Source organism: Malaya genurostris, chromosome 2 (assembly GCF_030247185.1).
Source record: "Malaya genurostris strain Urasoe2022 chromosome 2, Malgen_1.1, whole genome shotgun sequence".
Classification (NCBI taxonomy): Eukaryota; Metazoa; Arthropoda; class Insecta; order Diptera; family Culicidae; genus Malaya; species Malaya genurostris.
Genome location: NC_080571.1, coordinates 194,581,172 through 194,725,350, shown reverse-complemented (window position 1 = coordinate 194,725,350; position 144,179 = coordinate 194,581,172). Strand labels below are relative to the sequence as shown.

The window sequence follows — 144,179 nt, the reverse complement described above, 5'->3', positions numbered from 1 at the left end:
TACTTTTCTCGGACATAGCTAAACTGTTTTCCACAAACTTTGATTTAAATGATATGACCCCTCACGAAATTCCTGAATTAAATCTGGATTTGACTTCCGGATCCGGATTTACAGGCTTGTGAATGATTGAAATTTCAAGCCGTCTTTTGAGGTGAAATGTAGCGGAATGCGCGCGTCGCGTTTGTGATCAATTATTCAAAAACTAGACCGATTTTCAAAAAACTAAAAACACTCAAGTTTCCGCAATTAAATTTATCACAACTAAGTATATTTAGAATTTGGAAATTTTGCGCTACCGAGTCGTAATTGATTTTTGAAATGTATAAACTGTTACTGTTCCGTTCCACGTGGATGGTTTTAGAACTGAAAAGTAGTGTTTGTAGCAGAATTTTACAAAGAATTTGAAAGTGCAACTCAGAATTTGAAACTTCTGCCAAAACAACCGAAACTTGAAAAAGTTTACATAAACTTTTCCGCATATTTTTATGGCTTACGCGCTGTTGTTTTCTATTGAGATGGTGCGAGAAATGCACGGTGTATCGTGAGCAAAAATTACATATCAAATAATGACACGAATTTATACAGCATTGGGTTTTGTGTTGAAATAAAAACGAATTGAATACAATAAAATGGGTATTGTAAGAAATCTCCATATAATCGTATTAGATAATTTAAAAAAATCGAATAAAAATCGTCAAACAAAACATAGTCTTGGTATTACGTTTATTGTGGAGTTTGGCCTTTCTGTTTCAACAGACTTCGCAGCCGATTCATAGCACAGCTTCGGTTACATAGCAAGTGCTACGATCCTATTGACACAACGAAAAATAATACTATAATCACTTTCTGTTTGTTTGAAGATGACAATGAAAGTCAGTTAGAATGGAATATATTGGCAGTAATTCCAGTCCAGTAATTTATCTTAACAGTGTTTTATTCGATAAGGAAATTCAACCTCGCTCTATCATGCGTGTCAAGTGAATATTTTTACATAAATTTTGTTTTATCGGCATGAAGGGTCTGGTGAACTATTGTCGAAGATACCGGAAATATTTAAATGTTTTCTTGTCTTCAATCGTTCTTTTGAAGTAAAATCCATGCTTGCTTCGAAACTCGGGCATTATACAGCAAGTCATAATTACTCATGACTCATAGTTCTAGTGTAATAGTAATCACTAACAATAACGATTGAATTAGGATATATTCAAAGTGTGAAGGATTCAAAAATCCATTACGAATCAATGTGTCTTTTTTACATGTCAACAAGACGAGTGGTAAGGCCACTGCACCCAATCACTGAAAATATTCCTGGTTTCTATGTGTCGGTTTTTCTTGTTATTCTTTGTGCGACGATTTGGTCAACTCAAGCGCTTGAAATTTTGCTCGCCTCTTTTGAGACATTTCAGCTTAAGGCGACGATGCGAAATACGTAAAAGTTCTTCTAGAAGAAAGCATTTGTTTCTGAACAAAATACAGGGTGATTTTTTAAGAGCTTGAGAACTTTTTTAAACAATAAAACGCATAAAATTTGCAAAATCTCATCGGTTCTTTATTTTAAACGTTAGATTGGTACATGACATTTACTTTTTGAAGATAATTTCATTTAAATGTTGACCGCGGCTGCGTCTTAGGTGGTCCATTCGGAAAGTCCAATTTTGGGCAACTTTTTCGAGCATTTCGGCCGGAATAGCCCGAATTTCTTCGGAAATGTTGTCTTCCAAAGCTGGAATAGTTACTGGCTTATTTCTGTAGACTTTAGACTTGACGTAGCCCCACAAAAAATAGTCTAAAGGCGTCAAATCGCATGATCTTGGTGGCCAACTTACCGGTCCATTTCTTGAGATGAATTGTTCTCCGAAGTTTTCCCTCAAAATGGCCATAGAATCGCGAGCTGTGTGGCATGTAGCGCCATCTTGTTGAAACCACATGTCAACCAAGTTCAGTTCTTCCATTTTTGGCAACAAAAAGTTTGTTAGCATCGAACGATAGCGATCGCCATTCACTGTAACGTTGCGTCCAACAGCATCTTTGAAAAAATACGGTCCAATGATTCCACCAGCGTACAAACCACACCAAACAGTGCATTTTTCGGGATGCATGGGCAGTTCTTGAACGGCTTCTGGTTGCTCTTCACTCCAAATGCGGCAATTTTGCTTATTTACGTAGCCATTCAACCAGAAATGAGCCTCATCGCTGAACAAAATTTGTCGATAAAAAAGCGGATTTTCCGAATGGACCACCTAAGACGCAGCCGCGGTCAACATTTAAATGAAATTATCTTCAAAAAGTAAATGTCATGTACCAATCTAACGTTTAAAATAAAGAACCGATGAGATTTTGCAAATTTTATGCGTTTTATTGTTTAAAAAAGTTCTCAAGTTCTTAAAAAATCACCCTGTATATGAAATGTTACAGCTATTTTTTGAAAATGATAGAGCGCAAATGGCCTTGAGTACAAAATGTTTCTTTTTGTCTTGTTTTCCATCGTTTTGGCCAAGGTATCGGGACGGCGGTTTCACATCGTATGTTGTCTTTGAGTTGAGCTATGGTTTTTGGCTTATTAGTGTGTACTGTTTCATGGTAAAATTTTCTTGGAATTACGATTCCAATGCGATATGTCATTAGTCGATCTGACAATTCTGTCAAAAGCTATTGGGTTGCCCGATGCTTCCACTTTAAATGGGCCACATTGTATAATGTACTAGATTCCAATTTGAAGGTCATGATAGTTAATGACCAAACCCGAGCGTCTGTTCCCCATGTTGCAGCGGCTTGAAACAGCGTCTGTTCTCCATGTTAGGAGCAGCTGATTACCATCCATGTGTCAGTGTGGGACTCTAATTGGTGCTGACACGATGGCCCTCCGGCGAGACAGGAGGTTGGTGCAGGCCTAACAAGCCATCCGGAAAACACTTGTTACGAATAATCAGGATACAAATACGACTCGGAATAATCGGCAAAGACCTACGCGACGAAATAAGGACTACGATTGGAAGCTTGGCACATGGAACTGCAAATCGCTTAGCTTACCAGGATACGACCAAATGCTGCATGATGAGCTTCAAATCCGCGGCTTCGATGTCGTAGCACTGCAGGAACTTTGTTGAACGGGACAGAAGGTGTGAAAAAGTGGGCATCGAGGGCATGGGCCAATATTGATTCTGACCACTATCTTGTCGCGGTTCGTATGCGCTTAAAACTACCGACGGTGCACAATAGTCGTCGCACAGGAACGCCGGGACTCAATCTCGAGCAGCTACGTGGCATTCGTACTGCAGAGGTATACGCACAACAACTGCAGTAAGTGCTACCAACGGAAGAGCAGCTTGGCGCGGCGACTCTTGAAGAAGGCTGGAGGAACATAAGGTCCGTCGTGAGTAGCACTGCTGCAACCGTTCTAGGTACGAGGTTATTGAATCGAGGAAATGACTGGCGAATGTCAGCAGTTGGTCGAAGAAAAGAATGCAGCAAGGGCGAGGATGCTGCAACACCGCACTAGAGAGAACAATACAGGCACTAGAGAGAACAGACAGGCGCGGAACAAACAGAACACGGTTTTTCGGAAGAAAAAGCGCCACCAGGAAGACCGAGATCGCGAAGCGATGGAACAGCTGTACCGCGTAAATGACACACGGAAGTTCTATGAGAAGGTGTACCACTCACGTAAAGGCTACACACTACAGGCCGAAATGTGCAGAGATACCAGTGGTAACCTTCTCACGAACGAACCTGAGGTGATCGACAGGTGGAAGCAGTACTACGACGAGCATCTGAATGGCGAAGCACAAGATACAGAGAACGGTACAGGAATCAATCTGGGTGCACGCTCAGCCGACGACAGATTCCCAGCCCCTGATCTGTCGGAGATAAGTAAGGAGATCGGCAAGCTGAGGAATAACAAAGTTGTTGCCAGTTGCCAGGCGAGCTGCTCAAACATGGAGGAGAGGCACTGGCTTGAGCGCTGCACTGGATAATTTCTAGGATTATGGAGGAGGAGATTCTACCGCAGGAATGGATGGATGGAGTGTTATGTCCCGTTTACAAAAAGGGCGATAAGCTAGACTCTTGCAATTACCGCGCAATCACATTGCTGAACGCCGCCTACAAGGTACTCTCCCAAATCCTTTGCCGTCGTCTATAACCAATAGCTAAGGAATTCGTAGGGCCGTACCAAGTGGGATTTACTGGAGTCCGCGCCACTATGGATCACATATTCGCGATAAGACAAGTACTCCAGAAGTGTCGTGAATACAACGTACCCACGCATCACCTATTGATTGACTTCAAAGCGGCATACGACACAATCGATCGAGAGCAGCTATGGCAGATCATGCACGAATACGGTTTCCCGGATAAACTGACGCGATTGGTCAAAACAACGATGGATAGAGTGATGTGCTACGTCCGAGTGTCTGGGACGCTCTCGAGTCTCTTCGAATCTCGGAGAGGGCTACGTCAGGGTGATGGACTATCTTGTATCTTGTTCAATATTGTCCTGGAAGGTGTGATTCGAAGAGCGGGTATCGACACGAGTGGCACGATCTTCCGAAAGTCCGTACAACTTTTTGGCTTCGCTGACGATATTGATATTGTGATACGTAACCTTGAGAAGATGACGGAAACCTACATCAGACTAAAAGCTGAAGCTAGGCGTATCGGACTGGCCATAAATGCGTCGAAAACAAAATACATGAGAGGAAGAGGTTCTAGAGAAGAAACACTACGCCTCCCACCACGAATATTGATAGACGGTGACGATATCGAGGTGGTTTACGAATTCGTGTATTTGGGCTCACTGGTGACCGCCGATAATGACACCAGCAGAGAAACTCATAGACGTATTTTGGCAGGGAATCGTGCGTACTTGGATTCAGAAAAACCCTCCGATCGAGAAAAGTACGCAACCGCACGAAATTGACCATCTACAAAATGCTTATTAGACCGGTTGTTCTCTATGGCCACGAGACCTGGACTATGTTGGCAGAGGACCAACGCGCACTCAGTGTTTTCGAAAGAAAAGTACTGAGGATCATCTATGACGGAGTGCAGATGGAAGACGGAACGTGGAGACGGCGTATGAATCACGAATTGCAACAGCTGCTAGGAAAACCACCCATCGTACGGACAGCTAAAATCGGACGTCTACTATGGGCTGGGCATGTCATAAGGATGTCGGACGACAGCCCAGTGAAATTGGTTCTTGAATCTAATCCGACTGGTACAAGAAGAAGAGGAGCGCAGCGAGCGAGGTGGGTCGATCAAGTGGTGGGTGATCTCAGAAGTATCCGTGCCTTGAGTGGCTGGCGACAAGCAGCCTTGGACCGAGTTATGTGGAGACGTATGCTTGATACAGCAAAGGACACCCCAGGCCTATAGCTGTTAGGTAAGGTAAGGTAAGTGAAACTAAACTTTATACAGATCAGAATTTCGGTTCTGGAATTACTGGGTGCTGAGCGTTCAAATTTTTGTTTCTTGTTTCGATTGAAAAAAAAACAAGCAAAATATTCTTTTATAATCCCACTGTCTTGTTTTGGATTGGAATGCATTATTTATAACATCTGTAACATGTTTTATATTCTTGTTTGCTATTCATAATTAGTTACGGCTTAAGCCAAATTAATTTTTCCTTCTATTACACCATATCGAACGGGGCCGTAGGAGAAAGAATATGAAAACTGTTAAGCCATAGTAGACTAGGAAAACAAGGCTGTGAAGATAAAGTGCGGAAAGCTGATATATCAGTCTCTGATTGTGTTTCAGAAAGTAATGTCGCTTACAAATTATAATTCGGCAAAAGTAAAGTTACGAACAGAAAAAAGTAAAGTTACGAGCAGCTGTTGCAGAGTGGTCTGGTTTTGAGAACTTACAGCTAAATCAATCTCGTTTCGATTAGTAATATTATCTGATGTGAAATGTTTCAACGTATCGACTAAGTATTTTAAATTGTGTACGTTAGAAATTTGAACTATTAGCACGCAGTGTCTTATTTCGCCTACGATCAGTTGGCTAACTGGTTTTTGCCTTTCTCTATAGAAAGGTATTAGAATTGCTGGAAAAACCGACTTTTAAACGGAGCCTCGGAGACCCATAGTGTTATATACCATTCGACTTAGTTCGACGAGATCGGAAAATGTCTGTGTGTGCATGTGCACTTTTCGAAGATATTTATACGCGTTCAATTTTTTTTAGAGATCGCTGAACCGATTTTAACTTTTGTTCGTTTGAAAGCTACTCTCGGGCCATTGATCAAGTTCAAAGATCATATGGCTGTGACTTTTTTTTTTTGTTTCAATTATAGAGGCTTTAACATTAATGTCATTCGCCTCTTCGGGCTAGAAAAACTTTCTGACCCTATGTGCGGGGTTGGGAATCGAACCCAGGCGGGCGGCGTGAAAGGCATCGACTTACCCATCACGCTATACCTGTCCCCCGCTGTGACTTTTGGTTCCAGAGATATGATTGTAAAAGTGATGTAACCGACAAAACGCATTGTATTTTTACGCGCTCAGTTTTCTCAGAGATGGCTGAGCCGACTTTAACAAACTTATCCTCGTTTGAAAGCTACTATCGGACCATTGATCAAATTCGAAGATCAAATGGCTGTGACTTTTAATTCCGGAGTTATAATGGTATAAGTGACGTAACCGACAAAACACATTGTTTTTTACCGCTCTAATGTATATAAGGGTGCCAATATTTTGGGATCACCTCTAATTTCGTAAAGCGCTATTGTTCAAAAGTTTAAGCACATCGAAAAAAGTTCTCATGTAAAATTTGAGTAAAATCGGACATGGGTAAGGGGTGCTGCCCCGCGGTTAAAGTTTGAAAATTTTCGATCTTGAAAAAGCACCATAGCACCATGCAAAAAATCTTAAAATTGCATGAAACGTCGAGATTTAGTGTTATTTAAAAAAAATTCGGAAACCTCGACTTTCTGAAAAATTTTGGTATTTTCTCTAAGCCTCAAAAAGGCGATTTGAAAAAAAAATTTTTTTCGGGATGACACTAAATTTCGACGTTTCATGCAATTCTATGGCTTTTGGCATCAATTTTTTTTTCGATTTCGAAAATTTTATGTATACCGTAGACGTTAGACAAGCAACGGTGTCGGAAAAGTTTGGGCATATACATTGCAACGTTTGGAAGAATATTTGCGTCCTAGCACGGAACTGCACCGACACCGAAACAGACAGTACTAGTCCAATCCGACCGATCCGAGCTTTAACATTAACACTTAATTGCATTATTTTTCAAAAACAGCCGGAATTTTTTTTTCGATTGTTTAAGTGGTCCAGAATATGGGAAAAATACTGAAAGAAAACTAACCCTTCAGAGGTGAAAAAACAATCTGTACCATATATGGGACATTGTGCATTAAATTATCTGAAAATCACCACCAAAATTCATGTCAGAAATTAGCATATGATTTAATGAGACTGTTCAAATGACAAGAGAAAGACGTTATTACCCCATTAGGTGGATTGAGATTAGTTTTTTTATATGAGAAATGCTATAACTATACGGACAGGAGAATTACAGCTGATGTCTTTCCACTATCTATCAAATAATTGATAGGGGGTTTATTGTAAACTATATATTACCTTATTTTGTATATTCATTTCACTTTTCCTAAACATATAAAGCCTGACAGTAGCCCTGACAACTTTAAAATGTTTCTTTGACTAGATTTCAAGATATCAAACAATTGAAATCCGATGCATAAATGACACTTTTTCGTTTGAAATTTGTTTCTACCTAAAATTTCTCTTATTTCAGTATCACATTTATATGTTGGGTTCATTCAAATTTATTCAGAATGATCGCATAGCAATTATTGTGTTGATACGGTAAAAAACATAAAACGCATAAACATTCAAATTAAATTGAACCTATTTGCGAAAGCAGCTGTATCTTCAGCTTTCCATTGCACAAGACAAAAACATCTCAATGCTAGAAAATCGACTCGACTGGGAGTAGTTGCACGATTATGTAAATGTATGCTTTATCTGCAACACTTACTCTTCCTGACTTGCTATCAATCAACTTACTTCACTTGACACACCGAACGACACGCAACCGCACAGACGCTCCTTGTCGGCATCAGAGGATGGGGGTTTGTCCCACCGAGAGAGTTAAAATTATTGCACTACACTTTACAATTTATATCTGTTAGTCTCCGGAGCACAATATCGAAAGCTGTGTGCCAGTGAACTTTGCCACTTAGTCTCCAGGAAATGCTGAATACTCACCTAAAGAAGCAGAATAAAATAACCGAGAACAGCTTATTGCAATAAATGCTAACTGTCGTCACGAGTTAGGCTGGAAGAAAATATGAATGTAACACCAGGATTGCGGTTTACACAAGTATCAGCTCATCGTAGCTTAGGTTTCACGACAGCAAAGTGTAGCAACTTGAGCACTGCTTCGAAGGATTGAGTGAATTAAGCTTTAGCAGTATGAACGATATATGGAAAAAGGTATATCTGTAACATCGTTGCCGTCGACGTCCGTGTCGCAAAAATAAACCCAGTACATCTATGTTGATATCATTGTGACTGACAGAGGAACAAGATAGTCTATCGTACTTTCAGACAGACATCCGTATTGTGAAACAACCAGAAATGACTTCATGCTTATGCAAATTGATACGATCATCATGTACTTTCAAATGATACCGAGACTGACACCAGAGCTCAGAACCGCACGGTGCCCTGGATATCCTCTAACTCTTCCGCCGGTTAGCACCTGCCTGGAGAACCACAGAATAACGTTCTCAAATCGTCTCAGATGTGACCTGATATTAGCTTAAGTGGGAAAAAATAAATATAACGCCAACCATCCAACGCATCGAAAGAGCAAATGTTGGTTGCAAGGACGAACTGTGCGAACGGAGAAAAAGCGCTTTTACCTCTCAATTGGTACGGAACAAATGGAAACGGGTTGTACCATTGTGTTGTACACCTTCCCGACATCCGGTTGACAAATCTACCCGATCCGGCTCCATTAAGAATGGGTCGCTTCACTTTACGCTGGCAATCGGAACCGATTCTGTTCAGTGGAAAACCGTGTTTTAGCATGTTTGAGCGAACTGCTGCATCCTAGTAGATACAGCAAACTGCCATCCTATGCTTTAAAAACTGCGTTTTTAAAGATTTCCTGGTATATTTATACCCGGCTTTAATCATGTTACGGTCTTTCACCGAGTGCTGAATTGTTTTTTTTTTGAAGGTTTCGAATACTTTAAGCGGATGGGGACGCTAAGTATCTGAGAGTTTAGAAAGCTTCAGCAGCTTATACATTAATGACGTAAATAAAGGAATTGCCAGACTATGTACATAAGATTTGTGGAGTTATATTTGAATAAAAAAATAAATCCCATTTCAACCAGAATATTAGTTGATTTTCTGAATTCGATTGGTTTAAATTTGGTACAAATATTCGATTGTTGTTTTAACTAAAATGTCATTTTTGTTTTTCGATTAGCAGAAACGATGGTTGCAATAACTAATTTAACTGTTTGAAAAAAATGCTGTCAATTAGTGAGGACACATACCTTTCAATTTCAACACATATTTTAGTTTAAATAACTGGTGTTGTTATTGAAACAAAATTCTGTTAGTTGAAAAATAAATCGGTTTTATTTGTTTTAGACATTCCAAATAGTTGAATCAACTCGAACAATGTTATTGATTTGCGAAAATAATCAAAATATACTTACTGATACACGTCATGATCTATTTGAAATAAGTTCGGTATGTTGAGATTCATAAAATAAATATCGTTGTTAAAATATAAACAGTATTTTATATTGACATGTATTATCATTAGGGCTGGGAAAACCACCGATCACAGCTGATTTCAAGTGATCTTAACCAAGGAATAAATTATCATTACGAAATCAGAACTGATCTGATCTCTAAGTGGTTTTGACTTCTATATGATCATGATCATGTCAAGTCGAGATCAGTAAAGATCTAAATTCTAAAAAAATACTTCTGATTCGATCGGAAATGATTGATGTACGTTTTAAATCAGCAAAAGTGCCCGGAGGGGCGAGTAAATTTTGCGAAATTATTAAATTTACCTAAAATTAGTATTGAAAGATGATGCCTTCAAACGGTTGAACTAAAGTTATGCACTGATAATTTGAGTCAATTTTTATGAGCTTGGGTGTATCAACCGCTGGGAATTGGAATTTTACTACGGCAATTCAAACGCGCCATTCAAACGCAGTGCGTTCTGTGTGTTTGAAACCCTTCGCTCCTGTTACTTTTATAAATTACCTCTCAATTGGTACGGAACAAATGGCCACACGAAACGTTATGATGATTATTTTACCCCATTTCCTCCAATACCATAATTTTATTGTAAATCGGTCTTTAATCATGGTAAAGGAAATGGGGTAAAATAGCCACCAAAACGTTTCGTGCGGCCATTATAAACTTTGAATCCATTGGTTTGTTGCCTTCTTCCATAGTTTCCGATTTCTTTACGAGTTTCCTGGGTTTTTTTTTCCACTGTGCGTTGCTTCTGGAGCTTTCATAACCTAACCTGAAACCAGTTCTAAAGTATTTACTCTCCTTTGCATCGGTATTTATAAAAATACTCATACTCCCCTTACTTATTTTTCAATCCCGTTTCCCGATCAACACACCGTATCTAAATTATTTTTTTTTATACTTGTTAGAAAATTTTGAAATTTCAACTACTAACGAGATCAGACTTATATAAGCACTTGCTACAAAAACATCTTTTTGTTATAGACTTGTTACGGCTTGTTGATCGGGTTACTACGACAATTACTGTTTTCTATTTCTTTTCTTTTCTTCAATCAATGAACAGCATGCGAACCACTGGCCTGGTCTTCATAACTCAGGGGTGTAAAATCCAACCCACCAAAAACCAGCTGATGCCTTTCTTTCTTTGAATTGTGTAAAATCCCTTACTAATACTTATGAAAACATGAGTTATAATCTTTTCATAAATATTACTACGGGATTTTTCAGAATTTAGATTTTTTTAATTCTCAATCAAGAAAAAAAAATTTTTAGGTCATAAACTATCATAACCTTTTCATTTATGCACTTTGAACCGAGGTCTAAATGAATTGTGAACTTAGCCGTTTTTGAGAAAATAAAGAGTTTTGTTTTTAGTTTTTGACCACTATTTACGGTACATTCGGAACTAGAAGCTAAGAACCGGTATATCTGAAATCGATGCGTTTAACCAGCAAGTAACCTGTCCCATAAACTGAATCAAATTTAAAAGAATTTTTACGTTTTTTACTTCATCGCTCTGAATAACAGGTTGCAATTTCATACACATTTCACACGGAACCGGAAGCTGGATCCGGATAAAATTCTTCGCCAGCTCATAGAAAATTAAACCTTTTCAGTTGAATCTAAGCTTAGGAAAATCGGTTCATCCATTTCGGAGAAATTAGGTAATTTCCCATAGTGAGTACTTTCGGAATCACAGTCGAAGATTTCTGTTTAACCTATTCCAAGCCCCACTGTCTGGCAGTCAATTGGCTCAATCGAATTCCGATGACCCATTTCCTGTACAGAGCAAATCGTGTTCCGAGTTCACCGTTCCATCGAACAGCACTGCCTAAATAAAATTTTTTCATCAAATAGATTCAAACATTACAGAAAGACTTACGATCCCTCGCAATTGGCAAGCAATCGAGGCATATTTAGTTAATGTTCTCCTGTTTTGCATGAATAAATAACATTTTCTAATCTTACTCGAGTTTGCATTATATGTTCTATTTCTTATCGAAACGTAACTTTCCAAACCTTCAGTCTTCTGAACCAGCCAATTACACCCTTGGAATATAGTATGATATTGCACACTTCTGAATATAGACGCTCCTGCATAAAACACCAATAATAAGAATAGAATTATTACTTATACACAAAAAGTTTTGAGTCAAATTATATAAGTATGGTATGCAAAATGCTAATTTAAGAATTGCGAAGAATACTACTGACGGATTTCATGAAAACAAGTTGAAAATTTAAAGTATATGATACTCGGTCCTCCTAGCTTTGACTCAAAGGTTGTAAAGTAATAAACAATGGTATTATATCGTATTTACCGGCAAAAAATTCACCAGTAGGTTTTACCTTACTGGTACATTTTAATATACGAAGGCTATGTAAGCACAGTAAAAACCAACGCCCAAACGGCCGAGTGGTATATATCATTTGATTCAGCACGACGAATTGAGCAAATGTTTTTGTGTAGCTGTGTGTGTTTGCGTGTATGTATGTAAAAACATAGCCTGCTATTGAATTCAATTTTTGATTCGACTTCCGGCTCAGGAATTACAGGGTAATATGTGCAAATCTATGGAAAAATGTGCACTAAATTTTCTTGGAAATTTCTTAAACTAAGATACAAATAAAAGGTCTTATAATTTTTTAAAAATTCCCGAGTTTAATTCGGATACGGAATAACAGCGTGATAAGTTCAAAGTTATCAATTTCATGAGCGGTTTATTACAAGTGATGGTGAAAAAAGGGGTACATTTTTATAAAATTTTTTTTGACATACTTCCAGTTTGCAGATCTAGTTAGCTGGTGGATATTTAAACCTACCTTGGCACTATTAGACCCTGGTTTTCTGTTCTGAAAGCACCGATATGGAACTTATTTCGATTTCTATGTAATGGTTCAATCAATTTTCACAAATCTTGATTAAAATTGAAGCTCTCATTGTCGATTCGTACTGATACTGAGAAAGTAAACACAGAACCGCCTTTTGATATTTCCTTTTTCAAGAAAGTTAATAAATATTACACCACGCGCATCCCAAAAACCCGAGGCCATAACATTTCCAGCCGATTGTTGTGCTTTCGGGCGCTTTGGACGAGGTTGCTCAGATGACGATCGTTTTGATTCCGGAGTGAAGTGATGAATCCATGTTTCATCCATTGTCACGTTTAAACCTGGCCAAACACTGCTCAGAATCATCAACACGTTCTCGTATTTGATCAACAGTGTGCAAATACGGAACCCACTTTGAACAGAGCTCATGCAATATAAAGCCAACACATTATTTTGATATCTTTACGATGTCAGCTAACTCACGAAACTTCACTTTTCGATCATTTAAATCGATTTTTTTATGTTTTTACAATAACTCACAAACTAATGAATAGAATATCATAAAATTTTAGCAGATATCTTTTAAAGGTTATCATTAACTGAATAAAAGGTGACTGCAATAAAATTAGCCCCATCTATGTGTTATGCCCGGGACTCTCAACTAATGTGTTAGTGTATGAGAGGTAAATCAACTACAAACTTAAACAGAGTATTTGTCTCTGTAATCAATATTGAAATAGAATAGATTATTCGCTGAACTTATTATGCTACGGAAAATGGAACAAATTTCTCAAAAATTGTTAGTACATTCATCTAACATGTAGATCTCATTAGTTTATAATTAAACAAACTAACTTCAACCGATCGAATTTCGATTCAAATAAATATTTTATATCCCAATGAATTTGGCTGAATTTCATCTGAATCCGACTTCCAGTTCCAGAGTGATGAAAGTTCCAAATGTCTAACCGTCTTATTATTTACGAAACAGATAAGTACGAAATTTTCCAAACAGTTTTTGAAATGATTTGAACTTGTAGACCTGACTATTTGATGGTCGTTAAAGCATGTTATGACTATGACGGTTTCCAGCTTCCGGCCCTGGAAATAGATTGTCAAAAACTCCAATATGAAACTTGCAACGATTTTTATTAAAGAAATATTAATAAGCAAGGCATGATCACGCCACTGCGTGGATTGAAATGGGTTCTTCTATAAAGTGTGGTTTGTATAACAAAACATATGTATACGTATTCGTATATTGCCTGCTTAAGCTGCTTTAGCAGTTCGACACAAACTGCTGAAGCAACATTGAGTTGAAGTCGATCCAGTCTTTTTTGAGACAATCGTATACGTATTCGTTCAATATTATTCCCGAGTAACTTCACTTTCCTCTAACAATTCCTACCGATAAAAGAATATCGGAAACATTTCATATATTACATAACTGTGGCTCTCTTTTATTTCCTGTTCCCTCATATAAGGATGGTGTATTGAACCTATTTGAACATTTCAATAATAAACACCTCTCTTATAATGAACGCATCGTTGCGTGCTCATATGATATCGCAAAATAATAGTATAATTTCCTGTAGAGATTTTCCAGATAGCGCCTTCCGTACGTGTACGGAGCGCGAGCAATTTTTGAGGACGTTTTGTCCAAATCATAAAAAAATAAAAATGTCTAAACATATGGGACGCCACGTTGTCTGTTCAATACACAAGATGCCGTTTATGTTTTGTTCCAAAGCAACCAACATCAAAACTGTACAAAGGCGCGATGGGTTTGGGGACATGAGGGCACACACCACACGCTTCTCGTATGCAAAATTCATACGCGAAGCCAAACATCTTCCATGGCGAATGTGTGCTGTGTATGGCGTTTGGAATTAAGCTTGCCGTCGGATCTGTCTCGGGTGCCCGCAGGGAAAAATTGAAGCAAACAGACCCATAGAACGGAAGCTTTCGAAAAAAATATAGAAAGATAAAACAGAACACGGAGACAGTCGCAGCGAAAAACCGAACATCAGAATCCTAAGATCCGAAGGGTGCCGTGTTGAGTATTTGGCAGCTGAAGAAACGGAAAATTGAATAAAATTCAAATTCACTGTAAAAATATTTCCCTTATACTTATGTCAGTTTTTTACCGTCTAGTGTGTGTACAATCGTTTTTCCGTCTGCATCTTGCTTTGAATTTTGTCAATCTTTTATATTTTTAGTATCCCAATTTGATATTCGGCGAACGCCAAAAATATTGTTACCATGGTCTTTCAATGCCTCCAAAAGAAAATGTTAATGCCAGAATATAACTATGCCCAGATCATTTTTGTTTGAAATTATGTTATGCTGGCGTACTCTCATTGACCGTAAGCATACTCAATGCTTTTAGGCAATCACATTACCATTCTATTTGAAACATATGTAGATGTTAGAATTTCCCCCGTTTTTTTTTTTTCTTACCAAACTCGTAATATATTATTTATTGAGTACCGCATCTGAAGTAGAACGATAAATCTTTTCCGCCTGCATGAAGTCAAATGACGTTTATGTAGTTTACTGTTCTGTTTCATACCGTTGGTTTGAGAGTAAAACGATACTTTTATAGGCTTACCGCAGTGCACTCAAGGGGGTCGGATATGTTCAAACACGCTCGACGCGTCCTAGTTTGAAAAATTGAAAATCTTACGTCAACGTCGAAAGCATGCGGCTCCGAATTTTTTGTTTAATAACCCGTTGCGAAGTGAGGCGGGACATTCTGATAGCATGCATGGGCATAATTTATTATCATTAGCCAAAGTTTGCCAAATTGCACCGATCCGCAATGTCTGGGATAAAGAAAGTGTCCCCATTTTCCCAATTTTGTAATAATAAAGAGCACACTTTACTGACACTAATTGTTGGAAAATTTTCGCGGAAACGACTTTTTTTTCACTCTTGTGCAAAGCTTGACCTGTTCTTGCCGGAAGAACCATGACAGCGTGACAAAATGTGCCCAAAGACAAGTAAAGCTTCGAAGTATGCAACGCCATATATGTGCACCATAGATAGCATTCGCCGAGAGCAAAAGCTTAGACCCACAGGTGACACCATATGTAAGGATGATAAATTAGTGGAAAAAATGTGAACTTCCAAGCATCCGGCAGATGGTCTCGTGTCTTCACTTGTGATACATGATAAAGTCCGGTTTAATGAAGAAAAAATAGCAACATGATTAGAAAACATCAGATATTCGAATAGGATAATTCTATCAGAAATTTGATACGTTTTATTTTTTATCTAAGCTACTCCAAAGTACAAAGAGTATACCAACCGAATGGGTGCATTTTTTGGACGCTACGCAATAAATTATTCACGATAAAGGGTTATAGTATCAATAGTCATCTCATTCGTACTCATTACGTTTAATTGCGAAGTACTCGATTTCCAATCAACGTATTGTGATCAAATCGGATGCGAAATCCTCGCTTTAGTATGGCATCATCAGGTATAATTGCGATATCTAAGGTTTCTAATGAAATACTACATGATTTTATCAGCAGATCGCTTTTCTGTCATAGATCAAAACGTAGTGTTTGTTCTAGCATAGACAATGTATGTCAAGTTTGGCATTTTCGGAATAATGGGCATATCCATTTTATTGTCCCCTTCCTGTGTGTTGTTACCTCTTTTTGTCAGACATCACCCATACCACCATTAGTGTGCATCATTTTCAATTGAGTGAGGACGCAGACAAGCTCTGGGACCGGGGCAGCATCAAATTTACAATCAACCATTAAGATCTATTAAAGGTAAATGCATGATGCATAACTACTGGAACTAATCACCATGCGTTTTCTTCTTATAGAACTTCAATGGAAACGCATGGTAGATTGTTAAATTTTGTTTCCAAAAATCAAATACTGTGGTCGTCCACATTTAAAAAATCTATTCTTAATCCACCTTGTTGTGTGATAATGCCTTTCTCTTCCATCGACACAGTCTCATTTACATATTTTTAGCCTTTTCATTGAGATAATTTCTGACACTAATTTGGGCAGACCAAGCGTAATTATTTTTATTAGTTTTGTTTTATTTCACCTCGACTTTAACCATTAATGGTCATTCACCGGGGAGAAGCAAGCGTAATGCATTTGAACGTGATCGTATGTCTCCATTTGAAAGAATTATAGGGAGAGAAAAATATAAGTTGTTGATTACGTCACTTGTACGATTATATTTCCGAAACTTGAAGTGTTAACCATATGATCTTCGAAATCGACCCACAGCTCAATTTTAGTCTTGAACGAGTCTAATATTATTGATTTCGATTAATCCATATCTAATAAAATTGAGCGGTAATGTGACCTGGTAATCTTTATATCTCCACAATCAGAAGTCAGAGCCATTTGATCTTTAAACTCGATTAATGATTCAATAGTGGCGCAAAAAAAAAGAAAAACTGAGCGCGAATCTTCTGGTTCTGGAGATATAAGCGAATATAAGAGCGTTTTGTCGTTTACGTCACTTATACTAGCTTATATCTCCAGAACCAACAGTCACAGCCATTTGATTTTAGAACTGGATCAATTGCTTAAAAGTAGCTAACGTTAAAGTTTGTTGAAAGCGATTTAGTCATAATCGATAAAAATAAAGGCGAAAAAAATTTATTGAAAGTTACACGCATACACATATACACACATATACAGAGTTAAATGGTATAGAACACAATAGATCTCCGAGGCACCGTTCGAAAGCCGGTTATTTCAATTAATAAACTGCTTACAGCAATAAATGCAGAAATAACATGACACCTACAGTGTTGGGAAAATTATGATCAGAAAAAGTTCATTACACTATCACTCGTGAAAAAATCAGTTCAAGAGATTTTCTAAAAAAAACCTCAGCGACTGAAAAGTTCACTTCTGATATTTTCATTCAAAACTCTGAACCTCGAAGTTCACAAGTTTGATTTTTTGTGTCACTGAAACTTGATGACGAGCTGGTTTATTACACAGCACTATTTAGATTAAACCCAATAAAAAGCTATTTAGCATGAATTTGATTTATAGAAGTAAAAGGAGCGCAGCGTTGTCAGCAAGTCTGGCATAACGGTAGTCTGCGCTCCTGTTACTTCTGCGTCTGTTTTCAGGTTAAATTGGCTAATATTTTTTTAACAGCTGCATAACAAGATTTGTGATTGTTTTTATTATCATTCTAACTATTATCAATCACAGCACATGATACTTTTAATATTTTTTTTTATTCAATATTATAATATATTTTCAGGCACACTGCTTAAGCTCTAAGATGCCATAGTATTTTCTAATCTTAATTAACGACTAACTTAAAACTAGAATAGTATCATTAGATTATGTCGTCTCGGATTTTCAAAAATCCAGCTCTCTGCTAGCGATCGGCAGTGAGTCTTCCAGATGGCGTTGGTAACTATCTACAGGGTCCGCCATCTAACTTTTTTTTTTGAACTAGCGGTTATTTCGACATTGGTAACCTTAAAGTCACTTCTGATTTGACATAAACTTAGTTTTATCCTTCCGCTGAACGAAAATGGTTGTGTATACGCTTGAGGAACGCGTGAAATTAGTGCAGTTTTACTTTGAAAATCATGGTAATGTTGCGGAATGTGTGCCAAAAAATCATCTTTTCAGATGAGGCACATTTTCATCTCGGCGGGTATGTTAATAAGCAAAATTGTCGCATCTTTGGGACGAAAAACCCGCACGTTATCATGGAGAAGCCGATGCATCCTCTGAGAGTGACGGTTTGGTGCGGATTTTGGTCTGGCGGCATCATTAGGCAATTTTTCTTCGAAAATGAGGCCGCCACGGTCAATGGCGAGCGCTAGCGCCAACCTTCGAGAGTTTTCTGACGAGAGATACTGAAAAATTCATTGAAGCAGATTGGTCTTTCATGAATGTCAACCTTAGCCAATGAGTCTACCTTTTCATTTCCCGAAATGGAACAATGCGAAGGGACCCAGACTAACGATATTGTATAACACCGTTCAGATAAAGTTCTCAAATGTTCCCGTATTTTCCCCAGAAAATAAGGGGGATACTTTCCTGGCTTCATTGCCCGAAGAGCTTCTATTGAGCTTAGACTGTCCGCGACAATGAAGTAATGGTATTTGGGCAATGTTTCAATGATCTCAAGGATGTATTGAATAGCAGCTAATTCTGTTACGTAAACTGAAGCCGAATCACTGAGTTTTTAAGAAGCGGTGATGCTCTGATTGAAGATGCCGAAGCCTGTGGACTTGTTGATGTTTGATCCGTCAGTATAAATCATCTTTTCACAGTTGACTGTTCTAAATTTATTATAAAAGCTATTAGGGGCTACTTGAGGGCGTATGTGATCCGGAATTCCACGAATCTCTTCTCTCATGGATGTGTCGAAAAATACAGTGGAATCAGAAGTATCCAAGAAATGAACACGGTTGGGAACAAATGAAGAAGGGTTAATATTCTGAGCCATGTAATCAAAATACAAGGACATAAAACGGGTCTGAGAATTGAGCTCGACAAGCCTTTCGAAGTTTTCAATCACCATCGGATTCAAGATATCACATCGTATAAAAAATCGATATGAGAGATCCCAGAATCGATTTTTCAACGGTAAGACACCCGCAAGCACTTCGAGTATCATCGTATGAGTCGACTGCATGCAACCTAAGGCAATACGCAAACAACGATACTGAATTCTTTCCAGTTTAATGAAATGGGTGTTCGCGGCGGATCGGAAGCAGAAGCATCCATATTTCATTACGGACAATATCGTTGTTTGGTAAAGCCTGATCAAGTCTCCTGGGTGGGCACCCCACCAATTTTCGGTTATTGTGCGAAGAAAATTGATTCTCTGCTGGCATTTTTGTTTCAGATACCTAATGTGACATCCGCAGGTGCCTTTGGAGTCAAACCAGATCCCGAGATATTTGAATGTGAAGACCTGAGCTATGGTTCCACCCCCTAGTTGAAGCTGTAATTGTGCTGGTTCTCGCTTCCTAGAAAATGCAACCAGCTCAATTTTATCCGTAGAGAACTCGTTACCCATTTAAAGAGCCCATGTCTATAAGTTGTCGAGGGTATCTTGTAATGGTCCTTGGCAAGGTTGCTGATCCTATCAATGAAACAATACTCGTGAACTATTCTTTTCACCGGCGATGCTCTACCCGTGCGGCGAGCAGTTTGTATATATTCCGTGTCTGCTTTATTCATTCTTTCCTTCCACTCAGAGAATTGTACCGCTTGACAAAGCAAGCAAGCGCATATACGACTCTGTTGGCTCGCAGTGAGTTCGTTTCGCAGTGTTTAGGTAGAAAGCTATTCGGTGGTGCTGATGACTCGCGTTGAGTCGAATTTTTTTACTCACGGTGATTTGTTCTCTGTGATGTATGGCGGTACAACTGAATGACCGCCCAGGATAAAATTTTATTCCTGAATAAAGCTTATAAGAAAGATGTCGAATCTTTTTGAATGGTCTTCACTGCATATTTCTTCGGTGTTTGCTATACTTCAATCGTGATTTGTAGCGTTAGGGACAACTTTGAAACTATTTATATGCCGATTACAAAGCCATTCGACGATCGTTACCTTAATAATTATAAAAATATGTGATGACACTATTAATTGCTTTTGAATTCATGTTAATCATTCATAATAAACTAATAGTATTTGTATTGACTTCGAGACAAGTTGTGTCGCACCAAGTCAACTACCAAAAAGATACCAACTTTGATGATACACACTATTGGTTCTTACAAATACAAGAAGAACCATAAACACCAAACAATTCCGTCACATTCAATATACAGGGCGTTAGAGCTACAATATAATAGAAACTAAAACCAAAATAGAACTTCTATAATTTTGTATAAGGCACTAATTTGGAGCCAACATAAGATTTTACTGAAGAATGATGTTTCTATTATTATCAAAAACAAACAAACACTCTACAGTTACTTGTTGGAAATTGTGCCAAGGATAATCGTGCAATGAAGACCTTCCGCAGTTTCCAATAACTAAATGAATGATAGCTAATACAATCAAACCTAAGAAAATTATCTGTTACTATCTCGTGACGTTAGTGACGTTAAATTTTTTTTTTCTTGATCGTATATTCTTCTGCTATCTCCTGATTATGTGATAACAGAATTATATTTCATTTGGACTCTTTGTATGTGATCCTTGAAAGTGAGATTCTTATCATATAGCTTGAATATATTTTAGTAAAGTAAGAAGTATTCACGTAAAAATTTTATTGCTCAACATAATTTTAAGGTTAATAATACAAAGAGTAGTTTCAAAACTGGATGTGTGATATGAGTAACAAAAATTCTAAATCGCACTATCTAAAAAATCGATAAACCACGCGGATTGTGTTATTTTTCAAATTTAAATAGTTTCCTAGTAATAGTAATATGAATATTGTAAAATGTTATGAAATTGAATTTACAATTTCTTCTAGCGGAGGTTCTTTTTTAAAAAAAAAGTTAAACCGATCACTTCGGGAGTCAATTGTAGAATATTTTATTTTCAATACATTTTTGACAGCAATATCAGATTGTAATCTTAATTTGATTTCAGCTCATCAATTTCTCAACTGATATCACATTACGTTATTATTGTGTTGTTTGCTTTTGGAAAAAAAACTTACGAGTCAAAATTTTTTGAAACTCTAAAAATGATAATATTAAATGCAAAAATTTAATGAATGCATTAAAATAGGACTAAGTTAATAAGGCGTTACAAAAATGCAACAGTATATTTCAATGGAACATCTATTCCTCCAATTCTATGTTGCGTTTTACAAAATGCTTCGACATCCTGTGGCAGTTGGCCGGAACCACAACCGTGATCCTTAATTTAAAAGTCTTAATTTCCTGATCGTAGTACAGTTATTCTAATCGATAATTTGCGTATGGTAAAAGATGCTGAATGAGTATTTAGTTAGTAATGACTATTTCTTTGTTAGCAATTCTTCTTAATTGCTTTGATTTTTGCAGAAGCAAGCAGTAACATGGCTCGGTGGGTTCAAACGTTGTGGAAAACCCTGCACTCCTATTACTTCTATAAATCAAATCTATGCGAAGAAACGTTAAATTGTGTTTAATATAATAAAACCATGAGAGAATAAATCATCCCTGGAATTAAAAGAGTAGACTTGCCTCTATAATAAATATTCAGAATGTATGTATTTTTATTTGCATTGCTTATTGATATTGCGTATTGGACTTCTGACATCTGAATATTGCTGCATAGATGATAATCGTGGGAATGGTCATTCATAATCATATGTGATTTTAAAGAATATCACTGTAGATATTTCAGTTCATTTTCAAAATCATAAATAAAATAGATATCAAACAAATCCGAAAGAATATCAAAAGTGTTGCTACAGTTATATGTGGAAAATAATTCCTTTTGTTTTATTTCTTATATAAGCCATATAAACTGCAAAATTTTCAATTTACAAAAGTGATTGTCCTCTGGTCACCATATGTGATTCAACTCCAGCTTTTTTAAAATCTATCTGCCATTACTTGTCGCAAAATTTCAACAACACGGAGTACGAACGTGAGAATAGTATTCGGTGAAATCTGCATAAACTGTTTTCATTAGTTTTATTGCAGTAGGAAGTACATTATATGTACATTAGCATACGATTTTAAAAGACGTTTTGACGTGGACTATCAGTTTTATTTATCAGTTTAATTTTTATCTAACCCAATCGTTTCGCCATCTTCCAATGATAAGTAATGACATTACGTTTAAAGTTTTCCAAACTAATTTGTGATGTTCAACGCACACTTTTTATCAGGGCAACATCTACGAGACAATTAAACTTTTTAACTTCAGCAAAATAAAAAATTGCTTCCATCGCCTTGCTAATTTTTGTCGTCAAGTTTTTTCGAACACTTGCACTCATGATTGCTGGCATTTTGACTCGCAGTGAGTCAAAAATTGGCTCAATGTAAGCGCTATTCGTGCCTGATGATATCTGCTCTTGAAATGGTAGAGAATGGCACACGGCGGAATAGCAACCAGCAAGAAAAAGCAAGATCTCTTCTCTCTTGCGAGTCGCTCAGGCAGTCACATATTGAGCATAGCTTTTGCCTCGTCCAGCATTACATGCTTTGCTGTCTCCGTTCTTGAATTGTTCGCAGGCGATGAACGTTAATGATTTGCGTGAGGCGAATTTCAGCAACCCTGGTCCTTGGAGATCTGCAGCTCTGGGTCCTATAATAGACACAATGCGGTCATTGGTACATTCATCAATGTTGTTTACGTAAAAGTTGTATGTAAGGGGGCTTAAGCATGAGCCCTGATGAAGACCCATGTAGCTAAATCTGATTGTCGACAAATCACCATGCGCGAAATACATGTATTTCTCGGACAATAGATTATACAAAAAGTTATTCAGAATTGGTGAAAGACCATGTTGATGCAACTACTCAGATAGGATGTTTATGGAAACTGAGTCAAAAGCCCCTTGATGTCTAAGAAAACTGATGCCATTTGTTTTTTACCAGCAAATTCCATTTGAATTTCTGTTGAGAGCAACGCGAGACAATCGTTCGTTCCTTTGCCCCTGCGGAAGCCGAATTGTATATCTGAAAGTAAGCCCTTAGCCTCGACCCAATTGTCTAGACGAAACAGAATCATTTTTTTTCCGGATACAGGAAAGCATAGCAATCGGCCGATACGAATTGTGATCGGAGGCTGGTTTCCCTGGTTTTTGAATGGCAAGAACTCTTACTTGTCTCCAGTCATGTGGGACAATATTATACTCAAGAAAGATAAATTCAATGAACGTCTTTTGGCAGAGTCAGGCAAATTTTTCAACAAGTTGAATTTGATTTCGTCTAACCCCGGAGCTTTATTGTTACACGAGTGAGAACTCTACCATCGAAAACGGTGTTTCGTTTGTATTTGACGTCGAGGCGCGGCAGATCCTCTGGTCCGTAGCAGAGTGCATACATTTTTTAGAGAAATCGAATATCCAGCGGTTAGAATATTCCTCGCTTTCGTTCATTGTGGTTTTGTTGTGCATTCTTCGGGCTGTGTTCCAAAGAGTGCTCATCGATGTTTCTTTGGTTAATCCGTCTACGAATCGACGCCAATAACCGCTTTTCTTCGTTTTAATTAAATTCTTCATTTGCGTGTCTAACGTCGTGTAATTACGATAACTATCAGGTTTTCCATTGGCTCTAAACAGTTTTACCGCTGAGGTTCTTTCCGCGTTCAGTGATGAGCACTCTTTGTCCCACCACGGATTGGGAAGTTACTTTTAGTAATGATGTTACTCCATCACCACGGTAGTAACGAATAAATTTCTAATACATCATCACTATTGATCCACTTATCAACTATCCTACGCACACTGAACATTTTCAGAAAGGTTTAGTTTTTGTTCATCGGCGAATTTATTCATCATGAATTCTGCATAGGGTTGATATAAAACGGCTTTGAAAATTCATTCCCCAAAAATCTTCTGTTCGAGAATCATATCAGATATAATCAATGTGCTAACTTTTTTTCTTAAATATGTTCAAGCAGAATGTTCGCTAGTGAACTTTTTACAACTGATTTTTGCCATGCGAACTCAGTTTCAGTGAGAATCACGTCCAAAAAGCAGTGCGTTTTTCGATCGATTATTTTTTTGTCTGAAAATCAGTCATTCAGTCGCGATTTTTGAAATTTTGTTTTTTTCTTATACTGTGACAACCATATATCATTCGAATCAGTTCTTCGAGAACAGAAAATGAGAGTGACGAAAAATTTCACTCAATTTTCTCGGAGATGGCTTCATTGATTTCCTTCATCTAAGATTCAAATGAAGGGTCGGAATATCCTGTAAAAACTTCTTGTGTTTTATTCAGATCCGACTTCCGTTTCAGAAGATACTAGGTGATTAGTGTAAAAATTAAATTTCAGTTTTATCGATATTCGGTTCTCGGACACTCAAAAGTCTCATTTGAAACGTCCTACGATTTCTCGAAAATGAATACACTGATTTAAAAAAAAATTCGAATCAAATGAAATGGTTCATAATCGCTTTGGTGAATTTAACTGATTTCGGCTACCCTACTACCTATGGTGTACTGTAACCGTGTTTTCCAATAAAATTATAAAAATGATTTTATTTGTAGTTATTCTGTTATATACAATATGAATTAACGGGCTGCGCCATTAACCTCATTATACCCCACGGTAATATTATCCGATTCCAACTTCCGACTCTGAAACTACAGGATGGTGAATTTTTAAAATTCAAGCCGTCAAAGAAGATGATGATTTCAAAAAATCATCAAATATGCTAGTCTGAATTGTTCTGACGAATTAATTTCTTGAGTCTTTGACACATAACGGGTGAGTTAATTTTTTTTCTATTATATCGAATGAACTTGTTTTTGGTGATACAGAATATAGAATAGAAAATGTCGAAATCTTAACTCATGTTATTCTCTATATAAATTTCTATGAAGTTAGTAAAAATAATTCTAGTAAAAATCTATTTTAGAGTAGCAATTCGCATAACTCAACGTGTTTGCGTTGTACAACAAAACTCGGGAGTCTTAAGCTATCTTACAGCATACTCGTAGTGTAAATGGTGTCATTCAGGACGTGAATTCCGCACCCGTCCGTTAACAGAAGGTATCAGGAATGCAATCATTGTAATTAACAAGCTTTTAATAAGAGGAATATGGAAATTGTGAGGCTTCAACACAAAGCTTGTTATCTTGTTAACATTCCACTTTTACTCCCTTGCAGCGCCAATCTCTACACCGTCGGAATATCATCTTTCCAAGCATCGTACACTTTGAATCAGTAGTGGCGCAAAGCAGAAACGCCGAACTGACGGTCCTAAACGCTATCCTTGCACCTCGCGGGCTAGCTCTGAGTGGGAGCGAATGGAGATCAAGCGTAAATAATTACCATAATAAAAGTGAAATTATTGCTCTGCTAGGTTCATGCGACAAAGATTTCAGTTAACGAGTAGAATAGCGAAAGTGCGCTATATTCTATTTGAAGAATGGTGATGTTTTGCCCTACAATGAAAGTGTTGGTTCAAAGAGTAGTAGTCTATAGTTGGGAAGACCTTTGTTCGATTGGATTTGTTCGGACCGTTTTTGTTTGCAAGCTAATGTCGGATCTAAACCAAATCTTCTATAAACATTTACTAGTTAGTATTGGCCTGCATGCACAGTTTCAAACAAACAAGGCAAAAAATCTTTGAAAGCATTCGGCGAAACCCTTTCCATATATATATAGGGTAGTTTTTGACTTGAATAACAAAAGAAAACTTGCTTAAGCATAATTAAATTGATGACAAGCTGTAGGCTTTTAATTGATGAGTTTTTCTTTCAACAAATCCTGGTTCTTGCGAGAAAGACTGGATGATAGCGCACAAATATTTGTTGGAAGTTTCTCAATGATAATTCAATGAGTGGTTTTAAAATGGGATATGTAACGAATGTAGCCGCCCACTGTCAAGGTGGAAATAACAAAAGATACGTAATTACTATGACAGACAATTTTCTCGTTGAAGGAGAGCTAAGATAGAACATAAACTTAGCATCATTGATTTTAATTTGAGTGCTTTAAATATAATCTCCACACACCGAAGCTCATATATATAGAGCAATTACGTAATTAAATGCTGGCATAAGCTAAAAAGTTTATGAAATCCCCGCCCGCAAAGTAGATTGAGTAGTTTTCAGAAGATATTTTAATTATTTTATGATGCCCAAAAGGGTGCTCATTTTACAGTCTCACCCATGAAAGCAAATCGAGATCAGAGGGGGAAGTGAAAGTATGTCGAAAAAACTTTTCGCTTTCAGTGTGCTGAGCAAAAACTCACCTTTCTCACTATGACCAAGAGAATACACGTGTGTGCGGAAAAAAACAAACCATTTTTATTTAGACTCTAGTTTAGAATTCATTCTAGTAAAGTTTTGATTTATGTCCAAAACTTTACTTCTTCGCACCATACTCGCAGAATAGAGTGTTTTTTCTTACGACTTGACCAAACAGAGTTAATAAATAAAATTATGGCTAAGAACTTGTAGCGAAAGTTAATTAATTAAAATTTTCACGTTGGTTAGGTGTTCTTTTTGCTTTTTCCTCTAAAAACGAGTTCTGATCGAAGCCTCTGAGACTCCCATTGTCATAAACCATTTGACTCAACTCGAAAAACTGTGTGTATGGGTGTTTGTGCATCTTTCGAAGATTTTTTTTTATCAATAAACTTAGGCTGGTTTAAAGCTACTATGGATTCATTGATCAAGTTCGAAGATAAAAAAACTGATACTTTTCGTTCCGAAGATGATGAAACAGATTTCAACATAGTTAGTCTCATTTGAAAGCTCCGCAGATATAACAGTATGAGTGACAAAATACGACAGCTAAAATATATTATTAAAAAGCAATTATTTCGATCCATGGATTGACTTTGTAAACACGCCGTCATGTGACAGACAGGCGTCAGTTCGCTGGAGATTGAGAGTCTCGATTCTTAGTGTCTAAGTACTAGTACTAGTCGTGCAATGATTATGTACGCTAAAAATCGGCTGCGAGGTCTGTTGAAACAGAATGGTCAAATTCCAAAAAAGACTTTGCTTTTCTGAAAGTTGAGAACACAACAGTAGAGATAACTTGGATAAAAACCTAGTTGTAATAGATTTTTTTTTAATTTCCAAATGAATTTTCGTGCGAAATGAGATCACGAGGGTGAAACTTAAACCAATGAATGACACCGACCATGAATAGTTTAAACATATAAGGAGTTCCAATTAGGGCTACCCTCAGAGTTACGTTTAATGACATCTAGATTATTTCAATATTCCAAGTTTGAGAAAGATTGCAGGTTGGAGTCCTGCCCCCTGGAATGTCGCGTCGTATTCATATTTATTTTTTTGTCAACTGTCGTAATGAAGTATGGCAAAGTGCGGTGTTTACAACTGTGGACTGAACAAAATCGTTCTTTATGGAAATGCAGTGAAACATGCGGAAGGAAATTTCACTCCGCCTGTGTTGGCGTTCAGCGCATTCATGCACATTCAATGCATAAAGAATGTCAGGAGGATTATTCCCGACAATTCAATCTAAAAGAGCTCATACGTCAGAAACAAAAATTACTGAAAAGTATTAAGGTCCAATCGGACTCAAATCAGGTCCTAGTTCCACATTTCAAAACCTCGGCCATATCGAACGTATCCTTCAGTCATATCAAGTTATTATACACTACAGTTATCGGAAGCCTGGAAATCGAAATTTAAACCGGAAGTAATAGTAAAATTTCTAGAATATAGCATATTTCTGATATAAATGTTTGTGAGAAAGGCATCATTACACCACTACGAAGATTTTAATAAACAGTTGCTCGAGCATGGGTGCAGTCAAGGCATCGTTCTCTGTTTTACACCAGCGTAGAAACGCTTATACGTATGCCGTTTAAGCTTGAGAAAACCGAAACTGACCCAGGGTAGTTTATTTTTTTTTTCAATTATATAATTTATTAAGGCACACTGCTTAAGCTCTAAGATGCCAAGGGCTTTTTCTAATTTTAATTAACAAATAACTTAAAACTAGGATAGTATATTAAGATAATGTAATGACTTTGGCAGATCCCGCCTTCAGCTGGCAATTGGCACCGGCCGGCGTACTGAATGTAACACGTTGGTAAGTATCTTGGTATTAGCCGCTTTTTTCTGTCCGTGTGGGTTCGCGGGGAACACCCCCAGTCTACGAATACCAGGCGGGTGGCCCATATTCATCTCATAGACTACAGCGGCCGTCCATGGGCAATGATGATAATGTTACGGAGGAAAATGAAAAAAAAAAATATACAGAGAAGTAAATATTACGGAGAACAGAGTAAAAAGGGGATATGGGAACAAAATGACTAAGAACGACAAAGATCTAATTAGTTGACATCGAGATGGTGAAAAAACGTGGGAGGGGGAAGCAGAAAATTTAGTGACAGCAGAAAGATCTTGTTAGTTCCAATGAAGATGGTGGACAGACGAGGGATGGGGAGATTCGGGCGGATGTTAGTGTCGAACTTGTGGGTGGAGTTTCTTCTTAGCATCAGTCGAGGAACAGAGGTAACTTACGCAGATTACACTTGTATATTAATGTGTTTAAGGAATTTATATATGAGTAACATATTTGATATATCCCGACTCGCCAACACATCTCGAACCGGAACATCAGGTGGTCTACCTCGGGCCCTGAGGGAGTCCTTTAAAACAGACCTGGCGTCACAATACCCCACACATGACCATACGACATGCTCGATGTCCTGATAACTGTTGCCACAGGTGCAGAGACCGCTCTCCATGACCCCAATACGCCGAAGATGTGCGTTGAATGTGTAGTGATTAGACATGAGCCGAGACACAACACGAATGAAATCGCGACTCACGTTCATCCTCCTGAACCAAGGTTTCGTCGATACCCTAGGGATAATGGAATGTAGCCATCGTCCCAGTTCGTCATTACTCCATGAAGTTTGCCAACTTTCAAGTGCTCTTCGACGAGAAATACTGAAAAATTCATTGAAGCAGATTGGTCTTTCATAAATATCACCTTCTAATGCACCCACTTTAGCCAATGAGTCTGCCTTTTCATTTCCCGGAATGGAACAATGTGAAGGGACCCAGACTAACGATATTGAATAAGACCGTTCAGATAAAGTTCGCAAGTGTTCCCGTATTTTCCCCAGGAAATATGGGGGATACTTTCCTGGCTTCATTGCCCGGAGAGCTTCTATTGAGCTTAGACTGTCCGTGACAATGAAGTAATGGTCTTTGGGCAAGGTTTCAATGATCTCAAGGGTGTACTGAATAGCAGCTAATTCTGCGACGTAAACTGAAGCCGGATCACTGAGTTTGTACGAAGCGGTGATGTTCTGATTGAAGATGCCGAAGCCTGTGGACTCGTTGATGTTTGATCCGTCAATGTAAAACATCTTTTCACAGTTGACTGTTCTAAATTTATTATAAAAATATTTGGGGCCACTTGAGGGCGCACGTGATCCGGAATTCCACGAATCTCTTCTCTCATCGATGTGTCGAAAAACACAGTAGAATCAGAAGTATCCAACAAATGAGCACGGTTGGAAACAAACGAAGAAGGATTAATATTCTGAGCCATGTAATCAAAATACAAGGACATAAAACGGGTCTGAGAATTGAGCTCGACAAGCCTTTCGAAGTTTTCAATCCCCATCGGATTTAAGATATCACATCGGATTAGCAATCGATATGAGAGATCCCAGAATCGATTTTTCAACGGTAAGACGCCCGCAAGCACTTCGAAACTCATCGTATGAGTCGACTGCATGCAACCTAAGGCAATACGCAAACAACGATACTGAATTCTTTCCAGTTTAATGAAATGGGTGTTCGCGGTGGATCGGAAGCAGAAGCATCCATATTCCATTACGGACAATATCGTTGTTTGGTACAGCCTGATCAGGTCTCCTGGGTGGGCACCCCACCATGATCCGGTTATTGTACGAAGAAAGTTAATTCTCTGTTGGCATTTTTGTTTCAGATACCTAATATGACATCCCCAGGTGCCTTTGGAGTCGAACCAGATCCCGAGATATTTGAATGTGAAGACCTGAGCTATGGTTTCACCCCTTAGTTGAAGCTGTAGTTGTGCATGTGTGTACATGTGTTTATCGGACAATAGATTATATAAAAAGGTGTTCAAAACCGGCGAAAGACCATGCTGGTGCAGCTTCTTAAATAGGATATTTATAGAAACTGAATCAAAAGCCCCCTTGATGTCTAGAAATACTAATGCCATTTGTTCTTTACGAGCAAATGCCATTTGAATTTCTGTTGAGAGCAACGCAAGACAATCGTTCGTTCCTTTACCCCTGCGGAAACCAAATTGTGTATCTGAAAGAAAGCCATTAGTTTCGACCCAATTGTCTAGACGGAAGAGAATCATTTTTTCGAACAACTTCCGGATACAGGAAAGCATAGCAATCGGCCGATACGAATTGTGATCGGAGGCTGGTTTCCCAGGTTTTTGAATGGCGATAACTCTCACTTGTCTCCAGTCGTGTGGGACAATATTACCCTCGAGGAACTTGTTGAATAAATTCAGCAAGCGTCTTTTGGTGGTGTCAGGCAGATTCTTCAACAAGTTGAATTTGATTCTGTCTAACCCCGGGGCCTTATTGTTACATGACAAGATCGCAAGTGAGAACTCTATCATCGAAAACGGTGTTTCGTTTGTATTTGATGTCGCGGCGCGGGAGATCTTCGGTTCCGGAACAGAGTCTGGACATACTTTTTTAGCGAAATCGAATATCCAACGGTTGGAATATTCGTCGCTTTCGTTCGTGGTGTTTTGGTTTCGCATTCGTCGGGCTGTGTTCCAAAGAGTGCTCATCGATGTTTCTTTTGTTAATCCGTCAACAAACCGTCGCCAGTAACCAAGTTTCTTTGTTTTAACTAAGTTCTTCATTTGCTTATCTAGCGCTGCGTAATTTCTATAATTATCAGGTGTTCCATATTTTCTGAGCTATTTGAATGCTAAAGATCTTTCCGCGTTCAGTGATGAGCACTCTTTGTCCCACCACGGATTGGGAGGAAGGATGTTAGTTTTCGCGCCGGGTACACGTTTCGTCTGAGCTTGAATCGCGAAGTCGAGAATCAAGCCAGCCAAAAGCGTGTACTCTTCCTCCGGAGGAAGTTCTTGTGTTGTTTCCAGTTTCTCAGACATCGAATTTGCGTAATATTTCCAATCAATATTTCGTGTGAGGTCATACGAAACATTGATTGTCTCGGATGGTCTTAATTAGGGTAGTTTTATCAAGCAAACACTTTTCATGAAACTGTGCCGTATGAATAAAATGTAGTAAAGTCTGTTGTTTGTAGTATCTTCTCAAAAACAAAGTCCACAGAGTATAACGCGGTTTGGTATGAATAAAAAACAAGTTCGAACATGTAGTTAATGCTACTTCCGAATTTAAGCATTTAGTGTATACCGTATCGACACAGAGAGGGAAAAGCTGGCATAAGCATGCACAAAGCAAGAAACGTACTTACATCTGTAAAAATGCCACCTTTTTTAATTTATGTACTTCACTTTATCAGCAAACACACGAGTAGCAACCTCTAGAGCTACCTACCGAAAACTTGTAGTAAATACTACAGTTTGTAGCATGTTTTGACAGGAACGTGATCCACACGTAGCATTTACTACCGAAATTCAAGCATGCTACGTTTTATTCATACGGCCCACTGTGTTGGTTTCGCACTTAGCAACAGGGGTTTGAGCAACTAGACTCGAAACTAACTTCAAACTAACGTTTTGACAGCAGTTAGTGTGGAAGCTGGGTTAAGTTTGACATCAAGCGAAAACGACATAAGCGTTGCCCGGTGGATTTGACGTTTCCAATACAAAATTTTTTATTTTTAACCATTACCATTATCAGAACATTCTGTCATTTGAAGGTTATTTCTTTTGTTTACAGTGAATTGAAAAGTTTACCTCAGTAAAAAATGGAATTGAATTGTGAACATGTTCGTTCAATGATTTTTTACGATTTTCGTCGTGGAGTATCAAAACATCAGTGCTTCAATCGATTTAGTTCGACTTTTGACAGTGTGGCATCATCCTGTGTGACTGTAAAAAACTGATATAACTAATTCAATTGTGGTCGTAGTTTGTTTGCCGATGAATTAAAATAAAATCGTCCAAAATCAATTATTCTGCAGGAAAACATCGATGCTGTTAAAAATCTGATAATATAAGATCTCCATGTGACGTACCGTGGAATGGTAGCAGCCTTGGGCATTAGTGTGAAAAGCTTATATTTTATTTTACTTGAACATTTAGTCGTGAAAATAATTTGTTCATGTTGGATCCTACACAATTTGACAATCGCTCAAAAAAGAGAAGACTCCTGTCGATTGGTGCAAAGAAATGCTGTAAAATCCAATCGTCGTGTTCAGTTTTGGTGTATTACATCTACACAGGTGACGAAACATCGATTTACTCATATGAGCCTGATTCTGAACAGCAGTCGACTGTATGGGTGTTACAAGAATTCTAATTACGATTTTAAGACGATTTCAGAATTCGGTGAAATGACCCTTTCGGCGAAATGTCATTCGGCGAAATAACCCTTTCGACTTCGTGTAGATGTAATACACCTTGGCTTTCGGCGAAACGGCTTTCGGCGAAATGACCCTGATTCCTTGCGCAATAAATAAGTTCATTTTTAAGCAGGCATGTCGTGAATTAACGAATCCACCTTGTTCCAATTCTACAATAAAATACTATAAATTAGCACTCAGCAAACTTAGGAACTATTATCTGTATTACAACACTCGGTACAAACGAATTCAAATTAATCTAAAAGTTAAATCGAAAAATTTTTGGAATCATGTTAACACTTAACGAAAAGAAACTGAATTGCCAAACCAGACGTCATTAGATGGAATAGAAGTTACCACTACTTTTGGCATCAGCGGAAAAAATCATTCATCTTTCCTGTGTTCAAATAAGGTGACAAGCGTCAAATATCCAACTACAGAGGAATAGCTGCGCTGTGTGCAGTTTCTAAGTTATTCGAAATAATCTGATAATCTAAATAAATATCTTCAAGTCAGCACGGTTTTATGCATAAACGATCTACATCTTCAAATATTGTGCCTTATATATCATTTATCATCCAGTCATTACAAGTGCGACTACAGGTCGATTTCTCAGCTGCTTTTGAAAAAATAATCAAATCATAAAATAGCCGTTGCTAAATTAGCGAGGTTCGGATTCAATGACGCACTTTTGGCCTGGCTTCAGTCTTACCTAACAAATCATGATATTGCAGTTAAAATTTGTACCAGTATTATCACGCCTTTCCGAATGTGCTCCTCAAGGCAGTCATCTCGGACCATTAATATTCTAAATCTAAATCGATCTAAATTTGTCGCTGAATTTCCTAAATCTATCATTCATCGATGCTTTTAACCTGTTTCAGCTCATCAGAGTTTCCGAAGACACTCTACTCTTGCAGAAGAACTGTATAAATTTACTATGTGGTGTGGCGTGAATAGGATGGTATAGAACGCAACCAAATGTGTCGTCATCCCATTCTCTCGTAAACGCTCAACAATTATATCCGACTATACTATTCCTCAAAAAGTTATTAAACGGGAGTCTGTAATCAAAGACCCAGGGCGTTCTCTTGGATTGTAAACAAAGCTTCATAGAACACATGGAATACATTATCTCAAAAGCTTCTGAAATGCTTGGTTTCGTATTTCGCGTAACTAAGCACTTCACTGGTGTATAGGTACTGTTGAAAAGCGCTGTATTGCACTTTGGTCCGATCTACTCTCGAGTACGCTGCTGTTGTTTGGGTACCGTACTATCAAAATGGCAACTACGTTCGTTTTGTACTTCGTCGTCTTTCTTGGAAGGACCCCCATAACCTTCCCAGCTACCAGGACCGTCGTAAGCTAATTGATCTTGATCTGCTATCTGTTCGACGTGATGTCTCAAAAGCAGTCTTTGTTTCTGATTTAATATTATTACGAATCGATTGTCCAGATCTTTTATAAAAATTGAATTTCGACATCCATCAATGTAGTCTTCGATACCAGCTATTTCTGAGGATACCTCGTGCTAGAACAAATTATGCATATAACGAAGCAGGCCCGTACCCCGGATTTCGTTTCGGGAGGGGCCCAAAGATAAAAAAATAATGTTACTGAAGATTGATTATGTACCTAATTCTTGGTCTACCTTTTATGGGTGTTTTTAACATACACTTTAAACTTTTCCACTGGAACTGTTACATTTCTTTACGTTTACTGTCTTGTTATTTCTGTAACACATGTCTGAGACCTTCTAAATATGTATACATGAGTTTTTGATTTCGGGAGGGGCCAGGGCCCCTCGCCCCCCCCCCCCCCCCCCCCTCTGGGTACGTGACTGTAACGAAGCATTCCTCAGCATGTGTCGCCTTTTCACTCACTTTTCGATTTCCACTTGTCGTGTACTACTGCAAAAAAATGTTTTCTGAATCCTCTCTCTAGCTAATTCTAATTTTATCTACGATCTCAGGGACAGGCACAGTTATAGTTTTTATGTTTTCACGGTGAAAATCGAGTGAAGTGAGTTTAGGTCATTATTACGGAAGTAGATTCAAATACAAAAGTAATTACTTGGATGAACTTGATGTCATTATGAACATCACACCACCAACATTTTTTCGAGAAAATTTGTTTTTTTCCACTACAGTGATACTGATAATAGGTAAAATCAAGTGAAGTGAATGTGAAAGTGAAAGTGAGAATGGTAATAAGGGCCAGTAAGTAAGTAAGTAAGTAAGTAAGTAAGTACACGGAGGGTTTATTTTCATGTATACGAGCCCGTATTTTCTCTTGGCTCTGTGGTGGAATACGAATGAAAGACGATACGTGAAGAAGGCGAATGATCCATGACTTACATCAGTAACAGGGAGGACCAAGGTCGAGCGACTACGGTGGGCTGGGCATGTTGCTAGAATGACAAGGAACAACCCGGTCCAAATGCAGCCGTGCATCTGTCAAGATGGATCGATCAAATCGGTTATAAACTGCGAACTCTTCTCTGCTACTAATACCGTTTTCGTTTTTGAACCTAGACGCGGGCGACTCTGACTCCGAGTAAAACGAACACGTGGTACGTGCCCTAAACAACAACTCACGAAAAAAAGAAAAAATAAACAAACTTGCATGGATGCGTGGTGCGACCCGAGAAAATTTTCAGAGCGAAACTACGCGATTGGAGTCCGATCTAGAGCGACCGCAGGTTGCTAAAACAAACATATCAAACGTTGTTTGGGCGACTCTGGGTCAGCTTTCGGGCTGCTCTGATCAATAAACGAAAACGGTATAAGATTGACACCGAATAATCATGATTCGAGTAGAATGGACACGCCTGCTATGCACGACAGAGAGCAGCGTGACTTACGGTTGAAGGAGTAAGTAAGGATAAATATAATTAAACCATCAGATTCTGGATACACACAACCATTACATTTTCGGACGTGAATTGATAACAACACTGTATATTTTATTATAAAATTCTAGTTTATTGTATAACAGTATTTGCACGATTTTCCCCAGATTCTGGTTTTGTGCGTTACTCTCTCATTTCACTAATCTACTTTTTGCTCAAATACTCTTTTGTCGGTATTATCATCAAGTAAATAGTTCAAACAAATAAATTTATATAGCATATTTCTGACGTATTCAATGAGTGAGATTGGATCACCTCAGGTGAAACATCATAAGCAACGCGAGGAGTAGAATCAAGTCCATCAGTTTCTGCTGCTGCACACTGCATGCGGCCGATTTAGTGTCGTTATCGACAAACGCTTCCTTCTCTCGTTGATCTTCCAGATTGGCTGAATTTTCCCTGTAGCGGTCTGCAATTGGATAGCAGAAAAAAAATCCTAACATTATTTGAGCGGGCATAAGAAAAGTTATTGTTTCCGAGCCTACCTTTCTCTTTCGATAGATCTTTGTTCCACAATTCGCCACTATCCCCCATGGGAACTTTGTTGGACGATGAAGAGTACTCATCCAGTGGCCGGTAGACTTTGTTTTTGTCTGCAGAAAAGAAGAAACGAGAGAAGAGTTTAGAGTTCCACATTGGAAAGGTTAATCTACTTCAGATTATGAATGTTGGAATTTTCTCTTTTTCGAAACCGTAGTTCACTGTTGTAGTATTTTAGTTGTATTAAAAGCTATCTTTTTTGGTCGTTTGGTTCTTTCAAAATATTAATTTGACGTTAGAGGCCAACGTTTCGAAGGTTTATTCTCTTATCTTCAGTGAAAAAACCAAACGTAAACAACCGAAGTGAAGGTGAGCAGACGTTATTTAGGTATTCACGTTGATTCTCTCACCCTAACGCTAGCACAAAATGTACAAAGAATTCAAAAAAGTATGCGATTGGTTTGCAAATACACCGCAACTATCCTAGAATTGAAAGCTGTCTAAAATTACTGAATTTCATAGTGTTTACAAATAATCGGCACAGTTTCATTTCAAAACCTATCGCAAAAAAAGCCTGTATATTTATATTCTAGTTTAGTAAATTTTTTTAATGAAATTTATAATTTTTTGTAAAACAAGTCTCTAAATACGTCAAAATTCTCTTTTCTCTTTCATTTTGCTATAACTCCAGCATTTTGAACAACCGATTTTGAACATTTTAGTGACATTGTAAAGGTTTTGAAATTGTTTTTTGCCTTTCTCATATAGACGGGCTATGCAATCACTGTTAAAACCGACTTTTGAACCGAGGTTTCAGCTCGACGAACTAAGTAAATGTCCGCGCGTGTGTGTGTTTTTTTTATATAGGAGGTGAAATCGCCGGATCATCAAGTTACCTGCACAAAGTGAACTTGGTATGTAGGAGTCGAACCCGAACTAAAACACCCCCTAAGCTTCGTACACTTGTCCTGTCGAGATAACGTAAGGTATTACTTCGGCAGGGGGGCTGTGCTGAAGCACTTCTTCTCAATCGCTCGTTACTGATGTATCTATTCTGCTGCTCTTTGGTCCTCCCACCATATGCGCTGTAATGTTGACACTATCTGAATTATTGCACTGTTGACTGCGATCCAGATGTTCTCGTCGCAGCACATTCTCTGGACAACATTATCTGGGTTTGTGTCGTACCCACTGATAACAAGCATCTCGATTCGAACCTCGTTGAATCTAGGATAGACGAAAAGTACGTGATCCGGTGTTTCATTAGTGTCTATGCACTCTATGGAGTTTGCGTGACCGAACCTGTTCAGATACTTTCGGAAGCATCCCGTGCCCTGATAGAAATTCAGTCAGATGGAAGTTGACTTCTCCGTGCTTTCTTTCAATCCACGTGGTCACGTTCGGAATTAACCGATATGTCCACCTACCAGACGCAGCTACATCCCATTCTCTTTGCCACCTTCTTAGCGACTCATTCCTCGAGGTTTTGCGGATACCTCTTGTATCCCTACGGATATAACACTCGTAATCCTCCTATCGTCGAGTTGTTTGGTATGATCCTGGTTAGAGCTGAGAACTTCTTTGCTGCCTTTCCACATACATAATTGATGTGGCTGTTAAAGTTGAGCCGATCATCGATTATCACGCCCAAGTGTCTCACTTCGCGTTTTGAAGAGATGATGCACTCCTCAACTGGGATTTCCGCCTGCTGTACCGCCTTGCAGTTACTAATTAGCAGCGCCTCAGTCTTATGATGAGCTATTTCAAGCTTTTTCTCCACCATCCAGTTTCCCATTATATCTATCGCCTCCGTGGCAAGAACTTCGACTTCTTCCCGGGATTCTCCAGTTACTGTGAGCACAACGTCATCCGCGAATCCAACAATCTTCACGCCCCTGGGAAGCGTAGTAACGAAGTAACGGTTCCTTCTTTGTTGCTTCTGCGCTGCCTCCATGATTTGAATGACAGTCCGAGTAGCATCTACTGTTGACTTACCTTTCGGGAAGCCAAACTGCATGTTCGACAGGCCATTCTCGCCCTCTTTATATTTCAACAATCTATTTAGTATCACCCTCTCTAGCACTTTGCCTACAGTATCCAACAAGCAAATCGGTCTGTATGCTGAGGGATCTCCGGGAGGCTTGCTAGGTTTCGGTAACAGCACCAGTTTCTGCTTTTTCCAGATCTCGGGAAAATTTCCGTCCTCGAGGCATTTTTGAAACGTGGACCTGAACATATCCGGATACGCTTAGATCGCTGTTTTAAGAACAATGTTTGGGATTCTGTGTGGTCCTGGAGCTTTTTCCGCTTTCATGGATTTCGCCGCCGCGATCAATTCCTCATTCGTTACTCGAGCCTCTTCTTCGTACTCAACTGTAGTACGGTGTCGGGGGCCATATCGTAGCTTCATGTTGCGGGAACAGCCCTTCAATGATGACTTTCAGCTTTTCCGGGGACCTTTCGGGGGGAGTAGCAGGGCCTTTTATTTTTGACATAGCAACTCTGTAGGCGTCTCCCCAAAGGTTCGCGTTAGCGTTTCGATAGAGTTCATCCAGCCAGGCTTTTTTGCTCAGCCTGATTGCATTGTTGAGTGCAGCTCTTGCCGCTCTATGCGCTGACTTTCGTTCTTCTCTTTCGGCGTCATCGCGAGTCCTTTGAATTTGCCTTCTGGTTTGTAGGCAGTTCGTGCGTAGATCGTTGTGTTCCACCAATAAGCCGGTTGGCGACTATTCTTTGGTTTCTTCGCTCTTGACGTAGTGAAATCACAGGCTCGTGAAATTGCTCCAGTTATCTGTTCAGCGTTTAGGTTCAGCAGGGTGGGTTCATACCTAAGTGCCTCGATGAACACGTCCTTGTTGAAATCTCCCATTTTCCACCTCCACTCTCGTGTCTATCTCCCAAATGATTTCCTTTGCGGCCGGTTCCCAAGGGAGTACTGAATCGCTTTATGGTCACTGTGGGTATATTCCTCACTCACTCTCCAGCTTCCTATCGATCCTGGACTGCCAAATGTAACATCGATTATGGACTCACGGCCATCTCTTCGGTACGTACTAGTGGTGCCTTTATTAGCCAGGTCAGTATTCAGCTTTGCTATGGCCTCTAGCAGACTACGTCCCCTTGGGTTGGTGAGTCTGCTTTCCCATTCAACCGCCCAGGCATTGAAGTCACCGGCGATAACGGCTGGTCTTTGATTAATAAGTGCTTCCGTCAGTTTGTCCAGCATCCGGTTGGACTGTTCTACAGTCCATCGCGGAGGTGCGTAGTAGCTGCTGATGAAGATTCCGTTAACTTTGACGATTATGAAGCGCTCCTCTGCGCAAGACACGTCTTCTTGAAGGTTATATTTCCCCACTGTCCATATCGCCACAGTTTTGGCTATGTCGGCTGCCCAATTCCCATCGTCGGGTGGGATTTGGTATGGTTCCGAAATTACAACTACGTCAATTTTTGATTCTATCACGGTTTGCCTCAGCAGTTGTTGCGCTGTGTCACAGTGATTAATGTTAATTTGCATTACCTCCACTGTTGTTTAGTAGCAACCGCCTGTTGGTAGGCCGGCCATTTTGGGCCTCCTGCCATATGATTTCTGCCTTCCGTGTGTGTGTGTGTGTGTGTGTGTGTGTGTGTGTGTGTGTGTGTGTGTGTGTGTGTGTGTGTGTGTGTGTGTGTGTGTGTGTGTGTGTGTGTGTGTGTGTGTGTGTGTGTGTGTGTGTGTGTGTGTGTGTGTGTGTGTGTGTGTGTGTGTGTGTGTGTGTGTGTGTGTGTGTGTGTGTGTGTGTGTGTGTGTGTGTGTGTGTGTGTGTGTGTGTGTGTGTGTGTGACTGATATACCGATTTCCACAAACTTGGATTCAAATGAAAGGTCTTACGGTCCCATAGATCGCTATTGAATTTTATCCCGATCCGACTTTCGGTTCCGAAATTACAGGGAGATATGCACAAACGTCCCGGGTTGGCGGTTCAATGCATAGGACGCTGGTCTTACAAACCAGTTGTCGTATGTTCGAGCCTCGACCTGGAAGGATTCGTAGTGTCAGTAGAATCGTAGTACCAGCCATGCACTGGTTCTGTACACTCTGAATCGGCTGCGAAGTCTGTTGAAACAGAAGGTCAAATTCCACTACAGGAATGTAATACCAAGGCTTTGCTTCGCTTTTCATGCACAAAAAAATAAAAAAAATGTCACTCACTTTTCTCTGAAATGGCGTAACCGATTTTCAAAAACTTAAATTTCAACAAAAGGTTGTATGGTCCCATAGACCACTATTTAATTTTATCTCGACTTGACTTCCGGTTCCGGAATTTAAATTTATATTTTACAATAGATTTTCTCGGAAATTTCTCAACCGATTTTTACAAATTAAGATGCAAATGAAAGGTCTTGAAATTCTTTGAAAAGTCCCTGAAAAGTTGATCCGGATTCGACTTCCGGTTCCGATATTACAGTGCGATTAGTAAAAATTTTCAATTTTGTGGGTATTTTTTCACAAGCAATGGCGATACGAGGTGCACATTTTTATAAAATTTTAATGGTAAATTCATCTAGCTGGTAGATCTTGTTAGTTGGTGGATATATAAATCAACTTTGGGGTCACTAGTGCCCGGTTTCCGCTTCCGAACGCACCGGTTATAGTGAAGAAAAGCTCCAAAAACGGAACTCACTTCGATATCTCAGCAACGGCTAAACGATATTTTACCCACAAAAAATAATCATAATCAAATTTCCGTATTTTTCGCTTTCAACAGAACCGATTATTTTCTTCAAGATCAGCGAACAGCCAGTAGTCACTGGGGGTCGGATTTATACTGAACGATGGATGAGGAAGTGTAAATCATTCAATTTAACCATCGTTTTCCTAGTTTCCTCCTCGGGCTGGTGGTTCAATGCATATGACGCTAGTCTTACAAGCCAGTTGTATGTATGCTCGAGCCCCGACCTGGATGGATTCTTAGTGTCAGTAGGATCCATAGTACTAGTCATGCAATGATTCTTTACACTAAGAATCGGCTGCGAAGTATGTTGAAACAGAAAGGCCAAATTCCACAAAAGGAATGTAATACCAAGACTTTGCTTTTTTCCTAGACTGAATCGACGGGTTGAACAGTGTTTTTCTCTTAGACATATGAGGTTGTTTTTCCTTAATTTTTACAGTCAAACGATCTAACAAAGATAAATAGCATTCACTATTGATTGTTTTTCTTTTCTAAATATGGACAATGAAGATTATACCATGTGCATCCTTGCAAAATACTGAAGCCATAATCTTCCCAGCCGACTGTTGTGCCTTTAGACACTTTGGACGTTGCTCACTGGCTGCACTTCACTCTAATCATAATCGTTTTGATTTCGGAGTGAAGTGATGGATCCACGTTTCGTCCATTATCACATATCGATAAAATGAATCTGATTTATTACTTGTGAACATGGTTAAACACTTTGTTGTTTTTGATCGACTGTTAGTAAATGCGGCACTTACTTCGAAAAAAGCTTTGTTATAGTCGAATGTCCATGCTGTGGACTTTTTTATGTTTTCAGGAATAACCACCTACACTGGATGATCAGAATGCTCACCATCATTGGTGTCTGTACGACCACGAAATTCAGCAAACCAATAAAAAATGGTTCTTTTCGATGAAGCAGATGGATAACACCTTCAAGGCCTGGAGCTTGCACAGTATATTTTTTTCATCAAGAAGCAATGACAAATTTACACACAACCATTCTTTGAACTCATTGTTTTAAAAATGACCAAAGTAGCATCGCCTAAACATCTATCACTTTTTTCTGACTAATTGAAATGTCATGAAGTTTCACACATAGTCTTTTGAAAGTTAATAATTATAGCGCCATCTGTGTATCAGTTACATGACTTATTTGGTAATGTGTTAGTAAATAAAAACGTTACTAGGAAAAATGTTGGACATATTGACCTTAAACGCTAATCTTAAGTTCATATATTAATTTACTTTACTTGATTACTTACAATTTTTACGATAAGAAACTTCAGTTGTAGTCGGCAGCGTTGTCGTGCTCGGCGGATTGGTAGGTGTTGTAGTGGTTGACGGAATATCTGCAGAATAAACCATCAAAACAGATTATTAGTAGCAGCTCGAACACATATCTCTGTGACTTAGTTACTCTAGCCAATGCTGTAGAAGTGCATAATCTAAGTAATCTTAAACTGAAACTAATCAGGTAGTCAATGCCTTTGACAAAGGTGCTGCTATTTGGGAACGGAAGTAGAATTTGATTCGAATGCAATTGTCAATTCATCACTCGATCCGTAACTCCGTAACTAAGATTTCATTTCGGGAGGGCCCTCAGATAAATAACCAATCTTGCTGATGTTTACTCATGTATATAATTCTCAGGTGGCTTTCAATACCTTTTATTTTTTGAAGGCGTGAACGTATATTCGACAGTGCGAATATGAATAATAATTTCCGAACTCGCATAGCAAATAATTAGCAGTTCAAGTTAATAGTCACATATTTTGAATGATACTGTTAGGATTTGAAGTAAAAGTCTCAAAGTGTCGAAGAAATTAATTTTAATCTTTCTCATTTAGTCCCATAGGTTAATTTCTCTCCAGATTCTGAAATAACAGAGTAATGAATGTTGGGGTGAAGAATAAATGCCTTTAAACTATTCAGTCAACTGTTTTCATTTTTTTGTTTAAGAAAAGTTAAGCTAACAGTAAAACCCGACTTTTGAGCCGAAGCCTGATGGGTCGAGTCAGACTGGTTAGTTGATGACCATTTTCGATATACCGGATCTTCGTTTCCTCGTTTCCGGTTTTGAAAGTGAAAGGCAAACGTGATCGTTTACTCCAAGCCGGAAATCGCTACAATTCCTCAGAAACGGCTCCCATTTTCACAAACTTGAAATCAAATGAAAAGTATAATTTTCCCATACGTTGGTTTATTATTTTGTCCACGTCCGGCTTTCGGTTCCGAAAATACAGAGTAAAGTGTGTATGAAACTGCAACCCGTCATTTTGCGCGATAATATAAAGCATGTTTTAATCCACCTAGTGATGTGATGATGCCTCCACTCATATTACCATAAATATTACGTTTTTTTTTTAATTTTTTCATTAAATATTGAATATTAACAAGAAAGTTCATTTGGGTATAAAATTGGAAAGCTTTTAAATTTAAAAACAGTGTCAAGTTGTTAAATTTAGATAAGATTTTTTCCCGTTTTTCGCATCGTCGCTTTTAAACAACGGTTTAAAAGCCCTCATCACTTTGTAACTGGGAGTTCGATCCGGATAAAATTCACATGTTTTGTATGTGATCTTAATAACTTTCTGGATCGGGAAGACGGATTTGAAAAAAAAATTTATATTATATTGCTTAACAATATAAGAAAGATAAAATACTGAAAATATTTCCAAAGTTTGGCTCAAAATCGTTTCAATTTATAGGTGAAGTTGGTTGTTGGCCGAACAAACTGACTTCAACTATATCGGTTCCTTTTTCCGGGTTCTTAAAGTACCGGAAATAGAGATCTGAAGTTTAGTCGATTTTCACAAACTTAAAGTCAAATGAATGATTTTACGGTCTCATAGACTGCCATTCACTTTTTTCGGATCAGACTTCATGTTCTAGAACTAGATGGTGAAGAATGTTTGAAATATTAAACCGTCTTTAGAACGACAAAGCAAAAACCGAAAAAAAAATCTAAAGTTGACTCAAAACTGATGAAGAGATTATGCTAGTGTGTGCCCAATCAAACTTGTTGGTCATAGATTCAACGAATCACATCACTTTGTAATAATTATGAAGACACAAGCTATATGACAAAGGTTTCATTACACCACTAGTTGGATTAAAACAGGATTTTTAACCGCCTGTCACTGAATGACATCAAAATAGATTGTGTGATCACCAATTAGAAAGGTAGTAGGTAGGCACATCGCCAAAAAAGCTGCTTTTCGCAGCTAGCCTGCATTCGATTCCCAACTCCGCACATAAAATTAGAAAAAAATAGAAATTAGAGAGGCAAATTACCATGAGGTTCCTTAAATAAGTTAAATGGAAGTGAGAGTAATATGCATACCATCAGGGAATATTTCTATATCTCAACTCCTTCAATAACTATTTTTTCACGCCGTATCTTAGTTTTCAAAACTCTTATAACTTTTTCAAACAGACAATATATTTTACATAACGTGAAGTCACATGCATCTGAACATGGAGGCAGGTTGATCTTCAATTATGCTTTATGCTCTACATGGAGGCATTTAACTTCTTTTACACCAACCCATAAGTATGGCAATATTCAAAACGATAAAAACATAGGTATATGAGGTGTATGAGGAACTCTACAATGATGATTACCGAACATAAACGTAGTTTTTGGTGAAACCGTTCGACCACATCGAATCTAGTAACGTTTGTTGCAAAGATATGAAAATGTTTGATGGTTTGACACTGTATCTATTGATTTTTCCACAACTTTCGAAAAAATCCCTTACATATTAACTGTAGCACAAATGAAAAGCATGGGGCTTCTGCTTTAGATCTCGGAATGATTTTATTCTAACTTGGACAAGCTTTTGTCGAAATTTAAGACCCTTTTAATTCTCCTTCAATGATGCCACAAGGAAGTCATTTTGATCCTTTCATATTTATTCTATTTGTGAATACGCTGATGATTTAAAATTTTTCCTCGTTATAACATGCTCTACTACCATGTTCCCAAACAAGATGGACAATGGAGTAAATATCAACACCGCCATAAGCAATGTTATAACATATAGTTATAACTCGTAAATGTACTCGTTTTTTTTAAATGTGTAACATAGGGTAAAGTGTTATAATATGCCCCCTTATGAAATTATTAAGATATTTCCAAGTGTATTAATATATTTTACTCGAGAATGTTAGTATTTCATTGCAATACGGCTAGTGAACATAATTTTCAATGGCTCTATTAGAAACGATGAGAATTGATTTATATAAACATATTTTTCAAAATGACCACATTCTTAGTTTTTTCGCTTGCCTCAGACATAATGCCCCATCAGCCATAAAATATGTCTCACAACAAATCAATGGCATAACACACAACGAAAGACATTTTACCCCACAACAATGATGCATTATGCTTCTTGAAATGTCCATAAAGTAACGGTTTTGAGATAATCAGTATGTCAAAGAAATGGCGGATAAAATGCTTATTTAGTTGAAGCAAAATCTTACATCGAAAAGCTGACAAATGAAATTTTCAGTTTTTTCATACTTTCCAGCAAACGACAACTACCAAACTTTCATAGCAGAATATCTACGAAAAGGTAGTGTTAGTGATAAAATTTTGCAAGGATAAATTTTTAAATATTACCATTTAATTCTGTTATAAGTATATCACGTCACTATACAAATTCACTATGTATCTCACGACACTATAAATCTTGTATAATAAACGTCACATCACATATGCACATTTCGAATACAATTTATATTCATCTTCAGTGTGATAGTTTTGTTTAGTTATTGAAAGAATGCTGTAATGTTGTACCTTTTATATGGAACGGAAGTAGGTAGATTCCTACAACAGGTATAAACACCTCGAAAAAATTTTTTAATTTGTTTAGGGTAGGGAGAGATTAAGTGTTTTCTATGTTTGTCTGTCCCCTGTGTGTAGGTAGTAACTTAAAGAGCCAGGAAGACCTATTTCCTTGGTCTCTGTTTAGTAAAGAAGTGGAATTGTGTTTGAAAATTTCCAGACTTTCTGCCGAATCTAATTTCCATGGGTTGGAAATTTGTCTTAAAATTTTTATGTCATTAGTAGTGAAATCATGGTTTTCGGAAAAGGCATGCTCAGCTACTTTCGACTTGAAATGGTGTGATAAACCCCGTTCCAGATCCTTGGATGCTTTCCCTATTTCCGCTATGTGTTCCTTGAAACGGATATCTAATGATCTCTTTGTTTGTCCAATGTATAATTTATCACAATGAGAACATGAAATTTTGTATACCCCCGATTTTTTCAATTTGTCAGTAGGATCTTTAGTAGATCCTAGTAAAGTTTTCAACTGGTTGCTAGTACTACTGAACACTAAATCCAAGCCAAAGGGTTTTAATTTTGATTTAAGTGGATATGCCATGTTAGAGTTGAAGTCTACCGATATTCTTTTCAAGGTTTCTGATAGGGGGGTCAAAGTTGTGAGTGAGATTTTTTCAATGATCTTAATTTCTTATCGAGGATTGTTTGGATTGAGCGCTCCGGATATCCATTGAGCTTTCCAATTTCGAAGATAAAATTTTTCTCTTTCACTACCGCATCATCTCTGAGGGGTAATGTTAGCATTCTGTGAAACATATGGTGAAATGCTGCCATTTTATGTTGGTGAGAATGGTTAGAAATATTAGGTATAACTCGCTCTGTATTGGTTGGCTTCCTATATATTTCGAAAGATAAAGTTTTCGCCTCCCGTATAATGAGAACATCTAAGAAAGGTAAACTGTTGTTTGTCTCCCTCTCGCAGGTGAATTTTATGTTCCTATGTAAATTGTTGATTGTATCCAAAAAATTTTCCAAATCGTTACGCTTGATGATGCAAAATATATCATCAACGTATCTCCACCAGCGATTTGGTAGTAATCCTCGTTTATTTAAAAGTTCTTCGAGGTTTGCCATAAATAATTCGCATAAAAATGGGGAGAGCGGATTACCCATTGGGGCCCCTTGTAATTGTTTATAATATTCCCCTCTGAATTTGAAATAATTTACATCCATGCAAAGCCGGGTTAGAGTAAGGTAAGACCTTACTTTGCATTTCCATAAACTACTACTTTTTTGTTTAACTAACCAATCTTCCAACAGATTGATTGAGTCCTTCACCGGGACACTTGGGAATAAGGAGGCTACATCGAAGGATACCATTATTTCGTCATCTTCGATTTCACCTGAGTTCAGAAGTTGAGTAGCGAATTCCTGTGTATTGGGAATGGATCTACTAAAAACTTTTTCGGCATATTTTTGAATTCTTCCACTAGCCATTTGGAGATTTTTTGGGTAGGGGCTCCTACTGAAGAGATGATTTCCCTTATTTCATTCCCAGGTTTATGGACTTTAGGTAATCCTTTGATTTTTGGTAATGAAGGGTTAGGGACTTTGAGGCGGCTGAGATTGATATCGAAGTTAGGGTTACATTCTATGAGAGTTTTATCTATTTTTTTGATAATTTCTGGAAGGGGGTCGGACCTTTGTTTCCTATATGGTCCGTCATTAATTTTTTGGATGATTATGCTGTCATAATCATCCTTATCTATAATAACAACTTTGTTTCCCTTGTCAGCTTTAACATAAAATACTGGCTTTTCCCGCAATTGTTTAACTAGCTCTCTTTCATTTTTAGTTTGTTCATTTCTTAATGGAGTATTTTTAATGACTTCAGCTACAATAGTCCTGGCGTCATTTATTTTCGAAAAAGGAACCTTCGGTTAACCACGAGGTGCATAGTGTTGATCATGATAATGTTAAATATAAAATCCCTGTGTACTTGGTGGACAATGCAATAGAAGTACGCGCGCATGACCTGCCCCCGCAGACCAGCGATGGGTTCATTTGTTTGGGAAAACATGTCGCAGTACGGTGAAGTTCTTTCCATCGAAAAGAAAGTATGGCGGAATTTTTTTCCCGGTATCCGGAATGGCGTGCGAGTGGTACGTATGCAACTACGTAAAGCAATTCCATCTTGCATCATTTGTGGTCAAGATGGAATACATCCGTGTAAAACGCTGATTACGTATGAAAATCAACTGGTTACATGTCAGTTTTGTGAACAACCTGCACACTACGGCAAACCTTGCACTGGAACTGTGAAAACAAACAAAACAAACAAAAACAAGGACAACCGTTCAACATGAGTTGAGAACAACAACTAGTGAATGCAGTGCTCCTGTTTCAAAAACTTCTTCACCATCTAACTAACCAGCAACTGCAACCAATGTACAACAAGGCGCTTCTACAGTAACAAGCAACGAGATCAAGACTGCGAATAACAAGGAAAACGAAAGGAAGACGGAAATCAACAATACCACCGATGCGTCAATGGATGATGAGACGAACCACAAACAAAGTGCCCCTCAATCCTCGCAGGAGGGAAATGGAAGCTCCTCTCCCCCTAGAAAAAGGGTGACAACGAGATCGAATACAAAAAATTTTTCATTTAAAAAATCGGCTCAATCGGCCACGTAAAGCTTGTACGCATATAGACCTGAATAAAAATGTCTTTTAAATAAAAAAAACATAGTAATAATAATAAGGTAATATCGGCATAATCATTTTTTAAGCTTTTCTGAACATGATGAATTTATAGAAATCAAAAATTGTATCGTTATGTTCAGTCAATATGCTGATGCACTTTCAGTTTCAATGAAATTTCTGCAAAGAATGGAAAACTTCTGAGAAATGCAGGGGGTACATTTTGCTCCCGGGATGCACTTCACTCCATCTTCTGGTTTCTGCTCCTTTCCATCCGATGTTTCGAACACGGCAGAATTTTTTAACAGAAGCAATATCTTTGAGAAAATAATGAGAGAATGTGCAATAATGTGGTTACAGTAACGCGAATATTAAATGCAAATGCACCAATTTTGGATCTTATCCATCAATGCATTGAAGCCTCACTTATTAAAAGTCCTAATATATGAGACGACTGGTGAAGGTGAGATGATTTAGTTTACGGAATAAACTCGAACCTTGTCGGTTTTGTTTACATTTACTTCCAAAAACAGTATTTCAATAAAATCGAGGAAAGCAATGCAGTTTATAGTCAGTAGAACTGAAGTAGGTGAGTTGATAATAACGTAACAGATCGGCTGAAAAGTTCGTATCGTTTCTATGAGAAAGCGCCACTAGAATTAAATCCATACCATTTTCACTTAGTACCAACCTTCAAAAGATACGTGTATAAATTTGACAGCTGTCTGATTATTAGTTTGTGAGATATTGCATTTTGAGTGAAGCTACTTTTGTTATTGTGAAAAAATGGAAAAAAAGGAATTTCGTATGTTGATGAAACACTACTTTTTGATGAAAAAAAGTGCCGCCGATACCAAAAAATGGCTTGATGAGTGTTTTTTTTATTCAATAATATAATATAATATTAAGGCACACTGCTTAAAGTCTAAGAGGCCAAGGGTATTTACTAATCTTAATTATCGTCTAACTTAAAACTAGAATAGTATCATTATATAATGTAGTATCGAGGTCGCGGGTTCTCGAGAATCGGGAAACACCCCCAGGCTACGAAGGCCCGCATGCTGGTCATCGACTGGAGCGGTCTTCCGTAGGCGGTGATGGTGATGTTACGGAAGAGAATGAAAAAAAAGTAAATATTGTGGGAAACGGGGTAAAAAGGGGGTGTGGGAACAAAATGTTTGGAAACGACAGAGATCTAATTAGTTGCCATCGAGATGGAGAAGAAACAGGGAAGGGGAAACGAAAAAGTTAGCTCCAATGAAGATGGTGGACAGGGACTGGGATCGAGAGAATCGGGCGGATGTTAGTGTCGAACCTGTAGGTGGAGATTATACCTTCTGAGCGAGATGTAACAGATTACACTTGCATATTAATGTGTTTAAGGTACTGGTATATGAGAAGCATATATGAACTATCCCGACTCGCCAACACATCCCGAACCGGAACCTCAGGCGGTCTACCTCGGGCCCTGAGGGATTCCAGTAGCTTCGACCTGGCATCGCGATACACTACGCACGACCACACGATATGCTCGATGTCCTGATAACCGTCGCCACAGGTGCAGAGCCCGCTCTCCACGATCCCGATACGCCGGAGATGTGCGTTGAATGTATAGTGATTTGACATGAGCCGTGACATAACGCGAATGAAATCACGACTCACGTTCATCCCCTTGAACCAAGGTTTCGTCGATACCTTAGGGATAATGGAGTGTAGCCATCGTCCCAGTTCGTCATTCGTCCATGAAGTTTGCCAACTTTCGAGAGTTTTCCGACGAGAAATACTGAAAAATTCATTGAAGCAGATTGGTCTTTCATAAAGATCACCTTCTAATGCGCCCACTTTAGCCAGTGAGTCAACCTTTTCATTGCCTGGAATGGAACAATGCGAAGGGACCCAGACTAACGATATTGAATAAGACCGTTCAGATAAAGTTCTCAAGTGTTCCCGTATTTTCCCCAGGAAATATGGGGATACTTTCCTGGCTTCATTGCCCGGAGAGCTTCTATTGAGCTTAGACTGTCCGTGACAATGAAGTAATGGTCTTTGGGCAAGGTTTCAATGATCTCAAGGGTGTACTGAATAGCAGCTAATTCTGCGACGTAAACTGAAGCTGGATCACTGAGTTTGTATGAAGCGGTGATGTTCTGATTGAAGATGCCGAAGCCTGTGGACTTGTTGATGTTTGATCCGTCAGTATAAAACATATTTTCACAGTTGACTGTTCTAAATTTGTTATTAAAGATATTAGGGGCCACTTGAGGGCGTACGTGATCCGGAATTCCATAAATCTCTTCCTTCATGGATGTGTCGAAAAACACAGCAGAATTAAAAGTATCCAAGACATGAGCACGGTTGGAAGCAAACGAAGAACGATTAATATTCTGAGCCATGTAATCAAAATACAAGGACATAAAACGGGTTTGAGAATTAAGCTCAACTAACCTTTCGAAGTTTTCAATCACCAGAGGATTCAAAATGTCGCATCGAATGAGCAAACGATATGAGAGATCCCAGAATCGATTTTTCAACGGTAAGACGCCCGCGAGCACTTCGAGACTCATCGTATGAGTCGATTGCATGCAACCCAAGGCAATACGCAAACAACGATACTAAATTATTTCCAGCTTGATGAAATGAGTGTTCGCCACGGATCGGAAGCGGAAGCATCCGTATTCCATCACGAACAATATCGTTGTTTGATACAACCTGATCAGGTCTCCTGGGTGGGCACCCCACCATGATCCGGTTATTGTACGAAGAAAGTTGATTCTCTGCTGGCATTTTTGTTTCAGATACCTAACATGACATCCCCAGGTGCCTTTGGAGTCGAACCAGACCCCGAGATATTTGAATGTGAAGACCTGAGCTATGGTTTCACCCCTTAGTTGAAGCTGTAATTGTGCTGGTTCTCGCTTCCTCGAAAATACAACCAGCTCAGTTTTCTCCGTAGAGAACTCGATACCCATTTTAAGAGCCCATGTCGACAAGTTGTCGAGAGTATCTTGTAATGGTCCTTGGAGATCGGCAGCTTTGGGTCCTATAATAGACACAACGCTGTCGTCGGCAAGTTGTCTTAGCGTGCAAGATGTGATGATACATTCATCGATATTACTTACGTAAAAATTGTATAAAAAGGGGCTTAAGCATGAGCCCTGAGGAAGACCCATGTAGCTGAATCGTATTGTCGACAAATCACCATGCGCGAAGTACATGTGTTTCTCAGACAATAGATTATGTAAAAAGTTGTTCAAAACTGATGAAAGACCATGCTGATGCAACTTCTCAGATAGGATATTTATAGAAACTGAGTCAAAAGCCCCCTTGATGTCTAGGAAAACTGACGCCATTGGTTCTTTACGAGCAAATGCCATTTGAATTTCTGTTGAGAGCAACGCAAGACAATCGTTCGTTCCTTTGCCCCTGCGGAAGCCAAATTGTGAAAGTAAGCCATTAGTCTCGACCCAATTGTCTAGACGGAAAAGAATCATTTTTTCGAACAACTTGCGGATACAGGAAAGCATAGCAATCGGCCGATACGAATTGTGATCGGAGGCTGGTTTCCCTGGTTTTTGAATGGCGATAACTCTCACTTGTCTCCAGTCGTGTGGGACAATATTACCCGTGAGGAACTTGTTGAATAAATTCAGCAAGCGCCTTTTGGCGGGGTCAGGCAGATTTTTCAACAAGTTGAATTTTAATCCCGGGGCTTTATTGTTACATGACAAAAGTGCAAGTGAGAGCTCTACCATCGAAAACGGTGTTTCGTTTGTATTTGGTGTCGCGGCGCGGGTGATCTTCTGTTCCGGAACAGAGTCTGGACATACTTTTTTAGCGAAATCGAATATCCAGCAGTTGGAGTATTCCTCGCTTTCATTCGTGGTGTTACGATTGCGCATTCGTCGGGCTGTGTTCCAAAGAGTGCTCATAGATGTTTCTTTCGTTAAGCCGTCTATAAACCGACGCCAGTAACCGCGTTTCTTGGCTTTAATCAAGTTCTTAGTTTTAACGTCTAACGCCGCGTAATTCCGGTAATTATCAGGTATTCCATTTTTTCTGAATATTTTATACGCGGAGGCTCTCTCCGCGTTTAAATTTGTGCACTCTTTGTCCCACCACGGGTTGGGAGGACGGATGTTAGTTTTTGCGCCGGGTACACGTTTCGTCTGAACTTGAATCGCAGTATCGAGAATCATGCCAGCCAAAAACGTGTACTCTTCCACCGGAGGAAGTTGTTGAGTTCTTTCAAGTTTCTCAGATCTCGAAGTCGCATAGCTATTCCAATCAATATTTCGTGTGAGGTCATACGAAACATTGATTGTCTTCGATGGTTTTGAGCCGCTGGTGATTGAAATTACGATAGGTAGATGATCGCTACCGTGGGGATCAGAAATTACCTCCCACGTGCAATCCAACCGTAGCGATGTGGAGCAAAGGGATAAATCAAACGCACTTGGTCTTGCTGGTGGTGCAGGAATCCGTGTCATTTCTCCCGTATTCAAGATTGTCATATTGAAGTTGTCGGAAATATCATGGATCATAGCTGATCTGTTATCGTCGTGAAGACAGCCCCATCCCGTACCGTGTGAGTTAAAGTCTCCTAAAATCAACGTCGGTGCGGGAAGGAGCTCTATGATATCACTGAGCCGCCGATGCCCAACCAAGGCTCTAGGGGGAATGTAGATGGAAGCAATACAAAGGTCCTTGCCTTTGATTGTAACATGACATGCGACAACTTCAATACCTGGTATCGAGGGGAGGTTAATTCGATAAAAAGAATAGACCTTTTTATCCCCAAAAGTACTCCTCCGTAGGGATCATCTCGATCCAGGCGAATAATGTTAAAATCGTGGAAGTTTAAGGGTATTTCAGAAGTTAGCCAAGTTTCGCACAATGCAAATGCGTCACATTTCAGATTATTTACTAGAAATTTAAATGAATCTATTTTTGGGATGATACTTCTGCAATTCCACTGTAAAACAGTGATTAGATCCGTGACCTCGGTGGATGATTTAGCCATCGAAGGATACAATCGCTGAGAGAAGGTGCCAATTTGCAGTCAACTGCTTCAAATATGTTTTTACTGTTGGCATGAAAGCAATTAAAATGCTTCTAAGAGGGTTTGAAATATTGAAAGTTGTAAAAATCCAGTCCACAACATCAGAGAACTTGATAAGTCCAGCACCTAGTTGGTTCTCTGGTAGATTTTCTGGGACGCTTGGGGATTTTGTAGTCCCGGGAAGTCGTGGGAATTCCATCTCGGAATTGAGCTTTCCGAGACCAGGAGCTTTTTGCTTCGGTGGTGTGTCCCGATTCCCGTTAGCTGTAACTTTTCGAAGCCCTTCGGAAGACACCTTCGAACCCTTACTAGGTAGCTTATGAGAGGATTTATTGATTCTTTTCCTACAGCTATGAGGGACCGCCGAAGATGGCCCTTCCAAAGGGTCGTCAGAATCGCTCTCGTCAGTTGACAAGCAGGCATATGGGTTCGTTGTCTGTTTAGGAGGGGTGGCACTTTTAAGCATCTCGGCGAAGGAACGCTTGGAGTGCTCCTTTAGGGAACGCTTCATTCGATCACCTCGCAGTTTGTACGCAGGACATGCCATTATGTCATGCGGACCCTCCTTGCAGTAGAGACACTTTTCAGCATCCTTACCGCAAGAGCCATCTGTATGAGCCTCCCCACAGTTACCACAACGTGGCTTATTGCTGCAATGGGTAGCTGTATGCCCAAGCTGTTTGCAATTGGTGCAATTCATTACACGAGGTACGACAGACGAACAGGCAGACGAACTCGGTCCAAGAGGATGAAGTTAGGCAAAGCCGATCCGGCGAAGGTCACGCGATAAGAGTCTGATTGGGGATAAGACTTTGTTCCATCCCCTGCGATCGATACTGAATGCAATCGCTTGCAGTCCAGTATCTTGACGTTCTTAAGTGAGGGGTCCTTAAAACAACCCGCCCCGTACTTAAGAATGTCCTCGCAAGCCAAACTCGAATCGGTGACCACACCGTCGATTTCGACTTCGCGAGCTGGCACGTAGACGCGGTACTCTAGCGTAAAAGGATCCTTTTGTACAAGCTCATTAGCCTGTTTTGAGCTAGTAAACAAGACCTCCGAGAGGAAAAAGCACACTCTTTTGTAATCCGCACAGTAATATCACTTACACCGCTGGAACTGTTTCGATCGATCAAACAATCACCGGCTAACGGTACTGTTTCGATCGTCCGCTCACAACAATGCACTGCTTCAGTATATAATGTGCATGAAACCTATCACAGGAAAAAGCACTATTGTCTATTACACAATAGCGATCTAGTTTTGATCGTCCGGTCACTTTATCACACACGGCACTGGATTTCAACGCTTTCGCAGTAAACACAAAGCACGTCCGATCACTCGGAAGGTTGAAACGGCAATGACTTGATGAGTGTTATCCAGACTCTGCACCGGGCGAAGCAACAATTCGTAAGTGGTTTGCAAAATTTCGTACTTGTCATATGAGCACCGAAGACGATGAACGCAGTGGACGTCCAAAAGAGGCTGTTACCGATGAAAACATGAAAAAAAATCACAAAATGATTTTCAATGACCGTAAAGTGAAGTTGATCGAGATAGCTGACACCCTAAAGATATCAAAGGAACGTGTTGGACATATTATTCACGAATATTTCGATATGAGAAAGCCTTGTGCAAAATAGGGGCCGCGTGAGCTCACAATCGATCAAAAACAACAACGAATTGATGATTCTGAGCAGTGTTTGGAGCTGTTATATCGAAAACCGATTTTCGAAAACCGATTGTTATATCGAAAACTAATTTTGGCAAAAAAATGTGTTTCTATTAAACGATACGAACTTTTCAGTCGAACTGTTATGCAAGCAAAACAGTCTTAAGTAAGAGGCTTAGGAGCGATAAAACTTGAACGCAGACCAAAGAAATACATTTTAATGTTTGAGAGACTGAGTTTCTGAAATCACTTTTCTTTTCTGTGCTAAGTGGAACCTATTGAAAACAAGTTGAAAGTAGTGCTAAGATGAATAATGAAACAAGCACCTTATTCATTTGCATGTTCTAGAAATTAACACATTATAAAGAAGATTCAGTGCCACTGGACACAATTCTCTGCAACTCGTTCGTTAACAAAGCCTTTTGAAGTGATTTCGGACCGTTCGAGTCTAGGTTATAATTCATATTTAAAAGTTCATTTTATTGTTTCTGCCACTTGAAATTCATAACCACCTAAACTTCAGTCATAGCCTGTCGACACATGGAATAAGCTGGGAATACCAGATTCACAGATATTAAACGAACTGTGTTTACAGGGAGCCGACTATTATACTCCACAAATCGGGTTTCGTTCGGGGGGAGGTATAAATATGAATGAAACAAGCACAAGAATAAATGTGCTAGGAAATAGAGTCGCAAATAGAAACTTCTGTCGTTGCTAACGGGGACTGAGAAATGCTTCCTTCCTGCCATGTTTTGTTTGTTCGGGGAACGAGCGAGCGGCAGCTGTAGCAACCAGTTCATGATCCTTTCTTTTTGTATTTCTACTGTTTGGATACAGAAACAGTAGATATCTACCGTGTGCGTGATGATACTTCGATAGTTCTAAAGTTGAACTGATTGTTATGAAGAATCGATGGAATCAAATAAAAATTTAACTGATTATTCAAAGCGAACACACAAAAAGCATCGAAGAGTTTTACTCTTCATAAAACTTTACAATAATCATCGATGTAATCGATATTGTTTGGAAAAAATCTCGCACACGGTACATCATCTCACGCATAACCAAGCTTCGAAACATATTTCGAATACAATGCGGTACATCCTAGCACCGCAAAGCAGGAGCAAGAGTAAACAATTTGGCGGACGGGGGAGCTAGCAGGGATAAGCCAGCTGATGAAGAGAACACTGTGCTATGGGGATTTAAAGTGACCTAGCCTGGCTTGTCGGTGGCTCCCTCGGTTTTGATTACCAGCTGAGAATAAATTACCACAGTATGTACGTATGATTTTATTAGATATTAAACAACTTGGAAGGCAACCAACAGCAGCTTTATCCTTTTCACAGAACAGCGAAAGTCATGTCGTGCAGCGAGGATTTGCACCGATTGAGAATTGCACTATTGTTGCGAAGCAATTATCCTTTCCTGTTAAAATTGTAACATGTTTTGATAGTTGAAATTGGATTTTCACCGCAAAGTTACCATATTTGATCCAGTCAATAGAGAAGGTGAAGTGGTTTTCTGTACTTACGATCCACTTTGATTGATCCATCAGTTTCGCCAAGGGAGTTCTTGACCACGCACTTGTATGTGCCGAAATCATTGATGTCGACTTCCTTTATCGTCAGCTTCATCACCACCTTGTAATTGTTTGCTTCGTGTGTTGTTGGCTCGAACCGTTTGCCTGCAAGCATGTACAAGCAGAAAACAAACATGTTTGAACTACAAAGCAATTGTTGCAGTTGGCAGCACAATATTTCTGGACAATTTAATTGCGACGATAAACCCAAAAGCAAATCATTGTTTCAGGCGAACGTTTCGCTTCTGAATAAAGTAGCAGTTACTTGAGTAGATTTTAGGGGAAGAGGTGGTAAAATGCACTTCTTGAGGGAGTATATCTTAACCATAAAGTATAATCGAGAAAATTTTACAGATGATTGCTTCCTACCATTATTATTTCATCTAATTAAAAATAAATTTGTATACATTAAAAAAAACAGAGTAATGTCTTACACTTCGCAATCTACTGAAATTTACAATAGATTGATTATTTCAGGATTGAAAACAATTTTATCACGTTTTACGTTTCGTCTTCGACTCATCTGTGCGTTAACAGTTGATGTTGAATTCAATTGGTCTATCAGTCGTATCTTGTTTTGTTCGTGACGTCGGTTCAGATATTATACTTTGGTGCAAACACGCAAAGCGATTTGCGAATAACATCAACTTTACGTCTGCTTAGCAGATTATCCTGAAATGCTAATTTGCGCTAGCAGTTCAACATGAACTGCTAACGCACTGATGGGTCGAATACAAAAAGGAAAACAAGATACAATAATTAATAATTTGATAAATAGATAATGATTTATAGAAGCATGTAATCCTACAAGTTATGTGTAATTATGCCCTAATCAATAATAGAAGAACTCTCAAAATTTAGTTACAAGTTTCTAATCTGTATTTGGACGGAATTAAAATATCGGAAGAAATATACACGGAATTATAAACAATGGAGGAAAGACTTAAAAGAAGACACACTACGCTTCCTAAACAGTTAAAAAACATTTTTTTATTTGACATCTTGTAAGATGCACATAAATGGAGCGTCGTATTTCAAACAAATTTATATTCAAGAACATGTAAAATTGTGTGATTTGAAAATTACAAAGCTTGAAATCGGGAGAAATAAAAAATAAAACATCAATACCAACAACACGGCTTGAACCGAGAAACATTAGATCACAAAGCATGCCAGTTAGTCGACTGAGCCGAATATTGCGTCATTTGACAAATTTTATGAATGACATTGTTTGTAGAATTACGTCACCTATGAAATTCATACCTTTTTTGTATACCTCGTATGCGGGAGAGCAAGAACGCGTGACACACAGATAATCTTTTATTTTAGCTCAATTTAAGCTTTTAACTGTAATTTTTTTCTAATTTAGATAATAATTTATATTTTTTCATATGAATCGGTAGTCTTTTTGAAATTTTATGCATTTTCAGGTAATAGTGCTTTTAGCCCTATCAGAGGAAAATGGAGGTAAAAATAAAAATTTAACATAAGTCTCAAATACTCACAACTCTATTTCTCGTTAAGTTAAGTAAGCAATAAAATCCAGCTAGGCTAAAATTTTTATCTAATTTGCATATAATTATAAGTCTGAGTCAAGGGGAGGACGCTTAGAACAATGTGCCAATCACACATTAACACAATGCGTTGGTGCATTTATCAATATTGGCACTTTCGTTTTCATACAGTTGCGGCACACAACCCAAGTAGCACATGTAACTGTTTCATAAAAAAAATAAAATAAAACAGATGCTGCATAATGGTCGCCTGAAAAACACGACGAAACAAGTCGTATTATGATGGTGACAATGGAGTCAAAATAATGTTACGAATTGACATCTCATCACACTAAGTTACAATAAGTTCCAACGTAACTTTTCGGTAATCTAACTCTTACGACGTGCTCGCATTGACTGTTTTTAGTCGCCAATTGTTCACCGTAACAAAATGTGACAATGAAAAAGTAACACACTACAAGACAAAGTTAAGTAATGGTTTCATAACGGTTACCGTATTCGTTTTCTTTGTTGCAAGAAATACAATTACAGTGTCGGTTGAAAGCTTCCGTACATGATCCCAAACAATAATATTAAAACAATAAGTAAACTAAGAAGAAAATTCTTTCAATTTAAAAATATTGGCTAAATTTAAATCTGCGCTTATACGCAAATTTGTTGCCGGTACATGTGCGAAGCAAACTTGTTTCGTTTTGGGAAGTACATTCTCTCTACCAGAGAGAATATTTCTACACTTTGTTTAAAAAGGATTGAATTCTATATTTTAACTCTGATTATCGGATGTCAATTTTTGGTCGTGAATGTTGAATGGGAAAAACATCAACAAATTGTTACTTCACATGAGCTAATATTTTCTGTTTCATTGTGACTGATGTGCGTGCTGAATCAAATCAAATTTTTGTTGCTGAGAAGCTGTTTGGCAACCCTTGATAAGTCGCACAAGCTCCGCCTCTTACGCTTTTCAGGTTACATAGCAGTTATAATGCACGTTGCAAAGTCTTCTACTTGTTCCATGAATCTGTGTCATATAAGTTACTGTCATTGAAGTGTAATAACGTGTGCTACTTGGGAAAAGGCTCAGTTTTGACAAGTAGCTGTTTCATGGGGCTCAAAGTGGCACACTTAGGCTCACAGTATATCACGTGTTTTTTAGAGGCACAATATAGTTTGTGTTAAGCGACTCTTTCCTTGGTCTGAGTTCTTTAGTTTTTGGTTTAAGTTTTATTTTTTCACATCAGAATCATGTTTGTAATACTCGCATTCGTTTTATATAATTGCTTCCTTAAAATTGTCTTGTCTACACTCTTAATCATTTTCTGCCACTCACTTCGTTAATTACATCGAGGAAAGTACGGGCAAATAAAATAGTACTGATGTCTTGAGTGGCGATTTAACCCTAAATGACCATTATCTGAATTGGTAAATACATGCAAACACTGTAAATGTGTTGTAATTAGTAATAGATTTACGTCTGCTTAGAGGTCTATTTTGAACTGTTAGGTGGCGTATCAGTTCCAAAAAAAAAGTATTACGTACTGACGAGTCGAAGACGAACGTATAGGTAACGTTCTGAAAACTGTGAATTATTTGCAGTTTTATTCTATTTCTGCATCCCAATTTTATCAATCATTTAATTTTTCTTCCGAAGCTAGTTACCGTTAGTAAACTACTAAATATAGAACCTATCTTTGAATAAAACAGGCTAAAGTATGAAAGGCTTGAAGATCAACCACTATCAATTGAATATTATAATACACACAAAAAAAACTAGAATTTAACAGGTGACCTACACAGAAAGAAATAATGAAATTTATACGATATGTAAATCAATAGTAACATGGAATAGACATGGGTTGAATCGAAATTTTGATTGAAAACCTTCATCGATGCAAAACTAAATTGAATTGCATTGAATTTTCAATGAATATAACTGTATCTTTCAGTTAACGCTTATTTTGCGATTAAATTGTATTGAAACGTACAGAATTGTTAAGTAATTTTATGTTTAATTACCTGCCCCAAATATGTGCATGAAAATAGATGTAAATTTACAAAATATTTTTATCTGTGTAGTCCCGCAAGTGCATGAATTTATATGCACCACTTGCCCGTCAAGCAGATGTGTCCTTCTGACGCTCAGTCGATTAACGGACGTACTTTTGGATCCAATGATTCTGGATTCTAGTCGCCGCTCTCGCTATTAGTATTTTTTAAATGAATTTCATGTACATGTTCGTTGAACGTAAATTTGCGTGAACTGCGACGTTCATTTTATGTGCATCTTATAAAATGAGAAATCACAAGATTTTTTCCGAAGTGTTTACCTACTTATAGTAACGATTTTAAATACAACTCAGCAATTATCGCTCGTCGTATAATTGTGTTGGTTGTAATAGGTAAAAGGATTTTTTCATCGCGATCGACATTTAAAAGTTTTCGTTTCGGTAACAGAAATTTAGTAATCCAATCTTCATGAAAGGAGTAAGAGAGATGGAATGAGCTCTCTGTCGTTCGTAGAGACCGCAAGCTTATTAGTTTCATACAATACAACATGCCCCAATTCCTGAAATTTTCCAAATTCTTATTTAGTGTGCTCTATTAGGCAAAGTTATACTTGATCAAGTTTGAATTAGAAACAATAGCGGAATCTCCATTGAGAGTAGCATTAAATGAAGTCCTAGAAAATACAATATGAAAAATCAAGAGGTACGTAGCGTTTATCCGTCCATGGCTGTTGATGATGTCCACTCTCAACGGGATAGCAGTCAACAGTCAACAAAAGGTAGAGATAGCTTTCCATTGTCCTGTTCAGGAATGCTGTAATATGTCAACCTACTTAATATTTTTTCTGTATGTCAACAAGCCACTTCTTCATTCTGGAGCTCATCCAGAATGGAACTATAATGGATCTAGCGTTGCTTCGACCTCGTTATAACCCTGTCACTGGGAGATTGAATGGACGACAAAATTATTTTTGCAAGCTACCCAAAATACGAACAAAACATTAGGTTATACGTTGAGGCTGGTTCCCGAATGCTTTTTCCTTTCCGCTTTTCTTCATTCTTGATTGAATAACAAGATGATGATTTTGTCACAATTTTTCTCGTTATCAGATTTTGTCCATGCTTATTATTTTCATCCGTTTGACTTTGTTTCGTTACGCTTAGTCGCCAATTTGCTAGTCCTGTTGTGTACCAGCAACAGAAAATAATTCTAGCGTTTCATTTCCCCTCCCCAGTCAGTCTGTTATTTAGTCAGTACCGAGAGTCTCTGGAAGGCAGTGGGTAGGAAAATATTAATGATGGATGTTGTGCTCGGGGTTCAAGAGTGCAAGAATGGGGACGAAATGGTCAGATACTGGACCTGGTACTACAGCAGGAAGTCAGATACGATTCATTGAAATTGCGCTTGGAAACCTGCGTGACTTTCCCACCGACGCATGGATGATGATTATGTATGATGGTGAATTTTTCATGTTGTGAGTGTAAAAGATTGATCTTACTGACTTACTCACCTTGCGTTATGATTGTATCATTCTTCATCCAATAATTGATTGATCTGGGAAATGCTTCGGAGTTGCATTCAAGCGTCAATCGTTGACCGAGAGCAGCTCCCACCAGCTGATCCTGTATCCAAATCATGGGTGGAACTGTGAATGACAATTACAAAAAGTACGTTATACGGACGGTTATATTATGCAACAAACATCCGATACACTTACAGTGTACAATCAGCATTACTCGCTTGCTGACTGACGGGGGGATGCCATTGGAAGCTATACACAAGTATGCACCCATATTCAATCGATTTACACGAGCGATGGAAAATACTGAAGTGTTCAAGCTGGAAGCTACAACGGTAAAAATATGGCAATCTCACAGGGGCTCGGATCATGAAATCAAATTTCAACAACTACCTCCCGAAGTGATTGGTTCATTGCCTTCCCTGCGCCACATTATAGTTGGTTGAGGAGAGCCAGAAGCTGCACACTTTAGTGTCACGTTGCTACCCTCTCGTACTACCATATCCGTGCTGGTCGGGTAATCCAGAATGTTTGGTGGAACTGTGAGCCAATGGTTCAATAGTAAATAAGCAAAACAGGTGAATAAACTCGCACATCGAACACTCACCAACGACATTAAGGAAGCCAATCTGATTTCGCATTGGATCGGTATTGACTTGGCACATATACCAGCCCTTGTCCGATTCCTTAACATCTTTTATCCGCAGCACCCATTTCCGCCCTTCAACGTGCGTTATCGTCATTCGGTGATTCTTAGTTATCACATGAGTTTGAATCGTCAGGATAGTCTGGGTGTCCACCCTCAGCCAAGCGACCTGCGTGAAATCGTTTTAGCACATTATGTATTGTTTTTTTCTCAAGTCTCGTCAGGATTTACCTTATATGTTTGTAAGTTATCAATCACGCAGATCAATATTGCTTCTCTTCCGAGTGCTACCGTCAAATTCTGGATGGGCTCTCCGAACTTTGGCAAATCTGGAAGAAAAAGAAATACACTTTGTGATCAATCTCAATAATGCAATTCGTAATATTTCACAGTCAGTAATGGGAATTTCTAGGAAATTTCGTTGAAAATGTCGACCTTGAACAATTGAAAATTAAGTTATATGCACCTATGGTGTGATTGAAATTCGATCTAAAATATCTTGTATTAATTCACTTAATGGTGTACTGATGCCTCTCTCAAATAACTCATAATTTCAAATATTTTTACATTTACATTTACATTTAAGCGAACGATCGATCTCGGTATGGTCCGACTTTGTCAATACGAAGTATAAATTGACTCCCACCCCCATCCGCCAAAGGGGGATGCAACCTGTAGCTCATCATCCAAAGCCTAAGGCTCATATAACTCATAATTTCAAATATCTTACTATGAGATTCTTTAAAGTACTTTTCTTTGACTGTTTAATAAAAATCAGCTCTTTTAATTTCATTATTATGTGACAAGGAAAATAGATATAGAGATAGAGATTCTGTTTTTGTCTCTTTCGCATCCTAAGGGGGACCATCAGCGTCATTATCTATTTGATGATCACAACTGACGTGTGCTCGCAGCAGTGACGATTATGATCACGCACACAATATATTGAAGGACAAATCAGCTATATAGCTATGGATTCGAGTCCCGTCTCTGCGGTAGATTTTTCGCGGCTTTCATAGTTGTATTTGTGTGTCATTTTTCTAAACTGTTTTTTTCGGTAGATATTGATCAATTTTAAAACAAGCCCCGAGGTAGACCGCCGGAGGCTCCGGTTCGGGATGTGTTGGCGAGTTGGGATAGTTCATATATGCTTCTCATATACCAGTACCTCAAACACATTAATATACAAGTATAATCTGTAATATCAGCAAGAAAGTTCCCCCTATTCGTCGATGATTTCTCAACTGTGGCTAAGAGTATTCTTCACCTACTGGTTCGACACTAACATCCGCTCGAGTCTCCCGATCCCTAGTCCCTGTCCACTATCTTCATTTGAACTAACAAGATCTTTTTTGTCACTAACTTTTGCGCTCCCGTTTCCCCCGTCTCTTCACCATCTCGATGTCAACTAACTAGATCTATGTCGTTTTTAGTCATTTCGTTCTCCTGTCCCCTTCTTCCACTCCCTTTTTACACAACATTTACTGCTCTATGCATTTTTCTATCTCTTCGGCAACATCATCATCATCATCATCGCCCACGGGAATCTGCTCCAGTCGACAACCAACATACGGGCCACCCGCCGGGTCTTCGTAGCCTGGGAGCGTTTCCCGTCCCCACACGGACCGAAGGATGCGGCGAACATAGATATTTACCAACATCATCTGGAAGATTCTCATGCTGTATCCATTTCACCAGCCACTGCCGATCGCCAGCTGAAGGTTGGATCTGTCAGAGTAGACCACTGCGACCCCAATACATTATTATCTAATGATACTATCGTAGTTTTAAGTTAGTCGTTAATTAAAATTAGAAAATACCATTGGCTTAAGCAGTGTGTCTTTAAAAAAGTTATATTATTGAAAAAAAAAATTAAAACAAGCTCAAGGCGGTTTATTAGTTATCAACTAACACAACCTACGGAATTGCATCATTGATCTGAATGACTCCAATTATGGAACCGACAGTCAGATCCGAATGAAGTTCAATAGCGTTTGATGAGATCATAAGACCAAGAGTTCTTATTATTCTGAAATTGTGAGAATCGCTTGATCTTGAAAAATTATACACATAGTTAAAAGGATTTTGTTATTTCACCGGAGTCGTTCTAAAAATTGGTATGAACTTATCAGCCTGTATGGCACAAAAAAAGGCCTTTTAGTTGAATCTAAGCTTGTGAAAACCGGCTCAGTCGTTTGAGAAAGAATTGACTGTAATTCTGGAATCGGAAGTATAATTCGAATAAAATTCAGCTTCTTGAAGATGTTTGCTATGTTTGTCGGACATGTATCTGTACCTTTTTTAAGAATCATTAATTTATATAATAATTTGAATTTTTATTACACATAATGTTGAATGATATTAGTTTCAGTATTGTATTTACCTTTTGAAAAGTCATTTCATAGATTTAAATGAAAGGGCTTGTAATTTCATACAAAAGTTCCTGAATTCCATTTAAATCAGACTTCTGGTTTCGGAACTACAGTGTGATTAGTGTAAAAAATTTAAATTCTAACTACATATTCACTTCCCTCAGATGGCGTGACCGATTTTCACTAACGTGAACGGTCTTATGGTTTCCTACAAAACTCCTGAATTTCATCCAAATCTAATTTTTGGTTCCGGAGTTACAGGGTGAAGAGTATTGAAATTTTATACCGTCGCTTAAAGCTAAACAAACGTGTCGAAAGAGCTAAAAAATGTGTAAAAAAATCTTAACAAGTCTCAAAATTCATTCAGTAAAAAGTGTTCAAGCAGACAGGTTGTGTTACTGGCTTGTGAGTTAACGGCTATCACCGAGTCAAGGCAACTTTAGCTGCAGGTAAACAAAACCTACCTGCGCCTATTGCAAACGCAGCAAAAGCTGGTGTACAGCCAATATTCGGGGCGTTCCCGACTTGGAAGTAATCGAAGAAGGCCATCCCATTCATACGCACAGATGTGAAGAGTCACAGAGGTGCGAACGCATAGAAGTGCTCAGACACAGTGGTGCGGAGACGAAGGGGTGTAAAGGCACAGAGGTGCTAGGGCGCATCAGCGCAAAGCCGCAAAGACAACCACCAGGTATCAGTTCGTATGGCGTACAGTACCGGTTGCGGTGGACAGAAAGAAGCATTATCGTGTGGTGCTATACAAGAAGCATTACACTTAATCGTCAACAAGAGCTACAACGCTGTATCTAAGGCCAGGTACAGGCAGCGTACAGACCAAGCTCAGCGAAGACCACGACGGCAGAGCAACGGAGATAGAAGACAGCAAATTTAAAATAGTTGGAGCGAGCTTCATGCCGAGTACCTGTGGAAAACAGAAAGCGACTAACAGGTAGATCTATAATTTTATTTTATTTCACTTTAAAGAATATTCTCGTTTATATAATTCAGTTGAGATCAATTATTTAAACATATTTATGTAATGGATGATCTAATGGATGAGAATCCAGGAGATCCATCTCTGCCACCAGGCGAAAATTTAACGGTTCCTAACTCGCAGAGAACGAAGTTTTATAATAAAACTTCTGCGGGCCCATGGATAGTATATTTTCGGCGAAAAATGAAGGCATTAAATTTATTTTATATATCTAAAGAATTGACATCACGATTTCCCGCTACCAAAGAGATAGTAAGAGTCCATAAAGACAAGATCCGCGTTGTAGTCGATTCCTTAAAGCAGGCTAACGAGATTGTTGTTTGTGAATTATTTACCCGCGAATATCGCGTATATATTCCTTCGAAAGACGTTGAAATAGACGGTGTTATCACCGAAGCGGGTCTTTCGGTTAAAGAGTTGCTTGAGCATGGAGTTGGACGTTTTTTTTTTTTTTTTTTTTTTTGTTTCCATTATAGAGGCTTTAACATCTTAGGTCATTCGCCTCTTCGGACCAGAAAATCTTTCTGACCCTATGTGCGGGGTTGGGAATCGAACCCAGGCGGAGGTGGACGTTTTAAAAACTCTATGCTTGAGGGAGTACGGATACTCGAGCATCTTTCGAGAAAGGAAACAAAACTTATCGACCTTCAGATTCGTATCGAGTAACATTTGCTGGATCTGCCTTGCCTAGCCATGTCCACATCGATAGAGTTCGCCTTTCTGTTCGGTTTTTAATACCAAATGTTATGAATTGCACGAACTGCAAAAAATTTTACCACACAGCTACTTACTGTAGTAATAAGTCGAAATGTACAAAATGTCAAGGGCCTCATAAGGATAATCTTTGCGATAAAGATATTGAAAAATGTGTTTATTGTGATGTCCTCATGATGATCTTTCAGTATGCGCTGCATTTAAATTGCGTAAGGACAAAATGAAACTTTCTTTAAAAGCACGGTCTAAGCGCACATATGCGGAAATGCTCAAAACTATCATTTATATCCCACCTTTGGAATCCGAAAACGGTTTTTCAAACCTGGCGGAACCAGAGGAATCTGACTCTGACGGAAATAGTGAAGATACCTCGTTTGTCACTCCTCAAGGGTCTGTTAAGAGGAGATTATCAAACCACAAAATATCAAAAAAGACACCTAAAATTACACCTTCAAAAAAAGATCCCCGTGTTAAATCTAAAAAGCCAAATTTAAAACCAAAAACTGTGCCTCCTGGTTTGTCAAATTCACAAACCAATCCAGGAACTAGCACAAGAAAAGACAATAATCCAGTGGGCTCCGTTTCACAGCCACCATCAGGATTACTGAAATTTTCGGAAATTGTAGAATGGATTTTCGCAGCATTCAATATTTCGGAACCCCTAAAGACTATCATAACGGCATTCCTTCCAATAGCTAGAACTTTTTTGAAACAGTTATCAGCTCAATGGCCAGCTCTTTCAGGTTTTGTATCATTTGATGGATAATTTATCATCCGCCGCAAATGATTCAATCACTGTCCTGCAGTGGAATTGTCGAAGCATCATGCCAAAACTTGATTCATTTAATGTTTTGTTGAATAGTCAAAAATGTGATGTATTTGCTTTGTGCGAAACATGGCTTACATCGAACATAGCCTTAAATTTTAATGACTTTAACATTATACGTCTCGATAGAGACTCTCCGTATGGTGGAGTGCTTTTAGGAATTAAGAAATGTTATTCCTTTTATAGATTAAACATTTTTTCGACTTCTAGTATAGAAGTTGTTGCTTGTCAAATAAACATTAAAGGAAAGGACATTTGCATTGTCTCGGTATATATTCCTCCAAGAGCTCAAGTTGAACAGCGACAGCTTAATGAAATTGTCGAAGCCCTTCCTGCCCCACGTTTGATTTTAGGAGATTTAAATTCCCACGGTATGATGTGGGGTTCAGTTTACAATGATAGCAGATAATCTTCAATATATAATATTTGCGACAATTTCAACATGACAGTATTGAATATGGATAGCATGACACGGATTCCAAGACCTCCTGCACGTCCAAGTGTATTAGATTGCACCTGGAAAGTATTTCCTGATTTACACGGTAGTGATCATTTACCAATCATCATCTCAATTAGCAGTAACAAATGTATTGATAATTCAGTTAATATTCCATATGATTTGACAAAAAATATTGACTGGATTAAATTCCAAAGTAATATGTCAAGTATCTTAAATTCCATGGAAGAGCTCCCCCACTTGAAGAATATGACTTCCTCGTTTGTTCGATACTGGAGGCCGCTGAACAAGCACAAACCAAACGATTTCTTGGCCCATCGTCTATCAGAAGACCTCCAAATCCTTGGTGGGACAAAGAGTGCTCAGATGCTAAACACGCGAAACAAAATGCTTTCAAGACGTTTTTAAAACGAGAAGGAGGAACTCCTCAGAATTTTGAAAGATTCTTGGTTTTAGAAACCAAGTACAAGAACATACTTCGGGTCAAGAAATGCTACAATTGGAGACATTTTGTGGAAGGTTTGTCAAGAGAAACCTCAATGAGCACTCTTTGGAATATGGCCAGACGAATAAGGAATCGTAACGTAGGAAATGAGAGTGAAGAGTACTCGAATCGATGGATATTTGATTTTGCGAGGAAAGTTTGTCCAGATTCTGTTCCTACGCATAGCATTATTAGGGAGTCTTCTTCAAATGAAGATTCCATTGATAGTCTCTTTTCAATGATGGAATTTTCCATAGCACTCATGTCTTGTAACAATAACGCTCCTGGGTTGGACAGAATAAAATTCAATTTGGTGAAGAATCTGCCTGACCTCGCAAAAAGACGTTTGTTGGAATTGTTCAACAAGTTTCTTGAGCAAAATATTGTTCCATCTGACTGGAGACAAGTGAAAGTTATCGCCATTGAAAAGCCGGGGAAACCAGCTTTTAATCACAACTCATATAGACCCATTGCAATGTTGTCCTACATCAGAAAATTGTTCAAAAAAATTATTCTTCGACGTCTCGACACTTGGGTCGAGACGAAAGGTTTGTTGTCAGATACCCAATTTGGCTTCCGTAGAAATAAAGGGACGAATGATTGCCTTGCATTGCTTTCGTCAAACATCCAAATTGCCTTCGCTCAAAAACAACAAATGGCCTCTGTATTTTTAGACATTAAAGGATCATTTAATTCAGTTTCCATTGATGTTCTTTCAGACAAGCTCCACCAACATGGACTTCCAGCGGTTATAAATAATTATTTGCACAACCTTTTGTCAGAGAAGTGCATGTATTTTTCACATGGCGATTTGGCAACATTCAGAATTAGCTACATGGGTCTCCCGCAAGGCTCATGCCTCAGTCCGCTCCTGTATAATTTCTATGTAAACGACATTGACAACTGTCTCGTAACTCCATGTACATCAAGACAATTGGCAGATGATGGCGTGGTTTCAGTTACTGGATCCAAAGCTATTGATCTGCAAAAACCATTGCAAGATACCTTAGATAAATTGTCCGTTTGGGCTGTTCATCTTAGTATCGAATTCTCTACGGAGAAAACAGAGCTGGTCGTCTTTTCAAGAAAGCATGATCCTGCGCAACTTTAGCTTCATATGATGGGAAGAATGATCCAACAGGTTTTGACTTTCAAATACCTCGGGGTGTGGTTTGATTCCAAATGCACGTGGGGAGGACACATTAGGTATCTGATAACAAAATGCCAACAAAGAGTAAATTTTCTTCGAACAATAACAGGGTCTTGGTGGGGTGCTCATCCGCAAGATCTAATAAAGTTGTATCAGACAACGATACTTTCAGTGATGGAATATGGATGCGTTTGCTTTCGTTCCGATGCAAATTCTAATATTATCAAACTGGAGCGAATTCAGTTTCGTTGTTTGTGAATTGCTTTAGACTGCATGCATTCGACACATACAATGAGTCTTGAAGTTCTGGCGGGAGTTCTTCCATTGAAGGATCGTTTTTGGGAGCTTTCGTCGCGACTGCTAATAAGATGTGAGGTACTGAATCCCCTAGTTATTAATAACTTCGAAAGGCTAGTTGAGCTTCAATCTCAAACAAGATTCATGACAGTATATTTTAACCATATGTCACAGGAAATCAACCCTTCAAGATATATTCCTATCCGTGTCAGCCTACTAAATGTCCCTGACTCAACTTTATTTTTCGACACATCCATGCAGCGTGAAGTGCGTGGAATCCCGGAACACATACGTTCGATGGAAATCCCAAAAATATTTGTAGTATGTTCAGGCATATTGACTCTGAGAAAATGTTTTACACGGACGGATCGCGAATTGAAGAAGCGACAGGGTTTGGTATGTTCAACAATAATGTTCCGGCTTCATTTAGGCTTCAAGAACCTGCATCTGTTTATATAGCAGAGCTAGCAGCAGTTCATTATAGTTCGAGTGTAATCGTCACATTATCTCCAAACCATTATTTCCTCTTCACAGATAGTCTGAGTGCAATTGAAGCCATTCGCTCAAACGCTGCTGGCAAGAATGAACCGTTTTTTTTGGGCAAAATAAAACAGTGTCTGAACGACATATTGAATAGTAATAATTATCAAATCACAATAGTTTGGGTCCCGGCTCATTGCTCCATTCCAGGCAATGAAAGAGCCGATAGTTTTGCCAAACGTGGTGCTATTGAAGGTGAAATTTATGAGCGACCGATTGCTTTCAACGAATTTTATAGCGCGACTCGCCAAAGAACACTTGCCAGCTGGCAAGCTTCTTGGGATAAAGATGATCTGGATCGGTGGATGCACTCAATTATTCCTAAAATATCGACAAATGCATGGTTCAAGGAGCTGGATGTGAGTAGGGACTTCATTCGTTTGATGCCCAGACTCATGTCCAATCACTACACGTTAGATGCACATCTCCTTCGAATTGGACTTTCCGAAACTAATCATTGTGCTTGTGGCAAAGGCTATCGCGATATTGATCATGTCGTTTGGACATGCGTGGAGTATCGTGATGTCAGATCTCAACTAATAAATTCCTTGCGTACCCAAGGTAGACTATCCAATGTCCCAGTTCGCGACATTCTTGCTTGTCGTGACCTTTCTTACATGAAACTTCTTTATCATTTCATAAAAACAATTGAAGTTTCAATTTAATAATTGACCCTTTTGAGGGTTAGTTCTGACTCCTACTGCGTCCATAAGTTCATCCAATAGCAAGATTTTAGTAAAAATGATGTGCTGATACAAACAAACTCAAAATAGGTTATGATATCAACAACAAAATGTATAAAAATTTCAGCTTATTTTATAATTTATAGCAGTTAATCGCTTGGTTCAAATAATGTTCTTAAGTAGATTTAATAATAAATAACGAAATAGCTAATATGATATTTAAAAAATAAGAGGAATATGTTTTATTAAACTCAAATCGCTGTGACTATATTAGTATTATATTAGGTTAAGAATTCTATGTAAAAGTGATGATACGGCGAAGAAAAACTTATGTAAATTGCCTTAAGAAATAAATGTATTTATGGAAAAAAAAGTCTTAAAATTGGCATGATTTGTCATTTATCGATGGTTAATTCCAATAGAAGGTCAAACAAAGCAGTTTCCGATTCCAGAAGCACCGGAAATAGTGGAGCGGTTTTATTTTATAGGTTGTAATAGTTGACGCAGAACCAAAATTCTTTGTATTCTTTTAAGAAGCAAAGAAAATTATTTTGAAAAATACCAAATTATTGTGTGAGATAATATGAATTATATGAGAAAGACACCATTACACTACTAGGTAGATAAAAAATGTTCTTACTGTTGCCGGTACCGTTACAACCGAAACCATTTCAACTAACAAAACCTGCATATTAGTCAAGTTACGCAGAGTTTTAGCAACAAGATCTTGAATCCTAAAATTTTTAACACCCTTCACCCTAGAATTCCGGATCCGCAAGTTGGATCTGAATAAATTTACATAGCAAACATAGGTTCAGAAAATCTATTATTTGAATATAAATTTGGAAGAATCTGCCTGATCGGTTCCGATAAATCGAAGTGCGCTTTATTTTGGGGTATTTGCTCAACCGGTATTACAGAAACGGTGTTGTTAAACAATTTTGAAAATTCCGCTTCTTTTTGCTGGGCACTCATAAAAACTACCATTGACATTGAAATTTTGAAAGTCGAATTCCGTTCAAACCAGTTCAGTTATTTTCGAGAGAAGTTAGTACAAAAAATGTTACACATCTTTTTAAGCGCCAAATCTTCTAGTGACTACTGCTTAGTAAAAGCTGATGCTCATCATTCCCATTCATCCCATTGGCATTCTAATGCACGGTGGAAATGATTTACTTTTCTCTAGCATGATGTTTGTACATTGTCACTATTTCGGTTAATCACGAAGTGTTCCTACGGCCGTTCTACTACAGTGCAGCCTTAACGAGTTTTATTTTTTTGTTCTCATTTGTTTAATTTTCCCTGAACACCAGTTACCATTTATGACTCACAGAAAAATACCCAATAGACAGAATCTTTCGGACAATCAACGCCTGATTCCACATTTAGTACGTCATCAATTCGTAAATCAGAGGCTAGCAACTGTAGATGCAAAACCAGATTGAAAACGTGCAAAGATTTTCTCCGTGCTAAGAAAGTTCAGCAGGTTGGCGAGAAATTGAAAAGTTTCACTTCTGTCTGTTTTTCACCGGGATGAGCGTCCTGAACTTTGCCAAAAGGAATGCTAAATAGACCAGCTAAGTGCATGCATTTTTACCTTTCTGGCGGTGGTCGTTTTCCTTAGAGTAAGATAGCGAACTCCTCGCGTAACTTTACCGCATGTGATTCTTTCAATCCGGGGCGAATAAGTGCAAAATGAGCGCCAAGTGAGAAACACACCGAAAAACTTAAGGTACAATAATGCAGGGAACCCCCCACACAGCGCCCCACATCGAATGAACGAACCAGAGCAATTAAGTTTTTAACCTAGATTTTCGTAAACTAAGCACGTAATCCGTTGAAAGTTATGCAAATTAACGTTATAGAGAAAGTTTTGTTCCATCACCGGGTACTAGTTTCATCAGGGTAGATTTGATGCCAAACCGGTTAATAGGACAAGAAGAAAATGATGCTAGCCAGAGCTAAGTTCATCCCTGGAGCATTTACATGAAAAGGACCGGTTCATTTCCTTTATACTCTTCGGTTCACGGGACTCGCAGTATACGTATACAGAGGGGTAGATTTTCCCCGTCGCTCTTTATTTTTCCTATCAAGTCAGGAAAAGTTATAACGAGGTATTGAAGATAAAAATCAGCATACGTTTTCAGTTTTTTGTGTAAAACTGATTGAATGAAAATTGATTCCGTTTAAGTACGAGTTCAATGATGGAAATGAAAACTAATCTAGGCGGGAAATTCTTGCTCACGGACATTTGTTTAATTGTTCGCTTTCAATGTGTATAAAGTTTCAAAGTGTTTTTTGTTGTTATTGAGCTAAGCAAAGAGATCGATGAAATTCCTCAGGAAAGTGTTTTATTCTTTACTTTATATTGTTTCGTGAGCATCATTCTAATTTTTGTTTGTTTGATATTATAATTATTCTGCTGGTAGATATAGTTCCAAATATATTCGAAATTATTCATCACAAATACAAATATATTTGATATTAAAATAGGGTAACTTTTCTTTTGGCAAACGCTAGCGGGTACTTAACCTCCTAACTAAATATATATTTGTATGCCAGCAGAGAACGAAATATCAATACAAACGAAATGAATGGCTTTAGTCAGTGGTTCCAAACCTTTTTATATCGCAGATTTCTTTGGAACCATAATAGTTCTCCACGGACCTTCACGTTCAAAATAAATTTTGAGCGCTGGATATCAAAATTAATTTTGTGCGCTGGATATTTAAACTGTTTTTCAAAAATTGCATACTATTAACAAAAACTGAGACACAAGTTAAAGAAAACGATCACATGATCATTATATGTTATGTTATCTTGAAACCGTTGTTATTTTGAACAGAGCCGTAATGAGAGTGATGCGAGTGCGGTGACCGCCTCGAGCGCCAACATCCAGGGGGCGCTGAATGGATGATGGATTGGTAAAATTTTGTTTTACAATTAGTGTGAACACGTGAACACGTGTGCGAAGTTTTATCCGAATCAGAGAATGTGAAGTCTGATGACTTACTAATCATTTCTGGAATTGCTCAACTAAAAGTAATGTATTTTTAGAGCCGCCAAACTACGCTCTAAATCACGCGTGATTTTTTTACAGGCAGTAGCGGTATGCACCTCGAGGGCTGGCACTGGCCGAGCTTTATTTCGACATTTGAAGCGAAAATTTTGAGCGAAAATTATGAGCAAATTTATAAAAAATACATTCCGCTAAAACTGTAAATTTACATCACCGGACACGCACACACTCACGTATATTCATTTATAACCTTGAAAAGTCGAATTGACAACAAGTTTGTTAGTCTCGAAACCAAAATAACAGATCGGCTGAAAAGTTCGTATCGTTTCTATGAGAGGGCGCCACTAGAATTAAATCCATACTATTTTCAGTTAGTACCAACCTTCAAAAGATACGTGTATAAATTTGACAGCTGTCTGATTATTAGTTTGTGAGATATTGCATTTTGAGTGAAGCTACTTTTGTTATTGTGAAAAAAATGGAAAAAAGGAATTTCGTGTGTTGATGAAACACTACTTTTTGATGAAAAAAAGTACCGCCGATACCAAAAAATGGCTTCATGAGTGTTATCCAGACTCTGCACTAGGCGAAGCAACAATTCGTAAGTGGTTTGCAAAATTTCGTACTGGTCATATGAGCACCGAAGACGATGAACGCAGTGGACGTCCAAAAGAGGCTGTTACCGATGAAAACGTGAAAAAAATCCACAAAATGATTTTCAATGACCGTAAAGTGAAGTTGATCGAGATAGCTGACACCCTAAAGATATCAAAGGAACGTGTTGGACATATTATTCACGAATATTTGGATATGAGAAAGCTTTGTGCAAAATGGGTGCCGCGTGAGCTCACAATCGATCAAAAACAACAACGAATTGATGATTCTGAGCAGTGTTTGGAGCTGTTATATCGAAATAAAACCGATTTTTTTCGTCGATATATAACAATGGACGAAACATGGCTCCATCACTTCACTCCGGAGTCCAATCGTTAGTCAGCTGAGTGGACTGCACGCGATGAACCGAACCCAAAGCGTGGAAAGACTCAACAATCGGCCGGTAAGGTTATGGCGTCTGTATTTTGGGATTCGCATGGTATAATTTTCATCGACTACCTTGAAAAGGGAAAAACCATTAACAGTGACTATTATATAGTGTTATTAGAGCGTTTGAAGGACGAAATTTAAAAAAAACGGCCTCATTTGAAGAAGAAAAAAGTTTTGTTCCATCAAGACAATGCACCGTGTCACAAGTCGATGAAAACCATACTGAAATTGAACGAATTGGGCTTCGAATTGCTTCCTCATCCACCGTATTCTCCAGATTTGGACCCCAGTGACTTTTTCCTGTTCTCAGACCTCAAGAGAATGCTCGCTGGTAAAAAATTTAGAAGCAATGAAGAGGTAATCGCTGAAACTGAGGCCTATTTTGAGGCAAAGGACAAATCGTACTACAAAAATGGTATCGAAAAGTTGGAAGATCGCTATAATCGCTGTATCGCTTCTGATGGCAATTATGTTGAATAATAAAAACGAATTTTGGCAAAAAAATGTGTGTTTCTATTAAACGATACGAACTTTTCAGCCGAACTGTTAATACTTACCTCTGTCTAATATATATGCACTGTTATCATCGACATTCTCCTCTGAAATCAAATTGAAAGAGAAACCTGCATTAGTAAAAGTTGTCAACCATAACAAAAAAAATTATAATATTGATGTGTAGTAAAGTTCTTTCAGTGAAACTAAATCGCAGTAAAGTTAATTAAATTTGTATCGTTTATTTATACCCGGATTGTCAGAAAACTTGTTTGTTTTGCATCTTATGATACTAAACTCATGACTATGGTACTAAACCCATACAATAACAAAAACTAATTACACAGAGGCCTTCTTCAACGTGTTTTTATTAATGCTGTTTTTACGCGGATTTCCGAAGTTACGCGGTTCTTTTTAGACGAATTTTCATCTATCCGGTTCTCTTGTTTTGTCTTAGAAATGCAATAAACGTAGAGGTGGTGTTATCTCGAAATTTATTTTAAGTCAACTGTCTGCAGAATTGGTCGATTTAAAAAGAATTAGATCATCTTGCATCACAAAAACAATCTGGCGTCGAGAAAAAATTTCTTCAGTTCAGTCCCAAAGTCGTTCTTTTTCCAATTTTTTTTTAGATTACATTTCTAAGTAATTTGGTATCAAAAAAAAATTTTGATTTCGGATATCCAAAAAATTTTTCGGATATCCAAAAATTTTACGAAGTTACGATTTCTCAAATTCTCAGTCGATTTTTTCCAAAAAATCTGGACATATTAATCATTTCTAAGATATCTGGCATTTAAAAAAATGTCGTTAGTTTTGCGGTTTTTAATGTGAATTTCCGAAGTTACGCGTTTTCTTACGCGAATCTTCGAAGTAACGCGGATTTCCTAAGTTACGTGTTTTTTTTGCACTCTTTTAATACACGGTACGTATTCCCCGCGTGAAAAAAGACTTCAATGTAAACACAATTTTTTCAGTACCTAACGAAAAACAATGTGAAAATGAGTGATGAATGCGATACTTCCGGAACTGGAAACTGGGGTACGGTATAATGGAATTCATTTCAACTAATAAAGTTTTCAAATTGAAACAGTTATGAGCCCAATTAGGAAGAATTTTTAATTTTTATTTGCATTGTCGTTTTAAGCGATGGTTTGCAATTCCAATCACTCATTATCTGATAATTTTAGAGCTACAAGTCGGATCAAATAAAAATTGGGTAATTTTGTATAAAATCATAAGATCATCCCTTCACTAAGATTCACTAATCGCGTGAAAATCGATTAAGCATTCTATAAGATGTCGAAGTAAAGGTGTAACATTTTTTATTTCATTAATAATTTATGAGAATCTTTTTAGAAATCGAAGTGCGATATGGAGTTGTTGATCACTATTTCTGGCAGTTTCAGAACCGATAAACGATGACCGATATAACTGAAATAAGTTAATTCGGTCATCGACTATCAAAATGAAAAAATGACCCAATTTAAAGGAAATCACTAATTTGTATTTTTTGCTTCCAGCACCCACACACATACACATTGTATCATAATGTATTTTAATACCAGAACCAAGGGGTTCTGGTATTCTCCACTTCAAATTTGTTTTCGTTCTGTACTACCGACAAATCTTCTAATGGTAGATAAAGTTAAATTCAGATTAACTTCAAATTAAAGAACTAATCTTCTTTATTATCAACAATAAGGCATTGGTTTAATACTGTAGCAATTCAAATTCATTTCTCAGTTATCATTGAAATTTGGTTGCTTGAAAATATAGCATTGAACCGATTTTCAAGAACGCAGTCTCATAGCTTACTATTGAATTTTATTGCATGCGACTTACTGTTCAGGAATTACAGGGTAATATGTGTAAAATAATTAAAATATTTGAATTCAATTTTCTCGGAGATTGCTTAACAAATTTCCACGAACTAAGGCGCAAATAAAAAGACTTTTGAAATTCCCGAATTTTATACAGATCTGACTTCCGATTCTGGAATTACAGCACGATAAGTGGATTTTTTTTTCAATTTCATGGGCATTTTCCCACATGTGATGATGATAAGAGGTGCAAATTTCATGAAACTGATTGATAAATTCTTCTACTAATTTGAAAAGTTACTGTGCAATTGAATCCGGATCCGCCGGTTCCGGAATTTCAAGGTGAGTGTCAAAATTTTAAAATCGTCATATAAAAATTGGTACACACTGGTACGTGCAAGTATGAAAGAAGAAAACACAACACCGCCTCTACGATCGATGAACACAACGATTTTGTGCACGATATACAGAAAACGAAAGCCGACACCGTATTTCGGTTATGAAGACACAACCAAATCCAATGGCACCGAGCACACATGTTCTCTACGATGGGAAAAAAATTAAATTTCAGCTACATCAAACTTTTCGGGATACTTTTGGGAGCCATCTGGATTGCTCTCCAGTGAACCTTGGGATATGCAAGATATTCTTTTCTGAGACATTTTATATTGAAGCAATGTTTATTGAGAACCTACAGGGTTTATTGAGCAGGGAGGTTCCCTGATACCACGCTTGAACGATATTCGACGTGTGGGTCGGTGCCCCGTTCTGTTGAAATACATCATTTCCGTAGAAGTTCCGAAGTGCCGGGTCCACTACCTTCTCCTCGATCTCATAGTATGCAGCTATAATTTCCACGTTCCCATGTTTGGATGCGGTACCCCAAACCATTTCCGACACGACCCTGTGGAATCGTGGGATGGTTGGCTCTTTCAGTTTCATTAAATTTGCATTGTAGTCGTTGTTACCCCGTGAAATTTGCATTTCTTGTACGGCAGTCACGATCGACACATCTAGCTTAGGAGCAGCCTTCCGGATCGAGCGGTTTAATGTCAGATGAACCCGCTCCTTCACCACCTTGATGGCTGCTGGCGCCTACGTCGAACGCAACCATCCGAATCCAGCACGGTTCATGGTCGAATCCGTCTCCCAGTACCGACGGAAGGTGGTATAGATGAAAGATGCTTAACCCCGTGGTAATTCAACCGCCGAACCACAACAAATGACAGCAAATTGAGACCGTGCGCATAGGTTAGGCTTTATACGAGGCTAAATCTGACACCAAGGCCAATACACAGAATACACATAGTTCGTACCTACTCAACGATGAAAGGCTTTATTTGAATTTATTGAGCACTCTGTACAGTCTAAAGAAACCAACAAAAACCTGTTTTAATCCACCTAGTGGTGTAATGATATCTTTCTCATATCAATCATACTATCATATATAATACTGTGGTATTCTTCAAAATAATTTTCTTCGATTTTTAATACAATAACCGGAATCGGTTTGTTTGACCGTCTACTGATAAAAACTATCAATTGGAGAAGATTTGAGTTCGATTTAGAAAACTTTTTACGGTTTTCCGCCCTTTTCAGTGGTGGTATAAATTTTTAACACACTTTACCCTATACTGCCGGATTCGGAAGTCAGATCCGAATGAAATTCAGGAATTATGTATGGAACTACAAGACCTTTCATTTGAACCTAAGTTGGTGGAAATTGGTGGCGCCATCTATGAGAAAAGTTAGAACACATATTTTCATTTTTTTGCACATTTTACCCCATAACTCCGGAACCGAAAGTCGGATCCAAATAATATTCAGGAATATTGTATGGGACTACATCTTTCATTTGAATCTAAGTTTGTGAAAATCGGTTCACTGGTATATCTAGCGGGTCGCTTTTTATGTCCTCAAAGTAACGAAGGGGTCTAACCGAACCAATCAACATAATACGGCTAAATACCACATCCGAGAGATGTAACGCGAGTGATTGGTGCAGCCGAATTGCATTGTAATGGACGACGAGACGTAGATTAAAATGGACACCAAGCAGATCCCCGGCCTGGAGTTTTTCATTTGCAAGTCCCGGCTGGAAGTTTCGGAAGAAGCAGGTCGAATAATCGGTCAAGAAACACTTGGTGTGGCATGCGATTTGTGAGTGCGGTAAATCTAGCAAGCCGTACATAAACTAGCACAATAAACGTAGCCTGTGGTATGTCCTCTTGTGCCACAAAGGTGCTACTCTGTTTTGGCAGAATCTGGCATCGTTCCATTACGCGAAACCGGTGATAAAATAATACGAAGCCAACGATATTGCTTTTGTACCAAAGGAGGCATATCCGTCAAACTCGCCAGAATTTCGCCCAATTGAAAAATGCGATTTGTGGGTGCGGTTCGGGCCTTTACCCTAGGACAGGAAGTTGGTTGAATTTAATCTTGTAATTTACAATATATTGTTATCTCACATTTACAAAATGCACATACCTAAAGCAAATGAATAATTTAAAATAGTTCTGGGTCACACGTTAACTAATACATAAATTAAAAGTATTTGCCTAAAAATAAATAATTTTTTTTGAACGAAACAAATGGCTTGAAATCACTCTCCGATACCGATACCAAATAGTTTCAGAATTTTCTCAAAACGATATGCTTTCTTCGCTGCGAAAACTCAAACCGATCAACAAGTTTGTTTTCTCAAGATAATAATCTTTGCTTTGTCACGATTCCGCAGTGAGTCAATCGAAGGACTTTCGCACAGAGAAGGATATCCTCGAGTGGGTTCTTGTTTATCATTTCTAAAAAGTTTATCCTCTCTAGGAGAAGAACTGCCCAGTGGAATGTAACGTTCGTAATCGTACTGGGACGAACCCGTAATCTTTTGCCTAGGTTCTTTTGAATATCGACCTCTTTTCGAAAATTGATTGAGCGCGGGCGGCATTGAGGTAGCAGTCAGTCTATTATGAATATTATTCAATAAATTCAGGCCATAAACTTCAACAAATAAAAAAAAGTCAAACGAAGTGAGAATACCCCAGAAAATAAGTGAACAGGATATCTCCTCCCTTCTTTTGTCAACTGACTCGGTTTTTCGAACTGTGGTCCAGGGAGAGGAAAACGTTTTATGGATCAAGATATTTGGCACAATAAAGGAATGGTGGACCTTTTATTTATGTTGGAGTGGGATTTTCTGCTTAGCTTTCTTCACCTAGTCGAAAATCGAAGGAACAAATCTCCTCTCTAATCTTTCTACGCCAAGAGTGCTACCACAAAACGGCACTTTTTTGGTTGAGTGAGTGGATTACGGGCGAGGTTGTAGGGGGTGACAGAGTGTTGCGACACATACAGGCGCTTCCCGCTTTGACTGCTTCTGTTGGCCTTTCCCTCAAGGCGCCGTGTCGTTGGGCGATTGGTAGATTCCTAGCACCACTTCAGCAAGACTCAATTCAGTGCTTATTGCACTGTAATAAAATTGCGTTATAGGAAATTCACTTACAAAGAGATTGTTTCTCATTGTACACGGCCAAGACCGGCGGAAAGTGGAGGTAGAATTTATGACTTTCAGTTACTCGTGGTAGAGAACAATAGAAAGATCTCATTTGTAAACAAGCTTGTAAAATATATTTGCCTTTTCCCGATGAAAAATATAATCATTCGTCGTCGGGGAATCGCATTATCCAGTGCTGTCAAGGTTATTGATTGTTTGTTGTTTATGTTTTTCTCTTTTATGATCCACTTGACGTTGGTTAACTTCACGCCAAATCGCTGTTTGGAATCATTTATTTTGGTTATAGAGAGGATTCAAACAATTCTGGTACAATATGGCTATACAGTATTATGACGGTTCGAGTCTATTTCGATGCATTGTTGATAAAAGTGTGACGATTCTAGTAGTAATTCATGCAGCAGAGTATGCATCGAATTGATTATTATTTCATCATATTTATTCATTAACGTTGAAATAAGGTGCAATCGCAAAAAAAAATGATTCCATTAATCCATATATAGGTAAGCAAAGCCTTGGCTCTACGTTCCATTTGTGGAATTTTTCTGTTTCAACAGATTCCGATACCGATTTATAGCGTACAAAACTATTGCATGGCTGGTGCGAGGATCCTACCCACACTAAAGTGAATGATTTGAATTTTCAGTTAAAATTTGGCATTTCGATAGTTTTTTTATTTGAATAGTTAAATTTAACTGAAACTACGGACCAATTCAAAGTTTGACGGATGAAAAGTTACCTGGGTTTATTTTACACTGAAAATAAAATGATTACAAGTAGTAGGATAATTACAATACAGAGAACTTCGAGAAAAACTAACAGCGTTTGATAATGTGTTGAAACTTTTTATTTAAGCAGTTTTTTTTCGGAAAGTTACACAGTAATTAATACTTGAAATTTGATTTTTTGCAAGATTTTTTTCAGTGTCGGAAAATAACTATCGTACTGTAAAAAATAACTATGATCGCGAGCACGGTTGTTTTGGATAACAATAACGGTTCGATTGTGAAATTTGAACCAAAAGTTTAAATAATTCGCTAGGTGGTTCACAGTCAAAGAATCCGGAGGTCTAACATACGACAATTGACTTGTGAGGCCCTTGCCCTATGCATTAAACCGCGAACCCGGAACAATTCATATAAAGGTAGCGATGACCATTTTCAAGGTGCCATTTAAAACCGTTTCTACTGTTTCGGCTGTCAATTTTTGTTTACGTATTTTGCATCATGATAGGTATAGCATTTTTAATTGGAAGTAACACAACACGTATTGTATGGAAATGTTTGTGCTAAGTGCACATGACCTAGGACATGACAATTCGGAAATATCGGACTCAATTTACGAAACTTTCATCACTTGCTTGGCTGAACAAGCGCAGGTTTGACTAGTGGCTAGCGACATATTGGAGACCACACACCTGGAAAAAAAATGTGTAAATTGTAAAATATTCGAGCATAAAAAATGATTCATTTTTGCCCTTCTCATATAGAAAGGTTATGCAATCAATGTGAAAACCGCCTTTTGAACTGTAGTCCGGAGGACCGAGTGTCATATACCATTCGACTCAGTTCGTCGAGTACGCTTAATGTCTGTATGTGTGTATTTGTGTGTATGTATGTGTGTGTATGTATGTATGTAACATTTTTTTGCACTCACTCTTCTTGGAGAACCGATTTTCATAAACTTAGATTGAAATGAAAGGTCTTGTAGTCCTACACAAAGTTCCTGAATTTTATTCGAATCCGACTTCCGGTTCCGGAATCACAGGGTGATATGTGCAAAAAAATGAAAATAAGTGCACTTACTTTTCTCAAAGACGGTTTAACCGATTCTAACAAACTTAGATTCAAATAAAAGGTACAATTGACCTTTATAAAGCTCCTGAATTTTATTTTGATCCGACTTCTGGTTCCAAAGTTACAGGGTGATTAGTGAAAAAAATATTATTTCAAATTACTTCCTTAGTTTTCTCAGAGGTAGCGTGACCGAGTTCAACAAATGTAGATTCAAATGAAAGGTCTCATGGTTCCATACAAAACTTCTAAATTTCATTCAGATCCGACTTCCTCTTCCGGAAGTATTAGTTGAAGTGTACTAAAAATTGAATACCGTCACTTGAAGCGGCGAAACAAAACACGAAAACGAATTTCTTAACTTGCCTCGAAACTACTCCAATCGGTAGCCTTTGTTAGTAGACAACCAAACAACTCGATTCTCGGTTTCTGATTCACCGGAAATAAAACGTAAAATAATTTTTAAACTTGCTTCAAAACTATTCCAATTTGTAGTCATTGTCAGTAGACGGCCAAATATTAATTTGGCTTTCCTTGCTCTTGGGTTTTTGATGAACGACCAGAAATAATACCCATAGGCTCAAAAATGGATCCCAGTCACTTTTCTCGAGGCAACTTCGATCACACCGGTTCCCAGATTCCGGTTTCCGGAAGTACCTGCAATACTGGAACTCTTTTCGTTCCTTCTTTTGAGAATATGTGAGATATGAGAAAGGCATCAATACACAACTAGGAGGATTAAAACAGGTTTATATAATTGATATAACACATGTTCAATGTATTTGGACATATTTTAAGTGTCTCCTGAAAACTTCATACATGTGAGTTTATGCGCCTACTTGAAAGGCTGAGCATTTTGATACATATTCAACTCTTTCATGTAAAGTTATATAATTTTAAGAATTAAGGTCTTGCGTGGATTTGTTTCTCCTGAAAATTTCATAATTATTTGCTGTTCAGTTACAAATCAGTAGTCGTTAAGTTACAATGTCAGTCGGGAGTAACTTGCCTTCCCATAACAAAACCCTATTTTAATCCACCTAGTGGTGTAATGATGCCTTTCTCATATTACTCATTATATCATAAATGTAACAGTGAAATTCGCAAAAACAACTGTTTGTTGAATAGCAATAGGAAAATTTGTTCGGACCTAATCTCGCAAACTCTATAAATCCTGTTTAACCTGTAGTTCCGCAACCGATAGTAGTATCCACAACAAATTAAACAATTCCGTATGAAACTGTAAGACTTTTCTTCTGAACCTATAAGTTTGTGAAAATCGTTTTGGCAATCTCCAAGAAAAGTGAGTGAGATCCTTTTTGCAGTTTTCAATCACTATTTCCAATTCTTCCGAAACCGGATTCAGATAAACAGAATAGCCGAAGTTGGTTCGTTTGCTACTAAAAAATACGACCTACAAATTGGAGCAGTTTTGATCGTAGTTAAACCTATACTTACTATCTCATGCTCTATTTCGATTAAACCAATTCTGTTACTTCTGCATATGTAAGTCAAGCTAAACAGCATGAATCAGCAGCATAACACATGTAGTAGGATTTTTATTATTATTATTATTATTATTATTATTATTATTATTATTATTATTATTATTATTATTATTATTATTATTATTATTATTATTATTATTATTATTATTATTATTATTATTATTATTATTATTATTATTATAATTATTATTATTATTATTATTATTATTGACATCACTACACAACGTGTACGAAATAGAACAAAGCACGCCTTGTTCGCTTCTGTGTTTTCTTCTTCTTTCGGTGTTGTACATATTGTCACTCTACATGGCGATTTGAAAACTTTGACACTCATCGCCCTGAAACTGCGGAACCGGAAGTCGGATCCGGATGAAATTTCACAGTAGGTTTAAAGATAGTATGAACTTTAATTCAAATCAAGATTTGTGAAAATCGGTTCAAACATCGCAGAGAAATTGAAGTGAATTTACTTTTAGGAGTTTTTCTTCTCCACTTTCGGTGCTCTCGGAATAGGAAAAGAGGGAATCGGTAGTGCCGAATAGGAAAAGAGGGGATCGGTAGTGCAGACAGTTTTATGGGATTTGTACCTGTTTTTAGCCATCGTTCGTGGAAAAATACTAATAAAATTAGTAATTTTCCACTTATCACACTTTAGTTCCGGAACCGGAAGTCGGATCCAGATAAAATGTTCTACATATTTTTAGTAATTATAAGACCTTTCGTTTGAATCTTAGTTTGCGAAAATCGGTTGAGTTGTTCCAGAGATAATTGAGTGTAAACTTTTTCTCAAATTTTCACATATTACCATATAACTCCGGAACCAGAAGTCGCATTCAAATGAAATTCAATAGCAAGCTATGGGACCATAATACCTTTTATTTGCATCTTAGTTTGTGAAAATCGGTTCAGCCATCTCTGAAAAAAGTGAGTGCATATTTTTTTCATTTTTTTTGTACATATCATCCTATATCTCCGGACTCGGAAGTCGGATCGGAATGAAATTCAATAGCTGGGACTATGAGACCTTTCATTTGGATCTTTGTTTGTAAAAATCGGTTAAGCCATCTCTGAGAAAAGTTAGTGCATATTTTTGTTACATACCCACACATACACACACACACGGACACATACACACAGACATTTGCTCAGTTCGTCGAGCTGAATAGAATGGTATATGCCTCCGGACCTCGGTTAAAATGTCGATTTTCACAGTGATTGCATAGCCTTTCTATATGAGAAAGGAAATTTTCGTTTTAATCTAAGTTGTTTCTGTTCAATCATAAGAAAAATGATTTCAGGTTTTAGTTAATTGTACATATTGAACTCAGCACTTGGTGTGTTGTTTGGTTTTCACAATGTTTGTAATCATTTATCTCTGGACAATCTGCTTTGATGAAAATTGATACCACACTCTCAAATACGCTCGAAATAATTCCTACTGTCGTTCCTCAAGGAAGTCACTTGGGGCTGCTAAAATTTGCTTTATTCAACAACGATCTTTTCAATCGCATAAAATCAGAATAAAATCTACGCTGCTGATCTGAATATCTTCTGCTCTATTACTCCAAGTCTTGATTCTGCAGTACTTCAAGAAAACAACACCGATAAAAATAGTTTGTGAATTTACATTTATTTTCATGCACATATTTGGAGCAGGCAATTGAATGGAAATTTACATTACCAAACGAAGCGGTTTGTATATATACAGTCTTGTTCAATGAAAAACTAAATGAATTTTAATGTAATTTTACATCATTAAATTGATGTCTATTTCATAGTACTATCGGTTGACATGTCGTGTAAATTTCATCTTTTCTTTCTGTGAAGTTTTGATCAATGTTGTTGGTGGAATGGCAAGCTGCTCAATACAAGTTAAAGTAAGATCACGAGCTTGAGGCAATTGCTAGTTTTTCTTTGTTTTAAATATATTCTTTGAGACCATGTCATCGAAATCGTAGATTTCAGTTGCAGATTAGGTGTGCTATTGGAGAGCAAATTTAGCTTTTACGACAGAATTGCATCAATTACGACTAAAGTATTTTCAACACCGGGATTTCTGAAACAGCACGGAACGACCGAAATCAGCTCTGCGCCTAATTCGTATTACTGTTTTTGAATTAGTTGATTTTAACAACAAAATTTCCAAAATAACTATAAAATTAGTTAAAATTTAGAATTTACTGTGCTGAAAAAAACTCTTACTTTTAGAGAAAGTGTTTAGTTAGCGAATATTCTGGACACAAACCAGCAATATTTCAATCCAACACGAAATTCTCATTGACAACTAATTTCGTTATTAAAATCAGAAACTTTGATTCTATTTATCTATCACCGTCATTACTGAAGGACAGCAGTGTCAAACCAAACAATCCATTAAAAAGCTAAAAGGGACAGTCTTGTTGAAACTGCTCGCAAATTGTTTAGATGTTTTTCGCATGTGTTACGATATATCCTTATATAATTTTCTAAACCGATATGTAAAAATGACGTAAACTGTTAGTGGAAAGTGTATTTATTCAGAATTTGTGCGCAGTTAAAGCGATTGTGGGTAATAATGTTTTTACGCGAAACAGTGAAGTGAGTTTCGAATGTTGCACTCTAACTGTGCACGTCAAATGATGTTTTTTTTTGTATCTTCTCATTCCGGGCTACGCCGTCCGGTGTACTACTTGTATTCGGTTTTTGTTTTCCGAGTGCTCAAAGTTTTCAGTGAGAGAGTCGATTTCGCGAAGTCGAATGAAGAAAACAGCGATTTAGAAGTAAAATTTTCAAAAAGAAGTTTATGTTTCGCTTATGTCTTTTTCTCCAATACAACATCGTATTTATACCTGCAAGTATAGAAAAGATAACCGCGACTGAAATTTTTTTCGGTAGTAGTGTGCCATCTAGTGGCTAGTAGTCATTACGGTGTTGACGAGCGCCATATAACTGCTAATTGCAGAAACCAATTCAACCATTTATGTTGGTTGAAAACAACGTTTTATTTCTCTAATTCAACTAAAAAATTATTTGAATGGATATGAAGCGTGCCTTAGCTAAGAAATGACAGCACGTTTAATTGGTGAATTCAACTAAAAAAATAGCCATTTCAACAAATATTTTATTATTATTAAGAAAATTAGAATTAAAAAATCTAAATTAGCAAAAGTAAGATTTTTTTAGTTGTCTCAAAAAATAACTAACTAAAATCAGAAAATCAACTAATTTTTTCGCCAAAATGCTAATTTCGGTCTTTCCGTGAGGTCATTCAAATGATTCCTACATACTGAAAGTTTTCTACTATGCCCCAATGCGAAGTCAAGAGTATGTTTTAAGTGCTTTCTGATTTTATTTAAATTAAAATTTAAGCATTCTAAGTAATGAAATGGCCAAATTTTTCTCTATTTCTATAGAATAGATAGTTTCTTCACATTTATCGTTTAAGTATGATTTCGGGCTTATGGCCGCGACAACTATTTTTCTCCGAGGTCATTCTGGAGGTTCAATTTTCGACCACCTTTTCAAGCATTTGAGAGCGTATTTCAGCAATGACACGTTGAATATTGGTTTCCAAAGCATCAATCATTGCTGGTTTATTCACATGAACCAATGACTTAACGTATAAAATAATCAAGCGGCGTCAAATCACACGAACGCGGAGGCCAATTTACCGGTCCATAAACAGTTTCAATTGAGCACTGATTTTGAAAAAAAATCCACGATTTGGAAGCGTTGTTCTGGAGCTAACCTATTCATGATGATTTGTTAAACAATACTGCGAAGAGACATTGTCAAAACAACTTTCAGAAAATAGAGAAATCACTGTTGAAAAAAACAAATCTTTAAAAACACTCGTCATTTTGGATAACGCTGTACAAGTGTGGGCGCCACAATACGACTTTCGAAGCTACGGATTGGAGCGCGTCCAAAAATGTTTTGCTCGATTCGCTTTGAGAAAACCACTATTGAACGAGCCATTCAAATTAACACATTGGAATCCTGTCGTACTTTTTCACCAGGAATGTTTATCTATGACATGCTATCGAATAATATTGACTGTTCAAAAATCCTATCCCGTCTCGACGTATATGTTCCTGACAAAATATTCGTACGGTATGCGCCGAAAATTGAAATAAATGAATATAAATAAATTCAGTCAACAGTTTCAATTACCAATTTGAAAGCGATTTCAAAACCGAGGCCAGAATGATAAAGCGTCCCATTCTTGAAAATTGTCTCACTTGAGCACTATTTTTCATAAATTTTAGAGATAAAGAGATCGTTCATGAATTCATTTCACTTTTATTGTTTTTCTCTCAACATCAGTATTTGAATCGTAGTCTGGAGCAAAATTAGGAAAAACATTTTCATGTATTGTACGTTATTATTTCGTTTTAGTATCAATATTGCATTGGAGTGATTATAGGAAATAAGTGCGGCGTCTTACTCTGAGCTTTTTGCGGTATCTATAACCATTGTAGGTGATAGACAATTATAAAATATTTGATTGTAAAACAAACTCATTTTATCTATACTGGTCCTCGATTTCCGGTCAAAAATATCTCAAAATAGGACTTACATCGATTCTTCAAATATGATTGGGCCGATTACCACAAACGTTCATTCAAATGAACCGTTGAATTTTACCCGAATCCGACTTGCAGTTCCTGAAACTTTTTAGTCGATTCTTAAGTGTACAGGCAATTGTGGATAGTGCTACGATTCAGTTAAAACTAACCATCCTTCATGTGAAAGCTAGAACATACGACAACTGGATTGGGAGGAACTACTCAAAACGATACCTAGATGCAGAGATATGATGATACATCAGAATGGATCATTGGAATTCGATTAAGCTAATACCTGAGTCAAGCATTTTCGTGTATGAACAACACAGTTGAGTCGAAAATTCTGAAATAGAACTTACACAGATATCTTAAACAAGACTGAAGCAATTTCCACAAACTTACATAAAAATGAAAAGTCTTATAGTGCCATAGTTTGCAAGTGACTTCCGGAATCACATGATGATGAGTATTGAAAATTTCGTGGCGTCGAATAAATTGAGTTTATAGCGTCGATGCAGAAAACATAACAAGTCTTCCAAACTAAGCGTAACGAGACGTTATTTCTGTTTGTAGATCTCGTAGTGTTAGTAGGATCGTAGCACCAGCCATGCAATGGTACTGTACACTCTGAATCGGCTACAAAGTCTGTTGAAACAGAAGGTCAAATTCCACTACAGGAATGTAATACCATGACAGATCTCGTTAGTTGATGACCAACTAAATTTTTCTTTGTTATACTGATCACCGAATTAGAGTTTTGGGTATGTCGATCGAATATAGTCGCTGAAACTCTACTCACTTAAAAAAACCTGTGATTTTACATCTTATTAGATGCAGATAAATGGAGCGTCGCAGTTCACTCAAATTTATGTGGCAGAACATTTATTAATAATTGGATCGCAAGTACGTCTGTTAATCGACTCAGCCACAGAAGCACACATCTGCTTGGCAGGTAAAAGGTACATTTAAATTCATACAGTCGCACTCGCTAGCAGAACGCAAGTTACAGTCAAATCCAGTAAAATTCAAGCCAATCCCATATTAAGTCATTATAAATGAATATTTTCGTCATTTGACAAATTAGGTTTTTATGAATTACATCGTATGAGGGATTAAGTCACCTGCAAAATTGATTTTTCTTTTGGTGTGTCTTTGCATTATGTCCATCCAATAAGATGTAAAATAACAGGGTTTTTTTAAGTGTGAATGATTGAATAATTGTGAATAACTGCAAAAGTGTACTCGAAAATATTTTGTGTTTAACTTTTTATTGAACCATTTAAAGAATAATGTTTACATGAGCCAAATTTCGTCACAACTCATCAAGTAATCGGAATGGTTTCCAAGTAAAAGGGGGATCGACAAAAAAATACGGACGCGGTCATAAGCAATCTAGGTCAGTCACATAGGTGGATCGTGAAACAGTTGGGACATGGTCAAGAAGGCCAATTCTTCGGTCTGGTTTGCCCAACAGACAATACAGCGGGCCGGATTTAATGTTTTCAAGGTTACTAAGGGGTCTTATTGTACCAATAAACAGAACATGAATAACAAATTACGCGCTAGGAAGCTGTATCGCGAGAATATGGTGCGGCCGAAATGCATCGTAATGGACGACTAGACGTACATTAAAGAAGACGCCAACCATATCCCTGACTAGAAATTTTTTCTCGGCAATTTCCGCCTGAATATTCCGAAGAAGCTCCGACAAATTTGCCAAAGAGTACTTGGTGTGGCAGGCAATCTGGAGGTGCGAAAATTTTACCAAGCCTTACATAACTCTCGGCAGCATCAAAGGTCAAATATATTTGAAAACAAAAACCTTCAGAAGCACCTGTTTCTCTTTTTCTGGTTTACGAAGATATCTCTATTTTGGGGGGCTCTGCCATCGTGCCATTAGGCGAAATCGTTAATGAAATGGTATGAAGCTAACAATGTTGGTTTTGTGAAAATGGAGGCAAGTCCGCCAAACTCGCCGGATCTTCGCTCAGTAGGAAAATTATTCGCGATTATGATGGGCTAGCTCCGGTAAACAGGGAGTGTCTTCAAAAAACGACAAGGATTTGTATTGCATATGATTTAATGGATAGCGTTGAGCTCATGTGCGGGCATATTTTCTGTTGCATTTTTTTCGAGTGCAGTCTTTATTACAAATTATGGTTGTACTCAGATAAAAACATCTTAACACATTATTCAAAATCGATATGGTTATATAGTATCCTTGATTAGCAATTTCGCATTTTGTTAAGTGTCACTTATTTACAGTATAACATAGGAATGATATTAATTTGACGGTTAGGCCAATTAAACCGACCATATCATCTAGAAATGTATTCACTCGAGTGCAAGAGTATCACCCGAGTAAACCTGATCGAGTTGACGGGAAAAGTTGAGCGAAACCGCATCAAAAAGAAATCATAAAATTTACACGAACCAAGGTAAAAGGCGAACCAAAATCCCTTATTCCGTTTAATTAGCAGCTGCCATACGCCAAAAACGAAGCATCCTTTCATCATCAACATCGTCAGCATAAAGCTTGAGAGCGACGACGTCACCTAAATCCCCTTGCCAACACCGACGACCGAACAGATTGTGGCTAAGGTGCTAACGTTTTGGGGTGAACGAAAAGAGGGTTATGCAGCGTACACAACCCAATTACTGAATCCCACCGGTTCCCGTTATTGCGCGGTGTATACCGACCTTGTCAGTGATTTTTCTCTGCTGGATTGAAACGCCGTTAAAATTTCATAGCAAAACCACCCATCGTGGGTGAGCCGCAGCGGTTTTGAACCAGAAATTATAAACGAAGAGCTTACAATTTGAGGAGAAACAGAAAGTTTTTGATGAAATGAGGTTTATATAATAAGGTATGTTTTAATGTTTTTCGATGAAAAGTTATCAAGAAGATAAAATCTTTTAGGAAGAATAAATGGTGTGAATTCAAACCGTTATATTTTATTTTGTTCATTAAGAGTCATCTTGAAATATGAAATATGACGATCCTCTTGAATCAAGAGTCTTGATGTCTCGAATCCTGGTCAGAGTTCGTAAAAACACCCTGAAAAGAATGATTAGTTTAATTTCGATTTTCAACTATTGATAATTTGGTTGTATTTGATAAATAAAGTTACGTTCCAAAATAAATATTGAAAGAAAAAAATCCTAAAGTTTGTATGACACTGGGACGTATCACTTTATCTATATATATATAAAGAAAGATGTAAGTTTGTATGTTTGTAACGGCATAACTCCAAAACTACCGAACGGATTGCCACCAAACTTAACACAGATACTCCTTGCTCTTCAAAGATAATCCAAAAAGTATTTTATAAGGGATGGAGCGTAGCAAGTGTCCCTAACAGGGGGATAATGACAAAATTTATCCAATTTGACGAGAATCGATACTTTTTTTAAGACCACATATACTTTTTGAGCCACATCGATATGAATGTAAGGGTATTAGTGAGGAGTGGTTGTAGTAAGTGCCTTTTCAAAGGGGGGTGTAATGTTTCTAACGGCATAACTCCGGAACTACTAAGCGGATTGCTATCAAACTTGGCACAGGAACTTTTTGCTCTTCAGAGGTGCTTCAGATTTCAACCAATTTTACCTCATTTGAAAGCTACTATTAGGATTTCGAAGATTCACTGTCTGTCACTTTTAGTTCCGGGGAAATTATTATATAAGTGACGTAATCGACGAAGCGGTATTTTTCTCCCCATTTAATATTGTCAGAAAGTGACTAATGATCAAGTTAAAATCGATAGTTGCTGATACTTTTAGTTTCGGAAATGTTGTTGATAAAGCGACGTAGGTGCTGAAGCACATTGTTGTGATCTACCAGAATCAATTTATGTCCAAAACTAGCTCAAATTTGTGCATTATTGCAGCCACGTTATCCTTCAGCTCCTTTCTCACTTTCCGAAGAAACACAGTGTGTGTGGTGTTGTTAGATGACTAGAGGTTCCTACTTAACCCTTTCTTTAAGAGGCCGTCGTTTATCATTCTGTTTGTTCGGATTTTCGGACAAAGCCATCCTTATAGCAGCCCTATTTTCAATAGCGGCAGCTTAAAGCTGTAAAAATGGTTTATTTGAAATATACTCTTTATTTTATACCAATATGCTTACATATTTTGTTTCTCCTGTCTTCTCAGAATAATTCATTTAATCCATTTCCTGTCATTAAGAATAATGCATTTAATGCATTTCAATAGTTCAAACTAACCTTAAATGATTTCAATGAATAGTAGCACAAATCTTGTGCCACATGGAAAAAGTGTGCTCCGAAAGCTCTCCTGTATCCAAAAATTACTTGCCAATGTATGAATTGAAATAAATCTAACTAATTTTCTTGACTGAGAGTTCTCTCCGCCTCTATCGACTGACAGTTCTCTCCGAACTTAGCCAAGGGAATCTCCGCAGCTAACGTCTACCCAGTGTTATTTGTCGTGGGCGTCGTTTTCGCAACACTGTTACTTATTCCTCTTTTCCTGTTAGCTGACACACTCTTGCGCGTTCTCCTGTTTCTTTGGGTCGTGAGGCACTTTTTTCTCTGAACGAGCATTTCGACGTCTCTTCGGCGTCTTTCGTGATTCGGTCGATGTTTGTTCCGTGACTTTTATCGAAATATTTAGCACTAATCAGAATGAATTTCCGGAAACGGAAATCGGTTCCAGCTCAATTTAAGCGGAACAATTGGAATTATACAAACTTTCAAATAAAACTAAGTTCCTGAAAATCAGTTCGAGCTCTTCTGACCGCTATTTCCACGGTTTTTTTAAACTGCATATCGGAGACCAATGTGGACTTTGATTGGCCATCAGACTTTTAGATTTTACCGATCTTGAATCCTGATTCAAAAGAAATATACCACCCTAAACAGCTCGTAACTTCTTAAGTAAGATTAAAAAAATCTATTGCACTGTATGAAACAAAACTACTTATCACCTAAGTATCTAAGTTTGTGAAAAATCGGTTCTGCTCTCTCAGAGAAAATTAAGCCCTTCGTTAATGCAGTATCCAGTGTTGGCACTGTTGCGTATTCAGTCTGTATTTCGCTGCAAAAGTTATCTACGAAAGTTCAAATGTAAAACTCTAATATAAATATTAACGGTGCAAGAGGTCTGACAAAGCTTTTTTTATGTGCTAAAAAATCGAAGAAAATTTTTTCACTTGAAGTTATTATCTGGTATACTTCGAACTAAAAAATACGCAAACAGGTTCCACCAAAATATATTGCCTTTACCTTTGTGGTTAAAATAATTTAGCATAATGAATGCTAGTTTTTTCATGTTTGTTAAATCTTATTGTTTATCATTCAAATCTAGCAGACACAGGCAAGTTTCTATAAAGAGATACGAGAGTTTGATTATTCTATCTAAATTGAAAATAAATGTGCTTAATCGAAACTGATCGCAATCAACTTAGGAGCCTTTTCCAATTAATCATCTCCACCAAAGAACTCGATATCTGTTGGTTCATTAGAAATACTTAACATTCAGTCAAAGAGAGGACAAAATTGAGCTTCATATAAATCTGTAACAAACGAGAGTCAATGAAATGGTAGAAAGAAGGAGCTTCCAAATTAGTGCGCGTGGTGAAGAGATGAATGTGCTCTGTCGAGGTGATTTATTACGTTCTATAAATATTATTGCAACAGTTTCCCATTTATCGAGCGCTTTTCTCCTTGGCGAGATAAACATTGTTATGCCGTTCAAATTTTCACATGATGCCGAGTGATACAAAAACTGTTTTTGTATTACACTAGACTAGCAAGAAAAACGGCTACGGCAAAGATTCAATTTAATCGAAATGAAAGGAGCACGGTACGTGCTCAAACCTTTCACAAGCACGATCATCTCATTTTATTTGCTTTCTCCTAATTTTGTACGATAAGGAGCTGCACGAAGAAAATGAATTAGGTTTTTTTTCGGATCCTGTCTTACTTTCGGATTTTCGTGAAATTGTTGAATCGCGTGATGCTGTCCATTTCTGGTGCTGTGATGACTGCTCTCCAAAAAAGGAACAACACATACACTGATGAACAAGACGAGATGAATAAGAAAAATGGCAGCCCGCTATCTCATCTTTATGAATGTTACAAATCAGGCAAATGCTACCATAATGTAACAACGTGAAAGATTGAGTTTGCATGATATTTAATGCATGAGTACTGAGCATCAATTATTATTATTATTTTTATTATTATATCTCTTTTTTCGCTCTGGATTCAACCGCAGTAGTGAGTATCAATTTATTCGAATTCAAATAGGTTTACCATGGCGAGAATCTGTTATTAGCTTTCATCAAGCATGAGTGATAAACAGATGGGTTATATTGTTCACACTATTGTGTAAAGGATCTTGTATAAGACGAATAAAATATATAAAAAACGGTTCTGGTTTAAAACTCTCATTTATAAATCTCCCTCGAAAATAACCGCAAAACAGCGTTGATTGGCAGTGTGGTCTGCAATATTCCAGAGTTATGTGCGAATGATGCTGCATATGAACAAACTTTTTTAGTTTTTAACGAGCTGATTTCTGACAGAGAATGAAAGTAACATTTCGCACAACAGGATCATATCCCATTGTTTCCTTAGTGAAAATTTATTACCAAGCACACCTGTTTCTTTCACCACAGAGTTCGCATGTCTGAGGTAAACTTTAAAAAAGAAGCAGCAGGTAGTTTTTTGCTGTACTCCATCGATATTACTTTTTCCATGAGATTAATAATAATTTTCATAAACCGTAAAAGTTCCATTTGAAAATATTACAGTTTATTGCTGTCTACTGAGATTGATGAAGACTGATGAAGGAGCGAATTTTTTGACAGAGATAATTATTACTGAAGTGGGTAACATTGAACCACTCGAACAACATCTCATTCAGATCTTTGCGTAATGGGTTAAAACCCCAATACCACCAACCCCCAAACCCCCCCTGCGCACGAGCTTGGCTACGTGATCCGGTCATTTATAGAACCCATGAAAATTTAACCAAACGACGTAGTATCGACTGTTTGACTTTAAAGGAAAGTTTTTCTATTCCCTGAAAAGGCCTGCACCAAAAATAGAAACAAAATGGCACAAATTTCACCATCCTAATTCAACTTACTTTGCTGCCGATTCTCGACCTATGATGCTATTGACACTACTATGTCGAGGCTCGAACATACGATAACTAATCTGCGAGACTAGCGCCTTATACTCTGAAATCCGGGTCTCTAAAACGGAAACTGAAAAAAGTTAAATTAATTAAAACATTGTGAAACCAGCGGCAAAAGTTTATGATTGTTTATGAATGCTTCCAGATTCGATCCATCAATCGAATCTGGAAGCATTCTTAGCACCAGTCTCAATCTGGAAGGATTCCTAGTGTCTGTTAGAATTATCTAATATCCATAAAGTTATCTTGTACATTCACTGGTGAATCGGCAGCTTCGTCTTTTGACAGAGATGACCATATCACAATAACGAGTCGAGCCAAACAATAAACTTGATTGTATCGCTGTTTTGCATAAATAGTAAAAAATATGGAAATATGGATACTCGCCTTGTTCACTAAAACATAGTTATGCGTAATTTTTTTTTGTCAGGAGGGAAGACAGGGCACTGGTCATACAAACCAGTTGTCGTATGTTCGAGCCCCGACCTGGAAGGATTCGTAGTATCAGTAGGATCGTAGCACCAGCCATGCAAATGGTTCTATACACTTTGAATCGGCTGAGAAGTCTGTTGAAACAGAAGGTTGAATTCCACTACCTGAATGTAATACCAAGGCTTGGCTTTGGCTTCACCCGCACTGACCTTTTTTGGCAAAATCGGCGGCATAACAATCTCTTCATTATGTTTGCAGGTTTTATTGAGTGTACGAATCGATAGTAAGCCATACCTTCCATGCCTTCCATGCCCAGAAAAACGGACTTGTTTCTATTCAAAGGTCGACGAAAATTTTTGTAAGGATTCTTATATGAAATCTATTCAAATGAGAAAGTCATTATTACACCGATATTCGCGTAAAAACCGTTTTTGCACAATGAAGGAAATTTTTATTTATACGTATACAGAACAATCCAACATATTTCAGTAAATGAATGTTTTAATCCACCTAGTGGTGTAATGATGCCTTTCTCATATATTTACCAAGGGATTGTTTGTGCATTAACTACTATAACATACAAAATGAAACAGTGCTTTGCTCGCGTAGGTCACCCATAAGAAAACGAAGTGGGTTCACTATTATATGTACTTCCAGCATCGGAACCCGAGATCCGGTATAATCGAAGTCGGTTCGTACGGCCACCAATTAACAGGACGTACAAACTCTACTAATTTTTATTCTAATCGACGATTTAAATTTTTCTTGTATCCGAAAATATGCAATCATTTTTGGTAGAACCATAAGACCTTTCATTTGACCCTAAGAGTGAAAATATCGGTATCGCAAACTCTGAGAAAAGTGAGTGATATCCATTTTTGAGCATATGACCGGTCGTTAAGCGAAAACCGGGAACTAGGATAGCTGGAATCGGTTTGTTTAGTTGCCTACTGATAATGAGTATCGATTTGTGTAGTTTTGAAACCAGTTTAGAAATTTTTTTACGTCTTTTGTTTCACCGGTTTAAGTAACGGTGTACAATATTGAACACACTTTACCCTATAACTCCGGAACCGGAAGTAGAATCCGGATAAAATTCAGGAATTTTGTATAGGACCGTGAGACCTTTCATTTGAATCTAAGTTTGTAGAAATCGGTCAAACCATCGCTGAGGAAAGTGAGTGAGATCCATTTGGGAATATATGACCACTATTTCCGGTGCTTCCGGAATCGGAGACCGGAAACCAGAATAGCCGGAATCGGTTTGTTTAGTTGCCTACTGATAATGGCTATTGATTTGAGGAGTTTTGAGATCAGTTTAGAATTTTTTTGCGTATTTTGTTTCGCCGGTTTAGGTGTACTGGTGTACGGTGTACAATATCTAACACACTTTGTCTTAAAACTCCGGAACCGGAAGTCAGATCCGAATGAAATTTGGTGGGATTATACAGGGTTGTAAGACCTTTCATTTGAGCCTTCGTTTGTAAAAAAATCGATTGCACGGTTTAAGTTCATTTTACACATTTTACCCCATAACTCCCGAACCTGAAGTCGGATACAAGACCTTTAATTTAAATCTTAGTTGAAGAAAATCGGTTGAGTGTCCCTGAGAAAATCGAGTGCACTTTTTATTCATTTTTTGCACATTTTACCCCTTTACTCCCGAACCGGAAATGAAAGTCTACGTTTGTCTACGAGCGGAAAGGGGAGGTTTTGTGCAAAGTCTACGTGGTCTCTTTGCTGTTTGTATATTTTTGCCTTTCTCATATAGAAAGGTTATGCAATCACTTGAAAAACCGACAAGTGTAATATACCATTCGACTCAGTTCATCGAGCTGAGCAATGTCTGTGTGTGTATGTATGTGTGTGTATGTATGTGTGTGTGTATGTGTCAAATAATCTCACTAGGTTTTCTCGGAGATGGCTGAACCGATTTTAACAAACTTAGATTCAAATGAAAGGTCTCATGGTCCCATACGGAATTCCTGAATGTCATTCGGATCCGACTTTCGGTTCCGGAGTTATAGGGTAAAGTGTGTCACATATTGTACACCGTCACTTAAACCGGCGAAACAAAACACGTAAAAAAATCTCTAAACTGGACTCAAAACTACACAACTCGATAGTCATTATCAGTTGGCAACTAAAAAAATCGATTCCGGCTATCCTGGTTCCCGTTATCCGGTTCCGGAAGTAAGGGAAATAGTGGTCATATATACCAAAATGGATCTCACTCTCTTTTCTCAGCGATGGTTTGACCGATTTCCACAAACTTAGATTCAAATGAAAGGTCTTGTGGTCCCATACGGAATTCCTGAATTTCATCCGGATCCGACTTCCGGTTCCGAAGTTATATGGTAAAGTGTGTTACATATTGTACACCGTCACTTAAACCGGCGAAACAAAAAACGTAACAAATTTTCTAAACTGGTCTCAAAACTACACAAATCGATAGTCATTATCAATAGGCAACTAAACAAATCGATATCGGCTATCCTGGTTCCCGGTATCCGGTTCCGGAAGTACCGGAAATAGTGGTCATATATACCAAAATGGATCTCACTCACTTTTCTCAGCGATAGTTTGACCGATTTCCACAAACTTAGATTCAAATGAAAGATCTCGTGGTCCCATCCGGAAGTGTGTTACATATTGTACACCGTCACTTAAACTGGCGGAACAAAAACCGTAAAAAATTTTTAAACTGGACTCCAAACCGTCATTCCCAATCTTAGGATCAATTGAATGGTCTTATGGTCCTACCAAAAATTACTGCATATTTTCGGATGCAACAAACATTTAAATCGTAATTTAGAGTGCGTACTAGTAGAGTTTGTATGTCATGTTAGTCTTTGATTATGCCGGTTCTCGGGCTCCGGTGCCGGAAGTGCATATAATAGTGAACCCACTTCGTTTTCTTAAGGATGACCTACGCAATCAAAGCACTGTTTTATTCTGTATGTTATGCACAAACATACTCTTGGTTTCTTTCAAAAATCGAAAAGAAAAATTTTGAATAGAATACCACAATATTATATACATGAGAAAGGCATCATTACACCACTAGGATTAAAACAGGTTTTTATAACTGAGAATTGATGACACCACCCGGTGTTAAAAACAATATAACAAAACTAATTTTCAACACAAATCGTACATTACTGCGCTCGCCTTGGGTCTTTTAGTATCATCTTGTTGAAAAACAAAATTTATCTAGACCACTTATTAAGTATTTCTAGTAACACTAAAGCTGTGGACTATGTCGCGAATTATTTTGACTTCTAGTTAAATTTCGACAGTCGAGCAGTTTGTCGTTATAAAAAATAACCCTGCTCGAGAGCATGCTTATTTTTGGAAGTTTGATAGTTATTTTCCGATGTTGAAAAAAAACCTTGGAATTATAATTTTAGATATTGAGTAAAAAGTAATTCTGTGTAATATTTTTTATACTTACGGTAAAATAAAATAGTTCAATAAGAAGTTTCAATACATTGTCAAACGAAGTAAGTTTTTCTCACAGTTCTTATTAAATAACTATCCATCTGTCAAACTTTGAATTGGACCATAGTTCTAGGTAAACTTGACTACTCGATAAAAAAAAATTCGATAGTTATTATGTCAGATTTTAACAAAATGTTAACTATCAGTGAATGGAATCATGATATTTTTCAATGAAAATAGATTAAGCCAGAATCATGTTTTGTGAAAACGAAAGACTTCCCGCGGAGAGAATTGGAAAAGTCTACGGCAGTCTACGAGGGAGACGGAGAGGGGGGGATTGAAAAGTTTCAACTTTTGGTCTATGAGGTTTATGAACAATCCATTACGAGACTCTTTGGTTTCATAGAATCTAGTTAATATCGTGGGTATCCAAAAATTCTCTGAAAAAACAGTACATTGACTTTTGCAAGACTTTTTAGTGCGGTTTGTACTCGTGATTTTAAAACGTCTTTACAAGATGAGCGATAGAAAAGAAAATGGGTTTTCTTCGTAAAGTGATTCAAATGAACAATTTTACTGGAAATACTTTAGTTCAGTTTAGCCTCTTAGGTGTATTTTTCGAAAATTTACACTTCCGCAATGCTAGACATTTACTTTTATTGGAATCTGTCTTGCCTCAGTTAAAGCTAAGCTGAAGAAATATTATTCAGCAAATTGACATACTGTGACAACGTCTGTGGAAGTCCGTACTCGTGGTATCAGATTCAATTAGCGAAATCATTGTGATGAATTATAAGGAAGTGCTTGTTCATCCAAAAACTACCTTGAATATAGGCCTTAAGATCTTCCAGCGTGACCAAGTGAATTAACAAGATCATCGTACGCGGTCCAGAGCTCGTGATACCACATGCAAATCATTGATTTATTGTGAATGTTCTAGGTCATCCAAAAACTACCTCGAGCTTGAGTTTTAAGGTCTATCAAAATAAAAAAGAACATTAACGAACATTCACTGAAGTCCTTTGTGACTGAAAACATTCCTGACACATATCAAAATATACAAGTTAGCAGACTATGAAAAAATATGCATAAGCTGCGGACTGCTCGTGTAGGTCTTAAGACCTGTTTTCACTGAAGTTGTTGAGCTACTGAGAACATACCTGTAATATATATAAATAGACAAGTAAGCAATGTGCAGCTCTAATATTACAAACGGTAAATAAAAGCCGTTATGTTTTTTGCCCTTTTCAGTGATGGTATAAAATTTTTAACACACTTTACCTTATATCTCCGGATCCGGATGAAATTCAGTAGTTCCGTATGGGACCACAGGATCTATGAGAACAGTAAGAACATATATTTCCATTTTTTGCATATTTTTCCGAAACCGGAAGTCAGATCCAAATTAAATCCAGGGATTTAGTATGGGAACACAAGACCTTTCATTTGAATCTAAGTTTGTGAAAATCGGTTCAGCCATCTCCGAGAAAAGTTAGTGCAAAAAAAAACGTTACATACGTTACATACGCACACACACAGACATTTTGCTTGCTCGACGAACTGAGTCGAATGGTATATGACACTCAGCCCTCCGGGCCTCAGTTCAAAAATCGGTTTTCACAGTGATTGCATAATCATTCTATATGAGAAAGGCAAAAATAGGAATTAGTCGTTATAGTTATTGCTCTGTCCGGTGTAATCTCTATGAACAATATTTCAAGTAGTTCTACGAACTTGTAACATCTCTTATGGATTTCTACAGTCTCAGAATATATTCAGATGATCCTAGGTTTTGCGTATGGACGTAGTTATATTTTTATGTTATTTATAATAAAATCGATTTAAATTTAAAAATCTTTTTTCTATGCGAAATATGCGACTTTGCGCGTAAATTGAGGTTCCAGTGTATCTTTATTTTATTTGATAGGTGTAGCAAACATGCCATGTTTTACATCTTCAATTGATGATTCAGACATAAACATACTTCTATGGCACAATGTACCACATACGCGCTAGTTGAGCTTCCTCGTGTTAAGAAAATGTGGCTCAATTCCAGTCGATAAAGATTGAAGCCTATACGATTGACCATAGTCGCAGATAACCCGGTGCCGGTTCTGTTCACTAGGTTTGTTAATCCCAGGAACGCTTTATGACTGTATGGAACGAGAAACAAAAGCAAACTGATTCGAAATAATAATTGAGAGTAGTTATAGTCAATCGAATGGGTTGCTAATCTGACTTCGCTTGAACAAGAAAATTTCAGTTCTAACGACCGATACATAACACAAGTAAACTTTATTGATCTGGCACCTGAAGCACCAACATATCGTGGCTATGTTTTCGATGTTTCAATGCCAATTATTTTACTGCAGCAATGAACTGCGACAGCACGCACTTAGTAAAATTAGAATGGGAAGCCACTTTTCAATTCGACACTATTTTACCTGACGACATTCCGCGCTAACGAAGTACAAGCATTACTTTTTTCAAACTCAACATAGACGAAAAGGGTCGGAAGCAGAGTTTTGTTTATTTTGCTTACGTTGGAAAGGTACGTGAAAACTTAGGAATCCGACTTTATAACCAAAGTCTAGACAGTCATCAACTGTGTGTCAATCATTTCGGAAATCGAAGTTGGGTAAAAGTATGCATTTGTGCTTGCACCGTTTTACGTATGTACTGAAAAGAAGTTTATATCATTTTCTCATTTTTGCATCAACTGTCGTAGTTATCAATAGGCACAAATGCTAGTAATGGCATAAGTAGTTTATAAAAGTGCAAAATTTCTTTTAGGTTTTCTAAAGCATCAGCATTGGGCCGTATGAATAAAATGTAGTAAAGTCTGTTGTTTGTAGTATCTTCTCAAAAACAAGGTCCACAGAGTATAACGCGGTTATTATGATTAAAAAACAAGTTCGAACGTGTAGTTAATTCTACTTCCGAATTTTAGCATTTACTGCATACCGTATCGACACAGAGCCGGAAAAGCTGGCATAAGCATGCACAAAGCAAGAAACGTACTTACATCTGTAAAAATGCCACTTTTTTAATTTCTGTACTTCACTTTATCAGGAATCACACGAGTAGCAACCTCTAGAGCTACCTACCGAAAACTTGTAGTAAATACTACAGGTTGTAGCATGTTTTGACAGGAACGTGATCCACACGTAGCATTTACTACTGAAATTCAAGCATGCTACGTTTTATTCATACGGCCCATTATTTTTAGGTTTTCTAAAGCATCAGGAAGTCCCACTGATAATAACGAAACTCAAGAATAGAAGGCCCAATAAGTCTTCGAACTAAAGCTAGTAATATTGCAAGTAATCAGTTGAGTTGGCAGCTGTTTCTGACTCAGCTGGAATAGTTTAAAATTGTTTAAATTAATGAGCTGATAACAATGACAAAAAGTTATTCAGATAAACTGTGTTAGTGTTTATTCGTTGTTTAAAGGATTAAGAAGCAAAGCAATCACTCGATCAGCAAGCGGTAACAAGTATCTAATAAACTTTTTCTAATCCACCTAGTGGTGTATTGATACCTTTCTCATATTATTTATATTTTCAAAAATATCACTAGAAGTTTCTATGAAGAAATTGTTTTTGAATCTTGAATAAAATCAGAAACTTTCTTCGGGTATCAACTAACATAACCTTTTTAATTTGTAAACAGTTATGTCAAGTTAGTAAGAATTTTTCTTTATTTCGCGTCCTCACACTTAATGATTAAACACACTTTACCCTATAGTTCTAGAACCAGAAGTCGGACCCGGATGAAATTATACAGCAGCCTATGATACTATAGGAACTTTTGTTTCAATCTGTGAAAATCGATATAATCATCTCTGAGAAAATTGAGTGAGTCTCATTTTTAACTTGTACCACTATTTTCGGTACTTCTGGAACCGGAAACTTGGAACTAGTATAGCCGAAGTCGGTTCGTTTAGTAAGTAACTAATATAGCCTACAAATTGAATCAGTTTTGAGCTAAACCTAGAAGAATTTTACTCTTTTTTGCATCGTCGCTCTAAATGACGGTGTGAAATTTTAAACACCATATGAAAGCATGATGAAATTCAATAGCAACCTTTGGGACTATGAGATTTTTCATTTGATGAGTTATATTTTTTATTTTATGAGTTTTGCATCGTCATTTTGAACGACGATTTGAAAGTTTTGACACTCATCGCCCTATAATTTCGGAACCGGAAGTCGGATCCGGATGAAATTGCACAGTATATTTATAGACAATGCAAGCTTTAATTTGAATCATGATTCGATAAAATCGCCTAACAGTTACTGAGAAATCGAAGTAAATTCCATTTTTGGAAATTTTCTTCACTATTATCGGTGCTTTCGGAAGCGAAAATCGGGGACTAGTAGTCCCAAAGTAGTTTTATATATCCACTAATTAAAAAGATCTGCCAACTAGATGAATTTAGCAGTAAGTTTGGTAAAAATGTGCACCTCGTTTCGCAATCGCTTGTGAAAAAATAGTAATGAAATTGAAAATTTTCACTAATCGCGCTGTAATACCGGAACCGGAAGTCGGATGTGGATAAATTTTTCGGGGACTTTTCAAAGAATTTTAGGACCTTTTATTTGCTTCTCAACACATGGATCAATAAGTCCCGAGACTAAAGCAGAGATGGCGCTCGTAGTAAACCAGTAACCACGTCTTTCTAGAGTACTAACCTTTGCTTGAAACGGGTCAAAATTTTAAGTCGATCCGACCAGAAACAGCTGAGTTATCGAGGTTGGAGTAAAGTCGTTTTGTAGTTTGTTTAAAAAATGGAAAAAAACCGAGTTTCGTGATTTGATAAAACATTGTTTTTTAATGGGTAAAAACACCGTGCAAGCGAAACAATGGATTGAAAAATGTTATCCGGACTCTTGTCCATCAAAAGCAACGATTTGTCGGTGGTTCACCGAGTATAAACGTGGTCGTACCGACACAAATGACGCGGAACGCTCGGGTAGATCTGTGGAAGCCGTTACACCGGAAAATGTGAGTGAAGTGACAAAAATTATAATGAAAGATCGTAAAGTGAAGCTCCGTGAGATTGCTGAGATGACACAGGTATCATATGGAAGTGTATTTACTATCCTTCATGAAAAATTGAGCACGAAAAAGATTTTTTCCAAGTGTCAACTAGTCGATGATTCAGAAAGCAGTTTAGCGATAAAAAAACGTTGGAACCTTTGTATCACCCTAAAAGGTGATTATATTGATGAATAAAAAAAATTTGCTAAAAAAATCTTGTTTCCATTGTTAGTCTCGGGACTTATTGATCCATGTGTTAGTTTGTGAAAACCGGTTAAGAAATTCCCGAGAAAATTGAGTGCACATTTTTAAATAAATTTGTACATATTTCATTGTAATTCCGGAACAGGAAGTCGGATTCAAATGAAATTCAAGAAAATTGTAAGAGGCCATAAGACCTTTCATTTGAATCTAGGTTTGTGAAAATCGATTCAACCATTTGTGAGAAACGTGTGTGACTATTTTTTTCCTTTTTTTTGTAAATATCACCCTGTAATTCCGGTATATGAAACTCGGTCCGGGCCTCAGTTGTAAAGTCGGTTTTCACAGCGATTGCATAGCCTTTCTATATGAGAAAGGCAAAAAGCTGCATTCTTAACAAGTACTCATATCAGTTGGGCCTCGTTAGTAGTTAAAATGACAAAATTTTCTAACAAGTTACAAAAAGAGAAATTATTTAAATATGATGTGTTTGTCGTTTATCAAGCAAGTGTCGTGAGAATGTATGTCAGAGCAAAACAGTTTTGTTCAGAACTTTTAATTAGGTTTTCATAAATCATTTGTGTTTAATGCATGAATCATTTGTTTTAATACAACATAAATATTTCATTGAAGAATTAAAATTGTTTCCATATAACTGTTTGACTGTATGCGTAGTTATTTTCTTTAAAGGGGCGGGTAGAGTCTAACAGTTCTGAAAAATATTTTATTTTTTCTTTGGATTTAAACTATCATAATTTTTTCAAATTGCAAACAGTTATGTCAAGTTAATATAGATATAAATTTGTCAACCCTGCACGCTATACAAAATTGAACAAAGCACGCTGTGTGATAGGCGGTGGTGTTTCCTTCTGCCGTACCAGCACGTACCGATGCGTACCGGGTTTGCAGCATTTTGTATGGCAGTTTGAAAGTTTTGATACTCATTTCCCTATAATTTCTGATAACCCTATAATTTCTGATGAAATTTTACAGTATCTTTAAGGCGCCGAGAGCTTTAATTCAAATCAGGATTTGTGAAAATCGGTTTAGTCGTTGCTGAGATATCGAAGTGAGTTCCTTTTAGGAACTTTTCTTCACTTCACCCAAAGTCCACTAATGAACAAGGTCTGCCAACCAGAGGAATTCACCAGTAATTTTTTTAAAACTTGCACCTCGTTTCGCCATCACTTTTTTAAATTGAAATTAAACATTTTTCACTTATCACGCTGTAATACCGGAACCGAATGTTATATCTTGATCAACATTTCGGGACTTTTTCAAGAAAATTGGGTGCGCATTTGCTTATAATTTTGCACAGATTACCTTGTAATAAGACCTTTCGTTTAAATCTAGGAACCGAAAATCTGATCGGGATGAAATTCAATAGCGATTGATAGGACCATAAGATCTTTTACTTGAATCTGAGTTTGTGAAAATCGGTTCAGCCAGCTCTAAGAAAATCGAGTGACATTATTTGACATATACACACAGACATACATACATACATACATACATGCATACATACAGACATTTTGTGATCTCGACGAACTGAGTCGAATGGTGTATGACACTCAACCCTCCATTCAAAAGTCAGTTTTCACAGTGATTGCATAGCTTTTTTGTATGCAAAAACTTTAAACGCGGTTTTTTCTCGAAAGCACGTTTTAAAAGTCCGTGTTCATTGTCACTTAAAAACTACTTCACTAATTATTTTCAAATTCTGCACACACTTCCTACATATAAAATACTCAACCCAAACGTTTTTCTTTTCGATTTTTTTTTGCTTTGAGGAGGTTTTACTGCTACAAAATGAATTTTTTTTGTGAAACTCCCAGTTTTAACTTTGAGCAACCATCAAAAATTTAAAAATGAATTAACTAAAAACGTAGGCATCTTAAAAAAGATCAACTACAACTATGTTGCTTTGATTTTTTGCCTTCTAATAATTCTGCGATAAGATACATTGAACACCACAAAATCATGATTTCTAAAACGTATCCTCGAAAATACTTCTTCGCCAACCTATTTATGAACATAAATTACAAAATGTTGTTCAGATGACGCTTCGTATTATGCAAAACATTTTAATATATGTTTTCGAACGATAGCTCTGGAAAAAATCGCATAAATGGTGTTTTTGATCTCCACCCCTCATTTTGAAGCTAATGATGTGAATAATTAAACAATTAAAGTATACCGAAAAGAGAAATTAACGAATGGTAACGGGACGATAAAACACAACCGCTGTTGACTTAAAACAGTATAAAATACGATCTTCGGTACATGAATTTGAAACGTTGCCTACTTAAGCAAAGATCTAAACACGTTCACTTGCTTCAACTGTACAAAAGAAATAATTATGTATACATTCAACTCCATGAAGTGTCGAAAGCAATGGAATTCGCTAACAACAAAAACAATGTGCTGTATGGAATACGATAGCATAAAGTACAACATACCACTAAATATGAAGAAAGATGCCAAGGCACAAATCTCCATATGACTAGGGGAACTTGAGCCAATTAGTTTTGAAGTATGGAAGAATTTCTTCCCCAGTATCTTGTGAGATGAACAATTGATATATAAGCGCATGTGAAAACTATACCTTCTTACGCGTATTTCGGTCATTACACGAGGCTCCCATGTAAATCGCTGGCAACATATAAACGTTGTCAGAAAGCTTTTCACGTTGCCACAAGAAGTCATCTATACCCAATGGCAATCAAGCTACTTATTTCCGTGTTTCAAACAACCCCAGTACATCTGAAACAGAACTTTGCAATCATCGTTTATTTCATAGGCAATATATATGTATATATATATATATATATATATATATATATATATATATATATATATATATATATATATATATATATATATATATATATATATATATATATATATATATATATATATATATATATATATATATATATATCTATATATATATATATATATACATATATTTTCTTAGCCTTGGCATCCACAATACATAGTATTTTAAACCTAATACATTTCGAATATCAAATTAGTATGTTGGAATGCAATAGTTAATCTACACACTGTTTTTATCAATCGATTTGCTATTATAAATTACATTAAATAAAATACATTTATTTTGTACATAATCTTATAACTTTTTCAGGTTTGTTTGTATCAGTTCATCACTTTTATTCAATATAAGATAGCTGGCTATAGGTTGAACTCATGGAAAAGAAAACAGTCTAACATAAAAATCTAATTTGAATTGGAACTCCAATGGACTTAAGGAAATGATAAAGTAGTTTCATATAAGGAAAGTCACGACAAGCAAGAATGTCGCGAACTGGGACATTGGGTACGCAAGGAATTTATTAGTTGAGATCTGACATCTTGATACTCCACGCATGTCCAAACGACATGATCAATATCGTGATAACCTTCGCCACAAGCACAATGATTAGTATCGGAAAGTCCAATTCGAAGGAGATGTGCATCTAACGTGTAGTGATTGGACATGAGTCTGGACATCACACGAATAAAATTCATACTCACATCCAGTCCCCTGAACCATGCCTTTGTCGATACTTAGGGATAATTGAGTGCATCCACCGACCCAGATCAACTTTATCCTAAAAAGCTTGCCAGCTGGCAAATGTTCTTTGGCGAGACGCGCTATAGAATTCGTTTAAAGCAATTGGTCTCTCATAAATTTCACCCTCAATAGCACCACGTTTGGCTAAGATATCGGCTCTTTCATTGCCTGGAATGGAGCAATGATCCGGGACCCAAACTATTGTGATTTGATAATTATTACTATTCAATATGTCGTTCAGGCACTGATTTATTTTGCCCAAGAAAAACGGTTCATTTTTGCCAGCAGCGTTTGAGCGAATTGCTTCAATTGCACTCAGACTATCTGTGAAGAGGAAATAATGATTTGGAGATAATGTGACGATTACACTCAAGTTATAATGAACTGCTGCTAACTCTTCTATATAAACAGATGCAGGTTCTTGAAGCCTAAATGAAGCCGAAACATTATTGTTGAATATACCAAACCCAGTAGCCTCTTCAATTTGTGATTCGACCGTGTAAAATATTTTCTCAGAGTCAATATGCCTGAACTTACTTGTAAATATTTTTGGGAATTTCATCGAGCGTAGGTGTTCCGGGACTCCACGCACTTTGCGCTACATGGATGTGTCGAAAAATAAAGTTGAGTCAGAGACATAAGCGAAACCATTAACTGCAATCATTGTATAAGCTGCACTCGCTCCAGCTAACAAGCTTCACAACGATGTTTCCGTCAACATCAGTGACGACAATGGACGAGGGCATGAATAGTGAACCATACTCTCTCCTCAAAATCACTAGAAATTAATGAAAGCGTTTCTGCTCCAAAAAACACTACATAACAGCAATAAAAACACAGTTTTTTTTTTATTATTCAAAATAATAAACATTAATATGAATGTGTTTATTAAACAAAAATATGCTCCTCGGTAACCTAAGTAACAAACATTGTTTTAGTATTGTATTCCCTAACTATACTCGCAATGATTGTGCGATTGTTCCACAGCAGTAATAATTCTTAAGTGAAAACTGGAAATGAAACTGCTTAAATGAACTTATTGTACAGTCCGTTTTTAAAAACCGATTTAGAACTTAATCTTTTCAGGTTTTTGAGTTGGTTTTACGAGCAGTAATATGAAGGGTTCTCATATTTGTTACAAAAACGTGTGAAATCATTTATCTAACATATCCAACAAATTTAACCGTTCTGTAGCAATTGTGGAACAAGACATTTTTAACACTTTTTAATTGCTTAGTTTAATTCAACTTAATTAAAATGACATAATTGAAGGACTATTTGCAACTATTTTCGGTGCCGCCGGAACCGGATTTCAGGGCCCGGTATTTATTTCCTGTTTTTGAGTGATTAGCTCATCTTTACATCAATTTTTTCAAAACAAACTATTGAATATTCAGTTTCTTCCACTCATCATTATGTAATTTCAGAAACGGATATCAGATCCATATGAAATTTTAGACAAATTAATTGATCGATTTCTGCATTCCTGTTTGGTTTTTTTTGTTGTTTCAATTATAGAGGCTTTAACATCTTAGGACATTCGCCTCTTCGGACCAAAAAATCTTTCTAACCCTATGTGCGGGGTTGGGAATCGAACCCAGGCGGGCTGCGTGAAAGGCATCGGCCATCCCATCACGCTATACCCGTCCCCCGACCTGTTTGGTTTATTCCGTGCACGGTCTAGATTAACCCGCTCGAAAAGTGAGTACCGAAAACATTAAGAACTTAACTTTAGAATGTGTCTGTAATTGTGTGTTCAAACCTTAGATCTCCCAATTCGAGTTATTTAAATTAGAACACGAAATCGCATTTTGAAACACAGTACACTGAGGCGTGCAAAAGCTTTCGTTTGTTCAAATAGTTCAGAACGTACCGTAATATGATGTGTCTGGATTCATACAACCATCCTAAACCACAAATGCAATAGATGAGTGCAACTCACATACTGCATGTTGGCACGAGTTGAGTTGATAAAATTTACTGAAACCGGGGATGGAAATAAATCTCACTCACAACATACTTTATTTGAAATTGCAAATCTGAAGATTATTATCATCAAAGTGAGTAAATTGCATTTCGCAATACCGATTAGAGTGCAAACAAGTAAAATATTCAGTTAGCATCGACATGCTTACGATGCCATTCATATATCTATCTAACCTTCTACCCAAATATCCAGTTGAGTGGAAGCACGTTCGGTTGAATGTCAGTGTGCAATAAAGTTCCTTACCTTCTTCGCTATGCGTGCTAGTGATGAGAAATCCATTTAAAATCAGTAAAACACTTGCCAGCTGCATTGCACTCGATTTTAGTGCTTTCATGCTCAACACTTCGGCTGCTATCCCGTTCCTTTGCCGATAGCGAATATCTTTTCCTTTTTGGAGTGAAGTACAAATTCTAAGCTGTTGAGTACGTACTTGTTCGAAGCGATGTGTGTTATTGTACCTAAACCAGCGATTGGCGGGGTAGCATTAATTCGACTAGATTCCCGCCACCCGTTACACCTGATGGTGTCGCAGCCGGGTCAGTTCGCTATATTTACGCGTGCTTTACCGAAGCTGATGAGCGGATCCTCCTAATGATTGTATTGGTGGTAATGTTGGGGATGATGATGACGATAGTCTTGTTGATGATGGTAGTACCGGAGCCAAGGATAAGCGTCTCCACCATCACCGCCACCATCCATACTGTGTGAATGTTCCACTATTCTTTGGTGCACCAACCTAAGCCGAAGTAAAGCAGATCCAATGCCCAAACCAAAACAGACAGAGAATGGACGAGTGCAGGAAAAATAAACCACTTTGAATTTTCTCACTTCACTTTAGCCCTGCATAATAAATATTTTGCTCTCACACTTTTCGAAGGCAGCTGGTAGTAGGCAAAAGCTACGGTATGCAAGAAAGGGGCGGAAGGTGTTTCCGGCTCTCTGGGCTCGGGAAACGCTGGGCGGAGAGATTTCCTTTCCGTTTTATTTTCAGCTTTGGCTTGTTCTGCCGGTTTTTACACTTTTGGTTTTCTTTGTTTGAAATGTTTTTATTGCCGATTGTCACGAAATTGTACTTTCCACAAGAATTTATTACATTATTACCCTCTTCGTTGGATCTTCTCCAATCGGTTGCCACAACAAGTAGGTGGACCCCTCACACATTTCAAACAATACACTGCATGCACGAACGACGATCGGGAAACGCACGACAAGAGAAAGGCGAACGCTTCATCTAGATGGTGCTAAACCTGGGTGGCACCCTTCCTTTTGAAGTGGCTGTGTTATTGATATTCATTCATCCACTTAGCAAATTCGTCATCCGTAAGCCGCTACTATTCGGTGCTTTGATATGCGTTTCTTAGGTTTCTTTTCTTCGATAGAAAACTGTCGACGGATGGAAGCAAATTCATTATTTAGATTTGACTGTAATTAATTCCTTCCTTTCATTTTCTTTTAGAATTTATGAAAATTACCCTAATCGCGCACCGGAATCAATTTTCTCGTTAACGAACCCGTCAATTTATATTTCCTCGGTTCACACGGTTTTGTTTGTTTTATTTCTGAATATTCAACTTATGACTTATGGAGCTATGCTAACAAAGTCTTTTATTAAACAGCACTGAGGTTTCCCGTCGATAATTTACTTTCATCATCAGATTGGAAAAGTCCACCGATCTGGCACAGCCAAGTCTGCCGTAGATGATATCGTGAGTGGTTCATGCTTTCGTATAGAACAACTCCAAATGACCGCCAGCTGGTGAAATAAACAAACATTAAATCAGTTTGCCCTTGTCCTCGTCAAAATACTATTTGCACTCATTTTTCATGACTCTCGTTGGAGTTAGCAGTGGGTTGCTCCAAAAATGCAGCACACAGTCAGTAATCGTAGGACATTTCCACAAATCGGTTTCGAACAACGCACTAACACGAAAATTGATGCGCGCGTAAAATAATCCACCGCCTTTTGGTTGGTTCGAAATTGATCCGAACATACGAAGCCTTGCGAAGAGACTAAACGAAAGTCGTGTTATTCTAGTGGCTTTTAAGGATAAAATAAATAACATGTCAATGCTGGTCGCTCGAGTGAATTGCGGAGAGGTGGTTCATCCGAAAGTGCTACACATGCGCTACACGAATATCGAAATAGTTGATTTCCGAAAATGTTCACCCGAGGCTGCTGCGTTCAAATTTTCGTATTATTGCATTTCCTAACTTTGTTATGAATGCAACGGATTAAATGAAGAAAACTATACCTACTCGTACTCTCATGCTTCCTGCCTAGTATACCAACTATTTCGATTCAAGTGCGTTTGTAACGATGAAATAAATAGCCTATTTCCAATTTATTATCAGTTTCAATGATCTTATTTTAGACTCAATCAAAATCTTTTTCGAATAACCAAAAACAGCAACATTCAACATATATGCAACTTTTACTATACTTATAAAAATGGCGACTGTTCAAGTTATACAGTTAATTAACATACTATCTCAAAAAATGTCATTACTTCTTGAATTTGATTCGGTAGAAATAAGATTAGGAGGAGCAGAGCGAGTAAGGTACATCGATCAAGTAGAGAGCGATTTACAGCATCCGTGCCTTGAGTGTCTCGCGACGAGCAACCATGGACCGAGTTTTATGGAGACGTATGCTTGATAAAGTAAAGGACACCTCAGGACTATAGCTGCTAGATAAGGTCAGGTAAGCAAGATTCAACAACATTAGACATAAAGTTTTAGACGACTGGGTACATCTATCGAGACGCGAATTAATATGATTTTCCATACTGTGTATGATCAACGGCCTAATAGTGGTTTCAGAGCAGGCCCAAGATTGACGAAATCAGTTTGACCATCTCCAAAAAAATATGATCGGATATTAAAAATAAAGACGCTTTGCCGGTTATGTCACTTTTACGATTATGTCTCGGGAGCTGGAAGAGACCAATGACCCAACTTTCAAGGGTTGGCTTCAATATCAAATTTTATAATAAATAAGAGATGCGGTTTTTTAGAATATTTTTTTCTGATAGCAATATAGTGCTTGTAAAAGTGAAAATTTACAGCCATTTTTCGTATATATTCTTTTTAGAGTGCTTCGTCGATTCTAAACAACATCTTCTTAATTCGTTTGCAACAACAATTAGACCCACTAACAAACTTCGTCTTAGACACCGTTTTGCTACAAATACAAATTTCCGAGATACAACGATTTGAAAAAAGTTCATGCAAAACCTACATTCGGCCCTTTTTACACAACAGTTTTGAGTGGAACCGATTTCTCCTTCCGCTCAAACGGTTCAAACGGTTTGCCATACTGTAGATGCGTGCAAAGTTTCACCCAAATCGCAGCTCTATAACCGTTTGTTCATACTGGAACAATCAGAATCGTTTCTTATCTAACAAAATTAAAGAGATTACTATTTTTTGAAACTCTAATTCGCTTTTGAATACTTTATCCTTCATTGTGGCGAAATCTTCAACGTTTTGCATTGGAGGAGAAGCACACAAGTCAAAGAACACAGGAGAATGTTTCTCACTATATTGTCTCAAGTTTCCTTAGAAATTCATCATGCGAATCATGTATAGTAGTATCACAAAACTTGTTCGACGGTTTCATTATTATTGTAGCGTGATCTTCATCTTTATTAATGTCTCTCTCCAGATCTGGTTTATTACAGCATGTTAATGTATTCGTATCAAGGTGATAGTTATCTACGTCACATCTCCCTTAGAAAAATAAATCAATAAATGAGAGTTTAATTATAAGTTTAGCCGTTCAATCAGTTTCACCAATCTGCCAGATCTTGTGATGGTTTCGGGATGAGATGTGCTTTTTTCTGGCCTCTGGCTGCTACCATCTCCGCTAGTTGAATCTCCTCGCCGAACAGATGCTGATGTCATTGGTATCCTATACCAATTGGAACCTAGACCAAGCAGCATTGTCACTGGAGGAACATGTACATCGGTCTAAGCGCTGATAAGTGTATTTTGGGTAAACGGATCCTTGATCATTTCCTACGAGAACCGACCGCGGTGTATCTGATCTTGCAACTACTCGTTCAGATTCCCAGGTTTTCGTGAGGGGACTTTGCTGCTGCACGCGATCATTTATTTCAAGGAGTTGACGAACGCGTTCGGGAGCTGAACGATGGTAGTAGGCCTTCTGTTTACATCGTCTAGCTTCCAAACTCTGTTTGACATCTTTCATCACCCTTGGTTTCAGTTTGTGACAAGCAACAGGTAAAGGTAAGTTGGTGATTCGGCTCAGCAGTCGTAGATTTGGAGATTGGCGTTTCAAATTTCATGGAATGTTGCGATAGTTAAGTAACCCTAACTGCACCGAACTGTTGATGGCTTTTTTTAGAATATTTTTCGCTATATGTACAGCGCGCTCTCTGGACCCATTATTTTGAGGATGATAAGGATGAAATTATGTGTTCAAACTTCCACTCTGCCGATAAGTTCCTGAGGAGCTGCGAGGTGTATTATTTGGCGTTATGATGTTAAATTCCTCGGACGTTGCCCAAACAGCGAATCATGATTGAACATATTCGATCACTTCCAACGATCGTATACCGTTTTCGTTTTTGAACCTACACGCGGGCGACTCTGACTCCGAGTAAAAAGAACACGTGGTACGCGCCCTAAACAACAACTCATAAAAAAAAATAAAAAATAAACAAACTCGCATGAATGCGTGGTGCGACCCGAGAAAAATTTCAGAGCGAAACTACGCGCTTGAAGTCCGATCTAGAGCCACCTCAGGTTGCTAAAACAAACATATCAAACGTTGCTCAGCTTTCGGGCTGCTCTGATCAATAAACGAAAACGGTATTAGTTTTTGGAATCACCATTCAATCAAATGATTAAGATGTAATTTGTACCATTGAAATGGAATATGTCTGAGCCCCCATTTTGGAACGGGTATTCTGGAACATCCCTGATTATCATTGGCTCTTTCGTGTGCTATGGGTATGTCTATTGCAAAGTTCACACTTCTTCACGAATCGTTCAATATCTCGACTCATAGATGGCCAGAATCCTAATTGTTTCGTCCATTTAAAATTATGCCCTCGTATGTAGAGAGCAGTGTTGAGACAAAATCAAAATTTCGAAAATCGGGACTAACATTTTTCAAATTTTCAGACAAAAAAATCATCGACCAAGAAAAACTCACTGCAGAAAAGTTCAGTGCTTATTTTTTTTTTGGCATTAAAAATGCCTTACTCTTCACTATATGGGGCCGGGTGTCAATTAAAAGTTTCAAAAATAGTCGCGTAACCTTTTTGTGTCATAATTTTGAACGTTAATAACTCGGTCATTTGTTGATGGATTGTTATAATTTAACAACCAATCGATTCGGACACTTTTAACTTAAACATGTATGACGACGTCGTTTCAGTATTTCAATAGCATACTATTGAAAAAATGGTTGGAATCGACCTATGTTTTCATCCACCAATCCCTGTTCTACAAAATGACGTCAACTTCTTGTTCGGCATAGGAGGCTTTGCGTCATGCATAAAAAACACCGCATCGTTATGCGTAGTATGAAGAGAAATCTATAAATATAGGCTGCACAATATTTCTTTGCCTAGTTGATGTTTGACTGTGAATGAAACAAGTAGCTCGTCCAGTGAGCTGATGACTGGATTGTATATGCGTTCACTTGCTGGATTGTCGCTTTTGCATTATGTGTTGGTGAAATTTCCTGTTGTCTGTGCAACATTGTGTTCGCTTGAGTATCTTATATATCATCTAGCTATTGAAGAACCGAATTAGCGTGGTTACCGATTCTTTTGAAATATCCCATATATTAAGCAAATTTTTTTATCAATTTTGCCGTTAAAAATGCCTTACACTTCGCTTCCCGAGGCTGGGTGTTAATTTAAAACATGCAAAACTAATCGCGTAACATTTTTCTGTCATAATTTTGAACGCTTATAACTCAGTCATTTGTTGATGGATTTATATAATTCAACAAACAATCGATTCGGAAACATTTAGCTTAAACTTATGAGACAACGTCATTTGAATATTTCAATTGCATACCATTGAAAAATTGGTATGAATTGAGTATTTTATTTTGGTTCTCTGGTAACTATCAGGCCAATTTAGAATTATCGGCGATAGATTTTTCGGATCTAATTTGCAGCGCTTGTTCCTCGATGATTTGTTAATGGATTTTCCTAATTTAAATGATTTCAAAGCTTCAATATTGTAAGCTTAAAAATGTTTTAATTTGTCAACGGATCGGTTTGCATACTTAAATCTCCATTCCCATACGAACAAAACGTGACAATGTGACTGAACAAGTTGTTGTCCCACCAGGAATTAAACGCTTCAAAAGATTAAAAATTAAATTCTGAAACTTATCTAAAAGCGGTCTCCTCGGTTTAGTAGTATAATTGAGTTCCACAGGCTCACACATACAGTAAAATTAGATGCAACATCATATAGTATCAAAGATAAACTCAAGGTCAGTTTACCTGCGATTTTATGTGTATCGTTTGAATAGGAACCTTCGTAGAATTTGGTTAACCGCCAGTTTCAGTTCAATTATTATTTGCTTCAAAACAGTAAGCGTCTGATGGCTACACGCGTTGTAACTATGACAATGTTCATTCATGTTTCAATAACATCAAGTTACAATATGAACAAAATTTCGGGTATCCATTCCGTATATTCCTAATATGCCAAAGCGAAAATCAATGTAAGTAACTAAATATTTTATGCGGACTGTTTCATATGTTTTCTTCCTCGTATTGTTACCATATTATTTACCGACACTTTCCGAAGATTATCGACGATTTTGAAGGATTAATAAAATTACACCATTATTGAGATTAGTGGTACAACATTCTCTTGGATCGATTAACTATTTATAAAATTAATAAGTCCACCCATTATTAGGTTAAAACTGGGGGTAAATAAACGATATAAATCAAATCAAATTAATAAGTTTGTACGTTGCTCTAAAATTATCATCTTAAAATAAAATAGTTTCATTTGTTCAGGTTTAAATCTTTAGGCTGTTTGTAACTCAAATTAAGCTTTCAAGTAACTTTGAAGTGTAGTGAAGTTTAGTGTATCATTATCATTATCATCTTTATTTTTGTATTTATTATGAAGACCCTAGAAACGTTTCATTTTTAATGTTATTGTGTTCGGTCGTGTCTTGAATACAACCCTCTAATTTTTTTGCAAACGTGATTCTCACTGAAATTGATTTCACATGGTGAAAAATCAGTTGTGAAAAGTTCACTAGCAAACATTCTGCTCAATGATATTTTACCAAAAAATTCGCACATTTAATATATCGGATTTGATTCTCGAACAGAAGATATTTGGGAAATGAAATCTCATGGTGGTTAAATCTCAACCATTTGCAGAACCCATGATGAACAGATTCGCCGATGAACAAAACCTGAACCTTTCTGAAAATCTTCAGTGCGCGTAGGGTGTTTGATGAGTGGATCAATAGAGGTGATGTATTCGAGATTTACTCAGAAATACCGTGGTGATGGATTAATGGAAAAAATAAGAGCAGCATGTGCTGTAATTTACAATACTATATTGAACATTTAGGGGTTTTTTGTTTTGTGCAAAAAAGCACATATTTTGTTTCAACTTTCTTTGCGTTTCGCCTTCGGCTCGTCAGTGCTTAAAGCAGTTCAAGTAGAACTGCCATCTCCGCCTAGCAGTCCAACTTGAACCGCTAAGCAGACGCAAAGTCCACACTACTTATGTGACCCTTTAAGGATATAACACTAGGTGCCATATCCTATCTGACGTCTCGGGCGTAAACGAATGACGACTGGCTACTGGTCGCCGCAGAGTTTGAACATTTAGGGGTTCTATCTATTCTATCTAACTCTGTCTTCACATCGTCGCATGACCTTGAAAGTGTACTTTGTTTTCGAATCCTAACACTGTTCAGTGATTTTCCTTGAAACTTTTTATGGTAGTGCGTTGCACTGTGCTCCGCAATCTAGCTTGCATTTCATCTCCAACTTGACTTTTCCTTCAAATTTGTGCGCCTTCTCCACCCTTGAATCTCCATCTCTTAAAAGTATAACCGAAATCGGTTTGATTGACCGTTTACTGATAAAAACTATCAATTGGGAAACATTTGAGGTCGATTTAGAATTTTTTTTAAGGTTTTTCCCCATTTTCAGTGATGGTATACAATTTTTAACCCACTTTACCCTATATTTCCGGATCCGGAAGTCGGATCCGCATGAAATTCAGGAATTACGTATGGGACCACAGGACCTTTCATTTGAATCTAAGTTTGTGAAAATCGGTCGCGCCATCTATGAGAAAAAATAGAAAACATATTTTCTTTTTTTTGCACATTTTACCCAATAACTCCAGAACCGGAAGTCGGATCCAAATAATATTCAATAATTTATTATGAGACCTCAAGACCTTTCATTTGAATCTAAGTTTGTGAAAATCGGTTCAACCATCTCTGAGAAAAGTTAGTGCAAAAAAACGTTACATACACACATACGCACACACACACACATACACACACACGCACACATACACACACAGACATTTTGCGTACTCGACGAACTGAGTCGAATGGTATATGACACTCGGCCCTCCGGGCCTCGGTTCAAAAGTCGGTTTTCACAGTGATTGCATAACCTTTCTATATGAGAAAGGCAAAACCATGTTGAAAGATCACTTGGGTCTAAGAAAAGTGAAAGCTCGATTGTTTCCAAAATCACTCACTTTTTTCGAAAAACATTGTCGCATTTATTTGAATATCAAGTAGCTTAGCCACTTTATCAGTACGTCAGTAAGAGCAGTCACATGTTTTTTCATTTCGTTTAACTGGTACTCGGTTATTTAGTATAACCTGTCCAATTCATATGAGCTACTGCGGCTCAGTCGATAGTTCGTTATAATTTTATTCTTATTTTTAATCGACGAGTTTCAAGCAACGTGATATTCAAATCGCTCATAAAATTCTACTAGACCTACATGACGGATGTCTTTTGTTTTAGCTGATTGAATTGTATTATACAGCTTTCCTTCGTCATTCACCAGTTAAACATGAATCGGAAATGCAACGAAAAGTTCAAATCCTACACGAACTGCAACTTTATTCGATAGACGAACCACTAAACATGATCGTTATAAAAAGGATGGATTTTTTTAAAATATGAAAAGTCTTTGTGAAAAAGTCTAAAACTAAACTCTCTTTGTTACAGTAGTTCCAGAATTATAGTGCTTTGAAACAAATTTCTTTATTATACTACGAAACGATCAAGTGAAATGTTTTTGAGAAACACTTGTTTAATAATATATTAAAAGTGTAAAAGTGTACGGATTCACAAAATGGACAAAAAATCATGGAAGGTTTATAAATATCAGAGTGATATCTAACGGAAGCGATAGTAATTATGTGTTGGAGATATTTATAAATTCCCGGGAAAAAGTCTATTTAATGACAGAAAAATCGTGCATGTGTCGAACATTTCAATTACATTTATGCCCAACTCAACACGAGAGCTCTCGTTTGCTGTAATCTTCCCATTAGTCATGTATCTGGAAAACTCTGTAGCACAAACAAAATAGTTCTGCGAAAACAGCCTTTGATGGAAATTTTCCGAAGCACGTCCGCATGTGTCAATATTTGAGCACTGATGAAATTCGTCAAATTGCTAACGCAAACAGAATTCACTTTCGCGCGCGTTTATTCGTTTCTCTGTATGTACGTGCCTCAACAGGACGCGTCCCTAGGCCGTGTGATGATGCTAATTTATTTAATTTCAACGCTTTTGTTTAATCGATGAGGCAAACTTCGGTAGGTTTGTATGTGGATTGAACTATGGTGTATGAGGCACAGGAACACATGAAACCGTCGCCCAACATGATAAATAGGGATCATACTTATGTAGGCAAGCATTAACTTTCATGCTCATGACGAGGATGTTTCCGCCAGACACGGTGCGCTTGGTGCTAGTATATGAGGTGGAAAATTAGCCCCTGGTTGGTATTTTCACTCGATTTGTGTAACCTGCTTCATGATCAGAACACGTTATGTTGGGAATTTGGCTCGACATCCTGTACCAAAGCCGTTGAAGGTGCCACGGGAGCAGAATAGTAAATTCCTTCACAATTTCGCGGTGGGCGGACTAACAGGTAAGGCACTTCTCTTATCAACCGGTAAATATTATACTAGATGCACACCGTGATTGGGGTTGCACTCTTCAAACTGTTGAATATTTCGGCATTTAAGAGAAGTGTCAAACCGGATGGCATTACAACGTCGACTACGTTTCGGCATAATCTAACTATAAGCAAAGTTCTGCGAAGCTATTCGCATCAGTGAAATCTATCTGATTCTATCTGTTAAAGTGATGTTCATGCAAAAACAATCATCGGACAAAAATAGACTCCCCCGAACACAATCCCATACAAATGTTCAATTACATTAGAAACATCTCTTTCACTTTCTGGTTACTTTGAAAATAACGATACCCAAGTAACAATTTTTGTTATGCTAGCTTATTTGTGACTAGTTTGCAACCAGATATTTGAGTCATTGTTACTAACATCTAACCACTTGCGTGACTCAAAAAGCGCAGTTTCTACTAGTTTCTATGTCGGTTAAAAATAAGTTGTCGTAACGTTGTAATGCCATATTGAAATAACTTATTTTCCATAACTTGAATATAACTTATTTTCAAGTAAACTAGTTAAAACTTTGTTGCCATCGACATTATAAACATTTAATGAATCCATAATGTTTTTCTATCAACAATAAAAAGACAGTATAATATATATAGTACTTGAAATTAAAATTTTAATGCAAGGTACAAATTTCACAACGATTATAAAACTGTCGAGCGGAATTCAATTTTACTTAACTGTTTTTTTATGCGCCGTCAATCAAAATCTGTTTATAAAGATATAAAAAATATACAACAAAATAACCCTATGTTCAGAATGCTCAAAATTGTTCCAAGTAGAGTGATTTCGCATCATTTTAAATTCATATATCATGAGAATTATAATATTATCACAAGCGATGTTTAATCCCTATATTATTTTCTTCGTGTTTATGACAGTGCATAGATCAAAAATGACTATTCTGCCTTTCAAAAAAAAAAGTAGTTTTGAAAAAAGTAATATCCTGGTTTTATTTACGTTTCATACACTTCTTGAGACCCCATATTGTGTTCGCCATATTCAAGCCAATAAAAGTTTTTTGGTTACATTTTCGTTATCATAACGTTGCGAAAACCTACCGATAACTATCTGAATCAATGCAGAAATTGTATGTTATAATCTTATAATATCTAAGTTATTGCTACATCAATTAACCGTAACGATTCACATATACGCTTACGTATTTGTAATGGTTTCGCAACCTTTTTTCAACTAGTAGCTAAAACTATAGCTGTGATTAAAGATATGTTAGAATCAAGTAACGATAATTTACAAATGATAGCTAGTTTAATGCTTATGTTATAAAGAAACACTGCCGTCACCTTGTTTTAACCAATATAACAAAAAAAAACATGTTCGTGCTCTTGTTGCAACATAGTTGGGCTAAGTGGTATCAGAACTAGTTACAGGTTGCTAATATTGGAGTCAAATAAACTTATTTTCAACTAGTAGCTAGAAGCATAGTTGTTATTAAAGATATGTTTGGATTAAGTAACGATAGCTTATAAATTATAATTAATTCAATATGACAAAAAGATGTGGTGATTTGGAACCTAAATAACTATTTTGTAACTAGTTATGTTATGAAGAAACATTGATGTCACCTTGTTTCAACCAGTATAACATAAAAAACATATTCGTGCTCTTGTTGCAACATAGTTTGGACTTAGTCGCATGATAACTAGTTGCGGATTGCTACTCGGGTATACTTATCTCACTGTTCAATCATTTTTTTACCCCGGCTTTAACCATTTTGGTCGTTCACCGGGGAATGTTCAATCCTGATATTTAGTTGCTCTGGTGCTCTGTAATTTATTTGACACACAAGAATAATTCGACTGTAGCACTACATTAATTCTTATGAATACCATTATCGGATGAAGTTAGTTGTTAGGGAATATTGTGTACTACTGCATGATCCGATGTGCTTCTGTACAGACCAATGCTCTTGAATGATTGCACAAGCCAATCAGAATCAGATTTATCGCTCAAATCTGAAACAAGTCTCCTGATTCTGATGGTTTTAGATTATTGCACTTCATCCTTACCTGTTCGATATTTTAAGCATCTTCTGATATTTAGAACTGGGGTGGCATTATGTATCTCGATTCGACTGAAATTTTATCGAATCGACCACGTTTCGTATTATGGTTCTCGATTCGAAGTCGATCATCGAGCTTCGTTCGACTTCACTCGAAGAAGTATTAGATTATCGAGAAGTTTTGGCATTATGGAACCAAAACAATCGAGCTCGTAAACGACTGAACTCGATAAGAAATGGTCGAAAGCCTTATTACTATCGACTATGAGTTTTCGAATACGTTTCTTTTTTATTTAGGTAGTTATCGATAACATCTTAGATTTTCGTAAACATATTAGTATTGATAATCTTCATTTTAATGCATTGTTTTGTATATCGTTATATATATATATATATATATATATATATATATATATATATATATATATATATATATATATATATATATATATATATATATATATATATATATATATATATATATATATATATATTGTGTGTTTGGCATATTAAGTACAAGTCGAACTGTTTAGAAAGCATATTAATTGAAAGCTGCGTGGTGTTTACTTAAAATAACAAAAGTAAGTCGAAACTAACCTATGCCCAGTAACTGTAGTTTGTAATAAAATTTCGGAATCCTGTGGACAGAAAACGTCGCTCAAACGGATTGTAGGAAAAAGCTTATTCGCTCGATAACAATGAGCAAATAATGTTTTTACCCATATATCTAACTCTAGTAAATTGAAAAATTTGTCCAAACACCTTGAAAGTATTTAGAATATGCCAAAAGCATCACAATCTCGTGCTATTAGCGTGTATTTGACTTTTCAATAGTACCTAAATGGATTATGAATACTACAAAGAATGGGTTACTCCTGGTATATTAGCTAAAGCAATATCTCCTAATAAATATGATAAAATACTACAAAGAAAGCTGGAAAACCTAAAAGCCTTTGATTAAAACTACACATATGGATGACGTAAATTGTATTAGACTTGAAACAATACATGAAAAATAAAGAATTTTTTTTATTATAATTTCAAAAGTTCATCGATAAATTGTGTACAAGAACACGCTTGAAAAAATTCTTTACGTTTTCAAATGGAGTGGAAACGAATCTGCTTCTTGATTTAAATTTCAGAAATGTGTTCATGTTAATTTCGTGCGGCAACTTAAAACCGCAGTATTACAAGCAGTTTGCTTCTTTTCAGTACTTGAACTGAATAAATGTAATCGAAAATACCCAAACAATAATTCAGTTTAATTTTTTTCATGATTGCAATGTATATTTGTTTACCTATGTATGTTATGACCAGAGATGCCAGATATTTTCATAGAAAATCTGTATTGATTCGTATAAAATATCTGTATTTATCTGTATTCGCTAATAAAATAAAATTTCTACAATACAATTATGTTTAAAGGTGTTATTCTAATAGATTATGGTTATAGAGTGGTAGATTAAATTTCATATCTTATATTATATTCATCGACGAACAACAATTGTATTATGGTGCCATAAACTTGTCTAATTTGAAAATGTTCACTTCATAAGTTAAGATGGTTTTCCAAAATCCAATATGCAACGTCGAGTCAGGTAATACAACTGTCAGTCTGGCAATAATGTTTCATGATGCCAAGACTTGTCTAACTTTTAAGTCCAATTTAGTTACAAATTTTAATATAAATGGATTTCAGTGTTCTTCATTAAATATCTGCACAAAAAATATATATTTTAAAAAGTGATTTGTACGTTGATTCCTAAACGTTTATCTCGTCATTGCAATCAAATACTAATAGATAGCTCAAATACTAATAGATAGTTTAATTTTTTCCTTAATACTTTTGGTGAAATCTGTATAAATCTGTATTAAATTTAAGAAATCTGTAATAAATCTGTACTCTGTGTTAAATCTGTATGCGCATGTAAAAATCTGTATAATACAGATAAATCTGAATAAATGGCATCTCTGATTATGACAGTTCGAGCAGCGTCAGTCGAAATCTAGTACCACATTGTTAGGATCTCGATCACGAGGTCGAAAGCGATACGTAATGCCTCAGTTCAGTCGAATCGACTTCAAAAATAATCGTTTCGAGCAACTCGATTCGAGATGCATAATGTCAGCCCTGGATTTGGAGAATTTCGGATTATTCGAATTTAATCAATATAAGTAAGGTTCTTCCACCACTGTCCTCAGATCTCTGCTTGGGATTGACAGTTAGAACAAAATGAGATCGCGAAACTTTCCAATACTTTACTTCCAACGGAAAGAGCAATAACAATAAACACTTAAAAGGGATTTTAAGGACTTTATAAAGCTTGCTATAGTTCGAGTGGTGACAAACCTTAATTTTACTTTACCATAATGTATCTCACTAATACAATTTAATTTCAATACCTTATTATAAGTTTCCCCTCCAAAATGTCTTCATATCATCATTGTAAAGACCGCTACCTGCGAGCCCAATACGCGAAATATATGCGTGTATTGGTTTGACATAAACAGAAACAACACACAAATTCTCGACTTACATCCATCCTCCTGAACCAAAGTTCCGTTGACACCCTTGGAACAACGGGCTGTCTTTGTTGCCACATGAAGTTTGCCAATTCCGACGAGAGATACCGAAACATTCATTCTAGCATATTGGTATTTCATCAGATATTACCTTCTAATTAGAGATGGTCGGGTATCGGGTATTTTACCCGAAACCCGACCCGTACCCGTACCCGACGGGTTTTTGGTCGGGTACGGGTAAAAATTTTTATTTTCAATCGGGTACGGGTCGGGTACGGGTACAAAAAATTTACTGCTTACTCGGGTACGGGTCGGGTCGGGTGAAAAAATTTACTACTCACTCGGGTACGGGTCGGATACGGGTAAATTTTTTTTTCTGATCGATTACCCGACCATTTGTACTTCACATAAATATGTTTACACGTTGACGAGAATTTTTTATTGCAAAACAGTTGTTCCGAAAAATAAACAATTTGATTCAAGGGGTTTTGACATTCGCGCCTAGAACCAGACCTGAAAACTGGCATCTTTTTCCAGAAAAAAAACATTTCTTTTCTTCATTTAAAAAAAAAACGATCAATCATAGTTACGTGAAAAGTTATGTGAATATTTTCCACCCTACTTTTTTATAACATATTTAATAAGATGTTGCCTTAGATGCCTTAGCTCTAAGATGTTGCGGTCATACCCTACTTTCCACGTAGGTTTTAATGGACTGCCATTTTAAAGCTGTTTAATGCACAATCCAGTAAAAATTATTTGATTAATATATAAAATGTAGTGTAGTATCACATATCACATTCAGATACCAGAAAACTGTTATTTTAAATATGGTTGGAGATTTTCAAAATTTACATATAAATCATTAGGATTCTAACCATAAAAACATGAACATTTATTTCAGAAAATCTGCATAGAAGTTCTTCTTATTCTTCACTTATGGGTGGTGTCACCTCACTTGAAATGGCACCGATTGATGGCACAGCAAGTTGAGCTATATTGCCAGTTCGATGTCAACATTTCATAAGGGCACATAAACCAATGAGAGTTTATCTTTGTTTACTTTCTCTTTTGTGAATATCTCCTTTATTTTCACGTGTACCTACAAAGTATTCGTGTAGAATGAAAGATAATATCTCCATGTTTCCAACATTACCAAATATGTAACGAACGTTTGTATAATAACGCAGATATAGTCGAAAGAGAAAGTAAACAAAGAAAATCTGTCAATTGTTTTTAGGCCCTTTTGAAATGTTGACGTCGAGTTAATTTACGTTTCTTTTCACTGAAAATCTCGATGCGTGACAGTCGCAAAAGTACGGGTGAAAATCTTTTCACGCGAAATGCTCAAATTTTCACCGTGTTTACTCGTTGAGGGTTCCAAGGGAGATGGAACAGAAGTTCAATGGCTGTAAAAATCACCAGCTCCCGTTAACATCGTTGGTGTGGGTTTGCGAGGCTTACAAAATGGGCATATTTGACAGATTAATTTAAATCAAAATGATAATTCATTTTGCTTTGTAGTAAAAAAAATGTAACCCAAAAAAATTTCTCACAAATGTTCAAACTACTTACACTTGAAGGACTCACAGTTCACCATTTTCAAAATTGAATTTTTCACATCGGGAATACACGTGAATTATTTGATGTTTGGTCAATTCACGTAAACGAACCGATGATACTCTATTAATTTTAGGGGATTTTCGTGATTTTTCAAGTGAATCTAATGTGAATTTTTATTTGTGTGTCAAGATAATGAGCACGCTTACTTGTGGTTCTAAAGAATTGGATCAAAAGTTGCACTGTTTCGTAAAAACCATACCTACCCAAAATAGAATACAGCGGGTATTACGGCATTTTGGATAAATATGCTTCTCGAAAAATTTGAGTAGATATTACTCCCTTTTGTTGACATTTGTAAATGAGTATAAAGTACCAAAGACATTGGAAATCTATTCATGCTTCACAGTGTATTTATATATTTAAATGTAAACAAGCATTTTAATGTATTTTACTTTCAAACTAGAGCCTGATACGCTCTATCTAGCTCGCTATCTAAAACACTATTTTTTCCATCCTGAATTTTGGTAAACTTTTTACTACTCATTCGGGTCGGGTACGGGTACAGGTAATTTTTAAACGGGTACGGGTCGGGTACGGGTAATGTTTTTTATTTTTTAGCGGGTACGGGTCGGGTGCGGGTAATTTTTTAAATTTTTAATCGGGTACGGGTCGGGTACGGGTAATTTTTTTTGCTGATCACTCGGGTACGGGTCGGGTTCGGGTATAAGAATTTCTATACCCGACCATCTCTACTTCTAATGCCCCCACCATAGCCAATGAGTTGCCCGGAATGAAGCAATGCGAGAGGACCCAAACTAAGGATATAGAATAAAACCACCCAGATAAAGCTCTGAAATGTTCCCGTATTTACCCCAGAAAATATGAGGAGTGCTTCCTTGGCTAAAAGGACTTCATCGATCGGAGTGCCTAAGCCTAGGCTCAATACTTGGACTGTCCGTCACAATGAGTAATGGTCTTTGGGCTAGGTTTCGAAATAACAGCTGATTCAGCAACGTAAACTGAAGCCAGACCACTGAGTTTGAACGAAGCGGTGATGTTTCGATTGAAGATACCAATAAATATTTATTAATTTATTTATATGTTTACTTATGAATTTATTTGATTATGTACCTATTTATTTTTTTCAATCATTTATTTATTAATTCATTTGTTTGTTTATTTATGTAATTGTTTAATTTTTAAATAAATTTAAAAAATATATTTATTTATTTATTTATTCATATATTCATTATTTTATTCATCTGTTTATTTATCTATTTATTTGTTTGATGGATCTATCTGACTACAGTCATAGTGGATAAAAATTTAAAATCAAATAAAAATAACAACTTCAAAATATGCGAAATTTCAGAATTGGGTTTTCAAAGGTAAGACGGCACTTCGAGGCTCATCATATGAATTGATTGCATAACCTAAGGCAACACGCAAACAATGATACGATCCAGCATAATGAAACGAATATTCTATGCGCAACGAGATTAGAAACACCCATATCCGGATACAGGAAAACATAGCAATTATCCGATCTGTGAGCGGATGCTGGTTTCCGTGATTTTTGTCGTGAATACGACGTACTTATGTGCCTTATGTTAAATTTACCCTGTGCAAGAATGGGTAGAACACAAAAAAAATCTCTTGTTGTACCCACCAACATAATTTTTCGTACAAGCTATGGAAATAATTTAATTATTCCTTTCTCATGAGTAAAAATTGCAAACTGAATATAGAGCAATGACGTTCGTCGATAATTTTCATCAACGCTTGGAATACATCCTTATCATCCAAATCATTATGATGCATAGTGCCATTTTCTTTCAATTCGTTCCAACAATTTCCTATGTGAATAATTCATCGAAATCTTTTTTCAGTTGGCTTTCAATTTCGAGATAAATTTAAAATTTTCAATCGATTTTTTGTGTTTTGTTTAATATTAAACTGGTATTAATTGTCAAAACCGGAGTCCAAAGCGGTGAATACGCAACATACTTTTTAAAAACAACAGTAATAAAGTAACTTCATTGAAGTTATTCATTACCTTATCAATGAGCCTTCTTTGTTCAATGTATTTTTGTATATTTCTTGTCCTTGCTGATGGAACGGACTTGATTCATATATGGTTTTACATTGTTTTCGTTCAGTATTATCATTTTCAAAAAAGTTATCGTTGCTTTCGTTCGCATATTCTTCAAACTTCGGACCTTTCGTTAAATTTATATCAGTTGCCATCATATCATATGCCTTGTGTTTTTTTGTTATGCGTATGCGTATCAACAATCAAAAAATGGAATAGTAATTTCAATAAACAGTAGACAACATTCATTTCTTTAACGTTCAAGAGTGAGGCTAATGCAATTCTGCAAATTGGAATGTCTGGTTTCCCTTGTCTAATATACTCACCAACATCCTTCGCAATTTTGGATATATTCCGTTTTATTAGAAAGATACATTTTATTCAGGCTTATTTGCGTACAAGCTTTACATGGCCGATTGAGCCGATATTTTAAATAAATTTTTTTTGAGTTGGATCTCGTTGTCACCCTTTTTCTAGGAGGAGAGGAGCTTCCATTTCCCTCCTGCGAGGATTGAGGGGCACTTGGTTCGTGGTTCGTCTCGTCATCCATTGCCGCATCGATGGTATTGTTGTCGATTTCCGTCTTCTTTTCGTTGCTAGTTGCTGTAGATGCACCTTGTTGTACATTGGTTGCAATTGCTGGTTGGTTGGAGGGTAAGTTGTTAACTGCAGCTGGTGTACTTTGTTCTATAGGGGATGATGATGGATTCGTTGAACGGGATGTTTCATTGTTGTTGGCGGCTGTCACAGGTGTACTGGGGTTGCTTGGGGTTGGTGTGAAGGAAGCACCGTGGTCCTTTGGTGTAGTTGTCTCCTTGTCCGGTTTATCACATGGCTTACCGTAGTGAACAGCTTTTTGACAATATTGACATGTGGCCATCTGATTGTCATAGGTAACAAGTGATTTGCACGGAATTCTTGTATCTTGACCGAAAATCACATAAGAAGATATAGGCCTCCTCAAGCGCATGCGTAACAAACGTACGCCATTTAGAATACCGGGGAAAAATTCTTCCAGTTTTCTTTTTCGATAGAGAGAATCTCTCCGTATTGGGACATAGTTTTGCGAATATATGAATCGGTGACGCTTGAGGGAAGATCATGCACACGCACTTCTATAGCACTATCATCCATATATACTGGAATGTTGCACTTAATGTTCTCGTGCTCAACATAGTGCAAATTGTTATTGTCTTTTGCGAATTGAATTGCATCCAACTCTTTATAAAACTGGATGAAAATAACATTATTTGTCTTATTGCAGTGAAGTAAATGCACACGTTTAATGTCAAGATGCATTTGCTCCTTAAGCAAACATTCAAGTTCTCGTATGGAAGGTCGAATTTTGCACTGGCTGAAGTCAACAACAATTGTATTCTTTCGTGTCGGAGGTAGCTTTTGGTTCACTCATTTCGAGGTCGTTCTATTGTTCACTAAACAATACTGTACTTGGTTTCTTCTGTCCCGAACGTAAGCAGTTTTGTTTTATCAACTAACTTGGATGAGATGTGAAAGCGAACTGAGCACAGCTGCATTGTTATCAACAAAGTAGAAACCAGTTGTATAAATGTTCTTACGAATGGAGAACATAATCTGGTCGAATTATTTGAGCAGAAATTTACTATAGACTTCAGATATTTGATAGATTATGGTTTTCAGTAAAATAAATAACAGGTTAAAGGACATGGTTTGGCAATTTTGCCTGTTCCCTCTATTTTTGCCCTTCTCATATAGAAAGGCTGTACAATCACTGCAAAAAACGACTTTTGAACCGAGGCCCGGAGAGCCTAATGTTATACACTAAGGTCTCTTTTTACACGGGGGTTACGTACCGTGTTAAAAAAATCCGTGTAAAAGAAAACCGTCTTAATTGCGGAAACCGTGCAAAAAATCTCGTGGAAAATTTGACGTAATAATTCCAAAAACCGCAGATTTGATTATTTGTTTGAATTTGTTTTGGATGAAATATGATTATTTGAAGCGGAGATTATTTTTTAACCCCCAAATTTATGCAAGGTGCACATAACTGTGAAAATGTAACTGTTATTTCCCAATAAAAACGGAAATCTAAAAAACAGCCTGAGGTTACGAGAAGGGTGCTGTCATACTTGATAAAATACATTGGATGACAAATTAGAATTAGAACACTTAGGAAACGCGTTGTACGATAAGCAAATTATTCTAAATGGCTTATGCCTTCTGTATATCGCATTCAGTTTTCAAAAGTACGATAATACGTACAATTAGAACCCATAAACACTTTCACTACAAAAAATGTTTGAGAATAAGTTCATTTTCAATTCCGAAGGTGCGATGTGTAGTAAACACTAACGATCCTAACAGTAATCCTCAACTAAACTGAGTGGGAAGACATGGGTATTGGGTGAAGATCGATGCACGCAGAGACAGAATCAAAGGGGAAGATTTCATAGAGATGAATATGGATCAAATTAGAAAAGGTATTACTATGTGTCATGCTGAAGAAACTCATTTCATCGGCGTAAATCATAAAACTACAAGGATCAGCCCCATGGGGTTGTTCGAGCCGTTGATGTGGAACAAGGCAACCAAAATTTCCAATGATTGACATTTTCAATTAATCGTCACACTTTTGAATCCGCAAATGCACAAGAGTCTGCTTAGATTGATCCTTATTAGGAATCAACACCGAACACGCGAACCCAGAATATAGACTCTATCGTGATTTGTATTTGTTTCGTAGCCGACGAAATTACATCAATAGCCCAAATGTATACAATTAAATGTTTGTACATGGTTGCGATACGGATATCGATATTTAAGTTTCTCTTCACCAAGCTTGTGTTCAAGTTTTGTATGCAAGCAGTTATTTTTATAGCGTTTCTCTACCATTACTACAATTTTACGATTTCGGTTGAAGCGATAAAATATTCCTCATTATCAATCGAGTTCATCTTATATAAATTGGAAGTTAGTCTTATGCACTCAAAATTTATTCTGGGGTAGTTGTCAATTTCTCAGGCGAAACGACATAACAACCCCATGGGGCTGATCCTGATGTAGTTTTTTAAATTTTTTCTCAAAAAACAAATGACAGTGCTTTTTACACTCTCATCAGAAACCGTGTTAATTGCGAAAACCGTGTGAATTCCGGAATCCGTGTAAAAAAAGCCGTGTATAAAAGAACCGTGCGAAAAAAAACCGTGTAAAAAGAGACCTTAGTGTATACCATTCGACTCAGCTCGACGAACTCAGCAAATGTCTGTGTGTGTTTGCATGTGTATGTGTGTGACAAATATTGTCGTTCACTTTTCTCGGAAATGGCTGAATCGATTTTCAAAAACTTAAATTCAAAAGAAAGGTCTTATGATCCCATACAAAGCTACTTAATTTTATTTGGATCCAGCTTCCGGTTCCGGAATTACAGGATGAAATGAATAAAAAATGTGGAAATAATGTCACTCACTTTTCTCGGAGATGGAAGTTCTTAAGATGCCATAAGAATATCCCAATCTTCAATCGGATCAAACCCTTGGTTCCGGGGATAGGGTGCTCAGTATGAAAACGTCAATTTCAGGAATACTGTTTTCATAAACTACCTCATTATATTGGCTAGTGATTTTCTCTAGTTAGCAGACCATGAGAGTATGTAACCAAGTAAACCATTGATAGTCCCATAAATGATTTGCTGAATTTTATCCAAGTCTGAATACCGTTACATTTTTTTCCCAAAATTCAAATCGTCATAAAAAATCGTAAAAAAATGTGTAGGGCATATTAGTGCAAGGTTGAATGAACCGAATTTCACTATGCCGATATCCAGCTTTCGGTTCCAAAAGTACCGACAATAGAAATCAATTGTGATAAAATGGAGCTCACTTCACTTTCTCACATACCTTATGATCAAAAAAGAACCGGAATTTTCATTTTAAAATTCCCGCGCTTGTCCAATCGGTAAACTTTTATTCTCTCAACGTTGGCAATACATTTATACACATTCTGTCAAATTTTGACGCATATCGTACGATTAGTTTCTGTTTGGCGTCTATACAAAGAAGTTGAAAAATTTTCGTATTTGGCGTCTATACAAAGAAGTTGAAAAATTTCCAGCTTGCATGCTGGAACTGAATTCTGGAACTAGATTTTGTAGCTAAATCGGAAACTAGAACTATTAATATATTCCCAAAGAGCTATACAAAGTTTTCCTAATGTGTAAGTCTACAAAAAAGCGGACGGGGAGAACGTGAATACGAATAAAAGTGACATGCTTCTTTCATACTTCCGAATATGGATAATCGTTCGTGTTAGTAGATTGCGTGAATTTTGCAACAGTTATTTCTTCCAGAATTGTAACGGTGCATCTATACCAAAGTACGACTTATTGACGACAATTGTATTCTACTGAACAATTGAATAACACGAAACAAATAGTATTCGCATTCACGTCCTTCAGTGGTCTGTGACATTACCTACCCGCTTTTTAACAACAGTCATGAAAAACAGCCGTTGGCAGAGTCAGACACAAGAAAAAGTTGAATTTGATTCTGCCTAGCCATGAGGCTGTATTGTTATACGACAAAAGTGCATGTAAGAACTCTACCATCGAAAACGGCGTTTCGTTGGTATTTGAAGTCATACACTTCCATCGGACATACCAATCCCCGAATACCGACTAAAGAAGAACCGGAAATAGAGGTCAAAGCTTAAACTTAGATCCATGTGAGAAGTATTATGTGATATACTCTGCTAATAAATTTCATCCGGATCCGTCTTCCGGTTCCGGAGCTACTGGGTGAAGTGTGTAAAAAGTTTCCAACCGTCATTGCGAAAAACGGGAAAACCCTTCTAAACATGGCTAAGTACTACTTTATTTTGTAAGTTATGTTAGGTACCGGTGCCAGTTACCAGTTTCGGAAGTACCGGAAATAGTGGTCAATAACTCGAAAAATGAGCTCACCTCATTTTCTCAGATGTGATTGATTTTCATTAGGATGTGGTTGATTTTCATTAAGAAATGAAAATACAGATGGGATTGGTATGTCCGATGTAATTTGACTATTCCGGAAATATAGGGTGATGGGTGTTTAAAGATTTCAAGCAGTCGTTTAGAGCAGTCGCCTCTCCGGGTCAGAAAAACTTTTTGACCCTATGTGCGGGGTTGGGAATCGAACCCAGTGATCTTCATGAAAGGCATCGACTAACCCATCACGCTACATCCGTCCCCCTGTTTAATTTTTTTTTATGTTCGAACAAACTTTTCTGTTTATATTCAACGAACAGTTTTTTTTAAGAATCCCACCGTAATACTTATTTGAATTTGAGGAAGACAAGAAAAGCATCGTCGCAACACTAAGTGGATTAAATTAGGTTTTTGTTTTTGTTTATCACATAACAAGCTACTAACATTTCACTGCTTCACTCACCAATGTTTGTTTGCTGAACTGAGATGATTTGTTATTTGGCACTACTGAAATCCTCGAGTAACGTATTTGATACCAGCCAGCAAATAAACATGGCTGAAAATAATGCTATTAAAATTTAATATTCGTAAACAAGATAAGGCTAATCGTCTCATCTGTTCCCAAGGCATTAGAAGCTTCCTTTAATTTTTTTCTCTTTTGAAAAAAGGAAACAATCAGATACGGCGATGAAAAGTGAAAGTTTCATCTCTTATAAATTCGGTAAACAAAAGCAACAGTCGGCGATACCACCAACAGGATAATCAGGCTCCGGGTTTCATTCGGGCAGACTTTTACCGATAACCATCTCTAATGGGGGAGCGGAATTTTTACACCAACTTCTGCCAAATCAACAACTCTGTCGATACTCGATACTCAAAAATGGAGAACCACCGGTAAAGTGAATAACGGACCCTGAATGATAAGAATAAATAACGGAACGAAAACTTGTAAATTTCAGCACCACATGCCAGCAGCAGGATAACATCAGCCATGAATTACGAAACTACCAGCCTACGAAGCCTCCACAGCAGACATGACTGCGACTACCGGTTCGCTTTCTCATTACATTCCTAGGTATAGTCTCATCAGGAAGCAGCAACCGAAAGAGTCCGCGGTACGCTGGCTGGTGCGACATTGAGGGAAACGAAGCGAAAAAATGCGATGATCAACATGATTTATGCACATGTGATTTTTGAAGCACCACCGCTAGCGCACCGTCGCACTAACTGTGGAATCATGCCATGGTCGTGTTGAGAATTCCGTCAGGAGCAAAAAAGTTTTTGGAAGAACGGGGCGCGAAATGTAAATTACGGTGCGGTGGCCTACGGAAATTCTTTCACTGGAACTTTTTTTTTATCTTCTCCACGTATTATCACTGCCTCGTGGATAGCGTGTAGCGTGGGAGCTAAACCGTTAATCATAATGTCATCACGGTGCGAGATTGTAGATTTACATGTTTCGGTGTTTTTCCATCAGCAGTACAAAGCACGGGAGGGCAGGAAAACTGATGAGCATCATTTCGTAATTTTCGCCACGCACTTAGTGGTTGCGTATGGTTTATCATTTCTCATAGTGCTACAGTGCAATGTTAATTACATTACGTGGTATTCTCCGAGGAATTGATGATACTTTAGTTACACCAAGATTCCACTTTTGTTAGAATGAAAACATTACAAAAGCATAGTAAAAATTGGAAGGGTACCAAAAACGCCAGCCATCATATTATGAAAACAAGGACCAACAACAAAAACTTAACTGCGAACTAGAATCCCTTTATCACTGAAAGTTCACCTTCCAGTTTTTGCAATGACAAATCAACGTTTTGTGTTGTCTGTAAACATTTTATAGGCAGCTTATTCGGAAAGTTCTTCTCTCATAAGAGGGGTAAAACAATTGCGTGAATAATTCATTATCCTCGCTTGCGTTTTGATTCATGTCTTAGAGTAAACCAACCGAAACTGTTGGCCACAGGACTGGAACAAATTATATTTTTGTAATTAAATCAAAGCGATTTCTATCCAAATTCATTTTAGTGGATATCAAGATTGAATTAAATGATTATTGAAAGTGGTAAGAAATTATGGTTAGGCACCGTCCACGGCACTTCTGTTCACCAAACGAATTTTAAAATTTCCTGTACACAGCGGTCGATTCTTTTGATCGTGTCCTTGTGTAGACAAAGTAAACCTCGTTGACACAGGAAAGCAAACAGAACTGAAAGGCAGTGCATGTTCAACCCATGTGCCTTTGAATTTTGCGTTCAACATACAATGTTTATGAAAATGTGTACAAGAAAAAAAATGGATCAAAAATCGTTGCAAGCCCCGTCATCGCCGTTTGTTGTTCAGTAGAATGTTTCCAACACTTTATCCCGCCTTTTTCCCTTGCCGCATTTTCATCCGCACTTTCGCTCGTACATTTGGTGCACTGCATTGCAATCTCTATGCACAAGCCGCTTCAACATAGGACTCAACTTAAACATGAGTAAGGACGACGTGTTGCATATATACGAGAATTGATTGTTCATGAAACTCGCGCTGAGTGGCTTGGCTTGGCTTGGCATATGTGCCTTAAGTATGTGTGTGTATGCGCGACAGTCAACGGGGCGGACAAATCGTCGTGTTCTAATCCCACTTTCATCTTCCGCTGCAGGAACTACGTACCAACAAACAGCAGTGCTCTAGTGCGAAATAACTAGCTCTTCAATCTATCCTGTTAACAGGTTGTCTCCAACCGACGCTGTTTAGGTGGTATTTGCTAAGAGATGGAACATGATGGAAACAAATTATTTTATTATATCGTAGAAGCTGGAACATCATCACATTAATAATAAATTTTCTTGATTTAGTAAATTTTCTACTTTTTGGTGAATGAAAAGTGTTTGGGTTTTGTAACAGCCATGAAAAATGAGTCCGGATACTTTGTACTCCGGTTCCAACTCTTCTTGTTATTTTTTTCAAAATAACACATGGATCAATAAGTCCCGAGACTAACAATGGAAACAACATTTTTTTTGCAAATTTATTTTTATTCATCAACATAATCACCTTTTAGGGTGATACAATGGTTCCAACGTTTTTCCAATTTTTCAATAACATGTTTATGAAAAAGTTTTTCTTTCGCTTCAAAATAAGCCTCAGTTTCAGCGATTACCTCCTCATTTGAGCCAAATCTTTTACCCTGGAGCATTTTTTTAAGATCAGCAAAGAGCCAGTAGTCACTGGGGGCTAAATCTGGCGAGTATGGGGTGTGGGGAAGCAGATCAAAGCCCAATTCGTTCAATTTAAACTGCTTTCTGAATCAGCGACTCGTTGCTGTTTTTGTTCCATCGAAAGCAATCGTGGCACCCACTTGGAAAAAAACCTTTTTCTTGCTCAATTTTTCATGAAGGATAGTAAATACACTTCCATGTGATATCTGTGTCATCTCAGCAATCTCACGGAACTTCACTTTACGCTTTCATTATAATTTTTGTCACTTCACTCACATTTTCCGGTGTAACGGCTTCCACAGATCTACCCGAGCGTTCCGCGTCATTTGTGTCGGTACGACCACGTTTAAACTCGGCGAACCACCGACAAATCGTTGCTTTTGATGGACAAGAGTCCGGATAACATTTTTCAATCCATTGTTTCGCTTGCACGGTGTTTTTACCCATTAAAAAACAATGTTTTATCAAAACACGAAACTCGTTTTTTTCCATTTTTTAAACAAACTACAAAACGACTTTACTCCAACCTCGATAACTCAGCTGTGTCTGGTCGGATCGACTTAAAATGTTGACCCGTTTCAAGCAAAGGTTAGTACTCTAGAAAGACGTGGTTACTGGTTTACTACGAGCGCCATCTCTGCTTTAGTCTCGGGACATATTGATCCATGTGTTAATGTAGATGAAATTCATTCATCTACTAATAAATAATCTTATTGCAATTTTAAGAACCAACCGACCTACAAAATCTCTGTGTGTACGAATATGCATATAAAGATATAGCAAAACCGGTTATTAAATAGAAATGAAATGTTTCATAGTTCCAGCGACTGCACAAAGTTGTTATTTATAAGTTTTCGTTTATTGATCAGAGCAGCCCGAAAGCTGACCCAGAGTCGCCCAAACAACGTTTGATATGTTTGTTTTAGCAACCTGAGGTCGCTCTAGATCGGACTCCAATCGCGTAGTTTCGCTCTGAAAATTTTCTAGGGTCGCACCACGCATCCATGCGAGTTTGTTTATTTTTTCATTTTTTTCATGAGTTGTTGTTTAGGGCGCATGCCACGTGTTCGTTTTACTCGGAGTCAGAGTCACCCGCGTCTAGGTTCAAAAACGAAAACGGTATTAGATTCGGTTTCTGGTTCTAAGATTACACGGTGATGATTGTGAAAACTTTTCACCGTCGTTTAATTAACGATAAATAGGAGGTATTACATTTTCCAAATTAGTTTCAATACAATGAGTGTGCAATGTTAGTTCCTGTTTCGTTGACAGTAACACTGAAAGATGTTGTTAAAATTTCCAATATCACACATGTTATGATTTCTAATAAAAACGTCAATGAGAAAGGTATAATAACACCTCTGGTTGGAGTTGATGAATGCTCTTAACTAAAAATTTATTCTAGTCAATGCGCATAGATAGATTGAGAATGAGAAAATTGACGTTTAGATTATTTCATAATAATTTATTCCATCCTGTTCGGAAATTATTATATGACTGACGACGTTTCAATTCTGTTATCTACTGAATTTAATTATGGCCATTAAGAAATTATTTGTTCCGGAATTTTTTGTTAATAGGAAAAATGTAAACTCACTTTTTTTTTGGTTGAGAATTAGAGTATTTACCACTTTATTAATTTTATAAACAATAAATCGATTCAACAAAAGATTTCATATATTTTTGTCGAATTCTACTTATAGTACTATGTGAAATTAGAGCTAATTATTCTGTATACGTGAGTCTGTGCAACTTATTTATGTTAAACCTGGGAGGCCGCTTTAAGACAAATTTAACCTTTTTATTCGGAATCTTTTGAAGCATTTTATTCCTGGTAGTCTGAATTCCTTAAAAGTGATCCTTATAAGCAAGACTCTTATCAAATATTGGACCACAATATTTTGCTTGATCAGACTATGTCAATTAGGTTACATGATTATGATTTAGTTTAATAATATGTGCTTATGCTGAAAGATAGTTTATTGTGTTTTTGCCACATTTAAAGTACTATTCACACATACCCGGTCCGGTTCAGTGCATGCACGACACCGTGCACGGATACTGATATTATTTCATTCGTTTTCTATGCGCGCATTCACACCTATCCGGCACCGTGCCGTTTCAGTGCAGCTCGCCGTCAGTGTAGCTACCGCCCGGCAAACTCAAATTCGTCGTCACCGATATTTTTTTTAATTTCACTGAAGTCGGTATGGCACTTCATGTGCTGTGCCGGAACGGAAACAGCACGGAAACGGAACGGAAGGGTTTCAACAAAAAAAAAGAACACTGACGGCGCACAGAGAGCACTTTCACTGAACCGTCACTGAACTGAAATGTGTGAATAGTCCTTAATGAAAAAGTTGTTCGTAAATCGAGCATCCAGTATGCACACGAGCCCGTCGACAATCCACTCCATTTTATGCGTACAATAGTGCACTTAAGCAATACTCCAAGCGTTTTTTGCTGCAATGTTGAAGAGTGATACGCTTCCAGTAAATCTATACGCTTGCTTGTCAACTGACGAGAGGTCGGTGGTCCCTCATAGCTTCAGAGAAAGAAGAAATAAATCCTCTCATGAGCTCCCTAGAAAGGGTTCGAAGGTGTCTTCTGGTGGGTCTGAAGAAATTACAACTGGACGTGGTGGATGAAAACCCGGAGAAAAAAGCTCCAGGTCTTAGAAAATGCGATAAGTTATCTACCGAGGTCACGGATGCAATTACTATTCTGCAGTGGAATTGTATCATCCCAGAAATAGATCCTTTTAAATTTATAGTGCACCATCTGAAATGTAACGAATTTCCATTGTGCGAAACTTGGCTAACTTCTGAATTATATTTAAACTTTCACGATTTTAACTTTATTCACCTGGATCAAGATAATTCCTATGGAGGAGTACTTTTGGGGATCAAAAAGTGCTATTCTTTTTATCGAATTAACCTCCCGACGAATGCGCAGTCATAACCTCTCGAACGAAAGCAATAAACATCTCAACAAATCTATGAATAGGACAACTTTTAAGATTCAAAAGGAAACACGAAAACCTGTTTTAATCCACCTAGATGCCTTTCTCATATCAATCATACTATCATATATAAAACTGTGGTATTCTTCAAAATAATTTTCTTCGATTCTTAAAAGAATAACCGAAATTGGTTTGATTGATCGTCTACTGATAAAAACTATCAATTGGAGAAGATTTGAGGTCGATTTAGAAAACTTTTTACTGTTTTTCGCCCTTTTCAGTGATGGTATAAAATTTTTAACACACTTTACCCTATATTTCCGGATCCGAAAGTCGGATCCGGGTGAAATTCAGGAGTTACGTATGGGACCACAGGACTTTTCATTTGAACCCAAGTTTGTGAAAATCGGTCGCGCCATCTATGAGAAAAGTTAGAACACATATTTTCATTTTTTTGCACATTTTACCCCCTAATTCCGGAACCGGAAGTCGGATCCAAGTAATATTCAGGAATTACGTATGTGACAACAAGACCTTTCATTTGAATCTAAGTTTGTGAAAATCGGTCGGGCCATCTATGAGAAAAACACTTATTTTCACAATTTTTGGCACATTTTACCCCATAATTCCGGAACCGGAAGTCGGATCCAAATAATATTCAGGAATTTTGTAAGGGGCCACAAGACCTTTCATCTGAATCTAAGTTTGTGAAAATCGGTTCAGTCGTCTTCGAGAAAAGTTAGTGCAAAATAACGATACATACACATATACACAAACAGACAATTTGCGTACTCGACGAACTGAGTCGAATGGTTTATGACACTCGGCCCTCCGGGCCTCGGTTCAAAAGTCTGTTTTCACAGTGATTGCATAACCTTTCTATATGAGAAAGGCAAAAACAATTCGGAAAGAAAGTATTCAATTTCAAATCAAGTTCTAAGCCCATACCCATGTGTTGCCATACCCTTGTTCATTGAGCCCATTCAATAATAATTCCTACCTTTTAAATTTAAGAGTGTATCATACTCTATCAAATTTCAATCTGTTTTTAAAAAAAAATTCACCACACATATTCACAGTGTCACGCGATAGAACCGAAATTTTCGGCATTCATTTAAAATGTTCTAAAGCTCACGAATAAGTGTAACGTACAACTTATTCTTCAAAAACTAGTTACATATACAAAACAGCGACAGCTCCATGATGAAAAACTACTGAACGAAAATAAATCTTATTTATTATTATTATTATATCGTTTATTTACCCCCGGTTTTAACCTAATAATGGTCGTTCACCGGGCTAAATAAATCTTCATTCCTCTACTTTCCGATCTCGTGTTCGGTTTCTTTCTCCCATGTTTGGTTCCAGTGTAAACGGAGAACAAAATGTGTTAGGTCTCTTTGCACAATCCTGTACCATTCGACTCAGCTCGAATGTTTGTATGTATGTGTGTTTGCGTGCCTTTATAAAAAGTTTTTGAGTTAATCAAATGGGATCAGTATAAATAAAAAATTAGGGTTATCTCCTCAAAATGTGAAACTTCGGATAAATAGTTCCAAATATTTGAGGTAATTATTTCTTCATTATTTCATGAACTACGGAGTATTTTGGGATTTTTGTTTATTACATGATATATTTCATCAAATATTTGAAATTTCATCGGAAAAACTTAATATTTATGCATAACCTCAAATAATATACCCATGCAGTAGGATCTCTTCATGGCTCTGATGTAGATGATTGTATGTATGTCTGGATTTTTTTAATGAAATCATGGAAAATCTAGACATTTAACTGCGATTATCTCAAAATCTCTGTGAATATGTATGTGTTCCTTTTCACGTTTCATCCGTAGATATGATCGTTTTAGTGACGTAACCGACAAACAGCTCTTTTTCTATACGCTCAATTTTCTCGGAGACTTCTTGGCTCTTTTTAAAGCTACCATTACAATTCTATTTTGTTAGAAAATATTATTTCTTTCTTGATGAAAAGCTGAACTCTCCGAATATCGAGTATGGATATTTTTCAGGAACGAACATTACCAAGCCGTTATTTAGAGGTTTTGGTTAAGTATGAGTGCTAAATGTACAAAACTGTTATGTTGTTTTGAAGTTTCTTCTTCTACTCATTAGCGTAAAAAATGTTTATCGATCAGACAAAAACTTTTTTTTTTATTTTTGCAGAAAACTTCATTCGCGAATAGAGAAATAATATGAATAATATGACCACAGAAAAAGCATGTGAGTAGGAGCCGAACAATTTGCACTTTTCCATACATTTATTTATAAAAAAATCACATATATAATATTTTGTTGTTCGACGCCTTTTAATTATTTGAAATAGAATAATTGTCAAATTTTCGGCTCATATGTTTTCAAGCCGGAAGGTTTATAATCCCTTAATAGGATAGTAGGAGGCGGATCTTCAGTATCCGGTTTTAGATTCGTAGCAGAAGAAACAAAACACTGCTCGTTAACATTTAAAATTTCATTCAAATATCATTCGAAATTTATAGTTGAAATTTAAATGGATACATAAAAATGATTTCAACATGTTAATGCAATAATACTACACGACAAAAATAAAATGATAGATTTGTGCTTCAAACTTTACCATTTTTGCCTTTCTCATATAGAAAGGCTATGCAATCACTGTGAAAATCGACTTTTTAACCGAGGCCCGAAGGGCCGAATTTCACATACCATTCGACTCAGCTCGACGAACTGAGCAAATGTCTGTGTGTGTGTGTGTGTATGTAACAAAAATATGCACTCACTTTTCTCAGAGATGGCTAAACCGATATTCACAAACAAAGATTCAAATGAAAGGTCTCATAGTCCCATAGCCTGCTATTGCATTTCATTCCGATCCGACTTCTGGTTCCGGAGATATAGGATGATATGTACCAAAAAAGTGAAAAAAATATGCACTCACTTTTTTCAGAGATGGCTCAACCGATTTTCACAAACTAAGATTCAAATAAAAGGTATTATGGTCCCATAGCTTGCTATTGAATTTCATTTGAATGTAACTTCCGGTACCGGAGTTATACGGTAATATGCGAAAAATTGAGAAAAAGTTTACACTCAATTATCTCTGGAACATCTCAACCCATTTTTGCAAACTAAGATTCAAATGAAAGGTATTATAATATCCTAAAAGTTTGTGGAACATTTTATCAAGCGTGATAAGTGGAAAATTACCAATTTTATTAGTATTTTTCCACAAACGATGGTTAAAAACAGGTACAAATCCCATAAAACTGTCTGATAAATTCTTCTAGTTTGCAGAGCTTGTTAGTTTGTGGGCATGAAAACTTAATTCGGCATTACTGGTCCCCTCTTTTCCTGTTCCGAGAGCACCGAAAGTGGAGAAGAAAAACTCCTAAAACTAAATTCACTTCGATTTCTGTGCGATTCTTGAACCGATTTTCACAAATCTTGATTTGAATTAAAGTTCATACTGTCTTTAAACCTACTGTGAAATTTCATCCGGATCCGCCTTACGGTTCCGCAGTTACAGGGCGATGATTGTCAAAGTTATCAAATCGCCATATAGTCAAAGTTATCAAATCGCCATATAGAAACAAACAAACAACACCGAAGGAAGAAGAAAACACAAAACGAACAAGGCGTGCTTTGTTCTATTTCGTACACGTTGTGTAGTGATGTCAATAATAATAATAATAATAATAATAATAATAATAATAATAATAATAATCCTATTACATGTTTTATGCTGTTTAGCTAGACTTACATATGCAGAAGTAACAGAAACGCTGGTTCGTTTCGTTTGTTAGATTTCGTTTGATTGGTTTAATCGAAATAGAGCATAAGATAGTAAGTATAGGTTTAACTACGTTCAAAACTGTTCCAATTTGTAGGTCATATTTGTTGGTAGTGAACGAACCAAATTCGGCTATTACGTTTATCTGAATCCGGTTTCGGAAGAATTGGAAATAGTGATCAAAAACTGCAAAAAGGATCTCACTTACTTTTCTTGGAGATGGTCAAATCGATTTTCACAAACTTATAGGTTCAAAAGAAAAGTTTTACAGTTTCATACGGAATTCCTTAATTTGTTGTGGATACTACTTTCGGTTCCTGAACTACAGGGTAAACAGGTTTTATAGAGTTTGTGAGATTAGATCCGAACAAATTATCCTATTTATATTCAATAAACAGTTGTTTTTGCGAATTTCACGATTATATTTAT

The 144,179-nt window shown here is 37.3% G+C and overlaps 1 protein-coding gene across 1 annotated transcript; it reads right to left on the bottom strand.

Moving 5' to 3' along the window:
* Positions 1–35,691: 35,691 nt before the first annotated feature.
* LOC131433092 (lachesin-like) lies at positions 35,692–112,439 on the bottom strand. Its single transcript, XM_058599880.1, has 11 exons — positions 110,682–112,439; positions 75,474–75,515; positions 62,568–62,665; positions 62,298–62,505; positions 62,084–62,230; positions 61,889–62,017; positions 61,682–61,816; positions 56,606–56,758; positions 42,108–42,194; positions 36,127–36,234; positions 35,692–36,050 (listed from the first exon to the last, which is right to left on the bottom strand). Exons 1-11 carry the CDS (start codon positions 110,770–110,772, stop codon positions 35,893–35,895), a joined length of 1,356 nt encoding a protein of 451 aa, XP_058455863.1. The 5' UTR covers positions 110,773–112,439; the 3' UTR covers positions 35,692–35,892.
* Positions 112,440–144,179: the final 31,740 nt, after the last annotated feature.

Coding starts and splice junctions, on each gene's coding strand:
- LOC131433092 (XM_058599880.1), bottom strand. CDS start 110,772: ATGAAAGCACTAAAATCGAGTGCAATGCAGCTGGCAAGTGTTTTACTG. Junction 75,516..110,681: donor TAGCACGCATAGCGAAGAAG/GTAAGGAACTTT, acceptor ATTTGATTTCAG/AGGAGAATGTCGATGATAAC. Junction 56,759..61,681: donor TGATACAATCATAACGCAAG/GTGAGTAAGTCA, acceptor ACATGCTTGCAG/GCAAACGGTTCGAGCCAACA.